Source organism: Gadus morhua, chromosome 8 (assembly GCF_902167405.1).
Source record: "Gadus morhua chromosome 8, gadMor3.0, whole genome shotgun sequence".
Taxonomy (NCBI): Eukaryota; Metazoa; Chordata; class Actinopteri; order Gadiformes; family Gadidae; genus Gadus; species Gadus morhua.
In genome coordinates this window covers 19,935,534-20,045,533 of record NC_044055.1, presented here as the reverse complement: position 1 = coordinate 20,045,533, position 110,000 = coordinate 19,935,534, and the positions used below count along the sequence as shown (strand labels likewise).

Sequence of the window (110,000 nt, the reverse complement as noted above, 5' to 3'; positions counted from 1 at the left end):
TGGGGTGGTGGGGGTTGTAAGGGCCGCTGTAACCCAGTGTCCATCCTCAGGGGAAGAGGGGGGGGGGGGGTTGTGAGGGCCGCTGTAACTCAGTGTACATCCTCAGGGGGGGGGGGGGGGGGGGTTGTGAGGGCCGCTGTAACCCAGTGTACATCCTCACGAGAAGGGGGGGTGGGGGACAGGGAGAGACAGAGAGAGAGAGAGAGAGACTACATTACTTGTACTGAAACTTTGCTCGTCTCTCTTTCAGTTCAGCAAAGCGGTCAAAGACTTTCTCATTGAAATCACACATGTTGAGGACTAGTTCCCTCTCCATGGAGAGCATGGCCAGTGCATTCCGACGTTCCTGGCCCATTGAATTTCGCAGGAATGTCTTAATTGTTTTCAAAGTTGAGAAAAATATCTCAGCTTCAGCTGTTGTCATAGGAGTAGTTATGAGAATGTTCAACCATCTCACAGAGAATGTCTTCTGGAGGTTGTAGCTCATGATAACCTGGTACAGTGGTACATCTCAGTTCTCGTACAGTATTGATGATCCTGCTGTTATAATTCCACCTTGTAGATGAAGCTCTGGGCAGTCTTCGTGAAACAATCTTGTCCAGAACGCTGCACCGTTCTGGTGACCGGGAAATGAATGACGCAATGCTGCTCAGATCGGAAAAGAAAACGTTGACTTTTTTGATGCGGGAGATAGCTTGCTGCATGATCAAATTAAGCTTAACTTTTTCTGAATTTGATCGTCGACTAAAAGAAACTTCATTAGCAGCCATGTTGAAATTAGCAAGTGACTTGATCGAAGATATCCCTTTGCGCTCTTTGCTCAGTTACGTACGACGCAAGCACGTTAGAGCGAGTCCCAAATCCCAATTGAAAATGCATTGAAGGCTCAATTTCCGAAAAAAAATGTTTTAACATGACTGTCATTTTGAGAATGCCTGGCCATTTGAAACGCGACTTGAATCTGACGATTCTGATTGGACAACGACAGATAATATGTCTGGAACACTGAAAACTACTTTTGCTGTGATAGAATTTGTTAGAAAAAAAATCCTCTTTCTCCCAGTTGGTAGTGCGTCGCCCAAATCGCCCCTATACACCAACCGCCCCTGCATGGATGTCACCCGCAAATCGTAAAGGCAGTGATGTGGCATGTGCAGAGTTCCTGGAACGTCGATCAGTTCACACATTACCCCGTACAGGAAATCTTCGGCACTATGCCGGGTAAGACTGCAAGTGTGAAAAGGGCCTATAAGTGTGTGTATGTGTGCGTGTGTGTGTGTGTGTGTGTGTGTGTGTGTGTGTGTGTGTGTGTGTGGTGTGTGTGTGTGTGTGCGTGTGCGTGTGTGTGTGTGTGTGTGTGTGCGTGTTTGTATGTGTCCGTGTGTCCGTGTGTGTGCCCGTGTGTGTGTGTGTGTGTGTGTTTGTGTGTGTGTGTGTACGTCTGTGTATGTGCCTGTGTGCGTGTGTGTGTTTTAAAGGCAAAGAGAGAAAGAGAGAAAACTTAAATGACACAAATAACAGAAAACAATACGAAACAGATATAGGCATAAAGATGAAGAAGAGGAAGATTGAAGCAACTGTAAAGACATGCAATGGGAGGGGGGGTATGCCACCGGAATGGGGCGGGGTGGGGGTGGGGGGGGGGGGGGGGGTCTTGAGGTCCCATGCAATCAGTCTGACAAAGGTCAGCGGATAGACGATGATCCGCACGCCTGGCTTCACCGGTACTCATACCAAAACATTGGTGCCCTCCAAATCCCCTGTTGCCTTGCTCTGAGAGGGACTACTAGCTACCTAGCGCTATCTCCACCCAGGCCTCAGCCTCCACTGTGTCACTGATGCACAGACACACTGCTCTCCTTCACTTAGACAGCCATAGAGGACTTCCCAGCGGCTACTCGGACGCTCGTTTCATGTTATTCGGTTTCGTTTTTTTGTTTTACGTGTGACGACAGTCACACGTAAAAAGAGGGGGAAAAGAGGGAGAGAGGGGGGAGATGGGAGAACGAGATAGAGAGCGGAAGGCATACAGACAGAAAAAGGGAAATACTCATACTGAGTGAAAGATATGGCACAGATAGCATGAGAGAGGGCATTAAACACATTTAATAAGGTTCTGAACATGTCTTTGAAAGAACCACAATGGAAGGAAAAAATCATATTCATAGTCAAATATCCATCTGTAAAATACATCAGAATTTGATAAAGGATATAATTAAAGCTTGATACAGAGCTTTGTTCAACAGACAGAGTGAGAGAGAGAGAGAGAGAGAGAGAGAGAGAGAGAGAGAGAGAGAGAGAGAGAGAGAGAGAGAGAGAGAGAGAGAGAGAGAGAGAGAGAGGAACACACACAGACAGAGACAGAAAGAGAGGGCAAATAACATATATGTTATATTCCCATCAATGAAATTCACTGTGTCTGCATAAGCCCTGCATAGAGAAAATATGCGTGCCTGAGGCGTGTCTCTCTGAGTGCATGTGTTCTGTATCAAGGGAGGCCCAATTTTCACAGAGATGACCTCTATCAGTGGGCAGGACACAGCCTGCGTGCGCGCCCTGTTCCTGTGTGATGCTAAAGCTAACTAGATGTTCCCCACCAGAACACACGCCTGGACTAGCAAACACCCCACCACACACGTTATGCAAAGGGAATTTTGCGTGAGCGGGCATGAATGTGAACAAAAGAGCGTGTTTGGGCTCATTCTTCTGTTTCTGGCAGTAATAAGGAGTCACACAAAGAGAGGGAAAATGTAAATAAGGTGCATCTCTCCGGGGTATTGTGCTGGCCTCGTGTCAGATGGCGGCCTCCTCCATCTCCAACAACAAACTGTGTATACGTGCGCATTATGTGTGAAATCATGCATTTTGTGTGTTCATGATTATCTTTATGTAATAATCCCTGTAACCCTGTTAATGTGTTTGTGTGTTTGTGTGTGTGTGTGTGTGTGTGTGTGTGTGTGTGTGTGTGTGTGTGTGTGTGTGTGTGTGTGTGTGTGTGTGTGTGTGTGTGTGTGTGTGTGTGTGTGTGTGTGTGCTTGTCTCACACACCCTAACTTTAATCTTTGCAAGCTTAAGTCATATCCACAACAATTTAGTTAGAAGTCTGCGGTTTGGGGGGTTATTTTAGAAGTAAGCCAAAAGATTGGCAAAATTCTGCTCTGTTTCAGCCACAATAGGAAGTATGCAAATCCGGAGAAAAAGATGCCTTTACAAAAAGTGTGTATATGTGTGTGTGTGTGTGTGTGCGTGTGTGCGTGTGCGTGTGTGCGTGTGTGTGTGTGTGTGTTTGCACATGTTTGTACTGATGTCTGTCAGAAAGTATCTATCTGCTTGCCAACTCACACCTTGTGTACGTATGTTCTCACGTTGTGTTTGCATGGTGATACATCCCTCCTCTTCGTGTCACAGCGTGATCGATATCGGATGAGGACATGGGAGTCGGTATTGATTGTAATTTCCTGCGACGGTTCACCCCAGTGTCGGGGCTGTATCATGGGACTAATTCCCATCGGCCACGCCGTGAAACCACCCAACAGCCTGGTTCTGCTTCCCCGGACAACAGCCGCTGAATACCAAATAAATGACTTATCCAGACTGGCCTTTTTACGCTGATAAACCCAATGCCACGGGGACGTAATGACAAAGCTGATGAGGCTGGGAGATGAGGCATGAGGCAAGTGTGTGTGTCTGTGTGTGTGTGTTTGTTTGTGTGAATGTGTGTGTGTGTGTGTGTGTGTGTGTGTGTGTGTGTGTGTGTGTGTGTGTGTGTGTGTGTGTGTGTGTGTGTGTGTGTGTGTGTGTGTGTGTGTGAGTGTGTGTGTGTGAGTATATCAACCTAAATTTTCCAGTCCCTCCTGGTCAGATCGTTGTCTTCGAGGAAGTTTGCCTGTCCCCCTCTCAGCCTGATACCGACCCTTCACCTGTTCCCCTCTCAGCCTGATACCGAATCATCTCGTGTCTGTTGACCTGTCTGCCTGCCCCTTGATGTTTTCACATTCCTTCCACTCCATTGTATTCTCATTTATTTCCTTCAGTTAAACGTTTAGGAGTTTGTGTGGTTGATGGCTGGTTTAAGCAGCCTCAACTGGCTATTCAGGCTGATTCGGCTCTAGGGCTGGGTGAGGCTGCACACCTCTGGCGCATTGGATAATCATGCAAAAAGATGAAACTAGACACACCACACACACTCAGAGAGATCCCCTACATGGCAGCATGGATCAGCTGCTGTATGCCATTGTATTCAGAACTCAAAAAAATAAAGCGGGTTCAACGCCTACACCTTGTGTCCTGGATGCACACTAAGTGGTGTGTAGTAAAGGAAATTGCTACCCACCCCTTTGTATTATTTTCACTCCGTTTCTGTGTTCACTGTGTCGTCCACTGTGGGGCCACATGTTCTGTGTGAGTCTTTCTAATGTCCCTCCATGTAATTCTGGATTTGCATGGTTAAAGCAGGCATGCATGTGTCAGCATATCCTCTTACCAGCCCATCTGATATATACGTGAAAACAAATCCACTAAATCACTAAAACGATTCTGCACTATAAGTGTGTCACCTGCAGGTTGTTGTTGTCATGTTGATGTTGCTGTCCACTGAAAGGAGCGACAGACTATTAGCAGTCTCATATTAGCTCTTCACTAAGTCCCCTGAAGGTCTTTGGTGATTGTGTTCCTTAGATCGCCGTACTGCTACTGCTGTAGAGTGCAGAGCACAGACTCAATAACACGGATCTCTCTCTCACTCCCTCTTATGACTCAACACAAATCGGTTTCCCTCTCGCAGTCTCTCTTTTGTATTGTTCTTATCGGTTGATTACCCAGTCTTTGCTAACCTACAGGCCAAAGGGCTACTCAGATATCCAGTTCTCTTCTCTTGTCAATCTAAATGACTGCAACCTGTGGTATCTGCAGCCAGGCGAGGCCAGTGTACCACGATGTGTGTGTGTGTGTATTGCCAGTGTCATGCGTATGTAAATGTTTGTATATTCATCCACCTCTATGGGTGAATGCACAAAATGTATTACGGATGAAATTGGGTAGGCGTATGTTCATACAGGATGATACTGTTTTGTGGTCTAGACTGTCACATCATCGAGTCACTCTGCATAATGCATGCAACTTCACAGTACTTTCCCCCCCTCCCCTCACCACACACAACCCACCCCACTGCCGCCACGGAATCTATGACGGATGATCAAGGTTGGTGGTCGGACAATGGAGTGGGGGTTGGTTGGGCTGGATCGGAAAGGCAAGTGTTTTAGAACCAGAACCATAGACCTTCCATAGTATACCATGTTTGGCAATAAGGACTTCATCCATCAGAACAACCATCATTTTAGGCTGCTCCTTCATGTGGATTCCATTGATCTGGACTCTCGCTCACGCTTGCCTTAATACACGAGGCTTCAACCTCAGTTTATCAATCTATAGTGGCTCACTGAGAAGATGATGCTGGGATTGGTCTTTTTCACCCTCTTCGCTGCATGGACTGGCATCTATTCAATTGAGTCCCCCCCCCTTCCCCCTCCCTTCTCTATCAGCCATTAGGCTGCCGTGAATAAATGTTTTCGATGATCATTATTTTTGCCTTAGTACTAATTACATTAAGCTAAATGTATGCTTTGCATTACACTCTGTTTCTTGATTCTGTCTTCTTCAGCCAATGAACTAATGCCAGCATGCTTTCTCAAATTGTCCCACAGGAAAGCCGAATACAATTGTGGACTACAGAAATCAATCAAGGGCAATCTATGGAATCGCCACTGTTGTGTGGGTTTCGAAACACGTCCCATGATCAATACAGCTCCATATACCTGCCAACGACCAACATGAGTTGTTCCCCTTGCATTTAATCTCATTGTATATTTGACATTGTCTGTAGAGCACACCACCCCTGAATCAATATTATTCCTATTGATCGTTTTCTTTCACATTTCAATCAACGGTTCACAAAAAAGGTAGAAATGTGGGAAGAATCTGCGCAGACCCAAAGTGAAACTGGAGAAAAGTGCCATACAAAAGGTTAACACCGACAGACTAGTGGTAATACAGAAGAACATAGACAAGGCCGGAGGAGCCAACAGGGCTTTGATGCGGTCCCCAGAAAGAATGGAAGAAGGATGCAAATGTGAAGCTTGGCAGACAGGAAAAGAGATGTTAAAGGAGGAGTTATTTGAGGAATCGCTGGACAAAGTGTGTTTTGCCATTAGAAACAACTGTGATGGCATAAACGGTGTTAAGGAACAACAAAATGACTACTCTTTCAGATTTTCTATTTTTGTTGACCTACTAAGTACAATGTATTTTGATCGATCGTTACCTATATTATTGTTGGCAGGTATCCTCAATGTAATAACATGCTATCAATGAATGTACAAATAAATACTTTTCTATTGTAAATTCTCAATAAAGGGAATTTTAATTCATGGTCCACTGAATTGCTTTGTTGCCATGGTTTATGGGAGACATATTGAAGGATTTTTGTGTAAATAAAAAAAAAATGGAAATAAAACCAAAGGATCTATACATTTTCTGTGGAACCTTAGCATGTCTCAGTTTGTTTGTTTATATATGTAGTTGTGTGAATGTGTGTGCATGTGTGTGTGTTTGTGTTCAGTGTTTGTGTGTGTGTGTGTGTGTGTTTGTGTGTGTGTGTGTGTGTGTGTGTGTGTGTGTGTGTGTGTGTGTGTGTGTGTGTGTGTGTGTGTGTGTGTGTGTGTGTTTGTTGTTTCTTTCTAATTTCTCCATGTAATTCTTCATTTGCATGTTAAAACAAAGTAAGCATGTGTGAGTGTATCCCCTCACCAGCTCTTCTGCTATCCACAGACAACAGATCCTATAAATCACTGAACCCATTCCCCATTGTAAAAGTGTCACCTGCAGGATTTTATGTTGTTGCTGTCCACTGAAAGGTCAGGGACAGGCATGGAGTCAATTAGCAGTTTCATATTAGCTCTTCACTAAGCCCCCTGAAGTGACAAAGTGTTCCTTAGATCGCTGTACTGCTACTGCTCTGCAGGGGATGAATAAAGTGCAGAGCACCGACTCAATAACACAGATCTCTCTCTCATTCACTCTTCTAACTCACACTAATCTGTTTACCTCTCGCAGTCTCTCTTCTGTATTGCTGTTGTCAGTGGACTTTTTGTTTTAGTTTTTTTATTATATCATGGTTCTTGCCCGTTCCAGTGTTCTACCTGCTTCTCTACCTATCTGTGGTTACATCTGCTCTTGGAACTTGCCACACAACCTCCTTACCAGAAGGGCAGTTTATCTATGACTGGAGTCAGTATCACAAATTCACAACAGCACCATGCTCTGGTAATGAGAACTACAGAGTGCTCCCAATAAAATAAACCACACCTGGAAACAGCCCTACTTACCCACAGCTCCCCCTAGCAGGAAGCTTGGCTACATTACCCTTATCCCAAATTGTAATTCAACTCATATACAATTCCCACACAGTTCACATCACAACAGCATCTATCTCAGCACAGGCCAACAGAGCTCAGTTAAATATAAAAATATAAAGTGGTTTGTTTTCTTGCATGTATGAGAACCAGGTGTACATTTAATCACGTTCCTAAATATTCTCTCATGCATTTCAGAAAGCTCCCTTTCAACATTATCATTGAAGTCTTTGAGTTAGCTTTTCGCTTTCACTACGACAAACCGACAAACCACGGTTATGGTGAGAGTTTAAACCCCCCTCGGTATGATATGCAAAAAGGCGAGGGTCTCACGCTAGTCTGAGACTCAAATGTACTGTAGTGGAATGTTTATTTGGAGCGTTTTTTAATTGTTTAATAGAGAAATAAGCCAACCTTTACTGACCTGAAGGCCACAGGGCTACTCAGATATACTGTTCTCTTCTCATGTCTCTCTATATTACTGCAAGCTCTGGCCTCTGCAGCCAGCCGACGGCAGAGTACCACAACCTACAGTATACACACACGCACACAAACACATATAGAGGTGCAAGCACCTCTATATGTGTGTCTATGTGCGCGGCATGCACGAAAGTGAGTACACAGGTGCCTGTTTGTACAGGATGCTACTATTTTGTGGTCTGTTGCCGAGATGAAGCTGTCACAATGCAAGAACTAGAGAACCTCATGGTATTTCCCCCCCTCCCCTCAACACCCCTCCACCCAACCATCCTCTCCGTACCGCCACGGAATCTTTCACTTCAGAAAAGAGTGATGCCGGTTGGCCAACGGAGTGGGGGTTTGTTGGGGTGGACCGGAAAGCCAAGTGTTTTAAAAGGCCGAGAACATAAACCGTCCATACAGTCTCCAGAAAGGTGAAGAACAGTTCCTCAGTTCTGTCAAGGCCATTGCAGAGTTATACGGACATCACCCATCAGAACAACCATCCATTTAGGCTGCTCCTACAGGTGGATTCCATTGATCCGGACTGTCACTAACAGCCTTAGGACAGCGAGGCTCCAACCTCTGTATATCAACCTATAGGTGCTCACTGAGAAGATGAAGCTGGGATTGGTCTTCTTCACCCTCCTCGCTGCCTGGCCTGGCAATGTCTACTCAAGTGAGTCTCCCAACTCACCCTTCCCTGACAGCCATCAGGTTTCCTTCAAATGAAATAACAATGTGCTTGATGATGATCTATGATACATTTCTGCCTTGTCTTAACCCAAATTATGCGCAGCAAAAACTAAAGTTTTGAATTAAACTCTGTTTTTCTTGTTTCATTCTTCTTTAGCCCATGGACCAGTGCATGGATGCTGTCTCAAAGTGTCTGGAACCAAAGTCCCTGTGAATATGATTGTGGACTACAGAAATCAATCGACCACAATCTGTGGTATCGCTGCTGTTGTGTAAGTCTCGACACAACACAAGTCCCACGGTCAATACAGACCACGACCAACTACCTGCCAACGACAAACATGTGCTTTTTTCCCTTGAATTTAACCTCATTGTATATTTAACTTTATCCATGGAGCACATCATAATTAAATAGGATTCCTATTGACCGTGTCCTTTCACATTTCAATCGAAGGTTCACAAGCAAGATTGGGCAGAAAGTGAGAAGAATCTGCGCCGACCCTAACGGTAAATGGACCCGAAGAGCCATTAAGAAGGTGAACGAAGACAGACTTAGAGCACTACAGGAGAACGAAGACAACGCTGGAGTAGCCAACAGAGCTTCCACAGAGTCTCCCACATCAAGTGAAGGAAGCAGTAGGCCTAGGAGAAACAACAATAAAGGGAGGCGTAATAGCAGGAATCGCAGGAGAGTGTGTGTTTTGCCAAAAGAACCCACTCTGGTGGCTTAAATGGTGTTAACAACAAAAATGTCTGCTCTTTTAGACGATTAGACGATTTTTTTGTTATATGATTCTAAGTTATAAGTATAATGTATTTTAATCTGTCCTTACCTGTATTATTATCGTCAGGTATTCTCAATGTAATAACATGTCAGCGATGAATGTAAAATAAAACTTTCTATTGTCGATTCACAATCAAGTATGTGACTTTATTTTTTTATTTACGGTTCACTGAATTGCTTGGTTGGAAATGGTTTATCTGAGCCCTATTGTACGTTTTTCTGGTAAATAAACAAAACAAAAGAAAAAGTTAAATTAATTTAGTATTATTTTATATTTGATAGCTTATGTAATTTCCCCACGTTATCAATTGCCAGTCTTGGGTGGGCATTGACTTTCGCAGATTTAACATGTGGCCATTGCATTTAGCTATTTATACAACTTTGAAAGGAATGCATTTTACCTATTATAAATATCGATTGAAATTGCAAACAAAGAGTACGAGCAAAAGAACCAAACCCAGGTACCCTTCTTAAAATAGGTTCAAAACATGGACTGATGTGAACTCTAATTCTGTATGTGTGTATGTTTTTGTGTAAGTGTGTGCGTGTGTTTGTGTGTGTGTGTGTGTAAGATAGTACGTACTCGAAGATGTGACCAAGAAAACATCCTAGAATCCTTGTAAAAGATCAAATAAAATTAAATATTTGTAGATTATATGATTTTAGATAGCGCATTTTGATAAAGAATATACATTGATAATACATGAATAATATAAATGCAGTCAAATGCTAACCCACCCACTCAACATCACCATAGGTTGACACATAAAAGCAGTAATACAGCAGCTATGTCGCACTGCTATCCCTGAAACCACGCAGCTTTCATGTGTGAGTCACGTTTTTGCGTTTTGTGTATTGTAGTCATCTGGGGTGTCAGTGCTGTATTATGAGTATGATTATAACTGATGATGTTCTTTCAAATAAAGAATTACAAGTGACCAGGGATGACACTTATTACGTAGGGACGGATTAGGACGACATGTGTTTCTGGGGGGCAAATAAAGGAAGATTTGTTCGCTTTGCTTCCGCCCTTAGAAATCCAGTCCAGTATTATGATCAAACAGGAGGAACCTATGTGCAGACAACGTATGCTGAATTAAACCAGAGGTTCATTGCAGTGAAAATGAGAGCAGTAGAGAACAACAGGGGGTGGAAAGGTGAGGATGGATGACAGGCAGGTAGGGCTACTGGCAGGTAGGCAGGCAGAGGAGCACCCAGGCTGGATGGCAGGCAGGTACGGGGTTGGTGGTCCTGGGGCAAGGAGAACACAGAGATTGTGAAAAGGATAAAACACGGAACACAAAAAGTATTTAGCTATCCAAAAATGCACTAGAGCCGCGACTGGTATCTAGCACTATGGTTAAAACAACGATCTGGCGATAAGTGGCTGAAGAACCAGGGTTTAAGTAGGGCAGAGAGGATGGAGATGGATGGCAGGTGTGCATAATTACATCATGACACAAAATACTAGTGGATGATTTTCTTTTAACAAAACTTAGATTTTGAAGTTACCCGAGGCTAAAAGTAAAAAAAGTATTTTCCATACTAATTTCCCCGTACTATCAATTGCCAGTTTCAAGTGGGCATTGAGCTTTACAGATTTAACAATTGATCATTGAAATTAGGTATTTATTCCACTTTGTAAGGAATGCATTGTAGCTTTTATAAATATTGATTGATATTGCAAACAAAGAGTGGGAGCAAATGCCCCAAACATAGGAACCCTTGTTAAAATAGATTCAAAACAATTATTTGCTTTGAAAGATTGTTGTTGATTAAAAGAAAGACAAGAACCACCACAGATCAACAAACTCTTAAACATAGATGATGCATTGGCAGTATTCATACTAGGATTTGATCCACTTAAGATTAGGATAAGATCTGAAGATACCACATCCTGGACTCTCTTATTGTGTGTGTGTGTGTGTGTGTGTGTGTGTGTGTGTGTGTGGGTGTGGGTGGGTGTGGGTGTGGGTGTGTTTGTGGGTGTACGCACGGGTCAGCTCTTAGAACCACAATCCCAGGAAGATTTGAGCAAGCAAACTTGCCCCCATTGGTAATTTCTGTCAGAGGTTAGAGTTTCAGTTTCATTGTATTGAATATTCATGGGAAAATCACACAAGAGGGCCATTAAAAAATATATAAATATATCAAAAGTGTGGTTCACTTTTAATTCATATTTATTGAACCCAAGGGGAGTCACTATAATCTTGTTGATGGGTGTTATTGTTGTAATCATTTGTAGAGAGCACATAATGCAACATTCATTTTGCTGTGGTGCAAGCAAGTAGCAGAAACCAGACCCCAAACCCCCATCCATTTCCTCTCCAAGCTGCCCCGCCCCCCCCCCCCCCCCCCCCAGTTCAGTGGTGAGTAATGCACTTTCTCTCACACACGCTGTCTCTCAATCATCATCTCTGACTCTCTCTGTCTCACACTATCTCTGTCTCTCTCTAGGTTCACTCCCCCCTCTCTGTCTCTCTCTTTGGTCTCTCTCTGTCTCTCTCTCTGTCCTTTTCCGTCTCTCTTTGTCTCTCTGTCTCTCTATAGGTTCTCTCTCACACCTTTCTTTCTCCCTTTCTTTCTCTTTCTCTTTTGCTCTCTCTCTCTCTCGCTTTCTTTTTGCACCCCGGAGAAGTTTCCTGCAATTGTCTTAAGTTAAATATGTTGTACTGAGATGACGAGCGGACACTTACAAAAAATAAAACTTGAAGTTTCAGGAGCCCGCAAACTATATCCGTACACCATATTTGTACAAATACGTAGACACCGAGAAATTGTCAGTGACGCACCAACATGGCTGTATAACTGGACTGCGTTTCAATAAATATTGTGCGTCACCACTTGGCAACAACTGGATGGATGGTCTTTCTATTGAAAATATTTAGTTTTATTAAGAAGAAGGCACTTCCACTACATTCTGAGCCGTGAGTGACCTGTAAATGTAATTAGTGTGGTTGCAAAGCAAACCACACTATTATTATTATTTTGTGTCTTTTATATCCTTCTTTGTTCGTATTTATACTTAATTTTCTAAAAAATAAGATTTAATAAATCGTTTTTTAGGGTTAATAAGTCGACCCATCCTCACCCATTATTTAGTGTAAGGTGAAGATAGGGCCTGATGAAGGGGGAGGATCTTTCACGATAAGCTTGCTGAAAGGCAAAGAGAATGATTCCTGATGCTTTATCTCATCGTATTTATTTCTCACTAAAACTTACAGACATACATGGAATACAGGTACAAATTTAATAGGACATGAACATTCTTAATTATGATTATTTGAATAATTTAATACTTCATGAACTAATATTCATAATAAGTAATGAGGATAATTTATTATAATGCATAGTATGGTATTGAGAATCATAGTTATACTTTATCAAAATGAACAATGTAGAAAATAGTTTTATACAAACGCAAATAAATGTGAATTCTAAATTGTAGGTTGACTTTTACATTTTGTCGACAAAATGTACATATCAAAATAAAGTATGGTAATCATCAAGTCATTTTACAAAAAAAACATTGATGTAGTTGTTGTGTCGATACTGTCCCAACTGAACTACTACTTATGGCCTTCAACCTCTCAGAGGATGGAGTTTTTGGAGAGGAAGTGTGGCCGTCTCCTGTTTTCTTTTTCGTCAAGGTAGGCCATGCTTTTATTGGTCCACGGCTGGTTGGGCTCTGCACAGATCCTCTTGTTCCTGACTGTGGTGAAACTGCAGACAATACAGAGGGCAAGGTTCATAAGGGTTTATGATTGCTTGGTTGTAAAATAAAATATTGTCGCCGTTGAAAATAAAAACCTACACGACTGCGGGCAGATGGCATGATGAACTTTCCTGCACATGGTAGCTTTTCAGTTTTTTCAACGTCACTTCGGTTCCTTTAATCTTCCGACAGCAACGGGCGACTCCACCTGGAGGAAAAAGCGATGCAGAGGATACAAATGTATGAATGCAGCCTCCTCCTCATCATCACTTTAAAGTAATTTTCATTCTAATGTTTTAACATTGATTTTTTTACACTGGAACAACCTTTTGTTAATACTTCAATTAATAACTATAGAATACAAAATGAATAATGTAGGTGAGGAAAGTATACATACCTTGAGCAGAGACACTGCAGGCCATATAAACAGCGATGAGAAGAGGCACAAGAAGGATACATTTTGACATGGCGTATAACGCTGATCTAGACACCAACGAGAAGGACTGATTTGATTTGTGTGCGATTGAGAAAAAGGGGCTGCTTTTTAAGCCCACCGACACACAGTCGATGTGTCATACGTTCCTTTAGTGATGGAGAGTGGTGTGCTTGTTTCCTACCACAACACTTCTACCTCTTGGCCATATCCTCCCCCCTTACACCTCCATTCTCACCATCTCTGGTCGTCTAAAAGTCTGAGAACATGTTCCATGTACATTTGCATTGAGTCATTAGGATTTGTGCATGGGAATGGAAAAAAACTGTTTTTTCATGCGAAGCAATTCATGCAATAACAGCTAACGTATGGTCTAGTGATCCTCAGAAAAAATGGTGTTCATGGTTACTAATAGTTAATTATGACTGAATGTATGAATACCATGGTTAACATAGACAGTCACTGAAACTCAAAAGCCTGGTTCCTGATCCTGTTTCTGTTCCTGATTCCTGCAGTACAGAGGATCACACTCAGACTACTACTTTAAAACTTTTACCAAATCTGTTGCTGCCGTGGTTGGAGCAGCTAATACACCCATGTACTGTATGTGTTGTCAGTTGAACCCTTGAAGTCTGTCTTTGTTGTGTTATGATCCTATGGTGGAGAAGACAGAGACAGAGTCTCCTGCTGCTGGCTGAGCTCCCGGAGGAGGTCCACCTGCAGTAAGCCCAGGGCCACAGCCGTTGTGTTCCACCAGAGACTCATAGTCAGAACCACTGTGTGTGTTGGATGGCTCCTTCCAGGGAGAGTTCAGACTGGAGTCCACGACCAACATGTTGCTCTAAACAGTTAGGCTGTCGGGCGTGGTCACTTCCTCAACGTCCTCGCTGTCTCCGTCGGACGACTTTGTTTGGCCTTGGTCAACGTCTCGGAAAACGTTTCAAATGATATAGTGCTGCAAAATTGAGGTCCAAGCAAGCACTGTGTTGTACTGGAGGTTGTGATACATCGATGAGCGTTATGATTCTGATCCTTTGTCTTCATAAACTAATTCAATTAAAACATAACATCATTGGCTGAACCATGCAACCTGTATTGTTAGAAATAACATTCATATTATTTCTGCACACTTGTTGCACATGGATCAATGTGCAGAGGTTAAACCAGGCATCTCCACACGCACTCTTGAGGAGATTACAATCAGTAAAGTATTGTGGGCAACTTTAAAACAACAAATTCGCTACAGCGTCTGAATTCCGTCTATGGCAGAGATTCTGGAGAATAGTTGTGACTGACAGGATCCTAAGCTTCCTATAGCTCCTCAGACCTTGTGTTTGGGGTTCATCGGAAGTTCACCTGTGAAAGGCCTTTCATTGCCCTCATCTATGTCATCACACTTGTGTAATCATACGCTGAAACTGTACTGACTCATACTGCAATAATCACAATATTAGCCTCAAACATTTAAATGAATCAAAGCCGTTATAATTAACGTTTGATTGCAGTCGTTACATTTTTAAAAGGAATCATTGTTTCTCTACAGACTAAATTATTTAAGGGAGACAATATCCATTGGTCGATGTACCTTGCAGTTCTAGTTGATCATGCTTTCTAAGATCAAATTGTGAAGCTATAGTGGTAAAAGTTACCTAGAAACAACTGTCAATTAAAATTTCTGACCGGCTGATTCACACTGATTGCACCAACATGTTATAGATTTCCTCTGTCTAGGTCCATTTTCTCAGTGATGAGGATTGTGATTAGAATCCCCCTCAATATTTCTTGGTTTTGTGGTCCTCAGCCACACATCTTGTTTGAATGCAAAACAAAGACCCAGGAGCAGCTACACAACCTCATTCCAGAGTCAAAACTAAGAAACACAAAGACTAATTCAAAATGCTTCAGGAGAACCAACAGGCCGATTTCTGTAAACATTTAGACGAATCAATGTCCTTCCTCATTTTGAGAACGTTCTGCTTTTCAGTTAGAAGGAATGAAACCATTCATCCATTCAGTTCAAATGGTCAAGACTCCAAGCTTTCCTTTTTATACCCTCATTATGTAAAAGCAGAGTTTGCTAAAGGCTAGGTTGTGACAAATAGCTTCAGAAATACATGGTGTTCAACTATTTTAGATTGATGGTAAAAGTAGAATTAATTTGGACATTTCTGAGGAGAACACTTAGTTACTGACCATGTCGCTGAACTTCGAATAAACCAGTTGTTAGGCCAGTTGAAGGCATGCTAGCCCAGGACCGGGCCCCATATCAGAGGAAGAGGATTCTCAGAAAGTTGGCAGCGGTTTAGCAGCGGAAGTTGAGTCTGGCTCTTCTCCTTCGTGGTCAGCACATGGCATGAAGCAAGTCCAAGGCATTACAGTACATGCCTTCTACTCAAAGTGAAAAATGTGTGTGTGTGTGTGTGTGTGTGTGTGTGTGTGTGTGTGTGTGTGTGTGTGTGTGCGTGCTGCGTGTGTGAAAATATCTCCATACATATATATTATATTGTGGCAACCACGATTGTCGGCAGCTGAGTTTTCCAAAGGAGACGCTCAAACAAGGGTTGCGGGTCAGCGATTTTAATTTGTGTACCTCGCATGGGAACAGGGCCGTCGATACGGGGGGAAAGGTGATGACGATTCTAGGGGCCCACAGCCCAGGGGGGGCCCATGGCAATAAAAAAAAATTAACTACCAGCCCACAGTACTAGCCCCCCCCCCCCCCCCCCCCCCCCCCCCCCGTCAACGATTCCAGCGCAGGGGGGTCCATCAGTACCCCCTCCCCGTCAACAATCCAGCGCAGGGGGGCCCATCAGTACATCTTGTATAGGGGCCCAGGACTTGTAGCAACGGCCCTGCGTGGGAACAAAGGTAAAACAAAAGTCAACATAAGTTCTTCCTCTTATGGGGTAAAAAGGGGCCGTCTCCGGGTCTGGTCTGGCTGCGTGGACGGCGTCTCTATCGCTCCCGTCTTCTCCCACTCAGTCCTGGGGGGAAGCGTATTGGCGTTGGTACGGGTGGGTGCGTTCTCCCCCTACCGCGTCGCTCCAACTCGGCAGTCTCCAACTCGGCTCCCTCCCGGCACGAGCAACATGGCTGAGAGAGCCCCGAATGAGTGGAGAAGCAGGCTATTGAAGCTGCTTCTCCACCGGTTCCTCAGGTGCTCTTCATCTTCTTAATTGGCAACGGCCGGGTTGCCACTCTCCTCCACCCTTTGTTGAAGCCTCGGGTGGCCTTTCGGAGCAGCGGCGGTCCGGCGCGTAGCATGGCTGCTTCTGCTTCCGGCGTTTCATCTCTTGCGGCGGCGTCTCTTGCGGCGGCATCTCTTGCGGCGGCGTCTCTTGCGGCAGCGGCGGCGGTGTCTCTGGCGGCAGCGGCGGCGTCTCTTGCGGCAGCGGCGGCATCTCTGGCGCCGGCATCTCTGCCGGCGGCGGCGGCGGCATCTCTGCCGGTGTCTCGGATTTGGGACCTCAGAGGTAGAATGAGCTCCCTGCCGCTCTCAGGACCGCAGAGTCACTCACTATCTTCCGAAAAAGACTCAAAACTCACCTGGTCAGAGTCCACCTCAACACTGCATAGCCACCCTCCCCCTTCTGGCCACCATTGTACACTGTATTGTATTGTGTTGTATTGTATTGTATTATAGTACTTAAAGGTTGGGTATGGGATTTGCAAAACGACAGCAGAATTTGAAAACACACCACTCAAATGGTCCTACCCCATCTCCTTCAACGCTGACTCTGACTCCATCCATTCCAAGTACCTGGACGCGCAATCATGCACGAGCGCGAACACAGATGCGCGAGAGCGAGCCAGGCTAGCGTAGGTTTCGTTAAACAACATGGCACTACATTCAGCTGTAAGTTGCACCAGATATTATAAACATTAAACGGTCACATAAATCATTACTATTTTTAGAAAATGTATGTTTGTTTCATATGATTGTATTGGAAGTCCTGGTTTTCACTAGGGTTGCCGCGGTGTAGACATTTTCACATCGAGTAATACACTCGTCTCAACACCGGTATTACCGAGTATAAACGGTATAAACTTTGAAACTAGGTCAACCGCCATCTTCTCCGTCAACTCTCCTCTCACACTGTGACAGCGTCTGGCAGCGCGCCAATTCTCGATGACAGCGTCTTATAACGTTCTATATAAGTTTATGGCAAAATATCATAGCCTGTCAAAATTAGCTAGATGGCCTTAGCCTGGTCATCATAGCAATGCTTTGGCCAACACTAGGTAAGCATAGTTTACTGTGCTCCATGGCTATTTTGTTTAACAATTGTGATTTGTGAAAGATTACATTTTGTGTGCTTTTCACCACTACCCTTCCTTTGATTTATTATGTTTATTTATTCGTTTTCACTTCAGAGCTTGCAGGTAGAGACCGCAGGTTCGGAGTCACCTGTCCACCAGCCACAGACAGACAGTCGTGGAAGAGGACGTGGTAGTGGCAGGGGACGAGGCAGAGGACGTGGCAGGGGAGAAGGCAGAGGACAGACCCGAGGACGTGGCAGGGGACAGACCAGAGGACGTGGCAGGGGACAGACCAGAGGACGTGGCAGAGGCTTGATAAACCTCACTCAAGAGGACATCCATCGAGTTGAACAGCTCCAAATACAGCGAACCACACTTGAACGGGTATTTAAAACAGTTGCCAATGTTATGTTAGTATAAAAATGATGATGAACAATGGCTTTCAACTAACTTTTCAACATTTTTCAGGCCAGAATTCGACAGTTGACCTTGGAGCAGTCACATGAGTTACTGGAGCAGTGCCTGAATAGGGAACCAAGCATGATGTTCGATTTACACCGCCTCATCTTGGGAACACCGCCTCATGACAGCACCCCTTTGCCAACCCCAGAGCAACCCACTTGGTGTGTTTGCAACCACTGCAAGGATATGCCCACAGACACAGAGAGAAAGTGCTGTGGGCAGACCCCAGAGAACTGTATGTCCTTGCTGCCACACATGGACTTGTTCATCTTGGAGGAAGGTGTCCTGCGCTTGGCCAGGCGTATTTGGAACGATGTCTGGGCTGAGGAAGATGCTGCTGAACCCGGGGAAGCCAATAAATAGTTCAGATACGCAGCGTACAGACAGTATGTGGTTTGGCAACACGGCGCCTTGGGAGAAGGGCGAAGGGTGGTCATTCCCAGCTGTTGTGTATGGAGGATTCGGGACAAATACCCAGACCCTTTTAATCATTACACAGGCTTCCTCCCTAGCAGGGTGTAGTGGGTCGTATGCCTCAAAAGATTTTTTCTGTTCTATATCTGTCATATGATCATGTTACTGTTTGTCTTTTTACACCGGTTCACAAGTTGCAAGTAAATTAATGTTTCTGAACATAATTTGTGTCTCGTCTTTACTAAACAAATAACAACCAAATGTCAAAAAATGTTTACTGCAATTACACCATGACAGAAGCCTATAAGAACAATAAGCTTACACAAAATACAAAAAAAAGACGATTGGGGGAGTAATCAGATATTTTTATTGTTCAATTTTTTGAGGATGGCTCCAGGCTAGCTCTGATCTAGCGGGGACTGTGCTGCAAACACAAAAAACACCAAATTCCAATAATCAAACCATGTCTATTTTCTTACAAAGAAATACATGTCTTGTCACTTTCCCATATCTGCTGAAATTTACAGTAAGTATTAAAGTGAACTGATATCAGCATAGAGAAAAAGTGAATGTCAAATACACAGCTACTATTCCAAACTTCAATGGCATTGAAGAAACTAACCTAAGCCTCTGCTGACTTGCTTCTGCAAGAGTTCCTCAACACTTGGGGCAGGGATACCAGATAGGACTCCCAGCCTGCGTGGATCTTCTGGTCTTGAGGGTCTGGACTGTGCCAACCCCCCCAGAGCAGTCAGCCTTCGCTGCAGGATGATGCTCTGCAGTTCCGGAATGTAGCTGAAGTCCACTTTAAGTGTGCACAGCCGCCACGTCCTCGACCTCTTACTGTAGTTCTTTCCAAACCTGATAACAGAGAGATGGGACTCATCAGAGAAAGTTTTTCAGCTGAATGTAACAAGTGATAACATTTGTTTATAAAACGAATCACGGGTGTGTAACAAATGATGACACGTCACGTGTACACCAAGGCAAATGAAGGAAGCAAATCAACAAATATTTCCAATAATTAGAGTTATCATGACATTGTCTCATGCATATGAGAATGCCAAGCACTAGGCACCCAGCAACCCAAGTCTGCACATGAAGCTACACATTTACAGGAAAAGGAGGGGTTCAGTCTTGAAGTTATGGTTTTAGGTCCTAACGGATGAGGGATTTCCACAGGAGAAAGGTTTCTCGATGCAGAGCGAGAACTTAAAAGGTAAAAGGTAGGAAAGCAATGCATTACCCAGCTAATTTTTTAGTGAATGTATAAAAAGCGATCATGAGTCCCAACTCATGCATTTCACTCCTATGAACAGATTACCTTGGTACTAAGACTATTTTCAACAGCATCTTTCAATATTTGAAATCTTGCTGAGGAGTGTGATAGAACTATACATACTGTATTGAGCCGTCTTGTCTTCTCTCGGTCTGTGAAGATGGTGATTATAATCCAGGCCAGCCAACAATGTCCGAGCTTTATACCCTTGTGGTGAGAAGCTGTGGCGCTTGCTAGCGTACATGAGTATATGGTTGTGGAATGACTCCAATTCTGCTGTTGACCTGAGGGTGAAAAATTAATCAGAAGTAGGGTTTAGATGTAATGTCACCGAAGCAAATTTAATCAAAAGATCAGATCTCCACACATTTAGAAATGGGCCAATAGTGCCAAGCCGTGCATGTGGAGGACTGAGACTGGCTTTATACTACTACACAACTACTGTTGTTCGAGTCTACAGACCAAATGCATTATAATGAAAGCTCCAGACGTACAGTCCGTACTGCAGCCGCTGGTCAGGTCTTTTTCCTACACAGAAAAGGACTACTACTGACCCACATTGAGTTGGTCGATTTACCTGACAGGTGAAAATTTTTCAGCCAGCGGATGTCCATAATGATTTCCCGCAGTTTCTGTTGTGCAGGCGAATTCTTGACAATCCAGTCCTTTTCACGGCTGTCCACCAGAGGACCATGACGACAAGCACCGAGGGCCCATTCGTGTTCACCCGTGACGTGGTGCAAGAGTCCAACCCACATATCCTGTATATCAGTTTCAAACATTATACATTTCAATGTAGAAAAGAATTTCATGGAACTGCACAAATCTGCAATGAGCATGAATTGTGATTTTATCCAAAGTTTGAGTGAGGGCCAGGCCCAAGTTTATTTTTAACCTTGCTTTATTATAGACCATTCACCTCAATTTACAGCACAGAATGTAAAACCAACAAATTATACACCCAACTTTGTGTGTATAACTGTGTACTTACAAGGAACTCGTAGTAAGTGCCCGCAATCTTACAGTAATACCAAAAGTGATTGCAAATGTCTCGGTCCCACTGGAGCAAGATTGAACATGACTTCTGCTGCCCTGCCTGGACATAGAAGCAATACAGAAACACAGATAATTTCATCACTTACTGGTACATGTAGTTCTATACAGTTTTTTATTGGTCAATGACTTACCGCTACAATTTTTTTACTCAGGTTTTTGGAACCATGCCAGATGTCCAGACAGTGCACCACCCCGATGTCTTTGTATATCCCTTTGCCTACAAGAGAAAATTACAACGTAACTACTGTAAACATAATCAATCTAACACTGAAAAAACACCATGTCTTATATGTAGCCAGCAACTTTCAGAAAAGGGTATTGGTGTATAACACTTCAACTTACTGAACAGGGCCTTTATCCCTAGGTGGCGATCTGTGCACACTTCCTGAACTTCCACATCTTTACGTAGAGCATCTATGGTGCAAATGAAGCCCTCCTTCTCCATGGCAACAGAATTTCTATTTGTCTCCCTTTTGTCCAGGTTGACAATTGACATTATTTTTTTGGAGTCATTGTCCATTGCCGTGTACGTACAGTACTGTGCGCAAAATCCCGGACTGTCCATGCGGCCATCACCTTTGAATACAAATATCAATGATAAAAATGTAAATACACAAAAGGGAGATAAAGGACAAGCCAACCACTGAAGGGGGTAGGAAAAGGCAAAAGGTCATGAAACCACAAACTATTGAGTAGTAAATAGACGTCTAGTTCACACAGGGTACATGTCTTGCAAAAAATTCAGTTGACTTTGTTGTCCATGACTGACATTTACTGACTACCACCTACTTTGTGACTCACCCAGGACAACAACTGGCCCTTTTGAACGTAGCTGGGCAATTATGGCAGATCTTTTCTCATTCCAGAGCTCTGTAATACTGTCAACACAGTAGTTGTTTTGTATGGCAAAGAACGTTGATCGATCGACCATACCCATGTTCATAAACTGGAACAACAGTTCAATTTTGGCATAGTTATTGCCTGATAAGAGTATGTTGGTGGCCTACATAAAGTCTCCACTTGACATTCCATATTTCAAAGATGGCTGGGAGCTCGACCGCCATACTGTGTGGCCACGTGGACACATCTATGATAGCATAAAAAAAATACTATCTCAATCTCATTTGAAATTTAGCTTCAATAGTGTGTTTGTTCATTTGTTCGTATTTGTAGTGAATGAATGAATGCGATCAACACGCTTCTGCAAATCAGAATAGACGCCCCTATCGTTTAATGATTTGAAACCTGGATACACAGAGTTTAGCTAAAAGTCATTTATGAAACTCAGAAATGGGTCAGTAAAAAAAAGAAAATAACCTACCCATTCAATGATGGCAGCTGTGCCCCTGGTTCTGACACTGACTTCATATGGTCTTTCTGCACCGCAAATTGTTTTGGTTTGTGGATCCTTTGCTTTGCACATACTGACAGGGATAATAAGGTAGTCGGTAAGCTGCTTCAGACATGGTAAGCGATTGATGCCCCACGGCCTATGATTAAGGTGACCAGACGTCCCCGATTTCCGGGGACAGTCCCCGTTTTCGGTGATCTGTCCCCGGTCAAAGCTGTCCCCGGAAATGTCCCCGATTTTGACAGTGAATGGGGGAAAAATGCGCGCAGACTCAAACACCAGTTATTACGGTAGTAATTTAACGCAGCACCAGAGAAGACGTCGTATGACGTACAGACGCTATCAGGACGTACGACCAGACTCAGCAGCGTCAACAACAACAATCTAGAGGCGGCAAAAAGGAAAAAGAGAAGATCAGCGGTCTCATAAATGGTATGTTGTGTATGAACTTATTTATTTTGTGTGAATTGGCAGTAGACTTGGCTGTGTGTGTGTGTGTGTGTGTGTGTGTGTGTGTGTGTGTGTGTGTGTGTGTGTGTGTGTGTGTGTGTGTGTGTGTGTGTGTGTGTGTGTGTGTGTGTGAAGTGGTAACGTTAAAATAAGTATGATTGTTTATCTGAACTGAAGACCTAACGTAACGTTATAAAAGTCAGTGAACGTTAAAATCATGACAATGTTTTCATATCGGTCATTAGTGAAGCTGTAATGTTAACGTTAGCATGAGATTACCAGGTGATGACATTGTATGTGGCTCTGTTTTGGAAGAGGGGGAGGTGGAAGACTGCTTTGGTAGCATATGATTTTCCTGTAGGCATAGGGACCTGAGACTGTTAAAATAATAATAATGATGACATTATTTATTAATAATAAATTAATTAATAATCAGTCAATGGTTGATAGTTGTGTGTGTTAGGCTGCTGTTTTTTTTGTCGGGCTGTGTGGGTAACCAATGACTGTAGTAGTTATAAATGCAGACCATTTGATTAGCTGATGCCCTGAGTCACTGTTTTATGTCAATGTTTTTAGTAAAGGTATAATAAATAAATAAGTAATCAACAGAGTGAAGGAGAGAAGATGAAAAGAGCAGGAGAATAGTATGGAAAGGCAGAAATATAGAACTAAACAACAGAGGGAAGCTAAGGAGAGAAGAAAGAAGGGTGAAGAAAAGAAAAGCATTGAAGGAGAAGAGAACAGACGAGAGTCTTACATCTTTTTATATGTTTTGACTTGGTAATTATTACTAATTACATCTTGATGATATTTACTAGCTACTGGTCTGGCAGCTGTCTTTGCACATGACACTTAACTTTGGAAGAGAGATTTTTTTCTCATGTATTATTCTATATTTGTGTTTTTGACACTGCTGTGCACTACTGATACATGATATTTGTGGGTGCTGATATTTTGATTTATTAACCTTTTGCAGGGGCGCCACCAGGGATGTTGGGCCCCATTAAAAGATATCACACTGGGTCCCACCATCACACACACACAGGCAACGCCAACCATGTGCAGTTTCTGTAACCACACCTCTACCTGTGAAGGCTTCAATTATCTTATTGTCCGATACTAACTTTACAATATGACATTGAGTTGTGATAATATAACACTGTGAAGACATGAAGGAAACATTCTGCATACTGATAGTGTTTGTTTAATTATAAATTTGATTTTCCATTAAAATCCATTAATGATGTTTTTTTATTAACATAACTAATGTTCTAATATTTTTTCAGGGCCCCTGTCAGTCACTGGCCCACAGAATTGTCCTAACTTTTCGCCCACTAATGGCGCCTCTGACCTTTTGTGTAATAAAAGCTGGTTAAAATACATGAAAAAGTACTTGTCCCCATTTTTTATTTCATAATGATAATATGTAAGGATTTTTCACCGCCGCATTGAAAATGTCCCCGATTTTCAGTTCAGAAATCTGGTCACCTTACCTATGATGTCATCTTCAACCGCAACCCTCAGAGATTCTGGCAATGGGACATCTTCTGCACTGTTGTGTTGCACTGTTCCATGTACCGCCGCCTCAAGGCTAATAGCTGGCAGTTCCTCCAAGCAAATGTTGGTTTGTAGAGGGCCACCATACCTATATCAGATAAAAGTAGAAATAGGATAAATTGGTGCTAGATACTGAATGTATGACAAATATATACATTTTGAAAGTCCTTTGAAATGCACATGTACCTCACACGGATACAAGGGACAAAATCTGCATTGTCACCATCATCATCGTCTGAGTCAATGTCCTTAGTGTCACCTTCTTCTAAGGTTGATACAGAGGCACTGTCCATTCCTGATTGCCATGTGACATCATCCCAGTCAATCCTGGTAAGGACAGGTAAAATAAATGGGTTACATTGCTTCAGCAATCCACCATTTTTCAGTACTCCCCTGTTACTATCCATTTGACTTCAGTCCTGCTCTTTCCTGTAATTTGTAAGTATATTTTTGGGAAAGTGCTTGCTATATAAGTGAGAACCTCCTAAACAGGGAGAAAACACCAAGCAGTAGCCAGGAAAACAAAGGGCAAGCATTAAAAGAGTCATATATAAAAGTAGAATATGACTTACGTGGAATTGACAATGTCGTTGAATTCTTCTGGATTGATTGAATTGTTTTTTAGATCCAGCGGCGACAAGGGGATAAGGATGGTGTGATATGACATCATATTAGCTATCACCTTAGTGGCAAATGTGTACATTATCTTATAAAGGCTAAAACTTTCCTGGTAGTACCCTAACCGTTTTGACAGGAGATGACAGGAGATGCCAGAGGAAACGGTCATTCCAACCAACAAACCGCATATACAACAGACATAATCAGAGCAGACCATCATATAACCCTAACCCAAAAACAGATCCTGAAAACAATACCATCTTGACCACATTTGTTTGAATTTTCTGTATAATAAATGATTTGGTCAGCAGAAAAAATTGTACATATAAAAAATATGCAATGGGTTATTTTTTCTTTTTTATATGAACTAGGTGGCAGCACATTTAGATGTACTCAACAATAAATGAGGGCCTAGTATTACCAAAATGTCAATGCCACAGAAACACATGGCTAGACAAGTTCTAAAAAACATTAACATCAAAGCACTTTTGAGTCTTTTTTTTGGGACATACAGGTAAACTTTCCTGGTTTACTTTACCGTTTTGACTGTCAACCAACACAGCGTGTTTATGAGTCAATCCACCAGAGTGTTGGAATGACTGTTCCCTGTGACATCAGCAGAGGAAGTGTATTCTTGCTGGACCATCTACCATCTAGCAACAATGAGCCAGACAGCAGGAAGCAACCTGCCCTGGCAGGAGATGCCAGAGGAAACGGTCATTCCAACCAACAAAACGTATGTACAACAGACATAATCAGAGCAAGCTTTCTGGCAAGATAAATCTCTCACAACATTCTCACAAGTTCAATGCCATAAAAACTCAAGGGGTGGCCTTGGCATAATGTATGCAAAGTATAGTTTAGTAAGAGCAGTCTTTACTTTCCTGATCATGTTTCAAGTGTTCTAGACTCACTGGTCAGAAAGTGCACTCACCTGTCAGATGTCTCAGACGAATTGTTGACAGAGCAGGAGGAGGGGGTCGCATACCACTCTTGCAAGGGGTTGAGCTAATTTTCTCATAACTGTAAAAAAAAATAGTGTATATTTGCAGCGTTTTTGCAGCGTTCTTCTATTCAAAACTGCACGATTCAGAGCAATGTGGAACAACTCCACTAGCACTAGACTACACGAGCTCTAGTCTCCATACATACATAGTTCTACCTAACAACTGAACTGTTCTACAGAATCGCTCAAATCAATGGGATGGTGTCGTGATGGTCCGCTCAGCACTGTACTCCTCGCTATTTTTATCAGCTATGTATCGTTTCCCTGGGGATATTTCCAACCATGTTTGAACGAATATTCGAAGTTCTAATATAAAGTGACAGCCCTACTACGGGTAGTTCCACAAATGCCTGAAGGCGCTTGATTTTAAATACATTACATAGGGAAATACAGATTTATGAACTATAAAAGATTACAAGCCTATCGCCAGGACCACAACACTGCAATTGTTTGTGTTAGCGAAGCCAGATCCATATGCTAACGGCTAGATCCCATAAAGACACGTTAGCCATGTGGTTTTACTGTCGTGTAAATGACAAAAAAATACTCCATGACACGTAATAATTCAGCAATTATCGGCATCTTACCTGTCCAGCAGAAAAAATGCCACGCAAGCATCGGTTTTTAGACCCTTCTCGTCCTTCAGTTGCCGCCAACGTTCGAAAGCAGCGCATAGGATTATTCTTCATTTCAGTTTTTCTCTTTCAGCGTTTTTATTATCAATTACTCTCTGAAAAAGAGTTTTCCTTCTCTTTGCTGGTGCTGATAGTGGTGGTGGTGGGGATGGTGGCGTCTTGTCTGCCATGGAAATTGTCTTCAACTGCTAGGTCCAAATGTGGATTAACTAGTTCCAGTAGCTACCACAGGTTAACAACAAACAGGAGCTTGCTCTGGGTCACGAGCTCTGGGTCACGAGTACTGCACGAAGGGGTCGCGCGCGGGGGAGGGGGAGTGCAGTACGACCGTTTGATTGACGTACTTACTGTCCAATGCAACTCGGTGGCTCTGGAAATCATTGGCTGGAGTTTTTCGAGCCCTGCCCGTTCCAAAGATGATTGACTTGTTCAATTTGCATGTCAATACTTCTAACTCAGTGGCTGTAAGTGGGTTATGATAAGGATTTCAAGTAATTTTGCAAAAATTGCCAAAAAAGCGAATTCCATACCCAACCTTTAAGTAGGGCAGAGATGATGGAGATGGATGGCAGGTGTGCATAATTACATCATGACACATGAAACTGAAAGGTTAGAGTTTCAGTTTCATTGTATTGAATATTCATGGGAAAATCACACAAGAGGGCCATTAAAAAATATATAAATATATCAAAAGTGTGGTTCACTTTTAATTCATATTTATTGAACCCAAGGGGAGTCACTATAATCTTGTTGATGGGGGTTATTGTTGTAATCATTTGTAAAGAGCACATAATGCAACATTCATTTTGCTGTGGTGCAAGCAAATAGCAGAAACCAGACCCCAAACCCCCATCCATTTCCTCTCCAAACTCCCCCCCCCCCCCCCCCCCCCCCAGTTCAGTGGTGAGTAATGCACTTTCTCTCACACACGCTGTCTCTCAATCATCATCTCTGACTCTCTCTGTCTCACACTATCTCTGTCTCTCTCTAGATTCACTCCCACCTCTCTGTCTCTCTTTGGTCCTTCTCTGTCTCTCTCTCTGTCCTTCTCCGTCTCTCTTTGTCTCTCTGTCTCTCTATAGGTTCTCTCTCACACCTTTCTTTCTCCCTTTCTTTCTCTTTCTCTTTTGCTCTCTCTCTCTCTCGCTTTCTTTCGCACCCCGGGGAAGTTTCCAGCAATTGTCTTAAGTTAAATATGTTGTACTGAGATGATGAGCGGATACCCGCAAACTATATCCGTAGACCATATTTGTACAAATACGTAGACACTGAGAAATTGTCAGCGACGCACCCCCATGGCTGGATAACTGGACTGTGTTTTAATAAATATTGTGCGTCACCATTTGGAAGCAACTGGATGGATGGTCTTTCTATTGAAAATATTTAGTTTTATAAAGAAGAAGGCACTTCCACTACATTCTGAGCCGTGAGTGACCTGTAAATGTAATTAGTGTGGTTGCAAAGCAAACCACACTATTATTATTATTTTGTGTCTTTTATATCCTTCTTTGTTCGTATTTATACTTAATTTTCTAAAAAATAAGATTTAATAAATCGTTTTTTAGGGTTAATAAGTCGACCCATCCTCACCCATTATTTAGTGTAAGGTGAAGATAGGGCCTGATGAAGGGGGAGGATCTTTCACGATAAGCTTGCTGAAAGGCAAAGAGAATGATTCCTGATGCTTTATCTCATCGTATTTATTTCTCACTAAAACGTACAGACATACATGGAATACAGGTACAAATTTAATAGGACATGAACATTCTTAATTATGATTATTTGAATAATTTAATACTTCATGAACTAATATTCATAATAAGTAATGAGGATAATTTATTATAATGCATAGTATGGTATTGAGAATCATAGTTATACTTTATCAAAATGAACAATGTAGAAAATAGTTTTATACAAACGCAAATAAATGTGAATTCTAAATTGTAGGTTGACTTTTACATTTTGTCGACAAAATGTACATATCAAAATAAAGTATGGTAATCATCAAGTCATTTTACAAAAAAAACATTGATGTAGTTGTTGTGTCGATACTGTCCCAACTGAACTACTACTTATGGCCTTCAACCTCTCAGAGGATGGAGTTTTTGGAGAGGAAGTGTGGCCGTCTCCTGTTTTCGTCAAGGTAGGCCATGCTTTTATTGGTCCACGGCTGGTTGGGCTCTGCACAGATCCTCTTGTTCCTGACTGTGGTGAAACTGCAGACAATACAGAGGGCAAGGTTCATATGGGTTTATGATTGCTTGGTTGTAAAATAAAATATTGTCACCGTTGAAAATAAAAACCTACACGACTGCGGGCAGATGGCATGATGGTCTTTCCTGCACATGGTAGCTTCTCAGTTTTCCCAACGTCACTTTGGTTCCTTTAATCTTCAGACAGCAATGGGCGACTCCACCTGGAGGAAGAAGCAATTTAGAGGATACAAATGTATGAATGAACAGTTTTAACATTGAATTTTTTACACTGGAACAACCTTTTGTCAATACTTCAATTAATAACTATAGAATAGAAAATGAATGATGTAGGTGAGGAAAGTATACATACCTTGAGCAGAGACACTGCAGGCCATATAAACAGCGATGAGAAGAGGCACAAGAAGGATACATTTTGACATGGTGTATAACGCTGATCTAGACACCAACGAGAAGGACTGATTTGATTTGTGTGCGATTGAGAAAAAAGGGCTGATTTTTAAGCCCACCGACACACAGTCGATGTGTCATACGTTCCTTTAGTGATGGAGAGTGGTGTGCTTGTTTCCTACCACAACACTTCTACCTCTTGGCCATATCCTCCCCCCTTACACCTCCATTCTCACCATCTCTGGTCGTCTAAAAGTATGAGAACATGTTCCATGTACATTTGCATTGAGTCATTAGGATGTGTGCATGGGAATGGAAAAAAAGTGTTATTTTATGCGAAGCAACTGAATGTATGAATACCATGGTTAACATAGACACCATTAGTAAACGATTACTTGACCACAGGTGTGCTGTGAGCCAGTTGTTACTTAATGCATATAACTGCATGTAGTAATGTTAATGAAAGGTTAAAAGCAAGCCAGCCGCTGAAACTCAAAAGCCTGGTTCCTGATCCTGTTTCTGTTCCTGATTCCTGCAGTACAGAGGATCACACTCAGACTGCTACTTTAAAACGTTTACCAAATCTGTTGCTGCCGTGGTTGGAGCAGCTAATACACCCATGTACTGTATGTGTTGTCAGTTGAACCATTGATCCCTGTCTTTGTTGTGTTATGATCCTATGGTGGAGAAGACAGAGACAGAGTCTCCTGCTGCTGGCTGAGCTCCCGGAGGAGGTCCACCTGCAGTAAGCCCAGGGCCACAGCCGTTGTGTTCCACCAGAGACTCATAGTCAGAACCACTGTGTGTGTTGGGTGGCTCCTTCCAGGGAGAGTTCAGACTGGAGTCCACGACCAACATGTTGCTCTAAACAGTTAGGCTGTCGGGCGTGGTCACTTCCTCAACGTCCTCGCTGTCTCCGTCGGACGACTTTGTTTGGCCTTGGTCAACGTCTCGGAAAACGTTTCAAATGATATAGTGCTGCAAAATTGAGGTCCAAGCAAGCACTGTGTTGTATTTGAGGTTGTGATACATCGATGAGCGTTATGATTCTGATCCTTTATCTTCATAAACTAATTCAATTAAAACATAACATCATTGGCTGAACCATGCAACCTGTATTGTTAGAAATAACATTCATATTATTTCTGCACACTTGTTGCACATGGATCAATGTGCAGAGGTTAAACCAGCCATCTCCACAGGCACTCTTGAGGAGATCACAATCAGTAAAGTATTGTGGGCAACTTCCAAACAACAAAAATACAGGCTTGTATTAAAGATAATAGATGGGCCATCTGATGGCCTATCTGGCATGATTTTGTATAACCAAGCAGGCCATTGGAATATTGAGTTACCAACAATATCAATTAATAATGTTGATGAATTGCGCTTAGTTGATGAATGTCCGCTTAGTTTAGGTTACTAACGAATATGCATATTTTCCAGGGTCTTGGAGAAGATGTATAAAGAACGCAATGCATGCTCCAAAGCAGCCCCTAAACAACGCAGAGAGAACAGTGAAAACGCAACGTACTAAAGAGCAAGGCAATGAAACCTTCTGCTACAGCGTCTGAATTCCGTCTATGGCGTGTGGTGTGTGACATCGCAATAGAGAGATTCTGGAGAATAGTTGTGACTGACAGGATTCTAAGCTTCCTATAGCTCCTCAGACCTTGTGTTTGGTGTTCATCGGAAGTTCACCTGTGAAAGGCCTTTCAGTGCCCTCATCTACGTCATCACACTTGTTTTATCATATGCTGAAACTGTACGGACTCATGCTGCATTAATCACAATATTAGCATCAAACATTTAAATGAATCAAAGCCGTAATAATTAACGTTTGATTTTTTTTTATTTACAATTACATTTTTAAAAGGAATCATTGTTTCTCTACAGACCAAATTATTCAAGGGAGACAATATCCATGTACCTTGCAGTTCTAGTTGATCATGCTTTCTAAGATCAAATTGTGAAGCTATAGTGGAAAAAGTTACCTAGAAACAACTGTCAATTAAAATTTCTGACCGGCTGATTCACACTGATTGCACCAACATGTTATAGATTTTCTCTGTCTAGGTCCATTTTCTCAGTGATGAGGATTGTGATTAGGATCCCCCTCAATATTTCTTGGTTTTGTGGTCCTCAGCCACACATCTTGTTTGAATGCAAAACAAAGACCCAGGAGCAGCTACACAACCTCATTCCAGAGTCAAAACTAAGAAACACAAAGACTAATTCAAAATGCCTCAGGAGAACCAACAGGCCGATTTCTGTAAACATTTAGACGAATCAATGTCCTTCCTCATTTTGAGAACGTTCTGCTTTTCAGTTAGAAGGAATGAAACCATTCATCCATTCAGTTCAAATGGTCAAGACTCCACGCTTCCCTTTTTATACCCTCATTATGTAAAAGCAGAGTTTGCTAAATGACAAATAGCTTCAGAAATACATGGTGTTCAACTATTTTAGATTGATGGTAAAAGTAGAATTAATTTGGACATTTCTGAGGAGAACACTTAGTTACTGGCCATGTCACTGAACTTCGAATAAGCCAGTCTTTAGGCCAGTTGAAGGCATGCTAGCCCAGGACCGGGCCCCATATCAGAGGAAGAGGATTCTCAGAAAGTTGGGGTTTAGCAGCGGAAGTTGAGTCTGGCTCTTCTCCTTCGTGGTCAGCACATGGCATGAAGCAAGTCCAAGGCATTACAGTACATGCCTTCTACTCAAAGTGAAAAATGTGTGTGTGTGCGTGCGTGCGTGTGTGAAAATATCTCTATACATATATTATATTGTGGCAACCACGATCGTCGGCAGCTGAGTTTTCCAAAGGAGACGCTCAAACAAGGGTTGCGGGTCAGCGATTTTAATTTGTGTACCTCGCGTGGGAACAAAGGTAAAACAAAGGTCAACATGAGTTCTTCCTCTTATGGGGTAAAAAGGGTCGGTCTCCGGGTCTGGTCCGGCTGCGAGGACGGCGTCTCAATCGCTCCCGTCTTCTCCAGTGTTTCCCCCAGCACTGTGTTGTTAAGGCGGCCGCCTTATCAACAATAGGGCCCCGCCTTGACTACCAATGTATATAAAATAAATAAAATAAATTATCAAAAAAACAAAAAAAAAACATTATTTTTTTTTGAATTATTATGCATTAACAAAGTAGAAAACTCTCGTAGGGAAAGAAAACATACTTCCATCAGGTGTAAAAATAAAGATCAATAATGCATCGGTGTTCACAACAATGGTCGTGACATCAAGCTTTTTTAATTGAATTTAACCAGGGAGACACCACCCCCCCCCCCCCCCCCCCCCCCCCGCTCCTTGACCACCTTGACTAAGACATTTACTGGGGGAAACACTGTTCTCCCACTCAGTCCTGGGGGGAAGCTTATTGGCGTTGGTACGGGTGGGTGCGTTCTCCCCCTACCGCGTCTCTCCAACTCGGCTGTCTCCAACTCGGCTGTCTCCCTCCCGGCACGAGCAACATGGCTGAGAGAGCCCCGAATGAGTGGAGAAGCAGGCTATTGAAGCTGCTTCTCCATCGGTTCCTCAGGTGCTCTTCATCTTCTTAATTGGCAACGGCCGGGTTGCCACTCTCCTCCACCCTTTGTTGAAGCCTCGGGTGGCCTTTCGGAGCAGCGGCGGTCCGGCGCGTAGCATGGCTGCTTCTGCTGCCGGCGTCTCTTGCGGCAGCGGCGTCTCTTGCGGCGGCGGCGTCTCTTGCGGCGGCGGCGTCTCTTGCGGCGGCGTCTCTTGCGGTAGCGGTGGCATCTCTGGCGGCGGCGGCGGCATCTCTGGCGGTGTCTCTGGTGGCGGGGGCGGCATCTCTTGCGGCGGTGGCGGCGTCTCTTGCGGCGGCGACTCTTGCGGCAGCGGCGGCGGCGACTCTTGCGGCGGCGTCTCTTACTGCGGCGTCTCTTTGTGCGGCGTCTCTTGCTGCCTCTGCGATTAAACCTTTGCAGCGCATCCAGAATGCGGCAGCGCGCCTCGTGTTCAACCTACCGAAGTACTCCCATGTGACCCCCCTCTTCCGGGACCTCCACTGGCTCCCTGTAGTAGCTCGCATTAAATTTAAGACGATGGTACTGGCATACAAGGCAGTCGATGGAACTGCCCCTGCCTACCTCCAAGTATTGCTAAAGCCACCCTCCGCTCGACTACCTCAGCTGGACGTCTGGTACCGCCAATCGCTAATGGTGCGGCCGCACCAACCGCGTTACTCGCGTTGGATAACGCGAGTAACGCGCCTAACCTGACGCTTGACCAGTGTGTGGTGGTTCAACGCTTCCAACGCGTCAACGCGCCAACGCAGCTAGATGAGTCCATGTCCATACAAGTGAACGGAGCGTTCCCTCTTAGTCATAACTATCAAACCAAACATCCTTCACATTCACTGAGCGAACATTATGAAAGTAAAATGCACATTTCTCGCTAAAAATGTTTCCATAAACGCATTTAATGGCGTAACTATTTCCACCCAGAATAAAGAAAGATGTCGGCCGTGGCTGCGCTGGAGTCCGAGGTAGGAAACCTAAACGCCGCCGTGTTTGGGTGCATGATAGAGTTTAGATCGGGTTAGATTAAATAATCTCGGATATAAATAACAATAATCGGGTTAAATAACTTCACATGGTGTGTCTGGTGTTTCCAGCATTCGTAGTGTTGATCAGCAGATATATAGTCCGCCAAGACGTTGAGGTTGCTTAGCAACCAGAGACTCTGTCTATGCAAGTGAACGGAGCGTTCCCTCTTCGTCATAACTAAACCAAACATCCTTCACATTCACCGAGCGAACATTATGAAAGTAAAATGCACATTTCTCGCTAGAAATGCTTCCATAAACGCATTTAATGGCGTAACTACGTTACTATTTCCACCCAGAATAAAGAAAGATGTCGGCCGTATGCTTCTGTGCAAGCTCACTACTCTCTGCCAGTGACGTCGGGTCAAGCTCCACACTGATTGGCCACCGCGGCTAAGCGTCACGCGTTGGAGCGTTGAAAGTTCAATTTTCTGAACTCCGGGCGTTGGTGCGTTGGGCGCGTTACTGCGTTTATGTGCGTAATTACGTGCAACTGCCGCGCCTAACGCCCCCAACGCAACGCTTCAACGCTTCAACGCGTGTACCGCGCCTAGACCAATGGTTCCCTATGCAAAAATGCCGATTTTCAACGCCCCTAACGCGAGCAACGCGGTTGGTGTGGCCGTACCTTAAGAGCTAGCAAAGGCCGTTCAGCAAAGTCACAACTTTTCTCGGATTTGGGACCTCAGAGCTGGAATGAGTTCCCTGCCGCTCTCAGGACCGCAGAGTCACTCACTATCTTCCGAAAAAGACTCAAAACTCACCTGTTCAGAGTCCACCTCGACACTGCATAGCCACCCTCCCCCTTCTGGCCACCATTGTACACTGTATTGTATTGTGTTTTATTGTATTGTATTGTATTAGTACTTAAAGGGATACTTCACCCATTTAGAACCGGCGTTCTATCATTATAAAATCGGTATTGTAATATAAATAAATATATAAATAAATATCAGTCTAAACCAGTCTCCCCTTGGCCCATTTTTTCTCATCTAATTTTCTCCCGAAATGACGTCAAATGACGCTTTTGACGTAATTTCGGGAGAAACCTCTTGTCCCGCTAGAAGGGCCGGGGACTACAACACACTTTTGGTGGCAAATTTTTCCACCAATTAGGAATGAGAGGGGGCGGGAGCTCGTGTACTGAGGGGAAATGAGGGGGACGGGAAACCGACAGGTGGGCGGGGCAGCGAGCGCAATGCACTGTGGTAGTTGGAGGTTTTCTTACTTTGAGCCAGAGAGACCATGAAAACACTCTTTCTGCCTTTTTTCAGGCTAGGATGAACCGATTTCAATTATATTTTCACATTTATAATACATTGAATTATTTAATTCATAAAACCTTCATATTCCCACCGGTGAAGTATCTCTTTAACTGTGTAGCAACTGCAGTAGCTGCTATCATTGCTGTAACACGGAGAATCGGTTAGCGATTGTTGTACTTGCACTTGGTTCTATGAACATCCTTTCTGTACCGACAGCGATATATTGATGCACTTCTTGTGACATATGTACTTATTGTTAGTCGCTTTGGATAAAAGCGTCTGCTAAATGCCCTAAATGTAAATGTAAAATGTAAATGTAAAATGTATCAAAACTATTGGATCAATGTGATGTGACGCCCTGGCTTGAGCACTAGCCTATTCCTCCCTCTCCATTGTCGTATTTTGTTGTTTGTGTCTGGTACTGTTCCCTTTGGCCTGCAGGAGGAGCTAGAGTGTTCCTGTCCTAATGAGGGAATTGGAGCCAGCCGTGTTCATGGCTACCGGGGATATAGACGGTGTCCTGTGGCCCCATATTCTCTCTCTCTGATAGACGCGGTTTGAGGGCTTTTCTGCGTTGTGTACACATCATTCCCTTATTTTACACAATACACATCATCCTCTTATTTTCTGGAGAGACTAGAGAGATCCGTATCGGTCTCCAAAACGTCCTGTTTAAGATGACGCAACATGACGATTTTTGCGTAGAAGTAAATAGGAAGAGGGGAGGATTCTCGTAAGACTAAAGCCCAGTTCAGACCAAAGATTCACCTTGCAACGCCTTGCAACGAGACGGTTTTAGAACGTCGCAGGGGCGGTGTGAACGGGTCGTTGCAAGCCGTTGCAAGCCGTTGCAAGGCGTCGCAAGCCGTTGCAAGGCGTCGCAAGCCGTTGCAAGGCGTCGCAAGGCGTTGCAAGGAGTCGCCAGAGATTGAACATGTCAAATCGCAATGTCCAGTTTTAGAACGCGGCGATTTAACTATTCCTCTTCAGCCAATCACAGCACAGAACAACTTGTACGTCACGGCCTTACTCCGTCCCGGTACCGTACTGTCGTATTTTGTTGATGCATTTGCACTTTTAATCTTGCTGAATTCTACGACGAATAATTGTGTCCAAATACAGATATGAGGACGACAAATGACCTGAAAAGATTTGGTTGGGGTTTGTCTCATTTTTCCTGCATTTACAGTGTGGGCGCAGAATTCGACGGTGCGCTAGATTGATTGTGGCATCGTTGATTGCGACCTGCGTTGCTTGTGGACTCTGTGATGATCGCAGACACGAATAATAGTGTCCAAATACAGATATGAGGACGACAAATGACCTGAAAACACTTGGTTGGGGTTTGACTCATTTTCCCCGCATTTACAGTGTAGTCGCAGATTTCGACGGTCTGCTGTCATGAATTGTGACCCATCGGGAATTTCGACCTGCTGCTTGTGGACTCTGTGATGATCGCAGACATGAATAATTGTGTGCACATACAGATATGAGGACGACAAATGACCGGAAAATGCAATGTATCCAACAACGGGTAATCTAAACTAACTGTAAACTCCAGCTATTTACTCCAATGCAGATGTAGTGGAGAATGACAAAACATAGTAACTCTAGCCTACTCTCAAGTAAAATAAAAATAAAACTAATTGCAAACCATAACCAATCTAACCTAACCTACGCAAATGATAATGTTGCGGCTCTCAGCATGTGCCAGAGCGTTCACAGTTGCTATGGAAACCACCTAGCGTCGCAGCCCGTTGCAGCGCGTTGCAGCGGTGTGAACTGCCCAGTTTTAGAACGTCTCGTTGCAAGGCGTTGCAAGGCGTTGCAAGGCGTTGCAAGGCGTTGCAAGGCGTTGCAAGGCGTTGCAAGGCGTTGCAAGGCGTTGCAAGGCGTTGCAAGGCGTTGCAAGGCGTTGCAAGGCGTTGCAAGGCGTTGCGAGTTGCAAGCCGTTGCAAGGTGAATCTTTGGTCTGAACTGGGCTTAAGGGGGTGGGACCCACTGACGCTACAGACCTATTAGAGCACTGCCAGTGGGTGGGACTTCACCAGCAGCTGCGTTTTAATATCCATCCGTCTCGGAGGTCCGAGGACGTTGCCTAGCGACACGCACAAACACGCCCGGCGAACTCGCCATCTCGGTTGATCTCAGTGGTGACGGAGCAAAATTCCGAGACAGAATTCAAGATGGCTGCGCCCGTTGTGACTTGAAGTATGAACTGTTTTCATTGTGCTTGGACCACTTTGGTGGTTTAAATGGCAATTTCAATCACTCTTATTAATGCAATACCTTACTGCGTCCGTATCTCTGCCTATGGCCTGCCCTATAGCCTACTTATTTTGGAGCGCCTGGTCCTCTGCCAATGCTACCGCGACAACAGCTCTCCGGGTGGCGCCCATGTTTTCCTCCAACGACCGAGCGAAATAATAAAACGCTTGAAGTGTGGGCGTGGCGTCAGATCCGAGATCCGAGTCGGTTCGCAGAGAATACTCAAACGCAGCATTATCGACTAATGCCCTGTTTACACCTACCCGATAGTGGGCCCCGATGTTGCCCGATGGCTAAATCAGCAGCTATCGTTACAACATCGGCAAATAGCGTGGTTGCATCGGGAAACACCGTTACTCTTCCCGGGAACATCGTTAGACAACGGGAAGAAACGGGAAGAAATGCTCAATGATCGGGCAACAACGGGCAACATCGGCAAAGAACGAACATGTTTGTTAATTTTGGGTCAATCGGGGTAGAATCGGTTACTAGGTGTTGCTATGGGCTAATCGGCTATAATCGGGAATAGAACGGGAGTATAACGTAAGACATCGCAAATCGTTCGGGAATTTTCCTGGGCACATCGGCTATATTCGTTAATCTTCCGCGCTTTATCGTGTTTTATCGTCTTTATATCGGCAACCTCAACACACGAAAGACCCTCGAGAACCCTAGACAAATAACGATTGTGAGTGACCAGATTGTGTTAAGGAAGACCCTCAATCTGCCACTTGTGTATAAATAGGGGGTGATGGATGGATGTCCTACTTTTATAATTACAGGGTACTTCGCCCATTTAGAACCGGCGTTCTATTATTATAAAATCGCTATTGTAATATAAATAAATATATAAATAAATATCAGTCTAAACCAGTCTCCCCTTTGCCTTCTCCCGAAATGACGCCAAATGACGCCAAACGCGTCATTTTACGTGTTTGGCGTCATTCGAAATGACGTCAAATGACGCCAAACGCACTTCGGGTGTCTTCCCTGGCATACATCGTTATGTTATCGTTATAACATCGGGTATGTGTAAATGCTACCCCGATAAATTGACCCGATCATACATTTTTAGCCCGATGTCACCCGAATCACCCCGACTTCCACATCGGTGGTCCATCGGCCATTAGCGGCCATTAGCGGGATGGGGTAAACGGGGCATAACAATCGAATAATCTAGGTGTCTTAATTCGACTATGAGTAACTCGATCCGATTTGATTATAGTTTGACTAAGGTGTTTACATGCATCTTAATAATCCAATCATAGTTGGACTAACCCAATAATTCGATTTTCTTGAGGGTCAACGCACTGACTGATAACATTGCTATTTATTCTTTCGCATTCGGGCGGCTCATAATTAACACACATAGAAAATAGTGTTTGTATTCAAACGCAAACTTCTAAGTTATGCCCCAAAAACCTCTGAGTAGACTCATATAAATACACACAACTAACACCATGAATACACAGCTATAATTGCTTTGCATAAAAATCACTGTTTTTCCATTCCCATGCACACATCCTCATGTCTACGGTGACTCAATGTAAATGTACATGGAACAAGGAACATGAAACATGTTCTCAGACTTTTAGACGACCAGAAATGGTGAGCATGGAGGTGTAAGGGGGGAGGGTGTATGGCTAAGAGGTAGAAGTGTTGTGGTAGGAGACAAGCACACCACTTTCCATAACTAAAGGAACGTCTGACACATCAACTGTGTGTCGTTGGGATTAAAAAGCAACCCTTTAAGTTTTTATCAATCGCACACAAATCAAATCAGTCCTCCTAGTTGGTGTCCAGATCAGAGTTATATTAGTTACATGTCAAAATGTATCCTTCTTGTGCCTCTTCTCATCGCTGTTTTTTTGACCTGCAGTGTCTCTGCTCAAGGTATTTTATAGTTTAGAATTTAAGTATTAAAAAAAGGTGGTTCCAGTGTGAAAAATGTCACCAGTGACAGTCCATTCAGTGCCCTCATCTACGTCATCTCACTTGTGTAATCATACGCTGGAACTGTACTGACTCATGCTGCATTATTCACAATATTAGAATCAAACATTTTAATGAATCAAAGCCGTAACAATTAATGTTTGACTCCAGTCATCACATTTTTAAAAGCATCTATTGTTTCTCAACAGACCAAATTATTTAAAGGTTGGGCATGGAATTCTCTTTTTTGGCCATTTTTGCAAAATGACTTCCTTATCATAACCCACTTACAGCCACTGAGTGAAGACCTGATTCCACCGGACCAGGGGCCTCATGTACTAAGACTTGCGTGGATTTCATACAGAAACTTGGCGTACGCCAAAACCCAGAAACTGTCTTACGCACAAATAAATTCAGATGTATCAAAGTGTGCGAACGCATGGATCCAAGCACGTTTCTTTTGTACATCTCGATCAACGTGGAATTGAGCGCACATGCCGAGGTGCCAAACTCCTCCCTGTCCACGCCCTCATTTAATTATGCAATTTCATTTAAATAGGCCTCTGGACCTGAGATTTACCTCTTAATCCGATCACCTGGCACCATAAACAGAGGCAAAAAACGAAACTTCACGGAGTCTGAGCTCGAGATTTTGCTCCACGAGGTAGAAATGCGCAAGCATATGCTATTGGAACCCTGTCAACAGGGATAAATGCAAAACAAAAGAGAAGTGAGTGGGAGTATGTTTGCGAGGCCGTCAATGCAGTGGGGTCTCAGCAGCGCACACACTCTGAAATTAAAAACAAGTGGTCAGACCTCAAGGTGGAGGTGAAGCGGAGGGTTTCTGCCCACCGCCGAAGCGTGACCGCAACAGGTGGGGGGACGGGAGTGGGGGAACTCTCCCCCTTCGATTTGAGAGTGGCCACTTTGATCGGTGACACAGCTCTCACCGGAGTGGTGGGAGCCCATAAGGGGACGCCGATCATCCCCAAGGTAAATATGCTGAAGTCATAAATGCTGTAATTATACTGGTCATACAATTGGCTGCTTGCAACACACATAAGTCGTGCGTAAAGATGCCAGGATATTAAAGACTTTGACTCGTGTTTATTAACTTAAATTTTTTATTTTTGAATAGACAAGCAAGGAGAGGGCACGGATTGCTCCGTCGGCCCCGGCGTCTCCTCCGTCGGCCCCGGCGTCTCGATCGCCCTTCGGATTTGACCATTTGCGATGTCCTCTAACAACGCTAACGCAGCCATTTTTAAAACAATTTTCTTCATCCATTGCGCATGCTTTTATAGCCACCCATATAATTGCAAGGTGTGTTAATTGTTCAGTGTGTCTCTGATGTGCAAATCACTCTGAGTCATTGTTTTCACCTTTTTTCCCAGTTTCCCAGCGTCACCTCTAAGTGTCGCCAAAGGAACAATAGCTGTAGAAACGTGCGTACGACAGCTCTGGAGCTGGCGTGGGGACCGCACATTTTTACGGTCATTTCACGTTTTGTACATCTGAACGTGAGCGTGGAAAAGGACGTACGCCACATTTTTGTGCGTACGCAACCTTAGTACATGAGGCCCCAGGGGTCTCATTTATAACCGTTGCGTACGCACAAAACGGGGCTGAAAGTTGCGTACGTGACTTTTCACGCCAAGGTTGTGATCTATAAAAAACCAACTTGACGGGAAAATGTGCGCAGCCCTAAGCAAACTCTGACCCATGCGTACGCATGGTTTGGAGGGAAAGGAGAATTGGCGACACAGACGGTGTGGTGGTGAACTGAAGTCAGACCGAAGAATTGCAGAGTGAGAAGAACGCTTATGTTTTATCATCGCCCTTCATAAATTTAATTTCAACCCGTATAATGCGTTAAATCCTAATCTGAATAATTTAAATCCACCGCGTTATTTCTCAGTTATAACTCCAGATATATCTCCTTAGAATAGAAATAAAAAGAAATTCTCTATATTTAATCCCGTCACTCCATACTGTCCACTAACGGCGCGACTGCATGGAATGAAGCATCTGTCCAACATGTGTCAATAACATAATATTTTTATGTGACACTGTAAACACCTGTAATCCTTAGCCCAAGTGAAGGAGTTCAAGTAGGCTACCTCGGGGTCTTGTTCGGGAGTGAGGGTATGGAGCGTGAGATTAGCCGGAGAATCGGAGCAGCCGGGGCGGTATTGCGTTCGCTTTACCGCACCGTTGTAACGAAAAGAGAGCTGAGCCGCAAGGCAAAGCTCTCGATCTACCGGTCGATCTTCGTTCCTATCCTCACCTACAATGTAAAAAAAACAACTGTAAATTTACAGTAAATTACTGGCTATAAATTGCATTACTTTCACAGTACTTTTACAGTAATTTACTGTACATATTTTCACAGTAATTTACAGTAAATAGTTCACAGTAATTAGTTCTATTTTCACAGTAATTTACATTAAATAGTTCACAGTAATTAGTTCTATTTTCACAGTAATTTACATTAAATAGTTCACAGTAATTAGTTATAATTTCACAGTAATTTACATTTTATAGTTCACAGTAATTTGTTCTATTTTCACAGTAATTTACATTAAATAGTTCACAGTAATTTGTTCTATCTTCACAGTAATTTACAGTAGATAAATCACAGCTAATTACAATAAAAGTACAACTGCATACTGTATCTTCAAAGTTGTCATACCCATTAAAAAGCTGTGATTTAGCAATATGTAGCTGTGTTATAACAGTAACTTGCGGTACATACATTACACTAAATGGCTGTATTTTTACATTTTCACTGTGAAATTAATGCAATTAGGTAGCCAGTAATTTACTATAACTTCACAGTTGTCTTTCCCATGGAATTACTGTGATATAGGGATATCCTGCATGCAATATACTGTAACTTCATACACATGCATCCAAAGTAAAAGGAAAACAAAGAGAACATGCAATTTGTTCAATTCAACATTTAATTATACAATGAATCAACATTAATACATTTAACCAATAACAACCCGTTATTCACGGCACATTTCACCCTACATTGAAATCCATTCAAAGTCCAATATCTTCCTCAAGAGTGTGCTCACATGTGGGTTCATCAACCCACGCTTTTTCTTGGCTTTGGAGCCCCTCTCTGGATTGATGCTCAAGAAGCACCTGTAAATAAAACAAGAAAACAACTTTCAGTTTTACATATTTATATATTGCATACTTTTTTTCAAAGACAGATGCAGTATACCTTACACCAAAGACGTCACAGGCACAGTGACATTATCAACAACTAGAGGCTGCTGTTCATCACAGAGATGAAAGACCATTTTTAAAGTAAATTCAAATTTTTTGGTTCAACTGTATTGAAGTAAGCGATTTATTTATGTTAATATATGTGTTAAATCGCTCTATATTCATACAGTGATCACTTATATAGTGTGCGCGTTTCATAACTCTGATCTCTCAGTCACCTGCTCTGCAATATAATCGGCAAATAAACTTTTCGGGGATCCCACAACTGATATCCAATCAGAAGACAGAACGCTACAAACCGGCACGTCTCACTGACGGTGCACGCCTAGAGCAATAGATCTTTAAGTGACTACAATGGCGGAGCAGGTAAAAAAACCTTCCCAATGTCTGTTTTGATGGTTTTTATCATGTTTATCACACTTATGGATCTGAGATGGTTCTAGATAACTCGCTGCTTGAAGACCGCAGTGCATTAATGTGGTGACTTAGGGACGAGGGAGGGGACAGCTAACTGCATTCAGTGTCAGGAAGTTAGCTAAACTGACCTTTCCGCTTACTTCACCCTTTAACTAGAAAGCACTGTGGGAAACCCTGCAATGTTCATTTGAAAGTTAAAATACCTTTGGATAAACTCCAAAGTGGAGGAGCCCTCCTCAGGATACTGCAGGTTGAAGCAATAATAGCTTGCAAACATTGCAGCTATTCCGTTGCTGAAGGAGTGGTGTGGTCCCATCACAACCTTCTGTTCAATGCTGAGCATCCATGCGGTTGGCTTCATCATGTCACCTGAAAAGAACAATGAACACACATAAAGCGCTATTGTAAAGAAGTTGGGTGCTATGAGCAAGGAAAGAAGTTTCAGTAACCTTGAATGTTTTCACAAATTGTTACCCACTTACTGATGCTCGATGGTGTTGTGCCCCTGACGGAGTCTGCAAGGCAGCACTGCCTGGAAGGCCCTAACCTTAACCAGGCAGCGCTGCCTTGAAGACTCTGTTGGGTGCACAAAACACCGTTAAGCATCATTGTTACTGATGTAATTAATTGTCTATTGCACAACTCAAACCATTATGCCCTTCTTTGCTCTCCCCATTTTTAAGTCTCCAAGATTTGGTTCACAGTTCCAGAGCAAATCTAAGTCAATACACTACCCTTGAATGCTGCATAAAAGCAATCTGTAATCTCTAAAACCATCGACTTTACACCAACTACCGGCACTACTGTTGAAAGATGCTGAATCGAAAAGATCGAGACAAGCAACACTATTGGAAAAACAGGTTAGATCACTGATCAGCATGTTCTGTCAAAATATTGTGTAGCGCCTTGTTTATTTAAAAAACACATGGTACATTTATTACAGCTAGAAATATCAATATAAAATCCAGATATCAACAGTACCTTGGACAATCAAGCAGGGGTTGCTCGGCAATGGCACTGTGCTCTCAACATCAGCGGCAGTTGCACACGGCTGTAAAGTAAAAAGTAAATGTTACATTCATACAGTATATTGTAGCAAAGATTCAACATGGTGCATAAGACGTTCCACTGGTCCCACTGATTCTGAAGTTTTTTATTTTTTAAACAACTTACATCAGCCTCAAGCATGATGGCATTCTTCGGTTCTTTGAAATATGCCATCAGTAGCAGAAGGACACATGCAGCCTTGTCTGACGCCTCTGGCTCGTATTTAGCGAGGACGTCCCCGATCCCTGGACGGTTGAGCTGCTGGCAAAAGCGAATGATGGTACTGCCCTTGCTGTTCATAGCCTCTTCATACTTGGTTTGTATTGAGACATCCGTCAGCAGACTGAAGTGGGAGAAAAGGCCTCTCTGCGAGAATAGGAATGGCCAATCCTCCTTTATCTCATGAATGGCTGGTGCAGGCACCCCGTTTATGAACTGGCGCTGGGTGATGTAGGTCTTCTCCATCAGATGTTCAGCCGTTTCTGCCCCTCCCATCCCTCCCTCTGCGTAGATGTTCAGTAGTTGTTGTTTTGTTTCTTCCAAAGTTGCCTCCGTCTCTCCAGCAGGAAGTTCTTCCGGACACCACCGTACACAACCGTACTGGTCTACTGGGCCTCTGGCCATTGCGATTGCCCCCTCTGCCGCCACATTGGAGGGCCTGCGCTGCCTGCGTCGCCGAGTTTGAAGAGTTTGCTTCCTATTTTTGTATTCCACTCTTGTTTTTATTTGTTGCAAAAGGGAGTAGCAGCCGTCTCCCAGCATATCTCCCTTTTGTCCGACATCGGCAAAGCTTTTTGGCCAGTCTCTCACAATCATCCGGGCGATCGTGTGGCATGTTGCTCTTGTTGGGTTTTGCTCATGCGCTAACATTTGGTCCACCACTGTCTTTATCATGTCTCTTCTGTCCCCTGGTGATGGTCTTTTTGCATCTGCCGTCGCTTTGCCAATAGCTGCTGGCATCTCTACCCATCGGACCCGGAAGTCAGTATACCATGGCCTGCCAGGCAAGGTGGGTGATGAAAAGGAAGAGTTTCTTTCGGAAGTTCTTTCGGAACTTGACGAGGGAGTACTTGTGAGGGGTGGAGATTCGACAGCAACAGGATCTTCTACTTCAACTGGTGGAAGACCTAGAAGTGAGAAAGGAAAATTATTATAGATAGAGGTACAGCAAGAAGTAGATCCGGGTCGGATTCAAATCCAGGTCTGCTGTGAAGAGGACTGAGCCTCTAGGGGGACACTCTAACCACCTCTAGAACCCCTGAAGTCTTAAGCTATTTTAACGATTCAACTATAAAAATAATAAAAAACATGGCAGTGTCATAGTTGGATTTACCTTTATTCTTAATGCCGTTCAGCAGTCTGCGACACTGGATTTTACTGAGGTACTTCTCCAGATCCTTCGCTTCTACAAAGGCAAGGTCTGCTCTGCTCTCCACGCCAATCTCTTCCAACACTCCCAGCAGGGAAGTCAGGGTTTCAAGAGAGAGGCCCGGTAAAAATGAAGCAATTTCTTCCTTCACGTCTTCCCGATCCATTCTCTAAAATAACAAGCCAGAATCAAATCAATATTAAAGTATTCTTTATTTCAGACCCAGGAGGATCCATATCAACACAAACAATAAACAAATACACAAACAATAAACAAATAACAAATAAATCAAATACATTATTATTATTGCACTCTCCTTACCCAACAGCAGATCAAATGACTGTGTGAATCCCCCAAACTAATTTACTAAATTTACTTAATGTTTAATATTTATTTACAAATGATTAACAATAAACAAGGGAAGATAACAATTGTAAGTAAGCATTATCAGTAGCTCCTGCAGACACGACTCCTCAATAACTTTACAATTTTTCGATTTCGGCCAAGAAATTTCATTTCTATGCTTCCCTGGTTTAAACCGTCTCTAAAAATGAATGGTGGAGAGCAATAAGTGAAAGGTGATTAACTCTGTAAGCTGGAAGAGGATAGTAATCATGCAAATCTTCATGCTTGATGCAAACATAATCCTCTTCAGCTACTCCTAATTCACAGTAGATGCCCATGTCTCTCAACTTCACGAAAGTGTGTTTCTCCATTACAAAGTGCACAGAATCCTGGAGAACAACAACAAGGTTAATTTTCCCAACATTAAGTTCTTCATCGTTGCTCCCAAGCAAAACCATCATCCCTTTTTTGTACACTGTGCCTTTCACTGTGACATTGTTACAAGCCAGTGCAGACTGTGACTCAAACTCATAACTGGCGAGAGATGCCCTGATCTTGTCATTGTAATCATTTACATACAACTCTGTGCCCTTTACTACTTGGATAATTGGAGGGAAAAGTTTGCCTGCACTAAGATAGGCTTGCAGAAGTTGGTGTCTCTCTGCCAGAGTCTGGCAAATACTTTTAAAGTTGTGTAATTTTCTGGCACACTGCTTGAAAAAAGTGTGTTTGCTTTCAAACCTTAGAGTCCACAGGCGGATAAGTGGGCCAAAGTGAAGGATGAGCTCTGGATAGTGGCATAAATAATGGTGCTTGGGTTTCAGGGGATGACCAGGGAAGAGCTGTTTCCTGTACCATATGTACTCTTCAATGATGACTTTCAGATATGCTACTTGGCCTGCTGTAATGGCTGGTGCACAGACAAGTTCCACTATCTCTCTCAGCTGCAACATGAGCTGCCATACCTTGTTGTCAGCAGGATCTTTAATCCTGTCACCTATCAATAGAGGTAGCAATCTAAGAAAGCACCAGTTTTGAACTGCATGCCCACTTAATCTCTCGCCTCCAGCAGAGAGGTCAGCCGGCTTGTCCTTGCCATCATTTCCTTGGTATTTGAATTGGTTCTTACACCGATTTAACTGCAGGTAAGTAAAATGCTTCTCCTTGACTAAATGACCAATAAACAAAGCAAGGTCATAAGAGACAATACCCTCAAACAAGTCATGGCCAAGGCATGGTGGAAGGCCAGGCTGGCAAACATGGAAATGTGTTAGTTGGTTGAAAGGAGAGTCAGACTTGATGCCGCAGACTGAGTCAGTGCCACTTGTTTTTAGATGTTGCAAATTACTTTTGTAGGCTTGTACTGTTCTTGTGATACCACACAAATGTGGTTCTTTCATAAATGTATCTCTGTCTACCTCACAGTAGCGACAGAAACGATCAGCCCTACTGAAATTTTCTAAAAAACCCCCAATGCCATGCGATCCCAAGTTGTCTCCTGAAATTGCAACCAAAGTGCCTTTTACAACATTGCCTTCACTTAGCACAATACCTCTCTCCTCCAGGACTTTGAGGTCCTTGATGAGTGGTTCAAAAACTTTGTTCATCCCAAAGTACTTAAAGTCCTTCTCCCGGCATAGAAGGACAAGCTGCATCTGATCTATAGTGGATCTATTGTGAGGTAAAATGTCAGTCAGAGTTGAGTAAACAGCTAACACTTTGTGTTTTTTTTTGCCTGATCCAAGAGGGTTAACGACCTCAAACGCATCTTGGTATAGCATCAAACCAACCGAGGAAGGCTCAGTTTTTAACAGCAGATTACTTTGAACTCCCTCCCCATCCTTAACATCCTGATAGACGTTAACAACAGAGGGTTGCAAACGTGTTGCAGCATACTGTTCTCGTACAGACTCACTTTTAAACAGTGCAGCCAATGTCTCCTGTACAGGTACATACTGGGCAAAGCACTCTTTGCCATTTTCATCATTTCCCAAGAACACAGGAACAGGCTCAACGTAGTTGAAACTTTCTTTAAAAGCACCCTTCCTCTTATAGTCTGTGCTCAGAACTCCCCTGTTATAGAGCTTGAGTAGATCCCCTCTGCTCAGTTCATCAATAGTGTTGCTTATGGTGGCCTCTGGAATACCAAGTACCTTCAATTTCTCACTTAGAATGTTAAGCACATGTGACAGGCCAATTTCATGGGCATTTTGAAAGTCCTCAATGATTGTTTGTAGTGTACTTGCTGGTAACAATAGCTTGGCTTGTAATTTCAAGTAGAGAAGTGTAAGGTTTTGTAAAAAGAGGGTTTCATCCACAGCCAATTGCATTTCTTGTTCAGGTTGTTTATCAGAGATATCTAAACATGAGTGACTGGGTTCAGGCTGACTCAAAGGCTCTGCAAGAACAGACCGACTCAAAGTTTCTGTGGGAACAGACGTATCTAGAACCGAATCATCTAAGTCCTCTATACCTCTACTTCGATGTTTCCTGGAAACATGTGAGGCAAAACTGGACGCAACTGTAAAGCTGCAGTCACAACCTCTGAATGGGCATTTGATTTCCAATCCTTCTTCTGAGTGTGAATTCAAATGCTTTACAAGGGAGTTTACAGTTTCACACTTGAATGCACAAGACTGAGCCAGACACTTTAAGGGTGTGGACAACGGCTTGCAATATCTTGGTTGTTTGTGCTCTCTAAACATATGTGCTCTCAGAACAGTGGCTTTGCGGTACATCCGAGTACAGTAAGGCACACCACACAGATAGTGATAATTTGGAGTGTTACTGTGCAACTTTGCGTGCTGAATAAACTGAACAGTAGTCTCAGACACATGCTCGCACAGACTAAATTTACATTGGAACATTGTTCACCAAAAGCATAAAATTAACTATCTAGAAGGGGGATGGGCCATATTCTCGCACCTTCGTCCTCTTTTGGCCAGGATGGGATGACAGCAGTCGTTGAAGGTCGTAGCAATAACAAACAAAACCTGTGGAAGAGAAAAAGAACACATCTTAATACTATATTTTTTTGTGTGTTGTGGGTGCCTACTAGGTTACGTCTTGTTAAATTAGTAAAATGGACTGCTAAAGCTTAATTGCACCTCTAAGTTGTAGGCCGATGACTTGCAGTCAGTAACCTTAACCTTCGTCCTCTTTTGGCCAGGATGGGATGACAGCAGTCGTTGAAGGTCGTAGCAATAACAAACAAAACCTGTGGAAGAGAAAAAGAACACATCTTAATACTATAATTGTTTGTGTGTTGTGGGTGCCTACTAGGTTACGGCTTGTTAAATTTGTAAAATGGACTGCTAAAGCTTAATTGCACCTCTAAGTTGTAGGCCGATGACTTGCAGTCAGTAACCTTAACCTTCGTCCTCTTTTGGCCAGGATGGGATGACAGCCGTTGACGGTCGCAGCAATAACAAACAAAACCTGTGGAAGAGAAAAATAACACATCTTAATACTATAATAGCAGGGTTGCCAACTTTGGGACTTTGGCTGGAGTGAGACTCTAAAACATAAGTGTGAGCGGCTAATTTTTTTTGGACAACCCTTAACCCTAAAAAAGTGTTTTATACAAAATAGTCCTCGTTTAGTAAACCCTCATCTAAGAAAAAAAGTTAAAGAATGGAAACGCTTTTTCATAATGTACAAACTGGGCCACCTTGAATCATTTGGGGAATTTAAAAGTGCCACTTGCCCGATTCTTAAGTATTCCAAGATATACCCTGGGTTAGGCTCTACACCCCGTGAAAATCGACAAGATATACTCTTTGGTATAGACAAACGTCCCACCAATATTTATACCACTTATGTCATTCATGGTTTTATATTTATAATTTTTTATTTTACTTTACATTTAATTCTTCATAATTCAGGCATTACAGAACTTTCATGGTCATAAATAAAAAATACGAACTGCAGTTTAATTTCTTTGTTTGTTCTTGAATTGACGTAGAATGGAGCAAAGGCTCATGGGATTGGGAAATGCGTTTATCCAATAAACAGATGGAGGTCAAGTCTATTTATTAAATTAATTTTTGATTAAAACCGTGCATTCTGTGTGAATGTGTATTTGAATGTTAACATTTCGTTTTTAGTTATGTAATCATTTGAAAGTCCCTTCAAGTTGAAAAAGCACATGCATTCTTATTATGGCCACACCTGGCGTACTAAATCAACTGTGATCAGATTGGTTAAAAAAATAGAGGCTGCGTGTGATTTCAGTTCCGGTTCAATGCATTTGTAATGAGGGGGCGCACTTCTGTGCAGTGTGCACATTAGTCGTCGTTGCCAGCAGGCTGCACCCGACAGCCAAGGGATTTACATGTGGCATAGCAAGGTAAGCAGCAGAATTGTTTCCCAATTAAGCGTAATTTAGAAATGGAGTTGTTGAGTATTATGGTTTCATGAAAGCAAGGACAGCACTCTGTTGCTTTCGAAACTTTGAATCGCCGACAACGGACGTTTCGGGCCGCGCGCCCTTCAGCGTGTAATGGCTTCTTAAAGGCCATTACACGCTGAAAAAGGGAAACGTCCGTGGTTGGCGATTAAAAGTTTTGAATGCAACAGTGCTGTCCTTTCTTTCAGGAAAAAATATTACGATACGTTGGATTCAGCACGCAGTTAAGTTATATAAAGAAGTCTAGTTAGTGAGCGCGTTACTTCATACATTCGATTTTTTTTCTTGCCCCTGTGGAGGCTTGGGTGTAGGGGGTCATTAATATTTGGTTTTATTTAGTATTATGGTACAATATGTAGATGGGCCGACATGTCCACGGGTCGATTTTCCGTAGTAAATTTATCATTTTAATGATTTGGATTTCCCCGCGACGGTTTCGCGGGGTTCAGCTGCTAGTCAGGGACGCAGCGCGTGACCATGACAACGTTATTTCTTGGGAAATGGGACTAAAACGAATATAATGGATGACATTCATAGTATTATTGGTATACAAATTCCATTACTTACATTACCATTAAGCAAACGAACAATTTTGTAAACAAGAAATTAATATTTTAATATATTTAATATTTTATCAATGTCCTTCTAGAACCTGTCATGAACTTTGATAATCAAATCAAACGATGTCTCGAGCGCAATAGCTGTCTCTGATATAACGGACATTTAGCTGCTATTCTTTGGCAATTTGACATTTTATTTATTTAGCATTATGGTTTTATTTAGTATTATGGTACAATATGTAGATGGGCCGACATGTCCACGGGTCGATTTCCCGAGTAAATTTATAATTTTAATGATTTGGATTTCCCCGCGACGGTTTTGCGGGGAATAGCTGTCTCTGATATAACGGACATTTAGCTGCTATTCTTTGGCAATTTGACATTTTAAGTTGGCCATATGAGCAATGTTGTTTCTTAATGTTACTCGTATATGAACGTAGCCTAATGTAAACATAGACTACGTTAATGTGAAGTAAATATACACAGCTGTGATAACCGCAATAACTTATCCTGGCATAGCAATAGCCATAAGCAATTTGGCACAGAGTCTAGCTGAATGTCATTGATGATAAAGCTAACGTTAGTTAGTATATCTAGTTAGTCATCTATGAACGAATATGGTCTAACTAAAGTTGCTCACAGACCGACAGTCAAACATGATCGCTATTCGTGTTAGTCTACTTACCAAGAGTTGTATATAATATGAAATAATTATTAGCTTATTGCTGTAAATGTCAGTACGACCGTAGTTGCCAACTACATCAACGGAAGATGAGCATCTTCCCTGGGGAGGCTCGTGCGCCTGGTTCAGGAGCAGTGTATTGCTCGAGCAGTCAACTGCTCTTGAACCTCGCGCTCGAGGCTCCCCAGAAACCGGAACGTCAAGGTTCATGTTCGTTTTACCTTATTTGTGTATTTTGCTTGGGTGCCATTTTGATGTTTTTGCCAGGATCAATTCATGTACCCGTAATTTCAAGGTTATTTTCCCTCACAAAAGCTAGAACTTGTTTGGGCAATTAGTTGTGCAGTCCATTATACATTGTAAAAAGCCTGTAGTAAGAGAGAAAATAAAATACATGATTATGTGTACTGTGATCAAGACACCCAAGTGGTTTGACATATTTGGTGTAACTGATGTTTTTCTTTTACTCTTGCACCTTCCCTTTTAGTCTCTGAAGCAGTGTCTCACACTCGAGTCCTGACCGAGGGCCTTGAAACTGGCATGCCTGTTCAAAACATCTCCAGGACAACAAGGTTATTTTGTGTTGACGTGTATTGAATTCTTAAGGGCAAAGGTTACTCAAAACAGGCAAATTCTGTAGAAACTCCATAAAAAGAAATATTAACTCACTAAGACCATTCATGAAACATCAGTAAGCTGCAGTTTGCATAGCCAGTCAGTAATATTTTAGTTCTTTCAACTGCGACTGCTTGTAAAAAAAAAAATGCAATGATGCCACCAACAATAACCAATACAATGTTGTGCCAGATAACCTCAAATATAATTAGCCTACTTCCTATTTGTGCAAACCCATCAGATGCCTTTGAAAAAAAACAAAAGTGCAAAGATGCTTTGTCTGAAATGAGTTCCCTTACCGTTTAATTTGGAGCAAGTGAAAAAATCACGGGCTTGTGTTATCTGTAGGGTCTCCGTTGTTGTCAACAGCTTCTCGGAGAGCTGGATGGAGAGGGTTTGCAGCGTCTGTATTCCAATTGGTTGTCAGGGTTTTTGCATTGGAAATGCATCAGTGAACAAATCGCCTGCTTGTGCCATCCGTAAGGTCTTCGTTGTCAACTTCTTGTTGGAGAGCTGGATGTAAAGGTTTTGCGACGTCTGTATTCAGATAAGGACTGCACGATATGGGCAAAATATGATATCCCGATATTTTTTGGCTGAATGGCGATATACATCTCGATATTTTCTATAGAGTGGGATAGATGGCTTTGTCGCATTGTCCTGCGTACTACGGTGAGGGTTTCAGTGCGCCCTAACTTAAATCCCCCGCCCCCTCCCTTCTCCGTTCCATTTGGGAACATGTTTGGTTTAATTTAGCTTGTTTCGTATATTTTAGTTAATTAATTAAGGGCGCCTCCAGAGGGCGCCCCCAACACATTGGATCGGCCCTCCGCTTTGGGGCCGCATTATCATCTAGAACGTGTATTAACTTTTGGTAGTCTAACGTGGTCCATTATCCCTTACTTGTTGCAAGACACAGTAGTCTACACATACATCTATACATAAGGTTTCTGAGAACAGCAGGACAAGTTGGCACATCAACATTCACAAACGGAAGGCTTGCGCTACTCCATCTAGGCACTTTGAGTTGTAGCCTCATACCATAATTGAATGCCGCTTCTTTTGTAGCAAGAAGCAGCAAGTGTTATTTTCACAGAAGATGAACACATACCAAATTTTCTGATAAGTATATTAGCTTGTGCATACATCATACGATACTGCCTGCAAATTTCACGGTCATTAGACTGGTCATCAGGGGCCGGTTGCACCAACTGGGCGTAACTAAGCCTGGTCGTAACTGCTAAGTAGGTCTTAGTTACGACCTGGCGTTAGAATGGAACTAACGCCGGTTGCACCAACGGGACTTGCGCCTGGTCTTAACTACTCCCGGTCTTAGCCATGCGCGGCCATGTGAATGTTCCATGGTATGCGCATATCACCGCGTTGCTAGGATACCTCGTGACAACAGCTGTTTACTATTTTACTTGACATGCTGTTGGACACCGAAATAAATAATTCATTCGTTCACTCATTGTCATTCATCAATTGTGTTAATGCCTAACAATAAAACACTGCAAACGAATATAATTAAAATATGTATTTGTAATGTCTGGTTTACGACGAGCAGGCATTTAGACGGGAATGGTTCTGTAGGAGAGATTTGTTTAATGTGTCGGCCTATATAAAACATATAAACATAGTTAAAACAACATTCACAACTGATTATAAGTTGAGAACGGACTAATCGGCCAGCGATATCTTCCCGACAGGCAGTCGATCTGTGAACACTGATCATATCGCCGGCTGTGCTTTGAAATGCAGTTTAGCGAAGCGTTGCAAGGATGGTGGTAAAGCTGCATTGGATTGGATGTAATTGCTATAGAAACAGCCTGGAATTTCAACTCTACGCCTGCCCCTGACCAGGCGTAGGATTTACGCCTGGTCTTAGTGAAAAGAACGCTAAGCCCAGTTGGTGCAACTGGCGTAACGGTCAGGTTGGACTTAGAACGCCAAGTTACGACCAGGCGTAGTTACGACCAGGCTTACGCCCAGTTGGTGCAACCGGCCCCAGTTATGTAATGTTATAAGTTTTTAGCCTCATTACATATGTTAAGGACTCTGCCAGGAAAGGAGAAATCAGTAGTTATCAGTTTCTTATCTGCCTTACTTCATGAGCATCAGCTGTATGTGGCCTTAGTGCCTAGATTTAATATGACAACCGCCACTGTTGTTTGGACCGGCGGGTAGACGTAAACTGGCAGATAAATCTAATTGTTATGATTTCTCTCATTCATTTCTTATGTTTGCATTTGTGTCTTGCAGAAGATGAAGGAGAATGCGTGCAGTGGGCTGAATAGAGAATTCGTGAATCAAAGGCAACACCATCAAATGCATTATGAAATTAAGCACTATCAGGTTGTCAAGGCTGTAGCTCAGCGGGCACATGGTCCTGGATACCTGATATATATATATATTTTTTTTTAACTATTTATATATGGAATCTGAATGCACTCCAAGAAATGCTGCAGTTCTTTGGGCCACAAGAGGCCAAGAAGCTCTACTACAAGAAGTTAAGGCAGAAGATGAAGATTATTACAAATTATCCAAGTCAGTTCCGACCAAGTAATTTGATTGGACAAGAGGCATTCCAGTGCTGATATAGAGTATAACAGCACTGGGTCTTTTAACTATACACGTATCGCTCCCCTTTACGGGTGTTCTCATAACCGTTAATGTTATTAACAATCTTTTTGTAGCTTAGATTGCAGCTAACTTTGCACAGCAAATATGAACATGTTTCCAGGAATAACATTGGAGTTGAATTAAGAATGGTCGCCAGAAGAGGACCAAGGGAACCTAATGTAATGCTAATGTGTTAATGTGTTGCTTGGCAACAGTTTGACCAGTTGCGGATCTATTTGTGTTGGCGGAGCCAAATAAATCATCAATGAACCAAAGAAATCTGATCATAATATGTTGTTAATTATTATTGTTAACTAATGATTGGTGCTTGTAGAACTGTTGTATAAAAGCAATATCACTCAGGAGGGAGTGCTTTTGTACTACGGCTGGGATTCGGTCGTAGGTATGAGGCCGTTGGCCGAGTGCCGAAGAGAATCACAGCCGTGCTGATATTCAGTACAACAGCACTCTCGTGTGATATTGCTTAATTATTCTGTTCCCAAATTCCATAAAAAGTCTGATTACTAAGAAATATTGATGTATCATTACTTTTGTCAGTTTCAAGTTTTTGTTTTAACACAGGTGTACCAACAATGTGTATGATGTATGACTACCTAAGCTGTACATGTCTTTAAAGATATTGATGCAGATATTTCCACATTTACATTTCTCAGTGCAAATGGGTTTTTGAATAAGTTTCTGAAACTAGTGCTTTGAGATGTTTGAGATAACAAACATTTAATATGTTGGAAATATTTTTGGTCGCTGGTCAGCTTAATATTTAATATATTGTTTCTTATGGCACATTAACGAGAATGTCAAACTGGCACTGAATGTTGAAAGGTTGCTGACCCCTGGTTACTGTATTCCCTCTCCCGCTCCATTACATGTATGTTCGTTTATTTCAAGTTAACTTGTTTTTCTGTGTTATTACAACCTTGCAACACATTTCCATTAATGTAGTTTGTTTATTCAAATGGGTATTAAAACTTAATCTTTGTCAAGCCAAACTCTTGAGTAATTATTTCAAAGAATAGGGGCGTGGAAATCAATGAGGTAAGTGGTTTTTGGGGCTTATCTTATGACTAACTTTGGATCTGAACTAATGTGAATTGTGATAGATCTCATGGTGTTTACATCGCTTTACTAGGATTTCTAAATTGCAGCTTCTGTGTTTTAACCCCTCTCAAATGCTACTGTTGTAATGGGGTTTTCTTAACCAGTGATCTTTATTGCACTTGTGAAAGCTGTTTGTGTGAGCTTGCTAAAAGTATATAGACCAGTTTTCCTGCCAGAAATAGTTGTAGCTGCAACATTCAATGGCCATACCTGCAGATTATCTACAAGGATAAGCAGTAATTGATCTCATTACAAAATGACAATCGAACTATCAGGAAAATTGCTAATATTCGTTACAACCTCAATTCAACGCCATTTCGACGTGTGGTAAATTACGTTGAAAATTAGCACGCAAATCATCGTTGAAACAACATAGTATTTTCGACATTCTCCGACCGTCGAGATAACGACTATCCACCACGTTGATTCATCGACTATTTTAACCAACAATCAACCCGTTTTCGACGCCCCATTGCTGTCTGGGATATGCACCGCAAGAAAGCACATGTGCACGAACATACTAGGAAACGCACACACATGCGCACAGACTACAGAGGGTTTTAAATCAGGCTTGGGCCTATAAAAAATTAGTTAATAAATCAGTTTATTTATTTAATATTAATAGAACGGGCCAGGCTCGGACAGAACAGAGAGCTAAAATCCTAAATTCAATAAACTGTCAGTTGAGCTGGACGAGCCACGGTGTTCTGGAACACAGCGCTCAGTTCTGATCTCTCTCCACTATCGGACTCCATCACTCATTTCACTCAGTAACTCTAATGTTGTAAGGTATTTATCTTCATCTCTTATCTATTGTACTACGGGGAACTATGCAGGCTAACCCAATATATATGGACACCTGCTAAGTTGTTCCACTCAAATAGAGTAGGCCTACTAAAGTGAAAACGTTACGTTGTCCTGGCAACCGGATTTTCAGTTCTAAACAACCGAACGAGAGATGGCGTTCTCCATGGGTGTGTTCGAAATGACTTACTAATTACTACTTACTACCTACTCAATACTTGGCTTACTTCTCGAATCCTTAAATAATGATTGAGTAATCGACGTTCGGAAGACCGTTCTTACTTAACCACCTCAGATGACGTGAATCAAATGACGTGTCAATAACCTACCGGCCGGGCGCGGTTAATAAATATTATAAATAAATATATAAACGTCACAGTACATCTTCAACCTAAGGATTTGCGGTGATATGTTAAAAACAATTATTAAAAAAAACATTTATGTGTGTTATGTGTGGCTGTGGGTTCTGCTGCTGGTTGACAGTTCAAAGTGAAGGGATCTCCCACAATGCAGTGCGTTAATGTAATTTACTGTGTTTTCACACGAAATGGTCTGATTACAGTATTTTACTGGGGAAAAGTACAGTAACATGTTGTGAAATCCTTGTAATGCAAATATCACAGTAAATAACAGTGACATTTGAAATTACAGTATTATATTGGGAACATCACATTTAGCACCTGTGAAGTGATTTCACAGTAATTTACTGTCAAATATTACAGTTAAATATTGTGAAACCCTGGTAATTATTTACAGTGTATGGTCATGACTCATGAGGGCTGGGTGATGACCGAAAGGACGAGATCGCGGGTACAAGCGGCCGAGATGAGTTCTCTCAGAAGGGTGGCTGGCGTCTCCCTTAGGGATAGGGTGAGAAGCTCAGCCATCCGTGAGGAACTCGGATTAGAGCCGCTGCTCCTTTACTTAGAAAGGAGTCAGCTGAGGTGGTTCGGGCATCTGGTAAGGATGCCCACTGGGCGCCTTCCTTGGGAGGTGTTTCAGGCACGTCCAGTGGGGAGGAGACCTCGGGGAAGAGGACTAGGTGGAGAGATTATATCTCAACACTGGCCTGGGAACGCCTCGGGATCCCCCCGTCAGAGCTGGTCAATGTGGCCCGGGAAGGGGAAGTCTGGGGCCCCCTGCTTGAGCTGCCCCCCCCGCGACCCGACCCCGGATAAGCGGACGAAAATGAGATGAGATGAGACTGTAAACACATAATCAAATGTCAATTAAATCCCAAGTGTGAAAAACCAAGCCACACTCCTCATCACAATCGTTGTCCGTTACTCTTGATGCTTTTCATGACAAATCAGCCATTAAAAAGGGGTTATGTTCAAGAACATTTTACGTGGGTGATTACAAACTGATTATCCTAGGCGTTCTCGTCAGTCTTATTACCGTAACCCTATACATACAGAGGTGAGCGCCGTGGTAATGCTGCACCATATGGCACTTCTGGCGGACCATGCAAATGGCAGGAATCGGAGGGAGAGGGTATTTAGGGACCATAACGATTTATTGGTAGGCTAGATAAAAATATGTAACTCTATGTTAGACCACTTCTTTTTTTAATTATGGGACAGTGCGCTCCGTGCTACTGACAGAGTTCACTGCTGCAGCAACATGTTGCCACTCACTCTGCTTTTTGTTGTTGGCGATCCCAATCCCGTGACCGCCGAACAAAACTACCTTTCGGGCCTCCATCTCACCCACAAGTGTCTCCACTTCAACCTCCGTGAAATTTCGCTTTTTTGATTTTCTTAGTACTTCTGCCATTGTTTCCAACAAGACATAATACCGGCATCTGAGTCTGTTTTATATGCAGATCGCATTCATGAGGTCATTTGCATTGACCATTTATGGTTAAAAAGGGGCGTGTAGAGGGCGGAACGTGAAGCTGATTCAGCTGCGCACAATTGTAGTCAGTATGTGATTTATAAAGCAAAGATTGCGTACAGGTGTGCGTACGCAGTGTTTTATAAATCCGAATATTTTTTGGCGCACGCAAAACTTGGCTTCTGGGCGTACGCACATTTTTAGTAACGATCCCACGCACAGTTTTATAAATGAGACCCCAGGGCCGGATTAACAAATCATAGGCCCCTGGGCACAAATGTCTAAAGCCCCCCCCCCCCCCCCACCACTCAGTTGATGTCTCATCATGTCTGTGACTGTCAATTTTTCATAAATTTTTCATCTCTACCGCGTTTTTTTTTTTTCACCATAGGTGGACTGGCTCAATTGACAGGTTATGGGAGGGGGGTTAACTGTCACATTAGGCCACTATATTGTTCAGAATCATTATATTGGTGTTCTTATGACATTCGTTTTAATAATGAATTTTAAATGAATACCCTATTTAATAATACCATGTATAACTATTTTAAGAGTACAAACATTCATAAAAAAAAAAAAAAAAAGTTTCTTTCGTGTGGTGCCCCCCCACTGGCTGGGAATGGTTGGGGCCCCTGGGCACAGTGCCGTGGGCCCTAATGGTAGATCCGGCCCTGCACCGGACACGTTACGGCAACGTTACGGCTGCGGCACGTCTTGGCCGCGGTCACCGCAGCAGATAGGTTCCACTCTAATCAATGAGACCATTTCCACCGGGCGCGGCTGCGGAACGTCTCAGCAACGTCCCAGGAGCGGCTCGCCGTGCCGCAGCGCTATCATTCCGTAGCATTTCTATTTTTGCCGCAAGCCGTTGCTGAACCGCGTCAATTTCAACAGAGCAGATCGAGCAGGGCAGGAAGTGAAAAAGTAAAAGCAATAGAGCATCCGGTCAATTTTCAAAATAAAACACAATACTCAGCTCATGTAGCCTATCACAACGTCATTTATGTACCAAATCAAATTTTATAAGGGCATTGACCGGAAGGACAAAGCGTGGCATTTGATTGCAGTCGCATTGGGAGTGGAAGTTGAGTACATTAGGTTTAGGATATCGCGTGATCTCGCGTCAATACGGCTGGCTCGCAACGCACGTTGCGCTGCCGTAACGCGCCCGGTGGAAATGCAAGCAGGGCAAAGTCGCAGCCGTACCGTGCCGCAGCCGTAACGTTGCCGTACCGCGTCCGGTGGAATCAGGCCTTTAGAAGTACTGACATGAAAATTAAACAAGTCAATCATCTGTGGAACGAGCAGGGCTCGAAAAACTCCAGCCAATGATTTCCAGAACCACCGAGTGGCTTTGGACAGTCAGTACGTCAATAAAACGGTCGTACTGCACTCCCCCTCCCCCTCTCCCGCGCGTGACCCCTTCGTGCACGTGCACATACTCAAAGCTCATGACCCACAGCAAGCTTCTGTTTGTTGTTATCCTGCGGTAGCTACTGGAGCTAGCTAACTAGCTAATCCCCATTCCTAGCACTAAGACAACCCTAAACTCCAACCTAGCTAGCCTAGGCTCGCTCTTGCGCATCTGTGTTTGCGCTCGTGCATGATTGCGCGTTCATGTACTTGGAATGGGTGGAGTCAGAGTCAGCGTTGAAGGAGAGGGGGTAGGGCCATTTGAGTTGTGTATTTTAAAAAAACCCGCTGGCATCGCAAATCCCATACCCAACCTTTAAGGGAGACAGAATCCATTGGTCGATGTACCTTGTAGTTCTCATTGATCATGCTTTCTAAGATCAAATTGTGAAGCTATAGTGGTAAAAGTTACATCGTGCAGCAGGGAAATGAAAACACTGCCAATTAAAATCACTGACAGGCTTATTCACACAGATTGCACCAACATGTTATGAATTGTCTCAGTGATGACGATTGTGATCACTGTGGCTTAGCCCCAGATGTCCTTCCTCTTTTTGAGAAGGTTCTGCTTTTCAGTTAGAAGGAATGAAACCACTCATCCATTCAGTTCAAATGGCCAAGATTCCAAGCTGCCCTTTCTCTAACCTCATTATGTAAAAACAGAGTTTGCTAAAGGCTAGGTTGTGACAAATAGCATCAGAAGTACAATGTGTTCAACTATTTTAGATTGATTTTACAAGGTGAATTAATTTGGACATTTCTGAGAAGAACACTTAATTACTGGCCATGTCATAAAACTTCCAGCAAGGTCACTACTCGGATAAAGTTGACCCTACCTGAAAGCCTTCAAAAATAAATGATTGATAACAAATAAGCTAAATGAAATGGAAATTATGCTTAGGCCAAATGCATACTTATCTCTACGTGCGATAATGACACCTCATTAGTCAAGCTGTCAAACTGTCCATTAAAATACTTTTTTATATTTGCACACAGTAAGATGATATGCCAGATGATATTAAAAGCAGGGATAATGTGATTATTTCATTTCATTTCAAAACTTGGGAGTTTGTTGTTCATTTCTAGATGTTGATAAGAATGGAAGCGGAGGTAAGAAGGTACTACTTTCTTAACTATTTTTTTTTAACAGTAAGCACTTTATGTGATAACATTTCAAAGAATTGAATCGATTTAGGTAAAGTTAACTTGGGCAATGAGAGAACCTCCACCAAAAGAATCTTTAGGCCAGTTTAAGGCTTGCTAGCCCAGGACCTGGCCCCACATGGGAGAAGGAGGACTCTCAGAAAGTTGTGGTTTAGCAGCGGAAGTGGAGTCTGGCTCTTCTCCTTCGTTGTCAGCGACGACAAGAACATGGCATGACGCAAGTCCTGGGGTCTCATCATTTATAACCGTTGCGTACGCACAAAACGGGGCTGAAATTGGCGTATGTGACTTTCCACGCCAAGGTTGTGATCTATAAAAAACCAACTTGACGGGAAAATGTGCGCAGCCCTAAGCAAACTCTGACCCATGCGTACGCATGGTTTGGAGGAAAAGGAGAATTTGCGACACAGATGGTGTGGTGGTGAACTGAAGTCAGACCGAAGAATTGTAGAGGGAAAAGAACGATTATGTTTTATCATCGCCCTTCATAAATTGAATTTCAACCCGTATCATGCGTTAAATCTATGTAATCAGAATAATTTAAGTCAACTGCGTTATTTCTCAGTTATAACTCCAGAAACATCCCCTTAGAATAGAAATAAAAAAGAAATCTCTATATTTAATCCCTTCACTCCATACTGTCCACTGACGGCGCGACTGCATGGAATAAAGCATCTGTCCAACATGTGTCAATAACATAATATTTTTATGTGACACTGTAAACACATAATCAAAGGTCAATTAAATCCCAAGTGTGGAAAACCAAGCCACACTCCTCATCACAATCGTTGTCCGTTACTCTTGATGCTTAATGCAGGCATTAAAAAGGGGTTATGTTCAAGAACATTTTACGTGGGTGATTACAAACTGATTATCCAAGGTGTTCTCGGTCAGTCTTATTACCGTAACTCTATAAATGCAGAGGTGAGCAATGGTAATGCTGCACCATATGGCACTTCTGGCGGACCATGCAAATGACAGGATTCGGAGGGAGAGGGTCTTTAGGGACCATAACGATTTATTGGTAGGCTACATAAAAATATGTAACTTTATGTCAGACCACTTCTTTTTTAATTCTGGGACTGTGCGCTCCGTGCAACTGACAGAGTTCACTGCTGCAGCAACATATTGCCACTCACTCTGCTTTTTGTTGTTGGCGATCCCAATCCCGTGACCGCCGAACAAAACTACCTTTCGGGCCTTCATCTCACCCACAAGTGTCTCCACTTCAACCTCCGTGAAATTTCGCTTTTTTGCTTTTCTCAGTACTGCCATTGTTTCCGACAAGACATAATACTTTCATCTGAGTCTGATTTATATGCAGATGGAATTCATGAGGTAATTTGCATTGACCATTTATGGTTAAAAAGGGGCGTCTACAGGGCGGAACGTGAAGCTGATTCAGCTGCTTACACTTGTAGGCACTCTGTGATAAAGCAAAGATTGCGTACGGTGTGCGTACGCAGGGTTTTATGAATCAGAATATTTTTTGGCGCACGCAAAACTTGGCTTCTCTGCGTTAACACATTTTTAGTAACGATCCCACGCAGTTTTATAAATGAGACCCAGGGCATTACAGTACATGCCGTGTGTGTGTGTGTGTGTGTGTGTGTGTGTGTGTGTGTGTGTGTGTGTGTGTGTGTGTGTGTGTGTGTGTGTGTGTGTGTGTGTGTGTGTGTGTGTGTGTGTGTGTGTGTGTGTGTGTGTGTGTGTGCGCGTGTGTGTATGTGTGAAAATATCTCAATTGAGTGAGTTCTGAAGAAGTTAATGAAATTAGCAAATTTTATTTAAAGTAAAACGTAATGTATAAATGTGTATGTGTGTGTGTGTGTGTGTGTGCATGCGTACGTGTTTGTGTGTTTGTATGTGTGTGTGTGTGTGTGTGTGTGTGTGTGTGTGTGTGCGTGCGTGCGTGCGTGCGTGAGTGTGTTTTAGTATGGGATTGACAAACTCTTTCCCACGAAGCCCCATAGCTCTGGTGAAACTTGTTTTGCTTCCTCCTTTTTGCATATAAAGCAGAGCTCTGACCAAGAAGACATTCACCAGCATCAACCAGCATCCACCACCATCACCAAAGACCTCCTGAAGAAGCTCATCTCCAGGCAGCAAGCATGCATCCCATCGTCTTCAGACTGGCCTGCCTGGCTCTTTTAGCCGGTGTCCTGGCCCTGATGGTTCAGGAATCTGGTAAGTCAACTTCTAGGGCAACCTGGGTATTTGACACTTTGCAGACGATAGATGATCAAATTATCTTTGTTTGTGGTCGTATTGTCCGTCATCATGGACAATACATATTTTTCTATTTCTATCAATTTAATTTGACTTCAAATGTTTGGTTGCAATGCTTATATTGTGTGTGTCACTTAAGGCACCAATTGCACTCAAATCCTAGAAGGAGGGATCCTTCCTCTGCCTTTCTGCTCAAGGTTTCTTCCTTGATAATGAAGGGGGTTATCCTTTCTCTTTGGGGGACAAGTGTTAGGAGGTGTCATAATATATGGCCTGTAAAGCCCTTTGGGCCTTGAACTGTGATTAGGGGCTATACATATAGCATTGACTTGACCTGTTGTGGTTTTGTGTTTTCCTGTAGAAGCGGTGGGCGATAAGGTGTCCAACTGCTGTCACAAGGCCAGCATCCAGAAAATCAACATTACCATCTCAGGCTTTAGGCTTCAGAGGAAAGACCTTCCCTGTGTGAAAGCTGTCATGTGAGTACCGGCTCGGAACACCTCATTCATGTTCAAGCATTCTGTGCTCTGCCACGGCAATGGGAATTTCTACTGGTCAGAGGTGTGCCCTACCTTTTGATTAAATAAATGGGGAATGAAGCGAATATCCTGGTTATAACACTATTCACCAGCTACCCAGGTATCTTTTTGTGGATATGTGCAGTAAGTGTGGTCTACAAAGTACTCACAGGTGGAACTATGTCTAGAGAGCTTTTCTGTTGCCAGGTTCTTCTCTCCAAGAGTAATTACAAATTGATCTTAAGTTAAATTATTGCGTTTCATGCATTAGTCCGACACATAAAAAAGCAAACATACCACTTTGCTTTTTCACAAGCAACAAAATAATAGATAGATAAAAACATAGATAATCTAATTTAAAGGAGGCACATTATACCACCAGGTGTGAGTGTGATTAGCCTTACAAGCCGTTTCGAAAATCTGCTCCATATGACATCACTAGTGGGCGTGTCCACCTAGATCTGTGCTGGATAGATCAGTCTCCCAGCCTACCCAGTGGACTGAAGTAAACGTTGCTCATCTATCCAGCACAGATCTAGCTGGACACGCCCAGTCCCTTTAATATTGTTACATGTTTTGTCAAATGATTGGATTCTTGAGCAGTAGTAAAGTAGAGGCTTGGATGATTGGCGACCCCTCTGCTTGCATCACCCAGCTGGGGACGCTCTGCCATAATGACCGCCTCGCAGTACATTTTCACTTACAAAATGTATCCCCCGGCCCCAACACATTGCGTCGGGGGATAAAACCCCCGACGCAATGTACTCATTGTACATTGAATCAGAATCAAGGACCAAAACTATTTTGTTCAAAAGTGAGGATTTAGCGCTAGGTTGTCATGACCACAGAGGTTCATATTGATCTTCATTTGGATGTTGATTGAAGGATGCTGTTCCCCTGTCCTCCATGCAGCTTTAAGACCACAGAAGGAGAACAATGCATCCACTGGAAGCTGGACTGGGTGATGGACAAGGTCAAGGAGCTGCGGTGAGTTGTCTCCTCTGATCAGTTTCCACAACACACACACACACACGCACACGCACATGCACACACACACACACACGTGCGCGCACACACACACAAACTAAAAATAATTCAGCACTTTTGTGGACATGAAAGCGGTTCATTGGTTAATTCTTTGGTGTTTAAACGTTGTTATGATTGTGTTTCTACAGGGCAGCAAACAAAAACTCCACAAATGCTGCGCCAACCACTCTGTGATCTCACTGCTTATCATGACTGTCAAGCCACTGATTTCACATTAACATATTCAAAGTTAAAATGTATTTATTAAAATATTATCTTATATGATGGTCCAGAATATTGTATATAGCAAACATATTGAGACACAAATAATGTATTCATCAACTTTTTAATAAAAGCATAAAAATCAATTAGAGCTAAGCCTATAGTCAATAACGGCTTGGTGCACAAGGCATGTACAGGAATGCTTTGAGCGTGCGTCATGCCATGTGCTGGTCTTCGCTCTACATTTGTCCTCTCCGGTATTGGCCTTCAAGATCACTGCTTAAGAAGAAGAACCTGACCAGGAAGGAGAAGAGACAGACTCCACTTCCCCTGCCAAACCACAACTTTCTGAGAGTCCTCTTCCTCCCATGTGGGGCCAGGTCCTGGCAGAGCAAGCCATCAACTGGCCTAAAGATTCTTTAGTTGGAGGTCCTCTCATTGCCCAAGTTGACGTTACTTAATTCTTTGAAATACAATAAAATTGCCATTGTTTGAAATCCGTACCCTCTTACCACCGCTTCCATCCTTATCAACATCTTGAAGTAAACGAAAAACTTAGTAGCATTGATATGAAATAATACAATCACATTATCCATGCTTTTGATATCATATGACATCTACAAACCACCAAAAAAAAGTATTTTAATGAAAGTCCAAAAGCTTTGTAACCTCTGTGTGATGGGCGATATGTTAAGTATTCAGACAATGGCATTAACTCCTAACGCTTCCATCTTACCGTGCTTGCAATAGGCCTATAAATTGAATATTGATTATTTAATGAACGCGTACTTGTTAAGTGCAGCGTAGCCTGTAGCTTTTCCTTAATTTTCCTTGAAGCTGAAGTGGATTATTGTAGTGTAGGTCAAGGAACTGTGCACATTCCTTTTCTACCGGAGCTTCCTCGTCTCGTTCAGCTGATCTGATGCTCTTCAGCAGAACCTCAGTAGGTATCTGAGAAGGTGTGCTGAAGAGTGTTCCCCATGAAGAGATGGTACAGAGCCAGAGCACCACCGCTCAGTTCTGGAACTGCTCATTGTTGCAGAAGAGTGACAATTCAGTTGTCAGCGGCGGGTAAGCCTGCATGGGAAATGCCTGTTGTACTGTGAGAATGTGTCTCTCTGCCGCAGTGCAGCGGCTTGTGAAGGAGAACCGCTGCTTCTTTTTTTTTATAAAAGTCATTATTACCATATGTCATTAAATATTATTTTAAATAATATATATCAAAACCATTGGATCAATGTATGCGTTGATTTGATAGGGACAATACCCCGTCTGCCTCCCTGTGTCCAGCGCTTGGGTCCCCTCGCCCCGCCCCTTAATAAAAGCTAGACTATTCTGTAATGTAGGGCCTACTTTTAGGCATGTGCCCACTTTTCTGCTCAATATCGCACTACTTTAAGAAAAAATATTGTTAAAGACCAATACACACATACGGTGATCTTTGACAAATTACATTAAGTCACAACTTCAATTTTTGTTTTTTGGAATCTGTCACTCTCGCTGGCCTTAGGGATAAAACGTGCCCCCCATCACCCCTGGCAATTCACACCCTATTAATAAGTTAGGCTAGGAGGAGGCTTTACTCAATATGTATTTTCCCAAACTGAGTGCTGGCCTCAATAGTCAGATCGGCCCCCTCCGACGTTACTAGATAATACAGTTTTTTTCGATTGCTTGAACACTATAGACCAGTCATACTCAAGTAGCGGCCCGCGGGCCTTTTGTGGCCCGCGGGGTGTCTATTAATGGCCCTCAAGCTGTTTTGAAAAGTTTTTTTAATTATAAAAAAAAAAAAAAAAAAAAATCGTGCTGGGCGCTCTTATTTTGAAACCGCGCGCCGCGATCTCAATACGAGGCTGGGGGTTGCAACGATAAACAGATTGCACTCCAGCCCACAGACCGCTCCAGCCCTCCCAAACTCGAGGCAGACAGTCCATCTCATCAGCAGTCAAGGCCGATTTAGGGTGGTTTTAGACGCAGAGACGTAAGCACGTAATTTACACAAGGGACTTGTTTTAGACAAGTTTTGATTTACGGTTCCTTTAAGGTTCCTTAAGGATTGCGCGTGTTGCAAGGGGATTCTCCGCCAGAACAGTAGGGGGAGCAACGAACGAATCTGTGGGCGTGGAAGTGGAAATCGCTGGCTTGTTTATATTTATAATTATCATAATTCGTTCTTGTGTTTTCTTCTTCTCCTTCTTCAAAATTCTTCATTCGCTTCTGTCACGGCCTTTTAAAAATGGCGCTATTATGCTGTAAAATCGGAAATGTGAGACTCCTGAAAGGATGTGGTTAGCTGGCCAATCACAGTCTTTGCGAGCTGCGTAGGGCCGTAGTGTTTTAGTCGCATTGTCAGGAATTTTGGCCGACGCACTTAAGCACGTAAGGGGGGATATTTTACCGCGCAAGGGGGGTTATGTATCTTACGTGCTTACGCGTTACGTCTAAAACAGAGCATATATCGGCCTCAGTCACACGTATACCAACCGGCCCCTTGAGTCACTGAAAAAAAAATTTGTGGCCCCTCATCATTTCTACTTGAGTACCCCTGCTATAGACACATGCTTAGACCAAAGCAACACAACTTGAAGTTTTTATTTCTATATCTTAAACACATGTTACCATTCCTTAAACAAAAGCGCTGCTTTGCACTTTAGTTGCAATTGTACAACACATTTGCTCCTTTCTGTAACACACTTGCTCCTGCACACTACACACTATTTCATACATAAGACACTTAATTCATAAAGGACGTCTCATTGTACCATTGGGAAAACACATCTATTCAAAATCCTAAACACATTGGTTAATTGAGAATACTTACTTACACACCTGAAAACACTTTCTTCCAAAACTGAACACCAGTCAGCCAGGCCTCAGTTAAGCCATTTTGAGAACTTTGCCAGCATGGATGCAGGTAGAGCAAGAGGCAGAGGTAGAGAAGGAAGAGGAGGACAGAGACATAGAGGTGGACATGGAAGAGGCCGTGCACGGAACATTATTTCCGATGACATAAAAGCAACTTTGGTCTTATGACAAATGTACTTACAGTTTTTTTCAATTGCTTGAACACTATAGACAGATGCTTAGACCAAAGCAACACAACTTGAAGTTTTTGTTTCTATACCTTAAACACATGTAACCATTCCTTAAACAAAAGCACTGCTTTGCACTTTAGTAAGTAAGTAAGTAAAATGTATTTATAAAGCACATTTCACACAGCTTTCACTGACCAAAGTGCTGTACATAAAAAAATAGTGATATAAATAAAATAAAGTAAAATAAAAATAAGTAAACAAATAATTACAATATGAGACGAGCAACAGTAGGCAGATAGATCAACAGAAACAATGACAACAGGAACAGAGACGGCAATGACAACAAATGAGTTACAGATGGGGCAACAGCCGGAGGGTTAGGAAGCTGGGAAGGATAGAGTGAAAAGGTGAGTTTTGAGCCTAGACTTAAAAACAAAGATGGACGGAGCATTTTTAATGTCCAGGGGCAGTTGGTTCCACAGCCGTGGCGCTGCAACTGCAAAGGCTCTGTCACCTTTTCGCTTGAGCCTAGACCGAGGCACATGGAGGAGAGCATTTCCAGATGATCTGAGAGACCTGGGGGCTTGGTGGGGATGGATAGGGTCAGAAATGTAACTAGGGGCCTGTCCATTAAGAGCTTTAAAAACAATCAGTAAAACCTTGAACTGAATTCTAAAATTAACAGGAAGCCAATGCAAGGAGGCAAGAACTGGTGTGATGTGGTCATGTTTTTTAGTGCCTGTCAGCAGTCTTGCAGCTGCATTTTGGGCCATCTGAAGGCGGTTTAGTAGGGACTGGGGTAGGCCTATGTATAAGGAATTACAATAGTCCAGCCGTGATGTAATGAAGGCATGGATGATTTTTTCAAGGTCTTTAGGAGACAGGAAAGGTTTGATTTTGGCAATTACGCGTAACTGGTAAAAACAGTTTTTGATAGCAGCACAAATTTGCTTGTCAAGACAAAGCTCTGAATCAAGGATGACACCAAGGTTTCTAGCATGGGACTTGACAAAAGGTTCAAGGTGATCTAGGTTGCTGACAAGAGTGTGTTTTGATTTGGGAGGGCCAAAGATCATGACTTCTGTCTTATTGCTGTTTAACTGAAGGAAGTTAGTTGCCATCCAGCCTTTAATATCCTCCAGACAGTCCAGGAGAGGTTGTAAAGAGTCCTTAGACTTCAGTGGAAGATACAGCTGAGAGTCGTCTGCGTAGAGGTGGAATGAGATGTTATGTTTCCTGATAATGTTCCCTAGCGGGAGCATGTACAGGCCGAAGAGGACTGGTCCAAGGATGGACCCTTGTGGGACCCCATAGGAGACAGGAGCAGTGGATGAAAAGAACTGACTGATGGATACTGAGAAAGTCCTATGTTGCAGATAGGAGCTGAACCATTCGAGGGCTGTGCCTTTAATGCCAACCCACTGTTCAAGGCGGGTAAGAAGAGTGTTATGATCCACAGTATCAAAGGCAGCACTAAGGTCTAATAAAACCAGGATAGCATTTTCACCAGAATCTAATGTGAGTAACAGATCATTTGTCACCTTTAACAAAGCTGTTTCAGTGCTATGGAGAGTTTTAAAGCCTGACTGAAGGGGTTCTAATATTTCATTTAAATCTAAAAAAGGTTGCATTTGTGACAGAACAACTTTTTCCATCACTTTAGAAATGAAAGGAAGCTTAGAAATGGGGCGATAATTTTTTAGACACTTAGCATCCAGGTTGTGTTTTTTAAGCAGAGGCTGGACGACCGCATGCTTAAAACATGAAGGGACTGTGCCAGAAGCTAGGCAGGAGTTAATGATGTTTTGAATACTTGGGCCAACTGTATCAAAAGTGTCCTTAATGATATGGGATGGGACAACATCATGAGGGGAAGATGTGGGTTTCATATGTGAGACTATCTCCCTAAGATCCTCTAAAGAAACTTGTTTGAATGTGTTAAAAATGACTGTAGCACCTGAACAGCCAGGCGTAATGTCAGATGGGGAAGGGTTAAACTGGGATCTGATGTTTTCAATTTTCTCAGTGAAAAATTGTAAGAATTTTTCACCGATGTCAGTGGATGCGTCAGCATCTGGGGATACATGGGGGTTGATAATGGAGTTTATGGTACCAAACAGAAATTGGGGTCTATGGGAATGTTTATTTATAATATCAGAGAAATGTTTGGCTCTGGCTTTTTTGGCTGCTGCCTGATAAGTCACTAATGCATTTTTAAAAATGTCAAAAGAAACAGTAAGATGGTCTTTCTTCCACCTTCGTTCAGCTTGTTGACAGGCCTGTCTAAAAGAGCGGGCGGGTTCATCCAACCACTGTTGGGATGTCAGTTTGGGCCGCCTGTATTTAAGGGGGGCTACAGAGTTTAAGATGTCTGAGCAAGAGGAATGAAAGAGGGAAATCAATTCATCTGGGTTGGAGGGAAGCCTATCAGCAGTTGAGAATGCAGTTTTTTAGTTGCAATTGTGCAACACAATTTCTCCTTTCTGCAACACACTTGCTCCTGCACACTACACACTATTTCATACATATGACACTTAATTCAAAATTGACGTCTCATTGTACCATTGGGAAAACACATATATTCAAAATCCTAAACACATTGGTGAACTGAGAATACTTAATTACACATCTGAAAACACTTTCTTCCAAAACTGAACACCAACAGTTTCATCCATAATAAGGACATTCCGACTCGAAAACAGGTATGTCTTCAACTCTCTACTTTCTACTCTACTCAGACTGTATCTAGAGTATTTGCAGTACTGTACCATATCACATGTACTGTATTGCAGGGTGGCTAATGCTCCTTTTTGAACGAAAGTGGTAGTTTTGTGATTACCTACATTGAGATGTTCCAGCACTTTCTATGGTATATACAGTCAAGTACATTATATACAGTACTATAAAAAAAAGAAGCAAACCAATACAGTAACATTTCGTGGTTGCTTTTTTCTATAGAATGACTAGAAGACCTTCTGGGGGCGGACGCCAACGCCTGTTCACCCAACAACAGGAACTTGCCATTGTGGACCTGGTCCGAGCAAACAATGCAATCCGTCTCAACCAGCTACAGCAACAAATACTTGCAGATAGAGAAGTATTCAATAACATAGAGCGAGTGAGCATTTCCACTATCAGACGCATCTTGGTAAAGCACCAAATTACCATGAAGCAATTGTACAGGGTCCCATTTGAGAGAAACAGTGTCAGAGTCAAAAGACTTTGACGTGAATATGTACAGGTAAGTGTTGCAGTCCTTTACATTTACAATACAGTTTTGGTGTCATCCAGTATACAGCTGAATATGTGCTATTGTATCAGTACCACATAGATTTATTCAGAGAAGTACCAGGTACCTGTTTGATGGGGTGGGGGTTCTGTATGTAGTACTGTAGTTGAGTGTTTTGAGTAATGCCATCCAAAATATGCATTACATGTATTTTGTTTTGCTACAGAGCATCTTGGAGATGGATGGAGCTGCACAGCCTCATGAATTTATTTACATTGATGAGGCTGGATTCAACCTCAGCAAAACAAGAAGATGGGGTTGTGACATAATTGGCCAAAGGGCAATTGTGCAAGTCCCAGGGCAGCGCAGGGGAAATATCTCATTGTTTGCTGCCATGAGCCTTCAAGGGCTACTGCACCATCAAGCAAAGCAAGGTCCCTTCAATACCGAACATATAATAACATTTCTGGATGCACTTCACGATGCAGCTGTACAGGACAGACCAGAGCAGCCCAGGTTTGTTGTTGTCTGGGATAAGGTTAGTTTCCATCGGGCTGCTCTGGTCCGCAACTGGTTCACCAACCATCATCAATTTGAAGTCCTATACTTGCCCCCTTACACACCATTTCTAAACCCCATAGAAGATTTTTTTTCGGCTTGGAGATGGCGCGTATATGACTGCCAACCACATGCTTGCATGCCTCTTCTGCAGGCAATGGAACAGGCCTGAGGAGACATCGACTTAGGGTCAATCCATGGATGGATTCGGCACACAAGGCAATATTTTCCCCAATGCTTAGCGGGAGAAAACATTGCCTGTGTTTACAGTACAGTAGGGTTTATTTTTGTTTTATTTTTGCTCAAACTGTATTTACTGCACTGTAATGTACCCTACTGCAATGTACAGTATTTAGTATTTGATATTTTGGTTGTTAATGTCCTAATTAGGACATAATAATTAATGTCCTAATTTTTCAATTGCTTGAACACTATAGACACATGCTTAGACCAAAGTAACACAACTTGAAGTTTTTGTTGCTATACCTTAAACACATGTAACCATTCCTTAAACAAAAACGCTGCTTTGCACTTTAGTTGCTATTCTGCAACACACTTGCTCCTGCCCACTACACACTATTTCAAACATAAGACACTTAGTTCAAAAATAACATCTCAGTATATCAGTGGGAAAACACATCTATTCAAAATACTAAACACACTGGGTAATTGAAAATACTTGAATACACACCTCAAAACACTTGCTTACAAAACTGAACACCAATCAGCCAGCTACAAAAAGGCCAAAGTGCAATTGTGCATGTCCCGGGGCAGCGCGGGGGAAATATATCATTGTGTGCCGCCACAAGCCTTCGTGGGTAACTGCATCATCACGCAAAAATAGGTCACTGCAATACCCAACATATCATCACACTTCTAGATGCACTTCATGATGCAGCTGAACAGGACAGATCAGCAGAGCAGCCCAGGTTTGTTGTTGTCTGGGATAATGTTCATTTCCATTGGGCTGTTTTGGTCTGGAACTGGTACACCAACCATAAACAATTTGAAGTCGGATACTCGCCATTTCTACACCCTATAGAAGGTTTTTTTTCAGCTTGAGGATGTAATGCCAGCCACAAGCCTGCATGCCTCTTCTGCTGGCAATGGAACAGGCCTGCGGAGACAATGAGGTAAGGTCAATCCATGGATGGATTCGGCACACAAGGTGAGGATCCATAGGCCCACCCACACACAATTGCCGTGTTTACTGTGTTTACTGTATGTACAGTACAGTTGTGTATTTTTGGTTATTTTTGGTTATATTTTAGCTTACTGTAAACTGAATTCAATGAACTGTAAAGTACTGAACAGCAATGTACAGTATTGAGTATTAGGTTTTTTGTGAAAACGTGCCTTCTGTGGAACTGAATAAAAACAGTGAATATGGAAGACTTCAGTGTTTTATATAAAGTAGACTAGTGTGTTGTTGCTGATCTGAAAGTGTATAAGTGGGCAGAATGCTGAAGGAGTGTGCAAGTCAGCTGGGCGGTGTAATGACGGAAATGTTTCAGCTCTTCCTAGATGCCAGTTTTGTTCCCAGTGCGTGGAAGGAGACCACCATCATCCCTGTTCCCAAAAAGCCCCGGGCTAAAGCTCTGAACGACTTCAGACCAGTGGCACTCACCTCTATCCTGTGCAAATGCATGGAGAGAGTTGTTGCAGGAGAGCTCACCACCACCATCGGTGAGAATCTGGATCCACTGCAGTTTGCCTACAAGCCAAAACGAGGTGTGGAGGACGCTACATTACATCTACTGGATACCATCACAAAGCACCTGGACTCCCAGAACTCCTTGGTCAGGATCTTATTTATGGACTTCTCGTCAGCATTGAATACAGTTAACATCAACACACTCCTGCATCGCCTTCAGCAGCTTCGGGTCAACCCAGCACTGACACTTTGGATCAAGGAGTTTTTAAAGGACAGACCCCAGCATGTAAAGGTCCAGGGTGTAACATCGTCCAACATCATCCTTAACACTGGAGTCCCACAGGGTTGTGTCTTGTCTCCCATCTTGTTCTCAATATACACCAATGAGATCACATGCAACATCAGTGGATTCAAGCTATTTAAATATGCAGATGATCTGGCCTTGGTGGCCAAACTGACAGATCAAAGCACCCTGTCCAAGTACACCCAATATATCACTGAAATGGCCCTGTGGTTCAAAGAAAGCTCAGTGCAGTTGAACATCAGCAAAACCAAAGAACTGTGTTGCCATAGGAGGAGGGCATCTAACACCCCACATCCGCTTTCCTCACCTTTGACCCTGGAAGGACAAGTAGTTGAACAGGTGGTGAAGTTCAAATACCTTGGCACAGAGATCGACCAACGTCTGTCCTTTAGCCAGCATGCAGATGGGGTTTACAAGAAGGGACAACAACGTATGTATCTCCTGAGGAAACTAGACACCTTCAATGTCAGTAAAGACATTTTGTCAACTGCCTACCAATCTCTGGTGGAATCCATCATCACTTGCAACATTACATCCTGGCACGGCTTCCTCACAAACGCAAGCGAAAGCAGACTTAATAGATTAACTAAGCAAGCAAGCAAGCTAATAGGAATACACCAGAAAGCGCTGGAGGATCTGTATATCCAGGCAGTGGGAAGGAAGACCAACTCCATCCTCTTAGATCCCTCCCACCCACTCCATCCTTGTTTTGATCTACTTCCTTCTGGCAGAAGATTCAGAATGCCTTTGGCCAGGAAAGCTATCTACAAAAAATCATTCATCCCCATAGCTATACACACACAGAACACTCATTCCTCAAAGAACTCACACAAATAACACACACACACACACACACACACACACACACACACACACACACACACACACACACACACACACACACACACACACACACACACACACACACACACACACACACACACACCTCCAAGCCTTCAGTCAAAAGACTATTTTCTAGTATGGCAACTTACTAGACAATAAAGCTTTTTGAATCTTGAATCTTTGAATCTTGAATTCATATGATACAAGTGTGTATCATTTTGTCATCAGAGGGATATTTCGACAATGGAATGTAAGGTTTCGATAGAAGAATTTGACATAGATGTGAATGGTATATTTCTCAGTGTTGTGTCTTACTTACCTGTGTGTTGAGTTTTGACACGATGAGCCAAGTTTTGCAAAATGTGTTCAAGCAATTGAAAAAAACTGTATCATGGATGAAACTGTGAAACGGCTTAGATCAGGGTGGACTCTCTGCCCAGCTTCCATCATAGTCAGACCATGGTTTATGACATGGTCCACCAAAGTTGCTCTTATGTCATCGGAAATAGCGTTCCGTACACGGCCTCTTCCACCGGGTCGTCCTCTATGTCTCTGTCCTCCTCTTCTTTCTCTACCTCTGCCTCTTGCTCTTGCTGCATCCATGCCTGCAAAGTTCTCAAAATGGCTTAACTGAGGCCTTTTTGTAGCTGGCTGAGTTCTTCCAAAACTGTGTTCAGTTTTGGAAGAAAGTGTTTTAAGGTGTGTATGTAAGAATTCTCAATTAACCAATGTGTTTAGGATTTTGAATAGATGTGTTTTCCCAATGGTACAATGAGACGTCATTTTTGAATTAAGTGTCTTATGTATGAAATAGTGTGTAGTGTGCAGGAGCAAGTGTGTTGCAGAAAGGAGCAAGTGTGTTGCACAATTGCAACTAAAGTGCAAAGCAGCGCTTTTGTTTAAGGAATGGTTACATGTGTTTAAGGTATAGAAACAAAAACTTCAAGTTGTGTTACTTTGGTCTAAGCATGTGTCTATAGTGTTCTGTTAGGTTTTATTTTTGGATAAAAATAAATAGCCCCACATATAAAAGCAAGGTTGTTCGCCAAACAAAAAGGAAACAACCAACTCATAACTTCCTCTAATGGGATCAGTTCCTGTTTGACAAATAAACCCCCCTCATTATCATAAAACTCCCTCATTAGTAGGCTGTCTCGGAGTCTGCGTGCATGCTGCATGAATAAGTGTGTGTGTGTGTGTGTGTGTGTGTGTGCGTGTGTGTGGTGTGTGTGTGTCTGTGTGTGTGTGGTGTGTGTGAGCATGCATGTTTGTGTGTGCGTGTGTCAGTGATGGAATCCGAGCTTCGCTCACATAAGTTCATTTTTCTAACTTGTCAATTTCTCTACAGATCAAATTATTAAAGGGAGACAGAATCCATTGGTCGATGTACCTTGCAGTTATAATTGATCATGCTTTCTAAGATCAAATTGTGCAGCCATAGTAGTAGAAGTAACATAGTGCAGCGGGGAAAGGAAACTACTGCCAATTAAAATCACTGACCGGTTGATTCACACTGATTGCACCAACCAATGTTATAGATTTTCTCTGACTAGGTCAATTGTCTCAGTGATGATGATTGTGATCAGAATCACAATCAATATTTCTTGATTTCAGGGTCCTCAGACAGAGATCTTGTTTGAATGCAAAACAAAGACCTAGGGGCAGCTACACAACATCATTTCACAGTCAAAACTAAGAAATACAAAAACTAATTCAAAATGCCTCAGGAGAATTAACAGGCCAATTTCCGTTAACATTTCGACGAATCAATGTCCTTCCTCATTTTGAGAAAGTTCTGTTTTTCAGTTAGAAGGAATGGTTTCATTCCTTCTAACACACATTGTGTGTGTGTGTGTGCGTGCGTGTGCTTTAGCTCTAGGAATGAGATTGATCAAGTCAGTACCCCGAGCCCTCACAGCTCTGGTGAAACAGGTTTTGCTTCCTCCTTTTTGCATATAAAGCAGAGCTCTGACCAAAAGAGATCCACCAGCATCAACCACCATCCACCACCATCACCAAAGACCTCCTGAAGAAGCTCATCTCCAGGCAGCAAGCATGCATCCCATCGTCTTCAGACTGGCCTGCCTGGCTCTTTTAGCCGGTGTCCTGGCCCTGATGGTTCAGGAATCTGGTAAGTCAACTTCTAGGGCAAAGACACCCGAGCACCGGGTATTTGACACTTTGCAGACGATAGACAATCATAATTTATGCTTGCTTGTGGTCGTATTGTCTGTCAACATGGACAATGCATATTTTTCCATTTCTATCAACACTTTAATTTGACTTCAAATGTTTGGCTGCAATGCTTCCATTGTGTGGGTCACTTAAGGCACCAATTGCACTCAAATCCTAGAAGGAGGGATCCTTCCTCTGCCTTTCTGCTCAAGGTTTCTTCCTTGTTAATGAAGGGGGTTATCCTTTCTCTTTGGGGGACAAGTGTTAGGAGGTGTCATAATATATGGCCTGTAAAGCCCTTTGGGCCTGGAACTGTGATTAGGGGCTATACATATAGCATTGACTTGACCTGTTGTGGTTTTGTGTTTTCCTGTAGAAGCGGTGGGCGATAAGGTGTCTGAATGCTGTAAGAAGGTCAGCACCCTGAAAATCAACATTACCATCTCAGGCTTTAGGTTGCAGAAGAAAGACCCTCCCTGTGTGAAAGCTGTCATGTGAGTACCGGCTCGGACCACCTCATTCATGTTCAAGCATTCTGTGCTCTGCCACGGCAATGGGAATTTCTACTGCTCAGAGGCGTGCCCTACTTTTTGGATCCAATAAATGGGGAATGAAGCAAATATCCTGGTTATAACAATATTCACCAGCTACCCAGGTATCTTTTTGTGGATATGTGCAGTATTCATTCCTTTTGAGAAATCTTAAGTGTGGTCTACAAAGTACTCACAGGTGGAACTATGTCTAGAAAGCTTTTCTGTTGCCAGGTTCTTCTCTCCCAGAGTAATTACAAATTGATCTTACGTTAAATTATTGCGTTTCATGCATTAGTCCGACACATAAATAAACAAACATACCACTTTGCTTTTTCGCAATCAACACAATAATAGATAGATAAAAACATTGATAATCTAATTTAAAGGAGGCATATTATGTAGGGGTGTGCATTGGCACTGCCCTCATGATTCGATTACGATTCACCAGGTAATGATTCGATTCAATTCGATTCTACCATGCATTGCGATGCATCAAAATTCTACTGCACACAATAAGGCAAATCTTTTCACCTTCCACTCCCAAACCTACTGCAATTTAATGCCAGGCTTTGTCCTTTCTGACCTTTCTGAAATATATCATCCTTTTCTGACAAAGGATGATATATTTCATAAATTATTTTATGTTGCTCCACTTCGACAATCAGTCTCTCGTCGTCCATGATGCCGACCCTCTGAGACCCTTTGATTGATTGACTGCTGACCTGGTACCACCGGTCATGACGTTATGTTGATGTGAAGTTGTGATAGGTTACATGAGCTGAGTATTGTGTTTTATTTTGAAAATTGACCGGATGCTCTATGGCTTTGACTTTTTCACTTCCTGCCCGGCTCGATCTGCTCTGTTTAAATTGACGCGGTTCAGCAACGGCTCGCTTCAAAACTAGAAGTGCTACCGAAAGGTAGCGCTGTGGTGCGGCGCGCCGCTTCTGGGACGCTGCTGAGCTGGTGGAAATGGTTTCTTTGATTAGAGTGGCAGCGATCAGCAGCGGTGACCGCGGCACAGCCTTTCTGCAGCGCTTACGTCCCCGCTGGAAATCAGGCTAGTAATGTTGTTGTTGCTAGCTAGCGCCGCCGCTTAGCATGTACTTCACAACTCTATTGTCCACTCGAGGCCCGAATATAAACAGCGAATCAATTATGGCACGTTGTCGTATCGATGCTGAATCGTGCATGCCCCGCATTGCGATGCATCGCCGAATCGATTATTGTTGACACCCTTAATATTATACCACCAGGTGTGAGTTTGATTAGCCTTACAAGCCGTTTTGAAAAACTGCCCCATATGACATCACTAGTGGTGTCCACCTAGATCTGTGCTGGATAGATGAGCAACGTTTACTTCAGTCCACTGGGTAGGCTGGGAGACTGATCTATCAGCACAGATCTAGGTGGACACGCCCACTAGTGATCTCATATGGGGCAGATTTTTGAAATGGCTTGTAAGGTTAATCACACTCACATCTGGTGGTATAATATGTCCCTTTAATATTGTTAGATGTTTTGTCAAATGATTGGATTCTTGAGTAAGTAGAGGCTTGGATGATTGGCGACCCCTCTGCTTGCATCACCCTGCTGGGGACGCTCTAACATAATGACCGCCTCGCAGTACATTTTAACTTACAAAATGTATCCCCCGACGCATAGCGACGGGGGATAAAACCCCTGACGCAATGCACTCATTGTACATTGAATTAGAATCAAGGACCAAAACTATTTTGTATTAAAGTGAGGATTTAGCGCTAGGTTGTCATGACCACTGAGGTTCATATTGATCTTCATTTAGATGTTGATTGAAGGATGCTGTTCCCCTGTCCTCCATGCAGCTTTAAGACCACAGAAGGAGAACAATGCGTCTACTGGAGGCTGTCCTGGGTGACGGACAAGGTCAAGGAGCTGCGGTGAGTTGTCTCCTCTGATCAGTTTCCACAACACACACACACACACACACGCAGACGCACACGCACACACACACGCACACCCACACAAACTAAAAATAATTCAGCACTTTTGTGGACATGAAAGTGGTTCATTGGTTAATTCTTTGGTGTTTAAACGTTGTTATGATTGTGTTTCTACAGGGCAGCAAACAAAAACTCCACAAATGCTTCGCAAACCACTCTGTGATCTCACTTCTTATCATGACCGTCAAGCCACTGATTTTACTGTAACATATTTGAAGTTAAAATGTATTTATTAAAATATTATCTTATATGATGGTTCAGAATATTGTATATCGCAATCATATTGAGATACAAATAATGTATTCATCAACTTTTTAATAAAAGCATAAAAATCAATTAGAGCTAAGCCTAACTAGTGAATAACGGCTTGGTAGTGCACTCCGGTGGAAAAATCATCATTAACTGTGCACAAGGCATGTACAGTAATGCTTTGAGCGTGCGTCATGCCATGTGCTGGTCTTCGTTCTACATTTGTCCTCTCTGGTATTGGCCTTCAAGATCACTGCTTAAAAAGAAGAACCTGACCAGGAAGGAGAAGAGACAGACTCCACTTCCCCTGCTAAACCACAACTTTCTGAGAGTCCTCTTCCTCCCACGTTGGGCCAGGTCCTGGCAGAGCAAGCCTTCAACTGGTCTAAAGATTCTTTAGCTGGAGGTCCTCTCATTGCCCAAGTTAACGTTACTTAATTCTTTGAAATACAATAAAATGTTCATTGTTTGAAATTCGTACCCTCTTACCACCTCTTCCATCCTTATTAACATCTTGAAGTAAACGAAAAACTTAGTAGCATTGATATGAAATAATACAATCACATTATCCATGCTTTTGATATCATCTGACATCTACAAACCACCAAAAAAAAGTATTTTAATGAAAGTCCAAAAGCTTTGTAACCTCTGTGTGATGGGCGATATTTGAAGTATTCAGACAATGGCATTAACTCCTAACTCTTCCATCTTACCGTGCTTGCAATAGGCCTATAAATTGAATATTGATTGTTTAATGAACGCGTAGCCTACTTGTTAAGTGCAGCGTAGCCTGTAGCTTTTCCTTAATTTACCTTGAAGCTGAAGTGGATTATTGTAGTGTAGGTCACGGAACTGTGCACATTTCTTTTCTACCGGAGCTTCCTCGTCTCGTTCAGCTGTTCTGACAGAATGTGTTGGTTCTGATGCTCTTCAGCAGAACCTCAGTAGTTATCTGAGAAGGTCTGCTGAAGAGTGTTCCCCATGAAGAGATGGTACAGAGCCAGAGCATCTCCGCTCAGTTCTGGAACTGCTCATTGTTGCAGAAGAGTGACAGTTCAGTTGTCAGCGGTAGCTAAGCCTGCATGGGAAATGCCTGTTGTACTGTGAGAATGTGTCTCTTTGCCGCAGTGCAGCGGCTTGTGAAGGAGAACCGCTGCATCTTTTTGTTTATAAAAGTCATTATTACCATATATCATTAAATGTTATTTTAAACAATATATATCAAAACCATTGGATCAATGTATGCGTTGATTTGATAGGGACAATGCAAATGAACATAGCAATAAAACTGTCAAGCCGCGTCCTGGTACGCGGTCCAACACCTCCATCTAATGGCCACTTGACGCCACTGTACCCCATTCTTCAGTCACAGTCTTCAATCAGCAATCTCCACTTACTACTTCAGCCGGTGATCTCCGTCCAGCCGGCGCCAGTTCGTCGTTTACAACTACCCCGTTCGTATCAGTCAAACCAGCATTCTCTAGTCCCAGTTCGGTGTTCCCGTTCTCTTGCTGACCCTCTCCCCTCTCCTCTTCCCTAGTTAACCGTCCGTCACTCTGCCTACCTGTTGCCGAACCCTCGCCTGCCTGACTACCGCTTGCTTCGCCCCAGCTTGTGATCTACCCCGTGTCCCAATAAACCCAGTTTACTTTTACCCAGTCTGCCTCCCTGTGTCCAGCGCTTGGGTCCTCTCGCCCCGCCTCTTATAAAAGCTAGACTATTCTATAATGTAGGGCCTACTTTTAGGCATGTGCCCACTTTTCTGCTCAATATCGCACTACTTCAAGAAAAAATATTGTTAAAGACCAACACACACATACGGTGATCTTTGACAAATTACATTAAGTCACATCTTCAAAAAATTTTTTTGGGAATCTGTCACTCTCGCTGCCCTTAGTCCCGCAACCCAAAAGTTAAACAGGGATAAAACGTCCCCCCCATCACCCCTGGCAATTCACACCCTATGAATAATTTAGGCTAGGAGGAGGCTTCACTCAATATGTATTTTCTCAAACTGAGTGCTGGCCTCAATAGTCAGATCGACCTCCCTCCTACGTTACTAGATATTAATTCAAGACATGTGTACTTATTAAAGAAATTTGATTCAATTGTTGTGGCCACCTCCAAAAATGTAATGACCCCCTAAATTGATTATGTATTTTCAATCAGGATTATATTAAGATCGATCCTATTTATTAGATATTGACAGCCATGTCAAAATAATCTTTCCAGGGGAGAGAAAGACATTTGTAGCAATATGTAGGCCTACTCTGACTATAGCTACTGTATAACCAAATTCATCATATCGGAAAATAGAATACATTCAATTATCTGTCTATATACCTTCTATCTATCTATCTATCTATCTATCTATCTATCTATCTATCTATCTATCTATCTATCTATCTATCTATCTATCTATCTATCTATCTATCTATCTATCTTTAAATCGATCTATCTTTATACCTTCTATCTATCCTTCTGTCTGTCTGTCCGTCTGTCTGTCCGTCCGTTTGTCTGTCATTCTATCTGTCTGTCTGTCTACCTGTAATGGTCTGACTTTGTCTTTATGTTTGGTGTCATTCTGCCCCTGTCCACCAGATGTCCTTTGACCATTTCCCTCACTTCACATATCAGCCGGAATTCATCTCATTCCCCCCACCTGTGTGACCTTCCTACCTGCACCTCATTGGCCGATCTGTCTCTGCCCACATATACAGTTCAGTCCCATTGTTCCCCATGTCCCTTTGTCCTTGTTTATCCCAAATTGTAAAGGTTTCGTCAGTCTCAGTCTGCATTTGCATACTACCCTCTTTGTTCCTGCTGCCCCGCCAGTACAGAACGAGACATCAGTCGAGTTATCTCGACTGTTAAAAGATAGGAAGTGTTCCCAGGAATTAATTGATGAATTAATAAATGTTCAATTGAATGACACAAGGTTTTTGATAGAGTGTTTGGCATAAACATGCAAATGGGTGCAAATCTAATATCGTACACTGTACATTGCAGTACTGTACATTACAGTGCAGTAAATACAGTTTGAGCAAAAAAAACAAAACCCTACTGTGAACACAGAATAACATGGCAATTGTGCGTGGGTGGGCTTATGGATCCTGCCATCTGTTGGGGTCTGGCCATAGGATCTCAACATCACAAGCAATATTTTCTTCCGCTAAGCATCGGGGAAAATATTGCCTTGTGTGCCGAATCCATCCATGGATTGACCCTATGTTGATGTCTCTGCAGGCCTGTTCCATTGCCTGCAGAAGAGGCATGCGAGCATGAGGTTGGCGGTCATGTACGCACCATCTCCAAGCCGAAAATAATTCTTCTATGGGGTTTAGAAATGGTGTGTAAGGGGGCAAATATAGGACTTTAAATTGATGATGGTTGGTGAACCAGTTGCGGACCAGAGCAGCCCGATGGAAACTAACATTATCCCAGACAACAACAAACCTGGGCTGCTCTGGTCTGTCCTGTACAGCTGCATCGTGAAGTGCATCCAGAAATGTTATTATATGTTCGGTATTGAAGGGACCTAGTTTTGCTTGATGGTGCAGTAGCCCTTGAAGGCTCATGGCAGCACACAATGAGATATTTCCCCCGCGCTGCCCCGGGACTTGCACAATTGCCCTTTGGCCAATCATGTTACGACCCCGCCGTCTTGTTTTGCTGAGGTTGAATCCAGCCTCATCAATGTAAATAAATTCATGAGGCTGTGCAGCTCCATCCATCTCCAACATGCTCTGTAACAAAACAAAATACATGTAATGCATATTTTGGATGGCAATACTCAAAACACTCAACAGTACTACACATGCAGAACCCCCACCCCATCAAACAGGTACCTGGTACTTCTTTGAATGTGTCTATGTGGTACTGATACAATGGCACAAATTCACCTGTAACTGGATGACACCAATCCTGTATTGTAAATGTAAATGACTGTAACACTTACCTGTACATATTCACTTCGAAGTCCTTTGACCCTGACAGTTCCTCTCAAATGGGACCATGTACAATTGCTTCATGGTAATTTGGTGCTTTACCAAGATGAGACTGATTGTGGAAATGCTTTCTCGCTCTATGCTATTGAATACTTCTCTATCTGCAAGTATTTGATGCTGTAGCTGGTTGAGACGGATTGCATTGTTTGCTCGGACCAGGTCCACAATGGCAAGTTCCTGCTGTTGGGTGAACAGGCGTTGGCGTCCGAACCCAGAAGGTCTTCTAGTCATTCTATAGAAAAAAGCAAACACAAAATTTTACTGTATTAGTTTGCTTCTTTTTTACAGTACTGTATATGCTGTACTTTACTGTACATACCATAGAAAGTACTGAAACATCTCAATGTAGGTAATCACAGTATGTCATAAAACTACCACTTCCGTTCAAAAAGGAGCATAAGCCACCCTGCAATACATTACATGTAATATGGTACAGTACTGCAAATACTCTAGATACAGTCTGAGTAGAGTAGAAAGTAGAGAGTTGAAGACATACCTGTTATCCAGTCGGAATGTCCTTATTATGGATGAAACTGTGAAACGGCTTAGATTAGGATGGACTCTCTGCCCAGCTTCCCTCATAGTCAGACCTTGGTTTATGACATGGTCTACCAAAGTTGCTTTTATGCCATCGGAAATAATGTTCCGTGCACGGCCTCTTCCACCACGTCCTCCTCTATGTCTCTGTCCTCTACCTCTGCCTCTTGCTCTTGCTGCATCCATGCTTGCAAAGTTCTCAAAATGGCTTAACTGAGGCCTTTTTGTAGCTGGCTGATAGGTGTTCAGTTTTGGAAGAAAGTGTTTTAAGGTGTGTATGTAAGTATTTTCAATTAACCAATATGTTTAGGATTTTGAATAGATGTGTTTTCCCAATGCTAAAATGGGACGTCATTTTTGAATTAAGTGTCTTATGTATGAAATAGTGTGTAGTGTGCAGGAGCAAGTGTGTTGCAGAAAGGAGCAAGTGTGTTGCACAATTGCAACTAAAGTGCAAAGCAGCGCTTTTGTTTAAGGAATGGTTACATGTGTTTAAGGTATAGAAACAAAAACTTCAAGTTGTGTTACTTCGGTCTAAGCATGTGTCTATAGTGTTCAAGCAATTGAAAAAAACTGTTAGGTTTTATTTTTGGATAAAAATAAATAGCCCCACATATAAAAGCAAGGTTGTTCGCCAAACAAAAAGGAATCAACCAACTCATAACTTCTTCTAATGTGATCAGTTCCTGTTTGACAAATAAACCCCCCTCATTATCATAAAACTCCCTCATTAGTAGGCTGTCTCGGAGTCTGGGTGCATGCTGCACGAATAAGTGTGTGTGTGTGTGCGTGTGCGTGTGAGTGGTGTGTGTGTGTGTGTGTGTGTGTGTGTGTGTGTGTGTGTGTGCGCGCGCGCGCGTGTGTGTGTGTGTGTGTGTGTGTGTGTGTGTGTGTGCGTGTGTGCGTGTGTGTGCGTGTGTGCGTGTGTGCGTGTGTGTGTGTGTGTGTGTGTGTGTGTGTGTGTGTGTGCGGTGTGTGTGAATATGCATGTTTGTGTGTGCGTGTGTCAGTGATGGAATCCGAGCTTTGCTCACATAAGTTCATTTTTCTAACTTGTCAATTTCTCTACAGATCAAATTATTAAAGGGAGACAGAATCCATTGGTCGATGTACCTTGCAGTTCTAATTGATCATGCTTTCTAAGATCAAATTGTGCAGCCATAGTAGTAGAAGTAACATAGTGCAGCGGGGAAAGGAAACTACTGTCAATTAAAATCACTGACCGGTTGATTCACACTGATTGCACCAACCAATGTTATAGATTTTCTCTGACTAGGTCAATTGTCTCAGTGATGATGATTGTGATCAGAATCACAATCAATATTTCTTGATTTCAGGGTCCTCAGACAGAGATCTTGTTTGAATGCAAAACAAAGACCTAGGGGCAGCTACACAACATCATTTCACAGTCAAAACTAAGAAATACAAAAACTAATTCAAAATGCCTCAGGAGAATTAACAGGCCAATTTCCGTTAACATTTCGACGAATCAATGTCCTTCCTCATTTTGAGAAAGTTATGTTTTTCAGATGGAAGGAATGGTTTCATTCCTTGTAACACACATTGTGTGTGCGTGCGTGTGTTTTAGTTCTAGGAATGGGATTGATCAAATCAGTACCACGAGCCCTCACAGCTCTGGTGAAACAGGTTTTGCTTCCTCCTTTTTGCATATAAAGCAGCGCTCTGACCAAGAAGACATCCACCAGCATCAACCACCATCCACCACCATCACCAAAGACCTCCTGAAGAAGCTCATCTCCAGGCAGCAAGCATGCATCCCATCATCTTCAGACTGGCCTGCCTGGCTCTTTTAGCCGGTGTCCTGGCCCTGATGGTTCAGGAATCAGGTAAGTCAACTTCTAGGGCAAAGACACCCGAGCACCTGGGTATTTGACACTTTGCAGACGATAGATGATCAAATTATCTTTGTTTGTGGTCGTATTGTCTGTCAGCATGGACAATGCATGTTTTTCCATTTCTATCAACAATTTAATTTGACTTCAAATGTTTGGTTGCAATGCTTCCATTGTGTGGGTCACTTAAGGCACCAATTGCACTCAAATCCTAGAAGGAGGGATCCCTCCTCTGCCTTCCTGCTCAAGGTTTCTTCCTTGTTAATGAAGGGGGTTATCCTTTCTCTTTGGGGGACAAGGGCTTGGAGGTGTCATAATATATGGCCTGTAAAGCCCTTTGGGCCTGGAACTGTGATTAGGGGCTATACATATAGCATTGACTTGACCTGTTGTGGTTTTGTGTTTTCCTGCAGAAGCGGTGGGCGAAAAGGTGTACGAATGCTGTAAGAAGGTCAGCACCCTGAAAATCAACATTACCATCTCAGGCTTTAGGTTTCAGAGGAAAGACCCTCCCTGTGTGAAGGCTGTCATGTGAGTACCGGCTCGGACCACCTCATTCATGTTCAAGCATTCTGTGCTCTGCCACGGCAATGGGAATTTCTACTGGTCAGAGGTGTGCCCTACTTTTTGGATTAAATAAATGGGGAATGAAGCGAATATCCTGGTTATAACAATATTCACCAGCTACCCAGGTATCATTTTGTGGATATGTGCAGTATTCATTCCTTTTGAGAAATCTTTAGTGTGGTTTACAAAGTACTCACAGGTGGAACTATGTCTAGAAAGCTTTTCTGTTGTCAGGTTCGACTCTCCAAGAGTAATTACAAATTGATCTTAAGTTAAATTATTGCGTTTCATGCATTAGTCCGACACATAAATAACAAACATACCCATTTGCTTTTTCGCAAGCAACACAATAATAGATAGATAAAAACATTGATAATCTAATTTAAAGGAGGCATATTATGCCACCAGGTGTGAGTGTGATTAGCCTTACAAGCCGTTTCGAAAATCTGCTCCATATGACATCACTAGTCGGCGTGTCCACCTAGATCTGTGCTGGATAGATCAGTCTCCCAGCCTACCCAGTGGACTGAAGTAAACGTTGCTCATCTATCCAGCACAGATCTAGGTGGACACGCCCAGTCCCTTTAATATTGTTACATGTTTTGTCAAATGATTGGATTCTTGAGCAGTAGTAAAGTAGAGGCTTGGATGATTGGCGACCCCTCTGCTTGCATCACCCTGCTGGGGACGCTCTAACATAATGACCGCCTCGCAGTACATTTTAACTTACAAAATGTATCCCCCGACGCATAGCGACGGGGGATAAAACCCCTGACGCAATGCACTCATTGTACATTGAATCAGAATCAAGGACCAAAACTATTTTTTATTAAAGTGAGGATTTAGCGCTAGGTTGTCATGACCACAGAGGTTCATATTGATCTTCATTTGGATGTTGATTGAAGGATGCTGTTCCCCTGTCCTCCATGCAGCTTTAAGACCACAGAAGGAGAACAATGCGTCTACTGGAGGCTGGCCTGGGTGATGGCCAAGGTCAAGGAGCTGCGGTGAGTTGTCTCCTCTGATCAGTTTCCACAACACACACACACACACACACAGACGCACACACACACACGCACACACACGCACACCCACACAAACTAAAAATAATTCAGCACTTTTGTGGACATGAAAGTGGTTCATTGGTTAATTCTTTGGTGTTTAAACGTTATTATGATTCTGTTTCTACAGGGCAGCAAACAAAAACTCCACAAATGCTTCGCCAACCACTCTGTGATCTCACTTCTTATCATGACCGTCAAGCCACTGATTTTACTGTAACATATTTAAAGTTAAAATGTATTTATTAAAATATTATCTTATATGATGGTTCAGAATATTGTGTATAGCAATCATATTGAGATACAAATAATGTACTCATCAACTTTTTAATAAAAGCATAAACATCAATTAGAGCTAAGCCTAACTAGTCAATAACGGCTTGGTAGTGCACTCTGGTGGAAAAATCATCATTAACTGTGCACAAGGCATGTACAGTAATGCTTTGAGCGTGTGTCATGCCATGTGCTGGTCTTCGTTCTACATTTGTCCTCTCTGGTATTGGCCTTCAAGATCACAGCTTAAAAAGAAGAACCTGACCAGGAAGGAGAAGAGACAGACTCCACTTCCCCTGCTAAACCACAACTTTCTGAGAGTCCTCTTCCTCCCATGTGGGGCCAGGTCCTGGCAGAGCAAGCCTTCAACTGGCCTAAAGATTCTTTAGTTGGAGGTCCTCTCATTGCCCAAGTTAACGTTACTTAATTCTTTGAAATACAATAAAATGTTCATTGTTTGAAATTCGTACCCTCTTACCACCGCTTCCATCCTTATTAACATCTTGAAGTAAACGAAAAACTTAGTAGCATTGATATGAAATAATACAATCACATTATCCATGCTTTTGATATCATCTGACATCTACAAACCACCAAAAAAAAGTATTTTAATGAAAGTCCAAAACCTTTGTAACCTCTGTGTGATGGGCGATATATTAAGTATTCAGACAATGGGCATTAACTCCTAACTCTTCCATCTTACCGTGCTTGCAATAGGCCTATACATTTAATATTGATTGTTTAATGAACGCGTACTTGTTAAGTGCATCGTAGCCTGTAGCTTTTCCTTAATTTACCTTGAAGCTGAAGTGGATTATTGTGGTGTATGTCACGGAACTGTGCACATTTCTTTTCTACCGGAGCTTCCTCGTCTCGTTCAGCTGTTCTGATGCTCTTCAGCAGAACCTCAGTAGGTATCTGAGAAGGTGTGCTGAAGAGTGTTCCCCATGAAGAGATGGTACAGAGCCAGAGCACCACCGCTCAGTTCTGGAACTGCTCATTGTTGCAGAAGAGTGACAGTTCAGTTGTCAGCGGTAGGTAAGCCTGCATGGGAAATGCCTGTTGTACTGTGAGAATGTGTCACTGCCGCAGTGCAGCGGCTTGTGAAGGAGAACCGCTGCATTTTTTTTCAGAAAAGTCATTATTACCATGCATCATTAAATATTATTTTAAATAATATATATCAAAATCATTGGATCAATGTATGCGTTGATTTGATAGGGACATTGCAAATGCGAACATAGCAATAAAACTGTCACGCCGCGTCCTGGTACGCGGTCCAACACTTCCATCTAATGGCCACTTGACGCCACTGTACCCCATTCTTCCGTCACACCTGTCTTCAATCAGCAATCTCCACTTAGGCCTACTACTTCAGCCGGTGATCTCCGTCCAGCCGGCGCCAGTTCGTCGTTTACAACTACCCCGTTCGTATCAGTCAAACCAGCATTCTCTAGTCCCAGTTCGGTGTTCCCGTTCTCTTGCTGACCCTCTCCCCTCTCCTCTTCCCCAGTTAACCGTCCGTCACTCTGCCTACCTGTTGCCGAACCCTCGCCTGCCTGACTACCGCTTGCTTCGCCCCAGCTTGTGATCTACCCCGTGTCCCAATAAACCCAGTTTACTTTTACCCCGCCTGCCTCCCTGTGTCCAGCGCTTGGGTCCTCTCGCCCCGCCTCTTATAAAAGCTAGACTATTCTATAATGTAGGGCCTACTTTTAGGCATGTGACCACTTTTCTGCTCAATATCGCACTGCTTCAAGAAAAAATATTGTTAAAGACCAACACACACATACGGTGATCTTTGACAAATTACATTAAGTCACATCCTCAAAAAAATTTTTTTGGAATCTGTCACTCTCGCTGCCCTTAGTCCCGCAACCCAAAAGTTAAACAGGGATAAAACGTCCCCCCCATCACCCCTGGCAATTCACACCCTATGAATAAGTTAGGCTAGGAGGAGGCTTCACTCAATATGTATTTTCCCAAACTGAGTGCTGGCCTCAATAGTCAGATCGACCTCCCTCCTACGTTACTAGATATTAATTCAAGACAGGCACGTGCACAGATAGACCCCAAGTGGTGCTCAAGCACCAGCCCTTGTGCCCTGGTTGAGGGCACAAGGGCTCTTGAGCCCAATTTTTTTTTTTCATTCATCAATATTTTTAGAATACAAATTAGTTTCTCTGTCATCAATTTCCCCAAATGTGTTTTGATATCTGAGGGGTTATTTATTTGAGTTCTTGTGAGAATTTCGCCCCGACATGCTCCGCGGCATAGACGTAGAATACGTATTCTATGCCTATGCTCTCGGGTGCTCACAAGCCCCCACCGCGCCTCTCCCTCCTCATCCCCCTCATCAGTGCTGAGCGCAAGGCCACACCGGTGCAGTCTACGTCTTCACTGACCTGCAGCATCAGACTAACAGGTAATGGCAGTGTTTGTGCAATCCCCCAACGTTGTTTTTTATAAATTAACAACCACATTAGTGCCGCTGAAAACATTACGTCTGAAAACATAACTGGTCCGACGTTTCCTAAAAAAATAAACAAACTAACTTGATTGCAAAGCATTGCCCAGCTGTTTACTGACGTTTGTCATGTTAAATGACATTATTTGTCTGAAAGTGCATATTTTGTGTTGTATAAATGCCGTTTAGACAATTTCGAAAGTATGAATTTATGTTTATAAATGTCACGAAAATTCACAGCTAGAAAATAGCAGTTAAACTATGCTAGCTCTCGGTGTCATGCTATCCTTGTCCCACAATTGTTTAACGTGATATTTATGTATCTCTTCGTTTTGCCTGTTTTACAACGATCAAACTTGTATGAGTAATTGCAGAGGGTGAAAAATAGTAAAATAAGGGAAATGTAAGCTAGCTGTCTAATCCTGCCAAGAGGAAACACAGGTTGAGAAGAGCATAATTAGTGTAATTGCAGCATAATGCCAAAAAAAGAGTAAAAAAGCAGAAGGACAGGGAACTGCAGCAAGCAGCTCAGTAATAATTTTGGCGATGGGTGCCCTTTTTTTTTTTTTGAGCACCTGCCCCCCAAAATGTCTGTGCACGTGCCTGATTCAAGACATGTGTACTTATTAAAGAAATTTGATTCAATTGTTGTGGCCACCTCCAAAAATGTAATGACCCCCTAAATTGATTAATATACAATGTATTTTCAATCAGGATTATATTAAGATCGATCCTATTTATTAGATATTGACAGCCATGTCAAAATAATCTTTCCAGGGGAGAGAAAGACATTTGTAGCAATATGTAGGCCTACTCTATAGCTACTGTATAACCAAATTCATCATATTGGAAAATAGAATACATTCAATTATCTGTCTATATACCTTCTATCTATCTATCTATCTATCTATCTATCTATCTATCTATCTATCTATCTATCTATCTATCTATCTATCTATCTATCTATCTATCTATCTTTAAATCGATCTATCTTTATACCTTCTATCTATCCTTCTGTCTGTCTGTCCGTCTGTCTGTCCGTCCGTTTGTCTGTCATTCTATCTGTCTGTCTGTCTACCTGTAATGGTCTGACTTTGTCTTTATGTTTGGTGCCATTCTGCCCCTGTCCACCAGATGTCCTTTGACCATTTCCCTCACTTCACATATCAGCCGGAATTCATCTCATTCCCCCCACCTGTGTGACCTTCCTACCTGCACCTCATTGGCCGATCTGTCTCTGCCCACATATACAGTTCAGTCCCATTGTTCCCCATGTCCCTTTGTCCTTGTTTATCCCAAATTGTAAAGGTTTCGTCAGTCTCAGTCTGCATTTGCATACTACCCTCTTTGTTCCTGCTGCCCCGCCAGTACAGAACGAGACATCAGTCGAGTTATCTCGACTGTTAAAAGATAGGAAGTGTTCCCAGGAATTAATTGATGAATTAATAAATGTTCAATTGAATGACACAAGGTTTTTGATAGAGTGTTTGGCATAAACATGCAAATGGGTGCAAATCTAATATCGTACACTGTACATTGCAGTACTGTACATTACAGTGCAGTAAATACAGTTTGAGCAAAAAAAACAAAACCCTACTGTGAACACAGAATAACATGGCAATTGTGCGTGGGTGGGCTTATGGATCCTGCCATCTGTTGGGGTCTGGCCATAGGATCTCAACATCACAAGCAATATTTTCTTCCGCTAAGCATCGGGGAAAATATTGCCTTGTGTGCCGAATCCATCCATGGATTGACCCTATGTTGATGTCTCTGCAGGCCTGTTCCATTGCCTGCAGAAGAGGCATGCGAGCATGAGGTTGGCGGTCATGTACGCACCATCTCCAAGCCGAAAATAATTCTTCTATGGGGTTTAGAAATGGTGTGTAAGGGGGCAAATATAGGACTTCAAATTGATGATGGTTGGTGAACCAGTTGCGGACCAGAGCAGCCCGATGGAAACTAACATTATCCCAGACAACAACAAACCTGGGCTGCTCTGGTCTGTCCTGTACAGCTGCATCGTGAAGTGCATCCAGAATTGTTATTATATGTTCGGTATTGAAGGGACCTCGTTTTGCTTGATGGTGCTGTAGCCCTTGAAGGCTCATGGCAGCACACAATGAGATATTTCCCCCGCGCTGCCCCGGGACTTGCACAATTGCCCTTTGGCCAATTATGTTACGACCCCGTGGTCTTGTTTTGCTGAGGTTGAATCCAGCCTCATCAATGTCAATAAATTCATGAGGCTGTGCAGCTCCATCCATCTCCAAGATGCGCTGTAACAAAACAAAATACATGCAATACATATTTTGGATGGCATTACTCAAAACACTCAACAGTACTACACATACAGAACCCCCACCCCATCAAACAGGTACCTGGTACTTCTTTGAATGTGTCTATGTGGTACTGATACAATGGCACAAATTCACCTGTAACTGGATGACACCAATACTGTATTGTAAATGTAAATGACTGTAACACTTACCTGTACATATTCACGTCGAAGTCCTTTGACCCTGACAGTTCCTCTCAAATGGGACCATGTACAATTGCTTCATGGTAATTTGGTGCTTTACCAAGATGAGACTGATTGTGGAAATGCTTTCTCGCTCTATGCTATTGAATACTTCTCTATCTGCAAGTATTTGATGCTGTAGCTGGTTGAGACGGATTGCATTGTTTGCTCGGACCAGGTCCACAATGGCAGGTTCCTGTTGTTGGGTGAACAGGCGTTGGCGTCCGACCCCAGAAGGTCTTCTAGTCATTCTATAGAAAAAAGCAAACACAAAATGTTACTGTATTGGTTTGCTTCTTTTTTACAGTACTGTATATGCTGTACTTTACTGTACATACCATAGATAGTGCTGAAACATCTCAATGTAGGTAATCACAGTATGTCATAAAACTACCACTTCCGTTCAAAAAGGAGCATAAGCCACCCTGCAATACATTACATGTAATATGGTACAGTACTGCAAATACTCTAGATACAGTCTGAGTAGAGTAGAAAGTAGAGAGTTGAAGACATACCTGTTATCCAGTCGGAATGTCCTTATTATGGATGAAACTGTGAAACGGCTTAGATTAGGATGGACTCTCTGCCCAGCTTCCCTCATAGTCAGACATTGGTTTATGACATGGTCCACCAAAGTTGCTTTGGTGTGCCATCGGAAATAATGTTCCGTGCACGGCCTCTTCCACCACGTCCTCCTCTATGTCTCTGTCCTCTACCTCTGCCTCTTGCTCTTGCTGCATCCATGCTTGCAAAGTTCTCAAAATGGCTTAACTGAGGCCTTTTTGTAGCTGGCTGATAGGTGTTCAGTTTTGGAAGAAAGTGTTTTAAGGTGTGTATGTAAGTATTTTCAATTAACCAATATGTTTAGGATTTTGAATAGATGTGTTTTCCCAATGCTACAATGAGACGTCATTTTTGAATTAAGTGTCTTATGTATGAAATAGTGTGTAGTGTGCAGGAGCAAGTGTGTTGCAGAAAGGAGCAAGTGTGTTGCACAATTGCAACTAAAGTGCAAAGCAGCGCTTTTGTTTAAGGAATGGTTACATGTGTTTAAGGTATAGAAACAAAAACTTCAAGTTGTGTTACTTCGGTCTAAGCATGTGTCTATAGTGTTCAAGCAATTGAATAAAACTGTTAGGTTTATTTTTGGATAAAAATAAATAGCCCCACTTATAAAAGCAAGGTTGTTCGCCAAACAAAAAGGAATCAACCAACTCATAACTTCCTCTAATGTGATCAGTTCCTGTTTGACATATAAACCCCCCTCATTATCATAAAACTCCCTCATTAGTAGGCTGCCTCGGAGTCTGTGTGCATGCTGCACGAATAAGTGTGTCTGTGTGTGCGTGTGTGTGTGTGTGTGTGTGTGTGTGTGTGTGTGTGTGTGTGTGTGTGTGTGTGTGTGTGTGTGTGTGTGTGTGTGTGTGTGTGTGTGTGTGTGTGTGTACGTGTGTGTGTGTGTGTGTGTGTGTGCTGTGTGTGTGAGCATGCATGTTTGTGTGTGCGTGTGTCAGTGATGGAATCCGAGCTTCGCTCACATAAGCTCATTTTTCTAACTTGTCAATTTCTCTACAGATCAAATTATTAAAGGGAGACAGAATCCATTGGTCGATGTACCTTGCAGTTCTAATTGATCATGCTTTCTAAGATCAAATTGTGCAGCCATAGTAGTAGAAGTAACATAGTGCAGCGGGGAAAGGAAACTACTGTCAATTAAAATCACTGACCGGTTGATTCACACTGATTGCACCAACCAATGTTATAGATTTTCTCTGACTAGGTCAATTGTCTCAGTGATGATGATTGTGATCAGAATCACAATCAATATTTCTTGATTTCAGGGTCCTCAGACAGAGATCTTGTTTGAATGCAAAACAAAGACCTAGGGGCAGCTACACAACATCATTTCACAGTCAAAACTAAGAAATACAAAAACTAATTCAAAATGCCTCAGGAGAATTAACAGGCCAATTTCCGTTAACATTTCGACGAATCAATGTCCTTCCTCATTTTGAGAAAGTTTTTCAGTGAGAAGGAATGGTTTCATTCCTTGTAACACACAATGTGTGTGTGTTTGCGTGCGTGTGTTTTAGTTCTAGGAATGGGATTGATCAAATCAGTACCCCGAGCCCTCACAGCTCTGGTGAAACAGGTTTTGCTTCCTCCTTTTTGCATATAAAGCAGAGCTCTGACCAAGAAGACATCCACCAGCATCAACCACCATCCACCACCATCACCAAAGACCTCCTGAAGAAGCTCATCTCCAGGCAGCAAGCATGCATCCCATCGTCTTCAGACTGGCCTGCCTGGCTCTTTTAGCCGGTGTCCTGGCCCTGATGGTTCAGGAATCTGGTAAGTCAACTTCTAGGGCAAAGACACCCGAGCACCTGGGTATTTGACACTTTGCAGACGATAGACATTCATAATTTATGCTTGCTTGTGGTCGTATTGTCTGTCACCATGGACAATGCATATTTTTCCATTTCTATCAACAATTTAATTTGACTTCAGATGTTTGGTTGCAATGCTTCCATTGTGTGTGTCACTTAAGGCACCAATTGCACTCAAATCCTAGAATGAGGGATCCCTCCTCTGCCTTTCTGCTCAAGGTTTCTTCCTTGTTAATGAAGGGGGTTATCCTTTCTCTTTGGGGGACAAGTGTTAGGAGGTGTCATAATATGGCCTGTAAAGCCCTTTGAGCCTGTGATTAGGGGCTATACATATAGCATTGACTTGACCTGTTGTGGTTTTGTGTTTTCCTGTAGAAGCGGTGGGCGATAAGGTGTCCGAATGCTGTAAGAAGGTCAGCACCCTGAAAATCAACATTACCATCTCAGGCTTTAGGTTGCAGAAGAAAGACCCTCCCTGTGTGAAAGCTGTCATGTGAGTACCGGCTCGGACCACCTCATTCATGTTCAAGCATTCTGTGCTCTGCCACGGCAATGGGAATTTCTACTGCTCAGAGGTGTGCCCAACTTTTTGGATTAAATAAATGGGGAATGAAGCGAATATCCTGGTTATAACAATATTCACCAGCTACCCAGGTATCTTTTTGTGGATATGTGCAGTATTCGTTCCTTTTGAGAAATCTTAAGTGTGGTCTTCAAAGTACTCACAGGTGGAACTATGTCTAGAAAGCTTTTCTGTTGCCAGGTTCTTCTCTCCAAGAGTAATTACAAATTGATCTTACGTTAAATTATTGCGTTTCATGCATTAGTCTGACACATAAATAAACAAACATACCAATTTGCTTTTTCGCAAGCAACACAATGATAGATAGATAAAAACATTGATAATCAAATTTAAAGGATGAATATTATATAGGGGTGTGCATTGGTACTGCCCTCACGCTTCGATTAGATTACGATTCACCAGTTAACAATTTGATTCAATTCGATTCTACGATGCATTGCGATGCATCAAAATTCTACTGCACACAATAAGGCAAATTTCTTCACCTTCCACTCCCAAACCTACTGCAATTAAATGCCAGGCTTTGTCCTTTCTGACCTTTCTGAAATATATCATCCTTTTCTGACAAAGGATGACATATTTCATAAATTATTTTATGTTGCTCCACTTCGACAATCTGTCTCTCGTCGTCCATGTTGCCGACCCTCTGAGACCCTTTGATTGATTGACTGCTGACCTGGTGCCACCGGTCATGACGTTATGTTGATGTGAAGTTGTGATAGGTTACATGAGCTGAGTATTGTGTTTTATTTAGAAAATGACCTTTTCACTTCCTGCCCGGCTCGATCTGCTTTGTTTAAATTGACGCGGTTCAGCAACGAACGGCTTAGCATGTACTTCACAACTCTATTGTCCACTCGAGGCCCGAAAATAAACAGCGACATAATCGATTATGGCACGTTGCCGCATCGATGCTGAATCGTGCATGCCCCGCATTGCGATGCATCGCCGAATCGATTATTGTTGACACCCCTAATATTATACCACCAGGTGTGAGTTTGATTAGCCTTACAAGCCGTTTTGAAAATCTGCCCCATATGACATCACTAGTGGTGTCCACCTAGATCTGTGCTGGCAACGTTAACTTGAGTCTACTGGGTAGGCTGGGAGACTGATCTATCCAGCACAGATCTAGGTGGACACGCCTAGATTTCCGAAACGGCTTGTAAGGTTAATCACTCACATCTGGTGGTATAATATGTCCCTTTAATATTGTTACATGTTTTGTCAAATGATTGGATTCTTGAGCAAGAAGAGGCTTGGATGATTGGCGACCCCTCTGCTCGCATCACCCTGCTGGGGACGCTCTAACATAATGACCGCCTCGCAGTACATTTTCACTTGCAAATTGGGGTTTTATCCCCCGACGCATAGCGACGGGGGATAAAACCCCGGACGCAATGCACTCATTGTACATTGAATCAGAATCAAAGACCAAAACTATTTTGTATTAAAGTGAGGATTTAGCGCTAGGTTGTCATGACCACTGAGGTTCATATTGATATTAATTTGGATGTTGATTGAAGGATGCTGTTCCCCTGTCCTCCATGCAGCTTTAAGACCACAGAAGGAGAACACTGCGTCTACTGGAGGCTGGCCTGGGTGATGGCCAAGGTCAAGGAGCTGCGGTGAGTTTTCTCCTCTGATCAGTTTCCACAACACACACACACACACACGCAGACGCACACGCACGCACACACGCACACCCACACAAACTAAAAATAATTCAGCACTTTTGTGGACATGAAAGCGGTTCATTGGTTAATTCTTTGGTGTTTAAATGTTGTTATGATTCTGTTTCTACAGGGCAGCAAACAAAAACTCCACAAATGCTTCGCCAACCACTCTGTGATCTTACTTCTTATCATGACCGTCAAGCCACTGATTTTACTGTAACATATTTAAAGTTAAAATGTATTTATTAAAATATTATCTTATATGATGGTTCAGAATATTGTATATAGCAATCATATTGAGATACAAATAATGTATTCATCAACTTTTTAATAAAAGCATAAAAATCAATTAGAGCTAAGCCTAACTAGTCAATAACGGCTTGGTAGTGCACTCCGGTGGAAAAATCATCATTAACTGTGCACAAGGCATGTACAGTAATGCTTTGAGCGTGCGTCATGCCATGTGCTGGTCTTCGCTCTACATTTGTCCTCTCCGGTATTGGCCTTCAAGATCACAGCTTAAAAAGAAGAACCTGACCAGGAAGGAGAAGAGACAGACTCCACTTCCCCTGCTAAACCACAACTTTCTGAGAGTCCTCTTCCTCCCATGTGGGGCCAGGTCCTGGCAGAGCAAGCCTTCAACTGGCCTAAAGATTCTTTAGTTGGAGGTCCTCTCATTGATCAAGTTAACGTTACTTAATTCTTTGAAATACAATAAAATGTTCATTGTTTGAAATTCGTACCCTCTTACCACCGCTTCCATCCTTATCAACATCTTGAAGTAAACGAAAAACTTAGTAGCATTGATATGAATACAAATAATACAATCACATTATCCATGCTTTTGATATCATCTGACATCTACAAACCACCAAAAAAAAGTATTTTAATGAAAGTCCAAAAGCTTTGTAACCTCTATGGGCGATATGTTAAGTATTCAGACAATGGCATTAACTCCTAACTCTTCCATCTTACCGTGCTTGCAATAGGCCTATAAATTGAATATTGATTGTTTAATGAACGCGTACTTGTTAAGTGCAGCGTAGCCTGTAGCTTTTCCTTAATTTACCTTGAAGCTGAAGTGGATTATTGTAGTGTAGGTCACGGAACTGTGCACATTTCTTTTCTACCGGAGCTTCCTCGTCTCGTTCAGCTGTTCTGATGCTCTTCAGCAGAACCTCAGTAGGTATCTGAGAAGGTGTAAACTTGGATTACCTGATGTTTTTGCCTTTTGGATAAATAAACCCTGCACAAGTTATCCTGCCTCTTCGTGAGTTCTATGGATTTCTTGCAATAAGATTGGATATGACACACGCGTCAAAGCATCGAATAACAACAACCTACAAGCTATATGGCCTTTAAGGTTAGTCGGCCATAACAGGTGCTTTCTAGGATTGTGGCCTTAAATTATTTTTGTACGTTATGCAAATTTCACTATGTTACCAGTGGCCCTGATGATGTTACTCTGTACGCCAAAACATAACTTTTATACTACTTATAATACAAAGGGCACTACTGACTCTTTGTACGAAAAACAAACAGATTTCCCTAAAACATTGTAGTTAGTTTTTTCTTATATGAAGGTTATATTTATACAATTATATAACACATTGGATGTTGCATATCATGTTTAAATTCAAGATTAAAATACATCATTTATGGTAAAAAATATATGAACCTTTCTGCCTTCTCATTATTATCCATTATTCTAATGTCCGTGTCAATGTCCGTCTAGTAAGTTCACGGGCATTACGTAGATCATTCAAATAAAATTGCATCTTTCTTCTCACATCATGCTTCATTTGATAATTGTATATGTCCCCACACTGCACGGTATGCAGCCTGAAGTCCCTTTAGGCCTAAACCTTTTATAAAATCGTAGTAATGCGCAATGACAGCTAAGTCTTTTAATCATCTGCCGTTGATAACAGCTTGTGAGTGCCATCTACTGGAAACACCACGCTACTGCAATTATTGCAATATACTATATGTATCTCAATCATTACATTGCTATTTGTTCTTCCGCATTTGAGAGGCTCATAATATTAACACACATGAAAAAAAGTGTTTATATTCAAACTCATACTTCTAAATTATGCCAACAGACCTATGAGTAGACTCATAAAAATGCACACATATAACAACATTATAAATAATGTATTTTTATGTTGGCATAAAGCTTGTGAATTATCTAAACGAACAGTAAAGAGCTATGCAAGACCATATTGCCTAATAAAAGTGTTATTTAACAATTGCATTGCTTGCATTGCTGCAAATGTTCATACTTGCATGTGATAAGGGCTATATTTCAAATATGTTTTTTAGGGGTCTGAGCAGCGGAGCTGCTTGGTCCCTATTGTTTCTGTAACGTTTTTTTCCCCCTCAAATTCTGTGGAGTCATACTGCAGCCTATACCGTAAGTCGACAATTTACGGTAGCGCCACCGAATAGCGCCACCAGAAAGGTGGCGCTATTGTAAAGAATGATGAATTAGGCTTATTTCTCACCAGATTGACCTGGACTCAAAATTCTTTCAGAATATTAATCTCTAGAATCAGATGCATTTATAAAACCATGAAACTAAACATGATAAAAAGATTCACAGGCTACAAAAATAATCAAAAATTCACGAAAGTCGCCACATTAAAACTTTAGACCAAGCCTCACAAAAATAATACGTTTTTTTCAATTGCTTGAAAACTATAGACACATGCTTAGACCAAAGTAACACAAATTTAAGTTTTTGTTTCTACACCTTAACCTTCCTGTCGTGTTCGGGTCAAATCTGACCGATTTCCATTTCCATCAATCATAAATATTGTGTTTGACATATATTTGTCTCGAGGGCTTATGATATCCTCCACACTAGGCATTTGAACATATACAATTGCTGATCACTACTTTCATTGAATTCTAAGTTGTTTAGTCAACTTTGTAAAACCTGTGGTGTTCCCGGTCAAAAATGACCGCCATGGGAAATGAATGGGTGATCCTAGATTGTTTTCATCCATCAGATAGTACACAACCACAAATCCACCACCACCACCACACGCACACACACACACACACACACACACACACACCTACACGCACACACACACACACACACCCACACACACACACACACACAAACACACACACTTTCACGCACACACACACCTACATGCACACGCACACACATACACGTTCAGGCACGCACGCACACACACACACACACACACACACTCCACCCCACGTGAACCCCTTTCAGACTGAACAATTAAGTGTCCTCTCTTTCCCGTGCTTATGTACCTATCCCCCCATGTGAACCACACTTTCAATACAAAATGTATGATATCTTCTCACAGATCCCCTATATATAGATAGCTTGCTTGTGCATTGCTCTTATTTTACTATGAACACAATGAGTCAGCGCCCGATCAGACGATTTTCTGTCAGAGAGGCTCTTGACCTTTTTTTTCAAACTGATGAAGAGGGGATTGAAGTTGAACCAGAAATAGAGGAGGAAGTCTCAGAAATAGAAGACAACGATCCTGATTTTGATCCAGACCATCATGAGACCGAACAGTCAACAGATGGCGAGGAAGAGGCCCCTGAGGAAGAGGCACCTGGGGAGGGGAACCTGGGGAAGAGGCCCCTGGGGAAGACACACCTGAGGTGGAATTCCAGTCCAGGGATGGCAACTTGCTCTGGTATTCATCCCCCAGGACAGAGGAGGCAGAGCAAGAGGGGAAAGTATCATTAGGATGACGCCAGGGCCAACACGGTATGCAACATCTCGTGTGGATGACATCAAGTCCAGCTTCCAACTCTTTTTACCAGAGTCCATTGTGGAAATTATACTGGCGATGACAAACCTGGAAGGTTTGCGGACACACGGAAGACATTGGACCAGGTAGACCCCCAAGCCTACATGGGTCTGTTGATTCTAGCAGGAGTACATCGGTCCAACAATGAGGCTACAAAAAGTCTGTGGGATGGAGAGTCAGGGAGGCCTATATTCCGGTCAACTATGTCCCTGCAGCAGTTTCATATCCTCTCAAGAGTTATCAGATTTGATGACAGAGCTACACGACACTGATGTACAACCCAGGCCCTGAGGTGACAGGTGGGTGGAGGGCCTACCACTGATGTACAACCCAGGCCCTGAGGTGACAGGTGGGTGGAGGGCCTACCACTGATGTACAACCCAGGCCCTGAGGTGACAGGTGGGTGGAGGGCCTACCACTGATGTACAACCCAGGCCCTGAGGTGACCGTGGACGAGCGCCTGGTCCCTTTCCGAGGTCGCTGTCCATTCAAACAGTACATCCCAAGCAAACCAGGCAAGTATGGGATCAAGATCTGGGCAGCATGTGATGCCAGGAGCCGCTACGCCTGGAATATGCAGGTTTACACGGAGAAACCTGTTACTGGAAGGCCAGAAAAAAAACAAGGCATGCGTGTTGTGTTGGACATGACAGCCGGTCTTAAGGGGCATAACATCACATGTGATAACTATTTCACATCACATGGGCTTGGTCAAGAGCTGCTGAAAACAAAGCTCACCATGGCGGGGACAGTGAGGAAGAACAAGCCTCAACTTCCCCCTGCACTTGTTTCGACCAGAGGGAGAAATGCACTCTCATCCAAATTTGCTTTCACTGACACATAGTCTTGTGTCATATTTGCCCAAGAAAAATAAGAATGTCATCCTGATGAGCATACGCCGCTGTCAGCAAAGCAGAGCACAGGAAACCCCAGATCATCCTGGACTACAACAGAAACAAAGGAGGCGTTGACTGCCTTGATAAGGTAATGTATATTTTCATCTGTCATGCATTTCATTTACTTAATAATAATATTCATGTAAAACATTTTGTGTAAGACAGATTCAATATTGTTTCAAATCTAGTCATTGTTTCTTTCATTGCAGCTTACTGGTACATACACCTGCAAGTGAATGACAGCTCGTTGGCCTGTGGCAGTGTTCCACAAAATCCTTGATGTGTCTGCATGTAATGCATATGTGGTGTGGACAGCGATTGACCCAGCCTGGAATCAGGGGAAATGTTTGAAGAGGAGACTCTTCCTGGCAGAGCTTGGGAAAGCTTTAGTGACTCCTCTAATTCAACGGCGCCAGCACCTTCCCCGCACACCAGCCTCTGGCATTCTGGTGAGGAGTCTGCAAGCCCCAGCCACTGCCCTGGCCGCTCTCCCCCCAAACCAGGGGCAGAAATGGAAGAGATGCGAGCTCTGTGCCCCTAGAGACAATGAGACAAGTCTTACATGTTTCAAATGTGATGCATACGTTTGCAAGGCACACTGCGACCTGATTGCAAAATGCCACTCCTGTGTTTGAACACACACACACACACACACACACACACACACACACACACACACACACACACACACACACACACACACACACACACACACACACACACACACACACACACACACACACACACACACACACACGATGTGTTCATGTTGATGTTCTGTGAATTTGGTCTGTTTTGATTTTTCTGTCTTTTTTTTAACAATAATTCCTATTGTAACTCCTATTCACTGCAGTTATTCATGTAAACCAGTAGTCTGGAGACATTGTTTACACATCACATGGGCTTGGTCAAGAGCTGCTGAAAACAAAGCTCACCATGGCGGGGACAGTGAGGAAGAACAAGCCTCAACTTCCCCCTGCACTTGTTTCGACCAGAGGGAGAAATGCACTCTCATCCAAATTTGCTTTCACTGACACATAGTCTTGTGTCATATTTGCCCAAGAAAAATAAGAATGTCATCCTGATGAGCATACGCCGCTGTCAGCAAAGCAGAGCACAGGAAACCCCAGATCATCCTGGACTACAACAGAAACAAAGGAGGCGTTGACTGCCTTGATAAGGTAATGTATATTTTCATCTGTCATGCATTTCATTTACTTAATAATAATATTCATGTAAAACATTTTGTGTAAGACAGATTCAATATTGTTTCAAATCTAGTCATTGTTTCTTTCATTGCAGCTTACTGGTACATACACCTGCAAGTGAATGACAGCTCGTTGGCCTGTGGCAGTGTTCCACAAAATCCTTGATGTGTCTGCATGTAATGCATATGTGGTGTGGACAGCGATTGACCCAGCCTGGAATCAGGGGAAATGTTTGAAGAGGAGACTCTTCCTGGCAGAGCTTGGGAAAGCTTTAGTGACTCCTCTAATTCAACGGCGCCAGCACCTTCCCCGCACACCAGCCTCTGGCATTCTGGTGAGGAGTCTGCAAGCCCCAGCCACTGCCCTGGCCGCTCTCCCCCCAAACCAGGGGCAGAAATGGAAGAGATGCGAGCTCTGTGCCCCTAGAGACAATGAGACAAGTCTTACATGTTTCAAATGTGATGCATACGTTTGCAAGGCACACTGCGACCTGATTGCAAAATGCCACTCCTGTGTTTGAACACACACACACACACACACACACACACACACACACACACACACACACACACACACACACACACACACACACACACACACACACACACACACACACACACACACACACACACACGATGTGTTCATGTTGATGTTCTGTGAATTTGGTCTGTTTTGATTTTTCTGTCTTTTTTTTAACAATAATTCCTATTGTAACTCCTATTCACTGCAGTTATTCATGTAAACCAGTAGTCTGGAGACATTGTTTACAGATTAAAAGGGAGTTCAATAAAATTTGGTAATGATCATTGGTTTTTTTGTTATTGTAAGGGCAGTTAAAACAGGCCGGTCAAATTTGACCGGGAGCACCAAAGTAAGGGTAGAGAAACGAACACGACACAAAGGTTAAACACATGTAACCATTGCTTAAACAAAAGCGCTGCTTTGCACTTTAGTTGCAATTGTGCAACACACTTGCTCCTTTCTGCAACACACTTGCTCCTGCACACTACACTATTTCATACATAAGACACTTACTGTAATTCAAAAATGACGTCTCATTGTACCATTGGGAAAACACATCTATTCAAAATCCTAAACACATTGGTTAACTGAGAATACTTACTTACACACCTTAAAACACTTTCTTCCAAAACTGAACACCAATCAGCCAGCTACAAAAAGGCCTCAGTTAAGCCATTTTGAGAACTTTGCAAGCATGGATGAAGCAAGAGCAAGAGGCAGAGGTAGAGGAGGAAGAGGAGGACAGAGACATAGAGGAGGACGTGGTGGAAGAGGAACATTATTTCCGATGACATAAAAGCCACTTTGGTGGACCATGTCATAAACCATGGCCTGACTAGGGAAGCTGGGCAGAGAGTCCACCCTAATCTAAGCCGTTTCACAGTTTCATCCATAATAAGGACAATCCGACTTGAAAACAGGTATGTCTTCAACTCTCTACTTTCTACTCTACTCGGACTGTATCTAGAGTATTTGCTGTACTGTACCATATCACATGTACTGTATTGCAGGGTGGCTAATGCTCCTTTTTGAACGAAAGTGGTAGTTTTGTGACATACTGTGATTACCTACATTGAGGTGTTTCACTACTTTCTATGGTATATACAGTAAAGTACAGTGTATACAGCACTGTAAAAAGAAGCAAACCAATACAGTAACATATTGTGGTTGCTTTTTTCTATAGAATGACTAGAAGACCTTCTGGGGGCGGACGCCAACGCCTGTTCACCCAACAGCAGGAACTTGCCATTGTGGACCTGGTCCGAGCAAACGTCTCAACCAGCTCAATAACATAGAGCGAGTAACCATTTCCACTATCAGACGCATCTTGGTAAAGCACCAAATTACCATGAAGCAATTGTACAGGGTCCCATTTGAGAGGAACAGTGTCAGGGTCAAAGGACTTCAACGTGAATATGTACAGGTAAGTGTTACAGTCCTTTACATTTACAATACAGTATTGGTGTCATCCAGTTACAGCTGAATATGTGCCATTGTAAAGGTACCACATAGATACATTCAGAGAGGTACCAGGTACCTGTTCGATGGGTTGGGGGTTCTGTATGTGCCAGTCCCGTGGCAGCGCTTGGAGATGGCGGGTATATGACCGCCAACCACATGCTCGCATGCCTCTTCTGCAGGCAATGGAACAGGACTGAGGATACAACGACTTAGGGTCAATCCATGAATGGATTAGGCACATAAGGCAATATTTTCCCCGATGCTTCGCGGGAGAAAACATTGCTTTTGATGTTGATGAGATCCTATGGCCAGACCCCAACAGACGGCAGGATCCATAAGCCCACCCACGCACAATTGCCATGTTTTTCTGTGTTTACACTACAGTAGGGTTTATTTTTGTTTTATTTTTGCTCAAACTGTATATTTACTGCACTGTAATGTACAGTACTGCAATGTACTGTACATTACATTACAGCACATTATGGTGAAAACGTGCTCCCTGTGGAACTGAATAAAAACAGTGAATATGGAAGACAGCAGTGTTTTATATAAAGTAGACTAGTGTGTTGCTGCTGATCTGAAAGTGTATTCATATGATGCAAGTGTGTATCATTTTGTCATCAGAGTGCCATTTTTACAAAGAATTGTTAGGTTTCGATAGCCGAGTTTCAATTTGACAGATGTGAATGGTTTATTTCCCAGTGTTGTGTCTTATTTGCTTGTGTGTTGAGTTTTGACACAATGTGTTCAAGCAATTGAAAAAAACTGTAAGTGTCTTATGTATGAAATAGTGTGTAGTGTGCAGGAGCAAGTGTGTTGCAGAAAGGAGCAAGTGTGTTGCACAATTGCAACTAAAGTGCAAAGCAGCGCTTTTGTTTAAGGAATGGTTACATGTGTTTAAGGTATAGTAACAAAAACTTCAAGTTGTGTTACTTTGGTCTAAGCATGTGTCTACAGTGTTCAAGCAATTGAAAAAAACTGCAAAGGGAGACAGAATCCATTGGTCGATGTACCTTGCAGTTCTAATTGATCATGCTTTCTAAGATCAAATTGTGCAGCCATCGTAGTAAAAGTAACATAGTGCAGCTGGGAAAGGAAACTACTGTCAATTCAAATCACTGACCGGTTGATTCACACTGATTGCACGAACATGTTATAGATTTTCTCTGTGTCAATTGTCTCAGTGATGATGATTTCAGGGTCCTCAGACAGAGATCTTGTTTGAATGCAAAACAAAGACTATAGGAGCAGCTACACAACCTCATTCCAGAGTCAAAACTAATAAATACAAAAACTAATTCAAAATGCCTCAGGAGAACCAACAGGCCATTTTCCGTAAACATTTTGACGAATCTATATCCTTCCTCATTTTGAGAAAGTTTTGTTTTTCAGTTAGAAGGAATGAAACCATTCCTTCTAACACACATTGTGTGTGTGTGTGTGTGTGCGTGCGTGTGTTTTAGTTCTAGGAATGGGATTGATCAAGTCAGTACCCCGAGCCCTCACAGCTCTGGTGAAACAGGTTTTGCTTCCTCCTTTTTGCATATAAAGCAGAGCTCTGACCAAGAAGACATCCACCAGCATCAACCACCATCCACCACCATCACCAAAGACCTCCTGAAGAAGCTCATCTCCAGGCAGCAAGCATGCATCCCATTGTCTTCAGACTGGCCTGCCTGGCTCTTTTAGCCGGTGTCCTGGCCCTGATGGTTCAGGAATCTGGTAAGTCAACTTCTAGGGCAAAGACACCCGAGCACCTGGGTATTTGACACTTTGCAGACGATAGTGATTCATAATTTATGCTTGCTTGTGTTTGCGTTGTCTGTCACCATGGACAATGCATATTTTTCCATTTCTATCAACAATTTAATTTAACTTCAAATGTTAGGTTGAACATCCTAGAAGGAGGGATCGCTCCTCTGCCTTTCTGCTCAAGGTTTCTTCCTTGTTAATGAAGGGGGTTATCCTTTCTCTTTGGGGGACAAGTGTTAGGAGGTGTCATAATATATGGCCTGTAAAGCCCTTTGAGCCTGTGATTAGGGGCTATACATATAGCATTGACTTGACCTGTTGTGGTTTTGTGTTTTCCTGTAGAAGCGGTTGTTGATAAGGTGTCCTGCTGTAAGAAGGTCAGCACCCTGAAAATCAACATTCCCATCTCAGGCTTTAGGTTTCAGAGGAAAGACCCTCCCTGTGTGAAAGCTGTCATGTGAGTACCGGCTCGGACCACCTCATTCATTTTCTAGCATTCTGTGCTCTGCCACGGCAATGGGAATTTCTACTGGTCAGAGGTTTGCCCTACTTTTTGATAAAATAAATGGGGAATGAAGCGAATATCCTGGTTATAACAATATTCACCAGCTACCCAGGTATCTTTTTGTGGATATGGGCAGTATTCATTCCTTTTGAGAAATCTTTAGTGTGGTCTACAAAGTACTCACAGGTGGAACTATGTCTAGAAAGCTTTTCTGTTGCCAGGTTATTCTCTCCAAGAGTAATTACAAATTGATCTTACGTTAAATGATTGCGTTTCATGCATTAGTCTGACACATAAATAAACAAACATACCAATTTGCTTTTTCGCAAGCAACACAATAATAGATAGATAATAACATTGATAATCTAATTTAAAGGAGGCATAATATATAGGGGTGTGCATTGGCACTGTCCTCACGATTCGATTCGATTACGATTCACCAGGTAACAATTCGATTCAATTCGATTCTACCATGCATTGCGATGCATCAAAATTCTGCTGCACACAATAAGGCACATTTTTTCCCCTTCCACTCCCAAACCTACTGCAGTTTAATGCCAGGCTTTGTCCTTTCTGACCTTTCTAAAATATATCATCCTTTTCTGACAAAGGATGATATATTTCATAAATTATTTTACGTTGCTCCACTTCGACAATCAGTCCCTCGTCGTCCATGTTGCCGACCCTCTGAGACCCTTTGATGATTGACTGCTGACCTGGTACCGGTCATGACGTTATGTTGATGTGAAGTTGTGATAGGCTACATGAGCTGAGTATTATGTTTCATTTGGAAAATTGACCGGATGCTCTATGGCTCACTAGTGATCACACATCTGGTGGTATAATATGTCCCTTTAATATTGTTAGATGTTTTGTCAAATGATTGGATTCTTGAGTAAGTAGAGGCTTGGATGATTGGCGACCCCTCTGCTTGCATCACCCTGCTGGGGACGCTCTAACATAATGACCGCCTCGCAGTACATTTTCACTTGCAAAATGTATCCCCCGACGCAATGCACTCATTGTACATTGAATCAGAATCAAGGACCAAAACTATTTTGTTTTAAAGTGAGGATTTAGCGCTAGGTTGTCATGACCACAGAGGTTCATATTGATCTTCATTTGGATGTTGATTGAAGGATGCTGTTCCCCTATCCTCCATGCAGCTTTAAGACCACAGAAGGAGAACACTGCGTCTACTGGAGGCTGGCCTGGGTGATGGCCAAGGTCAAGGAGCTGCGGTGAGTTGTCTCCTCTGATCAGTTTCCACAACACACACACACAAGCAGACGCACACGCACACACGCACACACACACGCACACCCACACAAACTAAAAATAATTCAGTACTTTTGTGGACATGAAAGCGGTTCATTGGTTAATTCTTTGGTGTTTAAACGTTGTTATGATTGTGTTTCTACAGGGCAGCAAACAAAAACTCCACAAATCCTTCGCCAACCACTCTGTGATCTCACTTCTTATCATGACCGTCAAGCCACTGATTTTACATTAACATATTAAAAGTAAAAAATGTATTTGAGCTTGCGTCATGCCATGTGCTGGTCTTCGCTCTACATTTGTCCTCTCCGGTATTGGCCTTCAAGATCACTGCTTGAAAAGAAGAACCTGACCAGGAAGGAGAAGAGACAGACTCCACTTCCACTTCTTTAGTTGGAGGTCCTTTCATTGCCCAAGTTATCGTTACTTACATCTTTGAAATACAATAAAATGTTCATTGTTTGAAATTCGTACCCTCTTACCACCGCTTCCATCCTTATCAACATCTTGAAGTAAACGAAAAACTTAGTAGCATTGATATGAAATAATACAATCACATTATCCATGCTTTTGATATCATCTGATATCTACAAATCACCAAAAATTAATGAAAGTCCAAAAGCTTTGTAACCTCTGTGTGATGGGCGATATGTTAAGTATTCAGACAATGGCATTAACTCCTAACTCTTCCATCTTATCGTACTTGCAATAGGCCCAAAAATGTAATATTGATTGTTGTTAGCCTGTAATTGTTACGTACAGCGTGTTATGCAGCTTTGACCTAATTTACCTTGAAGCTGAAGTTGATTATTGTAGTGCAGGTCACGGAACTGTGCACATTTCTTTTCTACCGGAGCTTCCTCGTCTCGTTCAGCTGTTCTGATGCTCTTCAGCAGAACCTCAGTATCTGAGAAGGTGTGCTGAAGAGTGTTCTCCATGAAGAGATGGTACAGAGCCAGAGCACATCCACTCAGTTCTGGAACTGCTCATCGTTGCAGAAGAGTGACAGTTCAGTTGTCAGCAGTGGGCGAGCCTCCATCGGTTCTGTTGTACTGTAGGAGTGTGTCTCTATGCCGCAGTGTAGCACTGATCAGGGGCTTGTGAAGGAGAGCCGCTGTTTTGCCTGGCCCAAGACAGTGTTAATGCACCAATTTAATACAATTCAAGTCATTATTACAATATATCATTAAATATTATATTGAATA

At 42.6% G+C, this 110,000-nt stretch overlaps 6 protein-coding genes and 5 long non-coding RNA genes across 13 annotated transcripts in view; 6 read left to right on the top strand and 5 right to left on the bottom strand.

The window, feature by feature from the left end:
- Positions 1-8,189: 8,189 nt before the first annotated feature.
- LOC115549400 (C-C motif chemokine 4) lies at positions 8,190-9,478 on the top strand. The gene is made up of 3 exons (XM_030364549.1): positions 8,190-8,547; positions 8,722-8,836; positions 9,019-9,478. Exons 1-3 carry the CDS (start codon positions 8,487-8,489, stop codon positions 9,293-9,295), a joined length of 453 nt encoding a protein of 150 aa, XP_030220409.1. The 5' UTR covers positions 8,190-8,486; the 3' UTR covers positions 9,296-9,478.
- A 3,055-nt stretch (positions 9,479-12,533) lies between these two features.
- On the bottom strand, positions 12,534-13,641 carry LOC115549336 (uncharacterized). Its single transcript, XR_003977744.1, has 3 exons — positions 13,461-13,641; positions 13,163-13,271; positions 12,534-13,071 (listed from the first exon to the last, which is right to left on the bottom strand). It is a non-coding gene; the product is annotated as an uncharacterized LOC115549336 (long non-coding RNA).
- A 5,335-nt stretch (positions 13,642-18,976) lies between these two features.
- LOC115549334 (uncharacterized) lies at positions 18,977-22,651 on the bottom strand. 2 transcript variants are annotated; one of them, XR_003977743.1, is made up of 8 exons: positions 22,289-22,651; positions 21,310-21,543; positions 21,099-21,184; positions 20,903-21,007; positions 20,489-20,672; positions 20,035-20,195; positions 19,255-19,493; positions 18,977-19,056 (listed from the first exon to the last, which is right to left on the bottom strand). XR_003977743.1 is itself a non-coding variant. In XM_030364499.1 (7 exons), exons 1-7 carry the CDS (start codon positions 22,290-22,292, stop codon positions 19,473-19,475), a joined length of 795 nt encoding a protein of 264 aa, XP_030220359.1. In that variant the 5' UTR covers positions 22,293-22,651; the 3' UTR covers positions 18,985-19,472. The 2 variants fall into 2 exon arrangements, 1 of the variants encoding a protein (XP_030220359.1); XM_030364499.1 differs by having other exon boundaries at positions 18,985-19,493.
- Positions 22,652-28,603: 5,952 nt separating this feature from the next.
- On the bottom strand, positions 28,604-29,326 carry LOC115549335 (C-C motif chemokine 2-like). Its single transcript, XM_030364500.1, has 3 exons — positions 29,150-29,326; positions 28,892-29,000; positions 28,604-28,800 (listed from the first exon to the last, which is right to left on the bottom strand). The coding sequence occupies exons 1-3, from the start codon at positions 29,217-29,219 to the stop codon at positions 28,674-28,676; spliced, it is 306 nt and encodes a 101-aa protein (XP_030220360.1). The 5' UTR covers positions 29,220-29,326; the 3' UTR covers positions 28,604-28,673.
- Positions 29,327-42,260: 12,934 nt separating this feature from the next.
- On the bottom strand, positions 42,261-45,467 carry LOC115549480 (uncharacterized). The gene is made up of 5 exons (XM_030364699.1): positions 45,266-45,467; positions 44,059-45,035; positions 43,867-43,936; positions 43,089-43,254; positions 42,261-42,381 (listed from the first exon to the last, which is right to left on the bottom strand). The coding sequence occupies exons 1-5, from the start codon at positions 45,465-45,467 to the stop codon at positions 42,261-42,263; spliced, it is 1,536 nt and encodes a 511-aa protein (XP_030220559.1).
- Positions 45,468-48,556: 3,089 nt separating this feature from the next.
- On the bottom strand, positions 48,557-49,060 carry LOC115549481 (uncharacterized). Its single transcript, XR_003977777.1, has 3 exons — positions 48,978-49,060; positions 48,754-48,863; positions 48,557-48,639 (listed from the first exon to the last, which is right to left on the bottom strand). It is a non-coding gene; the product is annotated as an uncharacterized LOC115549481 (long non-coding RNA).
- A 626-nt stretch (positions 49,061-49,686) lies between these two features.
- LOC115549609 (uncharacterized) lies at positions 49,687-55,537 on the top strand. 2 transcript variants are annotated; one of them, XR_003977797.1, is made up of 3 exons: positions 49,687-49,994; positions 51,784-51,909; positions 54,174-55,537. It is a non-coding gene; the product is annotated as an uncharacterized LOC115549609 (long non-coding RNA). The 2 variants fall into 2 exon arrangements; XR_003977798.1 differs by having other exon boundaries at positions 49,691-49,994; positions 51,784-51,868.
- A 20,852-nt stretch (positions 55,538-76,389) lies between these two features.
- Positions 76,390-79,917, top strand: LOC115548876 (uncharacterized). The gene is made up of 4 exons (XM_030363771.1): positions 76,390-76,621; positions 77,042-77,159; positions 79,043-79,117; positions 79,298-79,917. Exons 1-4 carry the CDS (start codon positions 76,546-76,548, stop codon positions 79,341-79,343), a joined length of 315 nt encoding a protein of 104 aa, XP_030219631.1. The 5' UTR covers positions 76,390-76,545; the 3' UTR covers positions 79,344-79,917.
- A 9,177-nt stretch (positions 79,918-89,094) lies between these two features.
- LOC115548878 (uncharacterized) lies at positions 89,095-89,354 on the top strand. Its single transcript, XR_003977665.1, has 2 exons — positions 89,095-89,154; positions 89,241-89,354. It is a non-coding gene; the product is annotated as an uncharacterized LOC115548878 (long non-coding RNA).
- Positions 89,355-101,565: 12,211 nt separating this feature from the next.
- Positions 101,566-103,880, top strand: LOC115548875 (uncharacterized). The gene is made up of 3 exons (XR_003977664.1): positions 101,566-102,157; positions 102,279-103,250; positions 103,372-103,880. It is a non-coding gene; the product is annotated as an uncharacterized LOC115548875 (long non-coding RNA).
- A 2,881-nt stretch (positions 103,881-106,761) lies between these two features.
- The window catches only part of LOC115548874 (uncharacterized), a 3,502-nt gene continuing 263 nt past the window's right edge, over positions 106,762-110,000 (top strand). The window contains exons 1-4 of the mRNA XM_030363770.1: positions 106,762-106,982; positions 107,355-107,469; positions 108,684-108,758; positions 108,941-110,000. The exon at positions 108,941-110,000 is cut by the window's right edge and continues 263 nt beyond it. Coding sequence (XP_030219630.1) covers positions 106,907-106,982; positions 107,355-107,469; positions 108,684-108,758; positions 108,941-108,986 — 312 coding nt within the window. The 5' untranslated portion in view covers positions 106,762-106,906 and the 3' untranslated portion in view covers positions 108,987-110,000. The remainder of the gene's footprint in view (positions 106,983-107,354; positions 107,470-108,683; positions 108,759-108,940) is intronic.

Excerpts from the sequence above, each read along its gene's own strand:
- LOC115549480 (XM_030364699.1), bottom strand. The coding sequence starts at position 45,467 with ATGGATCGGGAAGACGTGAAGGAAGAAATTGCTTCATTTTTACCGGGC. Across the intron at positions 45,036-45,265 it reads GAACGGCATTAAGAATAAAG|ATCCTGTTGCTGTCGAATCT; the intron begins GTAAATCCAACT and ends TTGAAGTAGAAG. Across the intron at positions 43,255-43,866 it reads CCCCTGCTTGATTGTCCAAG|GTGACATGATGAAGCCAACC; the intron begins GTACTGTTGATA and ends TGTTCTTTTCAG.
- LOC115549400 (XM_030364549.1), top strand. The coding sequence starts at position 8,487 with ATGAAGCTGGGATTGGTCTTCTTCACCCTCCTCGCTGCCTGGCCTGGC. Across the intron at positions 8,548-8,721 it reads GCCTGGCAATGTCTACTCAA|CCCATGGACCAGTGCATGGA; the intron begins GTGAGTCTCCCA and ends ATTCTTCTTTAG. Across the intron at positions 8,837-9,018 it reads TGTGGTATCGCTGCTGTTGT|GTTCACAAGCAAGATTGGGC; the intron begins GTAAGTCTCGAC and ends TTTCAATCGAAG.
- LOC115548876 (XM_030363771.1), top strand. The coding sequence starts at position 76,546 with ATGCATCCCATCGTCTTCAGACTGGCCTGCCTGGCTCTTTTAGCCGGT. Across the intron at positions 77,160-79,042 it reads CCCTGTGTGAAAGCTGTCAT|CTTTAAGACCACAGAAGGAG; the intron begins GTGAGTACCGGC and ends TCCTCCATGCAG. Across the intron at positions 79,118-79,297 it reads GACAAGGTCAAGGAGCTGCG|GGCAGCAAACAAAAACTCCA; the intron begins GTGAGTTGTCTC and ends GTGTTTCTACAG.
- LOC115549335 (XM_030364500.1), bottom strand. The coding sequence starts at position 29,219 with ATGTCAAAATGTATCCTTCTTGTGCCTCTTCTCATCGCTGTTTATATG. Across the intron at positions 29,001-29,149 it reads CTGCAGTGTCTCTGCTCAAG|GTGGAGTCGCCCATTGCTGT; the intron begins GTATGTATACTT and ends TTCTTCCTCCAG. Across the intron at positions 28,801-28,891 it reads TGCCATCTGCCCGCAGTCGT|TTTCACCACAGTCAGGAACA; the intron begins GTAGGTTTTTAT and ends TATTGTCTGCAG.
- LOC115549334 (XM_030364499.1), bottom strand. Across the intron at positions 21,185-21,309 it reads AGGGATAAAGGCCCTGTTCA|GCAAAGGGATATACAAAGAC; the intron begins GTAAGTTGAAGT and ends TTTCTCTTGTAG. Across the intron at positions 19,494-20,034 it reads AGACAAGACGGCTCAATACA|GTTTGGAAAGAACTACAGTA; the intron begins GTATGTATAGTT and ends CTCTGTTATCAG.